At 44.7% G+C, this 144,179-nt stretch overlaps 1 protein-coding gene across 1 annotated transcript; it reads right to left on the reverse strand.

Moving 5' to 3' along the window:
• Window positions 1-15,420: 15,420 nt before the first annotated feature.
• KCNK10 (potassium two pore domain channel subfamily K member 10) lies at window positions 15,421-91,357 on the reverse strand. The gene is made up of 6 exons (XM_047797258.1): window positions 91,027-91,357; window positions 66,953-67,070; window positions 52,986-53,146; window positions 23,237-23,423; window positions 19,482-19,624; window positions 15,421-16,922 (listed from the first exon to the last, which is right to left on the reverse strand). The coding sequence occupies exons 1-6, from the start codon at window positions 91,249-91,251 to the stop codon at window positions 16,302-16,304; spliced, it is 1,455 nt and encodes a 484-aa protein (XP_047653214.1). The 5' UTR covers window positions 91,252-91,357; the 3' UTR covers window positions 15,421-16,301.
• Between the last annotated feature and the right edge of the window lie 52,822 nt (window positions 91,358-144,179).

The raw sequence follows: 144,179 nt of genomic DNA on the forward strand, positions 1-144,179 counted from the left end.
CTGCACCAAATTTCTAAATAACAAGGTTCTGGGTCTAGGTGCTGCCATTTTCTAGCTGCATGAAGAAGTCCCATTAACTGGATGGCGCAATGTGTGAACTCTTGCTTTTCCTAAACTCAAAAGACCAGACGCCCTTTATAAACCCTTCAGCGTGGTTCTGGGTTTGTGTTCCTAGACAACATTTTCGCGGGACCCTTCTCGTAGGCCTGGCTCTTCCTCACAAACCCTCAGGGCTCCCCGCACAGCCTGGAGATAAAGTCCAAGTTCCTCAACGTGGTATTTGAGGCCTCGTGGGCCTGGCTCCCCCACGCCCCCATTTGGTCTGTCCATTCTAACAGGGCTCATCTGTCCTTGAACCCACCTCCACCTGCACGTCTCTGTAGTTTTGTGTGGTTCTGGTCTGCCCGGAACACTCACCCACTCCCTGTCCCCAGGCCAAGAGCTACTCACTCAGACCTCTTCCTGGAGCCTGCCATGACCCAGGTGGCTGCCAGGTGGTGGGCGGCACCCCCTTCTTCTGGGCACAACCCTTTCATTGCACAGGCCACATGCTACGACATTTATTGGCTTCGTGGCTTTCACCCCCACTAGAGGGCGAGATCCTTTGAGCAGAAACAATGTCTCACCGCTATCACTGGACCTCGGCCTTAGAGCCTTATGCCCGGCACATAGCAGGCATCCAAATACAGGTTTGTTGGGTGAAGGGATGAATGAATGAACGATCATCTTCTCCCCACACTTGAAACCCAGACGTCCTTTAGAGGATTGAAAACTAAGTTTGAAACCCCTCTATTTGTCACTTCCTCCCTGTCCTCTCGGTAGGTGCATATTCTGTGCCTTTTTCTCCCCCTAACCTCTCTCATTTCTCCCTTATTCCCCTTTGTCACTTTAATGGCATGCCAGCTCCCAGCCGCTGAGCAGCTTACGAGGCCAGAAGCCTGGCAGGAGTGACCCAACCACAAGGTATCAACTCCCAGAAGCAGTCTGGGCGAGCTGGGGACCTCGGGAGGCAGACAGAGGCCTTCCTGCAGTCTGTTCCTGGGGACTCAAAGTTTGTGCCAGGAGAGAGTGCCTCCTGTTTTGAGTGAACCAAGGAAAGCCTGAGGTGCTGGATTCCAGTCTAGAGCCCTCCTCCACCCAGGCTGGAAAGGAGCAACTAGCAGCTAGAGGGCCATCTGGCAGGAATACCACAGAGGGGACCGGGGCTCAATGTTCCCTACCCCTTCTACCAGTAGGTCTCAATCCTTGAGCGCGGTTTGGGGAAACGGCTGCGGGTTTTGAACTGGGGCTGTGATTCAACCTAGTGTCTCATCTGCCTTCCTTACCCCTGTAGGGCAACTGGGAATAGGGTTGGGGGAATCTAAAGGCCAGCAGAACCCTGGTGCTGGACCCGCCCAAGGGAAGGCTGGGTCTTCTTCTCCCCTGGGTACTTTCAGGGTCCAACCTTTGAATAGGAATGTGAAAATTAGAGTCACAGAGAAAGACAGTTAGCAAAACAGCGCAGTGACCTACGTGACTGCTTCCTCTCACTCAGGGCAGTGTGGCCACAAATGGCTCTATGGCAACGCTTCCAGTGTACTGGCCACAAGCACCTCCTCGGGCCTCCGCTTGGATGAGTTAAATACCAGCCCCAGGACCTTCTGGAATCTTCCACAGGCCTACCTGCCAGTTTGAATGTTGGCATAAGCCCAGATCCCCCAGCCGAAGAGGAGAAGCATGAGTACTGCGTGAGAAAATCACTCTCGGACTCTGAGGAGGATTTGAGAGAAACTTGAGGGGCTGGAGCCCCACAGGGCAGCTGGGGGGAGGGGCAGGGCCAAAGGACTATTGTTTTGTGGCTACTGCTGCTATTTTAACCCCCAGCATAATGGGTGGTTTCCCATAGTCTCGTTGCATTCAGAACCACTGGATAATATGACTCCCAAGGGGAAATTTGGGAGCAAAGGGAAATGATGACTCTGGACTCAGAAAGGCACCCTGAGTCTTGGGGTGGAGGAAGGGGCCTACCCAGGGCACTGGGAGAGCGGGGAGAAAGAAGCGAAGGGAGAGAGGACAATGACAGGAGCAAGAGAAGGCAAACCGCGTTTCCTCATAATTATCCAGTTCCAGGCAGGGAACGTCTTCCTGGCCCACTTAAGCCCAGGATACAGGGCCTCTGAATACTTTGCCTGGCCTGGGGGTCCCTGGGAGGCAGGGGGGCAGGTTCTGTGCCCCACAGGGCAATGGGGTGAAATACCACTGCTTGCCACAGCCCTGCCTAAAAAGGGCATTGGCCCTGCTGGGGTCTGGAGCCCCAACCCATATCTCACCCATTTCTGCACTGGCGCCACCACCCACCCTCCCAGACCCCACCCTGCTAAAGGGATGGAACTTTTCAATAAAAAAATAAATAAATAAATAAATAAAAACTGGAACCATCCCCAGAGCAGAGAAAGACTGAACTCCACACAAAGATTGTAACATTCCCCAGGTCCCTAACCTTCCCCACTCCAGCCCTCCTGGCCCCCTGAGTCCAAAGGGAAGAGGGCTCCTCCAATGTGAAAGGATCTCTAAATGCCAAGGGGTGTTTTTGAACGGGATCACACAGGACTTGAAAGAGTCCCATAGGAAACAGAGGAAGTGGATGGATAGATAGATACAAACGGTATCAACTAAACTGCAAGAGGAACTCCTTGCTGAGGTTAGCCAGCCCGCATGCTGGAGCCTGATGACACAGCTCCAGCAGAATACAAGGAAGGAGAACCAGGCAGGAGGGGGCGGGGAGGGGCAGCCCAAGGTCCCCGGGGAAGATTTATCCACCAGACTTTTGCCCATAGTGGCTTCTAAAAGGATGGGAACAAGAGAGGGAGACAGAAAAAGAGGAAGGTGAAAACACTACCTGGTCTTTTCACTTATGCAGTGGTACCTATCCCGGCCGGCCCAACCTGTGTTCTGACGAGCAGAGGATTTCCGACTTTCCCTGGTGGGGTTACAGCCCCTGAGCTGTCACTCTTCTCCTTCCCCTGAGATGGAGGGGAGCTGGGTAGCAGGAGTGGGGAGGGCACCACCCCACCACGCTCTCTCCCTGGAGGAGCCTGACGCATGCATTTGGTGCTTTAGCTGAGACATGGAAATGGGGGGGTGGGGACGGGGCAGGAAGGAGGTCTTAAGGGCAGATGGCACCCCTGTGGTTTCCTGCTCATCTTTCAACTGAGGTAGGGAGGACCGGTGCCCTGACTCCCGGGAGGCTTGGTGGCCTCACCTTAGGAAACTCATCCAAGGGATGAGATGCCCTGGCCGGTCCAGGGTACCACAGAGGACAGGAGGTGGCATCTTCCGGGGCCCCCTTCCCTCTACTATGGTGTGGACTCCGGGTTTGGATTAGAAGCTTTCCTGCAGGGAAAAGCGTGGGAGAAGAACGTGGAGTCGAGAGCTAAGCACGACTTGAGTTCTATATTCCCGCCCGTCACCCACTGTCGGTGGCTGTGACTTTGGGCAAGTCCACCCCACGGCACACGGGAACTTATGTGTCTGGTATTACAGACAGGGCAGAGTGTCAAGCTTGAACTTCTTGAAGGGCTTGACAAGGGCCAGCAAGCATTGAAAGGCTCTTTGGTTTCTCTTAGGGCTAAGACATAAATAAAAAGCAAAGGAAAAGGTAGAAAAGAGAAATATAACTCCTGAAGAAAAAGACACATCGTCTTCAGGGGCTGAACTCTGGGTCAGATAGCTTTTTTCACTGGATCAATTGTATTCTTCTGGGTACAGTAGCCCAGAGGTATTGTAACCCAGACAATTCTAACCTCTTGATTTTTTTTTTCTTTTAATCTTTAGTAAGAAGCCACCTCTTGTTTTGTTCTAATAGCCTTTGCGACATCTTCTGGATCTCTTGTCGGAAAAGGTCAGGAAGCCTGGGCTTAAAGTCACAGAAATGGGGGCAATCCCCACAGCCACAAGCACTGAACACTCTTTTTTCACTTCATGAGGGTTCACATTGTACGCTTCCCTGCTCCGTTTTAATTGCTGGTTCTCTGCACTAAACCAGCCCCCAGGGAAGAACACAGGGCCAAGACCTGCTTAGTAAAGTTTCCCGATGCTTCCAAATACATGTCTTCCTGCTCCGCATGTCTTGGGCTTGGCATATAAATCAGTGCTGAATGGCCCTCAGCCCTCATGCTGACCTGAGGTGAAGCCAAGCATTTCCAATCTCCAAAGATCCCCTGGTCGCATCAAGTACGCTTGGCACAGGTTTTCAGATGTTGGTGGATGACTTGTTTTGTCATCCACCTGCTGAGGGCCCTTGGAGCAGCCAGTCCCACGAAAGCCCCTCCTCTGTCATGAAGCACAGCTCAGGCTGCAGGTGCGGAAATCCTGCAAGGAAACCGCCCCCAGAGCTGGCCCTCCGCCCCCCTCATCCTCAGAGGCCCTCGCTAATCCCTTCAGCTCAGCTCCCTTGGGTCCTTTTTAATGGCCTCGGGCCACCTCTTCTTGCTTTGCACCTTTTCTGAAATCACCCTTCTGGAACATCACACTGTTCAGTGCCTGGCCCTCCTGAAGCCCAAGGCTCCCTTTAGCTTCTTGACCAGTCTCTATGCCTCGGAGAGGGTGGGGTAACCCCTCAGCCCTAGTGCCTGGTAGGTTCGCTTCTCCCCCGTCACTCTGAATGCTTGACACCCCGGGAAAGGGGTCCTGCCCCATGCAGAACCCATGCCCCTGTGGGGAGGCAGAGCCCCTGGCACTGCCCAGATGAAACACACATTGCAGGCACTCCTCTCCCTAGGCTAGGGAGTCTTCCCCCGCCCCCTGCCCCAGAACGAATACAATGACTTTGCCTATTTGTTTCTGGAAGACATCTTTGCCTATATCCCCCTCCCTTTCCACCTCGATCAGTTTTCATTATTCTGTTGTTCATCCCCCAAGGATTCAGACTTAGAAGGAAAGAACAAGGCCAGGAAATGCTAGGCTCTTTCTGCTTTCCACTCTTGATACCCTTCTCGGGCTTGAATTGGGGGGTGGGACCGGCATGAAGCATGCAGAGAATGGGGTGCCCAGAGGGCAGACTGAGGAGAGGAAAGAGGAACATTTGAGAGAGAAAAAATGTTTATACTGCAGAATATTCATCCAGCCTCATTTATAATATGCAGTCAATTTTTCGTGCTAAGTTATTTCCTCTAGGAGCTCCCTAAAGGCCTGGGAAGCGGGGGGATGGGGGACATGGGACATGTCCCATTCTTCTCCTTGACACACTCATGTCTGTTTTCAGGGATAAGAACTCCCTCAAGTCAGCTGGGAATTTGTCCTGGATCCCAGATCCCACAGCGCTGAGCTAGTGCCTGGAGACAGCCCAGGCGGATGTAGAATAGACGGGGTTGGGTGGGTCTGGAGTTCAGTTCTGTGACCTGGTTTGGCCATGGGGTGGTCTAGATCCCTCTCACCCCACAGAGGACCCCCCCCCATTCTGTCCCCATCTCGGCTCCTCTTTCCCTTAGGGAGGAGACAAATTGCTCAGCCCCACCCTCCCACCTGCCAAGGCCTGAAGGGGATACAAAGCAGGAGCTCCGCTGAGGCTGTTCCTTGCCTCCCCCACCTCAGCCTCTAAAAGATGGTGTGATCCAAGGCACTGCACAGATACAAAGTGTTTCTAGAAGAGAAATCTTCTGCAAACATGTTGTTCCTGCCAAGAAGGTAGGAAATTCTGCTTTGGTTGATGGGGACCCCACACCTGCCCACAGTACACTTGGCCCTTTCATGGGGCTGCCCCAGGGGGTCCCCTGTCAGAGCCCATCACACCATGTCCTATCCCCTCTGTGTGGGACCTCAGACTTCCCTCTGCTCTGTTGCCAACAGAAGGGAGTCTCTTTTTGACTCTGGGAAGCCTCTTTCCCCTCCAAGTCATTGTGCTTCCAGTCAAATAAAATTCTTCTGTGGGCCTGGCTTTTGAAACAAGGAGGCAAGGAATCCTCCCCCAAGGAAATGGAGCAAGAACCTGGGAGCAGCTTGATGTGAGATGCGGGGCAAGGGTGGGGGGTGGAGACACAATAAGAGGGAGCAAAGCTGCTATGCTGAGTGTTCCCCAGTCACACTTGACTTTGGGAGTTACAAGCCCTACTGTAACCAGGGGCAGGTAGAGCTTATCTTCTGTTCATCTTTTCAGTTTGGCTTAGTGTTTGGGATTTATTTCAGTCATTTGAAAGCATTCCTTTCTTAACAGAAAATGTCTTACCACAAAGGAATCCCAAGTGAGGATTCGTTGCTGATATCCTTGGGACAAAGTGATCAATCTCAAATATTATTATGTAGAATTACTATTGGGAACCACTCACATCACCCTCCCCACCCCACCCCCACCCCCACTCCCTAACCAGTCCTTCTATGCCCTCTTTAGGATGCCGCTTCTTACAGGAAGCCTGCTTTGACTGTCATGGTACATGCCAAGTCTCATGCTCTCTCAATTCCTAGCACTTTCATCATAATTTCTTGTACTTTTGGACAGAATCACAACCAGTCCTATGATCTTTCTTCCTCCAGCCCAGGAGGATTGACTGCCCCCGAGCACATTGCATGGGGCTACCTACTACAGCATGGGATGTTTGAGGGCAGGAACCAAGACTTTGCCATGCCCTGTCACTCTGCCAGGGCCTCACACAGAGCAGGGCTCCATAAATATTTGTTAGATGAATGCATGGATGGATTGGATGGATGGATGGATGGATGGATGGATGGATACATGGATCGTACAGTCTTAACCAATTACCATCACCATTAGCTATTTCTCCCCCTCCTCCCCACAATAATTCAGTGGAGAAACTGTCTCAAATTCGCATTCACTCATGAAAATAAAGGAATGGCCCATGACTTTTCTTCTTTCTATGGAATCAGACAATGAAAGAACAATGCTCTTTAAGGCACAGGTTGTTGTTCTACATAAAATGTGGAAGCTTAGGGCCACAAATTATGCCAGAATTATGTGCCTTTCATACATTTGCAGCTTATGCTGTTGATTCCAGAGTGATGGAGTTCTCCAAGGTCTTCATTTCAAACTTCTGTCGTACTTGGCCTTGCACTTGTTCTTGCCCTCAAGTGTCTGCAAATGATTCAAAAGTGCCACTGATGTAGGCAGTTTCTAGATAACAGATTACAATATCGTAAAACATTTTAACATCATCACGTTCTAGGTGAGAAAAAAAAAATGTTTTATTTATCCTGAATGGTTCCAAGTGAGGTATCCTCAAATGACCTTAACAATTCATTTAATAAACATAACTCTTTCAAATGGATTGTGAGAGACTTTTTTATATTCTTTTTTATTAAAGTAGAGTTGATTTATGATGTTGTGCCAATTTCTGCTGTACAGAGCCAGGAGACTTTTTTTTTTAAGTTTTAGAGTCTTATGATGTGTTTTGAAATGGATTTCTTAGAATGAGTCATACACAAAGGCAATGGATGTGTGTTGACCTGTGTACCGTCTCAAATTCACACAGCCATATATGACTCACACTTTAAAACTGGAATACTTTTGTGTTGAGGTGTTTACACTACCCTGGTTCTTATGGTTGATATAAATTCATAGAAGCAATGAGCTGAAAGTTGCCGTTGGGTCAGTGTTCTGTTGCTAGATCTCTTCCAAGATATTTTCCATTTGCCTTGACCCCTACCCTTTGCCAGGGCTCCCCTCACACCCTGTGATCCTTCCAACCTCCCCCACAGCTCACCCCAGATTTGGGTTCTCTTCTTCTGCTCATACGCTCTGCAGAGGCCTTTACTCAGCACCAAAGTTGGATGTGCTACTGATCCAACAAAAATCTTCTGCTCTCCTACTGCGTGCCAGGCACCATGCCAGGTCCATGTAATCGAGGAAGGGAAGAGATCTCCATGTAGGGGTTCTCATTGTGAGGAAGATAGACCATTACCAAAACGGAGTGACTGTTGTTACCAGGGAGCCATTGGAAGGCCATGTAATCCAGTCCAAGAGGGGCAAGGAGGTTTCTAGAAAACCAATCCCCATAGCATAGTCCTCAAGCATTAGAGCACCCGCAAGAACACTTCTGGGATTCTCAGGACTAACTGGTGAGGAATTTGAGGGGCAGGAGCCCCGCAGAGCAGCAGGCAGGGTCAGAGGGATACCATTTTATGACTATTGGCATGATTCATCCCTGTGAGGCCAAAGCAGAAAGCCCTTTCCAATGAGAATGTTATATCTAGGTGCTTCGGGGTTTTCTAAGAAATGTAAGTCCATTTACTATCATTTGGGAAAATTCTTAATCTTCAGCAAAGGTATCTCATGACCCTACCCCTGTTCTCTGAGTGACTAATACTACTCAATTCCAAATACTGAACCCTCATGAGAGAATGAGAGTGAAAAGAGTAAATGATGTCTTAGTATTATTCTAAAAATAGTTCTGACCTCATGGACACCATGAAACAATTTCTTGGGTGTAAAAAATCATCAGACAATAATTTTGAGAACTACCAACCCTGAGAGCCTTTAAATGGATTCCGAGAATGCACCTGGGTTAAGAGGGAAGGAATTCCATGATTAGTATATCTGCCTTGGGCAGAAGAAATAAGGGGCGGTGTTCGTCCGTCATAGATCTGACATCCCCACAGGACATAATTTCATACTTCCTATGGTCATGGACATTCAAAACTGTATCGGTAGTAATAAGATTCATTGTAAAATGAATTCCATTATCTATATATGTAAATGAGAGCTATCCATCAAAGTAGTCTTTTTTTTTTTTTTTTTGCTATTTCTTTGGGCCGCTCCCGCGGCATATGGAGGTTCCCAGGCTAGGGGTCGAATCGGAGCTGTAGCCCCTGGCCTACGCCAGAGCCACAGCAACTCGGGATGTGAGCCGCGTCTGCAACCTACACCACAGCTCACAGCAACGCCAGATCCTTAACCCCCTAAGCAAGGCCAGGGATCAAACCTGCAACCTCATGGTTCCTAGTCGGATTCGTTAACCACTGTGCCACGAAGGGAACTCCAAAGTATTCATCTTTAGAGTTTAGTTATTTTAACTATCACTGTGATTAACATTTTGGAGTTCCCACCATGGCACAGGGGTTAAGACCCTGACTGTAACAGCTTGGGTTGCTGCAAAGGCTAGGGTTCAATCCCTGTCCCAGCACAGTGGGTGAAAAGGATCCAGCTTTGCTGCAGCTGTGGCCTAAGTCACAGCTGTGGCTCAGATTCAATCCCTGTTCCAGGAACCTCCATATGCTGCAGCCATTTAAAAAAAAAAAATGGAGCTGTTTATAAACCCAAAATACAAATCAAATTCATTACTTTGTAGGCACACTTAATTTTGACCAAGAGGACTCTCAGAAATTAGATAAATTACTTATTCCACCAGTGGAGTCTTGGCTCCAATTCATGGGAAAAAAAAAAAATCTGCCTTGAAGGATACAAATGTGCTAGGGTATTGAAATTATTCTACCAATAATTTAAGCCTCTGTATTACATGGGGCACAGTGCCTAGTATTGGGAACAGAAAAAGGTCTAGTTCCTGCCCTGAGGAGCTTCTCATCTGCATCAGACTGACAAGGAATCCAGCCTTTAAATCCAGCAGAGTGGACTGAATTGAAGGCAACTAACTCCTTCTGAGGGGGAGGGGACAAGTGGGCTAAGAATTTCCAGAGGGACTTCTCCAGCTCAGTACTGAAAGACTTGAAGGAGCCAAGTGGTCGCAGGATGGAGGAGGTAGCACTTAAGTGAAGAGGACTTTCCAAAAGGGACAGGACCTGCAAAAAGCTGGAGACAGAGAAGGAAGTGTGGACCACTGGGGAGCTTGCAAGAAATCCAAAATGGTGGCTGTGGAGGCTGAAGTTTGATGAGACAGAAATGCACGCAGGTCCTGATAGACCAGCGCTTTGGGGTTTTAAATCCTGAAAGCCAAGGAAATCCACAGGCCAGTTTGCATTTTGGAAAGATCACTTTGAATTCCTACCACATGCCATGCACTGGGCCAAGCCCATGAGAGCAATAAAAACAGGAACCAGATCTGTCCCTGCCCAGCCCACGACCAGCAATTGCATTGGGTTAGCCTAAGGGGACAGTTCATGGCCTTGTCAACTGTGCAAGCCACTTGGCCTTGCTCGGTCCTGCAGCCAAAACTCACCTGTGACTTCAAGGCATACCTCTCTCACAAATAGGAAGGGAGACACAACACAGACAAGTCAGAAAGAATCGCACCACCTTTACTGGAAAAGTGCTCAAGGCACATGACCCATGAAACTGCTTGATCTGGTGAAAGAAACTCAGGTTTGGAGCTGATTCACTTGGGTTGGAAGTTTCTTAATCTCCCTGAGCCTCAAACGCCGTCTATGAGATGAAGAAACCCAACTTGCTTCACTTGGAAGACTAAGCGGCGTGTTTGTAAACTGCCTAGCAGAACACCTGGTACATAATAGGTGCTCAAAAACAGTGGGCATTTTCTCTCTACCCATTACAACAAGCCCATGGTTGGTGGATGCAAGGCAAAAGAGCAGAATCAAATACAACTTGAAATATTGGCATCCAAGGAGTTGTCCATTTTATATGGGCAGACTTGTCACAATGTCTAATTCAGTGCCTCACCTAGAAAATGTGCTGTCCACCCACCCCCCACCCCCACCCCCAGCAACACGCAGTCAGGATCAGATAAAACCAGGGAAGTGAAAAGAAAAGTGCAGTAATCACACGGGGTGAGGCTTCCTCTTCTTGGGTTGCTGCAGGCTCCTCCGCCTGCAAGATCGTAGGTTTCCATAGGCTCTGCCTTGATGAATGCCTGTGAGTGTCCAGCCAGGCAAGAAGCCTGTCCCCAGAAGACCTGTGGTCCTGAGTGTACCACCCAACCCAGCCGCTATGAACCACTTTTGGCCCCACAAAAGAAAGGAAAACAGGAGAGACGTTGGATTGGATCTTCCAGAAGGTCTTTGTTGCAATTTTCTCCATCATTGAAAAAAGAAATTACATCATCAAATAAAGACAATAGCAGCACAGCTTATTGAAATGTTACAAGCAAAGTTGCTTTTGTACTTTTCCTAAGAACATTACGAAATTCCCTCCTCCCCCACCCCACCCGGCATTATTTTTTGTAAAATGCCTTTTTTTCTTTTTAAAGCACCATGAAATCCTACAGAGAGAAAAATAGGTAAGACAACTCCACACGTGGGTTTATCATTGTTAAGGGGTCCCCTGCCTGTGACTCTGGGACGGGTAAGAAGCCAGAGGCTGGCCCGTGGGTTGGTTTGCATATCGCGTCTAGGCACCTTCTCCCTTCAAGCTCAGCGCCCTGATGGCAGAGGGGAGGTTTCCCAGTTGTCCTTGGCAGCACAGGACTGCTATATGGATGGAGCGGGAGTCTCACAGGGAGGGGGCTTGGTAATGCAGAGGGAACTCTTTGAGATTTTTCACTTACGAGCTGAGGACAGTAAGATTCCACATCTCTTAGCCACCTGTGGAAATGATCACTTTCAGTAACATCAGAGGCACCTCTTATTTTTCCTCACTGCCACTGCACTGATGTCACATGAATTAGGGACCACCATGGGAGGACTGAGGCTTATGGGGACTGTGGGCAGGACACTGAAGGACCACATAGCTGGTTCCTCGTGCAAGGACATAGGGCGGGACTTTATTTACAGCCGTGGAATCGGCGCGCTCTTCCAGAGTTTCCAGACACAGAATTTGCAGTATCCACAATGCCAAATTAAAGTCATTTTTGTTTGAGAGAGTTGCCATTTTTATTTTTTAAGGCCATTACTAATTAGCTCTGATGCTCTACCCTGGAGAGCTAGCTCCCTCTGCTCACGCAGCACTGTCTTTGCACACAATTGCATCATAACAGTGAGAAAGAATAACCCCCATTTGAAACATTAGTGGGATGCAGGAAGCAGAGGCATGAAATGCAATACTGGCTTTCCTTAAACTTTTTTTAAAGAGAATCTCTACATGTCTGTTTTCCTATTGTTCAGAAGCCACAGTACATACACATTGGAGGGTCTTACATTCTTATCTAATACAGCGAATAAAAATCTACCCTCTCCAAATTCTGGCCACATTCTCATTAACCCTCAAAGCCAAGCATACAAATGTATGAGCAGAGATGACTGAGCAAGGAAATATGATCCCAGGGGGAGGCAAGAGGTGGTGTGCCAACACCTAGTACAACTAGGACTTTCAACATGAACGGTTCCCATAGAACCCAAGCAGCCATCTCTTCTGCGTGTGTGCATGTGCATGTGTGCGTGCATGTGTGTGTGTGTGTGTATAGGTGGGTGGGGGTCTAAGTAAGAAATACCTGTCTAGAGTATATGAGTTCATAAATCAGAGGGGATATTTACTATAATTGATTGCAAACAGCAATAGCTCAAAATTCTTTAGTCTTAACACCATGCCAAAAAAAAAAAAAAAAAAAGCCCCCGTGGCCCAAGTCCCCCAGGGGACAGTGTGCTGTCAAGGAGAACAGAGTGAGCCTATGCAGGACACTCTCCTAATTTGGCCACCAGGCTCCCAAATACATCTGGTTCTCCATCAATCACCCAGAAAACAAATCCCAAAGGGCAAGAGACTGAGCTCTCGTCTTTGCCTAAAATAAGTGGGGCCCATTACTCAGTATTTATAAATGCAGCTAGAAGTGTTCTTAGTACATTAAGTCAGACCAGGGAATGGTCAGAGAACTGCCACACTAAAAGGGACCTTGACAATGATCTGTGTTCAACTCCCTCGATGTGCAGGTGATGTAGCAAGGGGACCGAGAGGCCCAAGGTCACAGGCTGGGACTGGGGAACACAGACAAACAGCCCGAATCACCTTAGCTGTAGGTCAGGGACCCTCCTGCCTAGGCGCACATGAGGGCCCTTCCCCCAAAGTGATAAAGGCTTAGAGTCACTGCTGGATTAGGGCTGGGCATTGAGCTGCAGTCTCTCCAAACCGTTCCTTGGCTCTCACCAATAAACCTCCAGATCTATGGTGGAGCAAAACTTTCCATGTCTGATTACCAGGAGAAACAAAGGACACTGCCCTGTGCCCTGTGTGCAAAATCAAAATGTTTTCTCCAGGCGGGGGGACGGGCAGCTGGATGGGCAGGGCTGTGCCCACGTGTGTGCGGAATTTGCAGCCACTTGATCTCATCCTCTCAAACTCTATTTGGCCCCATGTAAAAAAGGTAACTTTCAAGCAATTCCAAAACCCCTGGCCTCCCCGCAAATCTTAGTGGTACCCACACAGTGGAGTCCAGCACCTCGTGCCCTCTCAGCATCTGCTCTGAGGATATTATAGTTGCTCAGACACTTTGCCCTCAGATCTAACCGATCGATCTCCACACAAGGAGGACTCTTGATGTTTCTCGTCAGGGCCTTGGCCCCATCTGTTCGTCGGAGAACTCCCAGCCAAAGGCTATTTTTGATCCCTCCACATTCCTGGGATTTGACTGGTCTGGGCAAATGTCTATGCACACACCCACACCCATTGCATTTGGTAGAGTGTGCAGCTTAGAGCTTTGAATTGTTTTGTTCCAGCTGGAGGCCGAGTTCCTGCAAGATAAGCAAGTAAAGTGCAAAAGCGTGCTTGCAAAGGGCATATTTAACAATACAGAAAGGGCGCCACATACAGAATACTGTCCAGGAAGCATCTGCAAGGGCAACACGTTAGGCCAAGTTTATGCAAAGACCTCATACCGTCTTGGTCGTCAAGATCTTCTCCCCACCTCTGTAATCTGTGTCCGTGAAACTAAAAAGACACATGTGGGTACACACACACACACACACACACACACACACACACAAGGGTGCATGACACAGACGCTGTAGCAAAGTCAAAAGTAGACTTTGGTCAGATAGACTTTGAACACCAGCTCTACCACCTTCTTGCTGTGTGCTCTTAGGTAAGTTACTTAGCTTCCCTGAGCCTCTGTGTCATCATCTGTGTAATGGGTCTTCAAACACTTCTCCGGCAGAGCAGAGTGTTGCTGTGAGGTTTCAGTGAGCCCATACCCATAAAGTGCCTAATCTAGTGCCTGGCCCACAGAAGCCACTAGAAAAATGACAGGGAAGCCTCTTGGCCAGATTTGGTGATAGGGTCTAGAATTTTAACCCACCACTATAAGGAAGGTACCAAGGAATAGAGGGTGGAAACCCAAATGAATGAGATCCTTGGACAGGAAAGCTTTGAACTTGTCAGAATAAGAAAGCCCCAGCTATCTACCAATTTCTTAAAACAGGCTGGAATGAATCCCATATGAAGAACCAATACCCACACCCGCACATACACTGTTTCCCAAGTGTCTGTTGTTGTGCAAACACAGGATGCCCCCAGGGAGGCACAGCTCCAGCCCCATGAAGGCATGAACCCAGACCTACCTCGAACAAGAAAGGGCCTCATCAAACTTGACTTTTATTTGGCTCCTTCCCAAAAGCAACACCACATCTATACCTAGAGTCTAAAATTGGGGGCCAGAGGGACAAGAGGGGCTGCATGTGCTCCAGACAAGAGAGAGCTCTGCATTTGGGGGAGCTGGGCAGGAAGAGGTCCACCATGGTACCAGAGGTCAAGGATGTAGTGGGCATCGTTTTCCCTGGAAGTCAGAAAGCATTAGATGGTTTCTGGAAGTCTCTGCTACCCCTGTGATCTTCTGATAAGTCCACTCTATGTATCAGTTATGCCACATCCTCAAAAGGTGGCACTGAGCCTAGGAGGCCCATGACCAGCAGCTTCCTCGTATTTCCAGGTCCAAATGCTTAAGTGTGTGGCTCAAACAGCCACATTTGAGCCAGTCTGATGGTGAGCCAACTCTGAAAAAGGCTGAGGCACACACAGGATGCTGGCCTAGGACAGATTGTTCCCTTTGTGATAAAAATCCACTTAGAACCTTCCTCTCCCCCACTGCCCTTCACTGAGTGCTCCGCCCTCATGGAACAATCATAATTGTCCCCACGTGTTGGTTACTGTTTGCCTAGAAACAAGCAATCACAGTGGTGTTCCAACTTGCGGGGCTAGCAGGTGTGGGTAAAGCAATGAGCAAGGAGAAGAAGGGATGCTTTCAGAATAAAGGAACACCCAAACATAAACGTGAAATCTTTCAAATACTTCTTTTAAGTATTATATTTTTAAATGGCAATAATGGCACTTAAGCTGCAAGCAATGAAAACAATTCAATTGTCCAGTACAGGGGTTGGTTGAGGGGTTAATTTTCCTCTTGTTTGCAGATAGCAAGACTAGACCTCATGTCACTACGTCTATCCTAAGACACCCAAAGGGACAAGAAGCCCTGAGATGGAATGATGCCATGGTCCTCCTTGGTATGTCTTAGACATGCAGGACATCTATGTTTATAAAAATGCAGGGTCTGATAGACAGAACAGCAAGCCACCGGCATCATGCAAGGCAATAGTTTTGGTATTTTTTTCCCCCTCTTATCAAAAGAAATTGTAACAGAAGGTCCTAGAAGAATGAACATGAACATTTCAAAACCAGTTTATTTTCACCATTGCACCCACTGAGGAAAACGCATGATTTTTGCCTGTCACCATGCAGCGGCTGAGGTTGAGTTTTCACCAACGCTTGCAAGTTCATGTGCACTACCTGCCGCTGCGAGAAAGACAAAAATGCAGCAGGCTTCTGTCATTGGTTAAGGTAATATCCACAGTGTGATGTGTTTGTGATTTTTTTTTTCTTTCGTAATGAGGAAAGCAATTGCACCTTTTAATATGTGTGCTCTGATCTGCTTCCAACAAATTCCAGGTGCTCTTGGGTCCCAAGGACATTCATTCATTTGGAGCTTAGAAAGCCTAGATGTGCACTGAATGGTGTGTATCAAAATTGGAACTCAGAGCAACATGCCCAAATGTCCACTCTTACCCTAGTTGCCAGCACCAGCTCACCCCCCCAATCCGGTCCCCTTCTGTGTGTGCACGTATCACTAATGGTAGGTCCAGGAAATGACTCCATTGAAAAGACACACCTGTTCCTTTCAGATGGCTGGTCTAAGGAATAGCTGCCCTTTTCTACCTGCCACCGCGGGGGCAGTGCGGCACTGGGGCACAGCATCACCTTGGTCTCGCCCTGGACACCTGTGTCTGTGACCTCCTATGCCAGGGAAGCTTCCCTGGGTGTCCTGCAGTCCTGATCACAACTGAAGTCCTTGTTCTTTGATTCCTTTTGGCAGAGCAAGCTTTCTCAGTCGTTTATGGCACAGTGAAATATATTCTTCGATGCTATGTAATTTCAGACTAACAAGAAGTCTTGTTTAAGGCACGTGTCTCAGGGTGAATATTCAAAACAAAACAAAACAAAACAAAAAACCCCCACAACGCTCCGTCAAGTCCAGTGTCCTTACCACTTAGTTTCTGTCTTCAAGTAATGCGTTGTTCTCACGCTCCCTGTCTTTGGTGTCCGTGGGGACCACTCCGTTCTCCATCCCGGCCGGCGGCTGGATGCAGTCAGTCAACATGGCCGTGCTCGAGTGATCCGAGTTACACACCTTTTCCGTCTCCTCCTCTTTCTTCTCCTCATCCAGGGAGTAGTTCCGGAAAGTCTTGTAGATCTTTTGCACGTCCTCGGGCAAGGTCTTTTTGAAGTCCTTGTTTTTCCTCTTGGTGAGCCTGGAGGTGGACCCGAACTTGTTGATGATGTTGTCCTCCGAGGCCCCCTGCCCGTGTTTGTTCAGCTGCTCGGACCCCTGCAGGCGCAGGTTGTTGGGCCGGTTGTTGATGCTCTCCTGGGACGAGGCCTTGAAGCGGCCGGCGTCCAGCGCGGCGAAGACGGAGCGCTTCTCCGGGGAGAGCATGTCGAGCGAGTGGGCCCTCTGGTCCAGGCCCAGGCGCCGGCGCTCCATGCTGCGGATGGTGGCTGCCCGCTGCAGCTTGTCGTGGATCTCCACGCTCAGCCGCCGCCGCGTCTCCCGAAACTCGGCCGTCACGTTGGCCTTCCACTCGGCCGCGTGGGCCTTGATCTCACCCACCTGGCCGGGAGACAGAACCACCACCACGCGCTGAGACAGTCACCTCCAACCCGGAACCCCCAGCACCCGCAGCCCCTGCGTGTCCCCACCAGAAGGAGGCCCGGAGGTGGTGGCGGCACCTGCACCCGGCAGGACGGGCAGGATGCTACCCTGCCCGGGCCCTTCCTGCAGCCCCAGAGACCCGTCTCAGGAGGGATGGGGACCCTGGTGGGCGGGGGAGCCACGTGGACGCTTGAGAAACAGAAGGCGATGACTGAAGGAGAGGCTGATGGCATTGCGAGGGCAAGAGCGATACTTGGAGTTGGACAGGCCTGAGTTCCTGAGTTTCCACCCCCTTTTCCATGGTCTGGCCTCATTCCTCCAACATAACTCTGGGGTAGCCCTGCCTGGCTCACAGAGTTTTTCACGTGACTGCATGGTGGACATGCACTTAGCTGGGTCCTGGGTGGGAAGCAGATGTTCAGCAGATCCTTTGCCCTTCTGGGTCCCTCTAAGACCTCTATCTGGGGAGGGTGACCCACCTGTCCCAGTCAGCCTGGGAATGACCTGGTTTTAAAATGGAAAGTCCTGGGAGTTCCCATCGTGGCACAGTGGTTAACGAATCCGACTAGGAACCATAAGGTTGCGGGTTCGGTCCCTGCCCTTGCTCAGTGGGTTAACGATCCGGCGTTGCCGTGAGCTGTGGTGTAGGTTGCAGACGCGGCTCGGATCCCGCGTTACTGTGGCTCTGGCGCAGGCTGGCGGCTGCAGCTCCGATTAGACCCCTAGCCTGGGAACCTCCATATGCCACAGGAGCAGCCCAAGAAATAGCAAAAAGACAAAAAAAAAAAAAGAAAAAAAATAATAATAAAAAAATTAAATTAAAAAAAAATAACGGAAAGTCCTGTGTCCCAGGTACCCCCTCAGTCCTGGGCAACCTGCTCAAGTGTCACCCTCTGCCCGGGCCATGCTCCGGCCCTGGGCTATCCAGCTTGCCCTGGTTCAGTAAGATCCACTGGGGCACCTGGAAACCAAATTTGCCTGGTCAGGGCGCAGGAAGGGGCGGGGCCATGTTCTGCCAAAGTCCATAGAACATACTTCCTTATGGTGCAGTGTTGCATGAGGATCAGTACCAAATCTCTGGGCTCTTTTTCAGCAGGGCTAATTCATACAAGTCTCGTGCTTTCCTGTACAGATGAGTAACTGGGATTTCTGCACTGAGGAACATCAATATTTATGTGGGTGCTCTTTTATTACAGCTGATTTTCAGCAGGTCAGTTAGCTCTGTGGAGAATCAGACTGCAGAGTGCCTTGACATTGCCTGTGCAAGCCAGGAAAATTAAACCACTGCAACCAGGAATGGTACTGGAGACATCTCCATTCAGCAATGCTCTTCCAGGCCCTTCTACATAGAGTGACCCCATTCTGGGAAGGGAACAGTCAGTCACTCTTAAAAAGGCTGTTCCTCTTTCTGTTTCTTTTTTTTTTTTTTTAAGAGTATAGTTGTTACAGTGTCATGTCAATTTCTGCTGTACAGCACAGCAACACAGTCATAACATGTATATACATTCTTTTCCTCATACCATCTTCCATCGTGTTCTACCCCAAGAGACTGGATATAGTTCCCTGTGCTGGACAGCAGGACCTCATTGCTTATCCATTCTAAATGGAATGGTTTGCATTGACTAACCCCAAACTCCTGTTTCTTTGGGGTTTTATCTCTTTCCTTTCTTTAGTACTTCCCTGCTCTGGACTCACCCTCCTCCTTTCTTATCTCTTTTCCTCTCTTCCCAGAAAGCTACATGGATATTTCTTTCCTTCTTTTTTTTTTTTTTTGGTCAGGGCCACACCTGTGGCATATGGAGGTTCCCAGGCTAGGGGTCGAATCGGAGCTGTAGCTGACAGCCTACACCACAGCCACAGCAACGCGGACTCCGAGCCACGTCTGCAACCTACACCACAGTTCACGGCAATGCCAGATCCTTAAGCCACTGAGCGAGGCCAGGAATCGAACCCCCAACCTCATGGCCATAATTCTTTACATTACAAAAACGTGCGCATTTATATGAAGGAGGAAACGCTGAGTGCCACCGGCCATAGAGAGATGTATCTGCAGGTCTAAAAACCAGGAGCGGATGTAGTAAAAGGAAGCCCTTGAGTTCACGTCCCCATGGGCAGCCATGGTTCAATGACTTATACAGAATTGAGAAAAACTCACTTGCTGATTAAGGGCAATTGCACACACCTTCAGCTATAGTCTACCTCTGCTGACTATGTCTGGATTTTTTTTCTTTTCAATTTTTAAAATGTTGTTGTTTACTAATCTTTCCAGGATCTGTGGGTTGGTAAGTAAGTCACCAGGTTTTCTCACCTGCCAAAAAAGGATCCAGAAATAACTGCTATTCCATTTAATCTGGCATTTAAAACAAAAATCCATTTGATTCAAGGATTCAAAACGAGGAAGCCTATGAACCCCCCATTTAGTAGGAAATGGTCTATCCCATAGAACAGAGACAGGTAATTCTTGGCAAGAGCTAATCTGATTCTAGGAACATACATGGAATCTGGAAGGAAGCCTACCTCTTCTTTTGTCTTTTTGGATAGAACCCGTAGCCAATCTCCGATCATACTGAGGACAGCTGCAAAGTAGGCAAGGCCAACAAGGATCCAAAACCACACTAAGGGCTTATACCACTCCCGGTAATTGATGCCAGCGTTTCCCCCTGAAAACAACCAAACGTTACTTTAACCAGGATCTAGCAGATGGTCTTTGCAGAAGAAACATATCCCAGCCCATGCAACAGAGATGTCACCCCATTGCCATCTAACCCTTGGCTACTAGGCCTGAGGTTACACAAGATGTGACACGGGTGGGAGAGCAAGGACAAGCTGTGTCTCTTCCCTAAAAGAGCCTGACCTGTGGCTTAACTTCCCTTGAATCTTGATCACTGCTCATAATACTCATAACAAAAATATGTCAGTGACCAACCTGATCTCCCCAGTCTAAACCGGAGCTCGATGATGAATTAGAGAATGCCTGGTCAGGCCCAGTCGTTACGTTTTTCTTAAACTGCCTTAAATTCAATTTTAAAAAACGCTAAATAATCCCAGATGGTGTGGAACTCTAGGAACCATTTCCTCCTTAAGCACACATGCATGCACCAAGAGATGAGTAGGTGTGTGGAAGGAAAATTAGTCTTCCTGGGATCCCTGGGACTGGGACCCAAGCAATAGTGATTTAGTGCTAACTGAGGGATGGTGTGCACACGACGCTGATACAAAGGGTCGATTAGACTGAGTAATTAGAATCACCGTGCTAGAAGGAAAAGGAACCTTCGAGGCCAGCTAATCCAATCCCTTTATTTTACAAATAGGGATTACAGTAAAAATCCATCAAACCAAATCGTCTAGTTGCCTTGATTGCATTGATTGGCTGTTCCACCGAGAGGACCAGTCATTTATTCCAAGTAATTAGCCTGTTTATTCCAGCCCTCCTACGGCGAAGCCAAAGGTAGCCTCGAAAAACAGAGTCCGAGCCCCAGGCTTCTCTCGTAAAGAAGTGGGGAAGCTCCATGAAATCACTAACGCCAGCCTTGTTCTCACGCTGTGCGATGTCGTTGCTCCGTGAAGCAGGCTGGTGGCCATTTCCAGGACAATGGACATTAGTCCTGTTACTTATGGTGCTATATGGTGAGTGAGCACTAGACTCTCCCACTGGGTCAAGGCTGTAACCTCATCTAGCACCCCTGAATCCATGCTATCAATAATAACCTCCCCAAGGCAGCTGCTCAGGCACTGTGGCATCTGGCACTTCTCAGTGTGACCAAACCCACTTTGCAATGCAGCCCACAAGGTCTCCATAGCTACTCCCAGGACTTCTTAAAATCAGAATTCCAAATTTCACTGAAGGTTTCCATGGCAAGCCCCCCTGGGTTTGGCTTAGCTGCTGTGTTTTTTCCCTTTCCGGCAACGCTCCCTCTCAGCTTTCTCTAGGACACGGTTGGCATTTCCTCAACATTAAGTGGTTCTCGAGGTTGATTTCACCTCTGCGCTAAGCAGGAGAACTCTGCAGTTTTCTCCTTGGAGCTATCCTCTGCGCTAAGCAGAACTCTACAGTTTTCTCCTTGGAGCTATCTTAAAGTAAATATTTATTTACCTTAACAAGTCATCATCACCCAAAAAAAAGATTGTCACTAGGGCGCGCTAGCGAGCAAGGCAGTAAACAGCTTTTGGCTCGTTCCTTTATCACCTGCTGGCCGGGAATGCGGAACTCAGCGTGAGCTCCCAGGCAGGGCTGCAAAATACGTGCAGGGTTGTCAGACTGTCCTCAAGTGAGACAGCTACAAAATAACCCAGCACTTAATCCTGTGTGGTGATCGATGTTCCGACTATATTTCTGAGTTGATGTCATGTTAGATCACAGCAACCATCCGCTCTGGTTAATGTATCTTTTTCAATGATGGGCATCCTTTCATTCTTAGAGTGTTGCCAAAAGGCTGTGGCATGCTTCTAGGTTCTAAGGCACGCAATCTTCAAGTTGGTCTGTGTAAGCTCTGGAAACGGGTATAATTCAGCACGTGAGTTATAAAAGGCCCGGGTCTGTGGAGACTTCAGGACAAAGGTGGTAACATGGCTGTGTAATCAGAGGTACGTAAGGGAAATAAAACAGTGCTCTGGGCGTGTGACTGCGGAGCTCACAACTTTACTAGGTAAGTAAACATAAGGTCAAGTGGGGTGTGTGCTAAGTGCTCACAGCCCATGGTGGCTCATGAGAATAATAATAATACGTTTAAGTCCTAGGCAACTTTTCAAAGCTCATATTCCCAGGGCTGTGCCATCTTTGCCCCACATTAACAGACTGAACTGAGCAATGACGGGTTGGAAAGCAGGGTTCACCACTGGTGTCCTTGGAAGACAGTCCTCCAGACAGTCCAGGGTTGGCACAGAGGGCTCTGGGGCACAGCCGAACGCAAATGATGCTCTGGGGAACTTAAAGATGCTGGTGAAAACAGCCCTCAACCCCAGCTGCCGCTGCGTGTATCTACCCAGGATCAGAATCTCAACTGAGTTTCCCCACAGAGCAGCCATGGATGATGCTAAGGAATGAACCGGACAGTTGTTCCTCTTCCTTTCCTCATTTCTCTGGGTGGTGTGGTTCCAGAGCTTCGGGCCTCTAATCAGATGGCATCAAGTGACTTCGTGCCCAAGCCAAGGAGCTGCACAGTGGCTGAGAACAACTGGTGGGGCCCCATTGCCTCAGGTTCTTTGCAAAATGATTTTTAAATCACCTTGACTTTGCAATTCTTAGTGTTTGGCCAGTAAAAAGAAGAAAAAAAAATAAAACTTCGATTTCTACAGAGTAGACATCAGTCTCCGTCTTCCCAGTTGGATTAACTCCAAAACCACTCTTGCAGTTTTCTGTATCACAGGATCAATGTGGAGATAACCCGCGTGCCTGTGGACCAACCTTCAACGTCCTCTCCAGAATTTGCTGTTTTCCAGACTCGAGGAGAGGAGACCCCTACCCTCTCTAAACGTCTTAAGTTCTGATAGAGTTGCTCGGTCAGAGTGTTCACTCCTCGGGGTAGAAAATGATCATCTGTCTGACCACCTAGAACTATTCCATCGGGAAATTCCTACCATGCTCAGAAAACGATACATGTAAGAAGTCAGATCTCATTTTAATTTTCAAGCTCCCTGTCCCTAGATGAGTTTGATGGTTTTCTTTTGCTTCCTTAAGCACAGTTCACTGGCATTTGTTTTTACAACGAAGGCTATTCTACATACTCTCACGCAGAATCCATTCTAATACGATATTCCCCTGAGGCTGTTTTCAGCTCCTGGTCGTCACCCGAGTCTTAAGTCTGGCATCCAGACATGCCCAGGGCAACTTTTGCAGGGACAGTGGCTGTCACTTCAGCATCAGGACACTTAATCTGCAGGTCACTGCAGACTAAACTCTATGCTCATCTCCCCAGAGTTTCATATTTGCCACTTGCTAATATAGCCTTTGTCAATTGATTCAAGGAGCCTCAACCCAATTCAGAAGTTCAAAATCCAATGAGAAATTCATTTCACTCACGCATGATTCATAGGATGATGAGGGCAATCTGCATCCTGGGGAGGGAGAGGTGGCTTCCTCTTGAGGCAACAGCGGCTGCTGTTTACCTCACACAGAACCATGGGTTCGAAACAAGCCCGTGCCCAGCAGTGGGGACGCTGAGCCTCACTGGCTCCTCCCACATCTTTCCCCGTGGTTTGGAAAAGCCCTGCCCACAGAATATCTGCTGCCCCTCCAAGAGCCCAGGCGACTGTGGGATGCCCAGGGTGCTTACCTGCCACAAAATCACCAAAGCCCACCGTGGTGAGAGTGACCACCACAAAGTAAATGGATTCCAGGGCTGTCCAGCCCTCGATGTACTTGAAAATGACGGCGGGGATGGTCACAAACACAACACAACCGGCCAAGATGAACAGGATGGTTGAGATGACCCGGATCTTGGTCTGACTCACTTGCTTTTTCTAAAAAAGAACAGAAAAGGAGAAAGACAGGCAAGTCAGCTCCATCACCCTGCATTTGGAAGACAGAGGTAGAGGGGGAAACGTCCGTGGCTTTGAACCTCCCTTTGCTCGTGGGCAGCTTCGTGAGAATCTGATGAAAGCTGTGGATCCTCTCCTAAAAAAATACACAGGGGTTCTCAGGTGGTCAAAGTGGTCCCTGGGTCAAGAAACCCCACTTAGCTCCTGCCTCGAATATCGTTTGAGTGGTTCCCTGACTGCCACGTAAATGCTGGTTCTAACTTCCTCGCTAGTCCAACATGCCTATTTCCCAAGGAGGGCTTGCTGCCATTTCTCATGTGACGTGACTCACCCTCCATCAGGAGGGCACATGTTTCGAGGTCTTCCCACAGAGGTGGTGGGGATGGATTTTCACCCAGTTTCCCTTGTGGCAATAGGACTATGCTGGGAAAAAATGCCTCCTGAGACAGGCCAGCACGTTGGGATGAGAAGAAAGACACAGCCATCCCCATCTTCATTTGTGACAGACGCCAGCCAAGTGTCTGTCTGCTTCTTCACCCGCCTGCCCACTGCTGCGGTTGCACCTTTAGAACATATTTTTCTTTTAAAACACATGTGTTTGAGCTGGTGCTGCGCTCATCATGTTTGCTGGCTGTAGTACCTGCAAGGGGCAGGACAGGAGTCTGTGCTGAATGACAGGGTCACTGTCTAAAATGGGTAGGAGGGGCTTCATCTCATGTCAGCTTCTGAAAGAGCTAGTAGTTAGGAAGTGAAAATGCATTGGGAATGGAAATTAAACTGATACTTTGGGCAAAAGAATCGTGCCCGCGGAGTCCAGAGGTCGACTGGAGGCAGACTGCTGTGCCCTTGAACGCACTCCAGACAACACCGGCATTGCCTCTAAACTGAATCCTCCCTTAAGGTCTTCTCAAAGTGCCCATTCTGCACTGGAGACAGTCCTCAGAGGGGACCCTAGCACCAATACCCACCCCAAACCGCATACTATCATAAATATGTTTTCACACCAGAGTGTCTGGACCTGTGTACACTGCCCACCTTGAGTTTCTACAAAAGTATGCATTTTAGGGCAATTGATATGGGAAATCCTTACCATGTGATCTGTTTTTGTCATTGCCTTCCAGTGAATAAGAGGGCAGAGAATCTCCAGAGTACAAAGAGAAGTTTGCATTCATACACCTCATTTTCCAGATGAAAACACCAGCCCAAAAGGGTGTGGGGAATTTGCATAAAATGCTAATGAGGGGCAGAGCCCAGATGAGAATTCTGAGGTGACGGACTCTCAGTCCAGTGTGCAGTGATGGAAACCGCTTTTCAAGTTACTCAAGAAGTCACCTGTTCAAAGTTGCCAGAGTCCTCCGCTAATGAAAGAAACCAGACTAACCTCCATAAAGAATAGGCCACCCTGGAGTTCCTGTGACAGCACAGCAGAAACAAACCCAACTAGTATCCATGAGGATGCGGGTTCAATCCCTAGCCTCGCTCAGCGGGTTAAGGATCCAGCGTTGCTGTGGCTGTGCCTAGCCTGGGAACTTCCATATGCCACAGATGCAGCCCTAAAAAGCAAAAAAAAAAAAAAAAAAAAAAAATAGGCCACCCTGTTTCCCCTCTGGGAAGGAAGACAGAATGAGAACCTGTCACTAGGAGATCTAGTCACTGTCCATGAATTCCTAAGCTTTCATCCATAGCAGGGACACCTCAGCCAGGTTTCCCCGGACAGCAATGCTCAAGAGAGACACTGCTATGATCAGCCAACTCTGCTCAACCAGGAAATGCCAGCCAAGGAAATGACTAGGTCTCTGAGATGGGAGGGTTGATTATGATTCAGTTTCCCTGAGTTGTAGAGACAGACATAACTGCTGCCCCTTCACTGGAAAACTCCAAGGGACAAGGGAGCTGGAAGAGGGGGAAGAAGAAGATGGCTGCTCTCCTCTGTAATAAAGCCCCAAAACCATCAGATCCCACCTGACTGGGATCTTGGTCCCAGGTATATTCAATATGGCGGAGTGGGCAGTTAAATGACTAGGACTAGCTATAGCGGAGAATATTTATTTGCACATCTCTCCATCAGCACTATTTACATGCCATTTCCTGGATGAATACATTACCTAAATATTCATAAAGCGAAAGAAATACAATCCTGAAGTTCCTGTCACGGCTCAGCAGGACCAGATGTTGTCTCGATAAGGATGTAGGTTTGATCCCAGGCTTTGCTCAGTGGGTTTCGGATCTGGTGTTGCCATGGCTGTGGCGTAGGCCAGAGCTACAGCTCGGATTCTACCTCTAGCCCAAGAACTTCCATATGCTGGCCAGGAAGGAAGGGAGGAAAGAAGGAATGAAGGGAAAGGAAGACAGTCCTTTATAAAAAGGAGTCAAGTGCTCTGACTCTTAAGAGGATAGTTGGTATATAAAATGGGAACAGGAAAAAAATAAACTGACTCATGCTTTCGTATAGCCCCTCCCCGTGTCCTCAGAAAAGCCATCTGGAAAAAAAAATGATATTTTTGAAACTATATATGAAAATACCATTTTCCCACAAACGTAAGTACTAAGACAAGAAAAATTACCTGAGAACCACAGGGAATCTTTCACCCATTTCATGAACTTCTGTGTTGGATATCATAAGACTTTGAGGGGGCAGGTAAGCCCCCTCTGAATCCAGGATGTAGTTACGATTAGCCTAGTTCTGTCTGTAGACCTACGAAAAGCCAAAGCCCAAAAGGAGACTTTCCCACAGATCATTAAGTTCACCTACTTGCTGGCAGTGGGACTATCATTTTCCCCCTCTATAAATCATCCTCCTCAAATGCATAATGAAATTAAAGGGAATTAAATGTTTGGGAGACACTTGTTAAGCCATAAATTAGGATGTGAACGCAACTGCAATCCAAATGAGGCTGAGGTTGGCAGAGGAGAGCAGCAAGTACGTAGGAGGCTGGAGACATTCCCAGGCTCCAGGAAGTGGGCAGAAGGGAAGATGGCACGGGGCAGCATTTGTCTGGTAGTGGAGACAGAGATGTGTAACAAAGGCTCCATCCTAATTGCATTATCTGTTGCAGAGTTTATCTGCATGATAAACATTTCACCACCGCTCACGGCCCAAGGCCAACCAAAGTTATCTATTCCTGTGCTGCTTCCTCCAGACACCTAGGGTGATGCTTAGAGAAGGCTTGGAGAATTTAATCATCCGGGTATTTTAGGGACTTAAGAAATAAAGTGTTTTGCGTGCGTGCGTGTGTATGAAATTGTATATACACCATAAAAGGAAGTGGTATAGGCATAAGGGTTTGGCAATATCTGTTATCCTGGATACCCATGTTTTTGCTGCCCTCCAGATACTTAAAAAAAATTTACATGCCTTAATTGAACATTTAAAACACGCCTTAATTGAACATTTTAAACTAGCTTTCAAGATGAAACCACAAACACATCATTCAGTGATCTTTGGGCTTCTTATCCCCATTAGCTCTTCAATCGTTCGCTACTACGGAAAAATGGTGTTTAAGAACTCGGTGTCTAGGGACAGGTTGCTTGAGAGGCCGCATCTCATTCCCGCTGCTAAATGGCTGAGTGACCTTGGGCAAGCTTCTCAACTTTTTGCAGCAGTTTCTTCTTTTAAAAATAGAGATAAAAGAATCCACCCCATAGGACTGTTTGGAAGATTAAATCAGTGTGTAAAAGCTTAGAGTTAGCACAAGTTCGTGGGCCAGACCCACAGTGAGGCCAAACAACCAAAAACTCCCTGAACAAAATTGTAAGCATTTTTAAAAAGCCAGGTGAGGGAGGAGAGGTTGCTGGGGAAGTGATCAGCACGTGTACAATTCTCTGATTGGCTGATGGTGAGGAAACAGGGCGGGGACGGGGGCGGGGACGGGGGGCGGGGTCACAGGGATCAACAATATCAACCCTTAAGCCTGAGGGCTCCGAGCTCCTGGTCAACAAGTTTTAACTTCTTTCTTTTGGCGAAGGGGGTTTTTCAGATTTGTAAAACAACTCCAGGAAGGTGCATCAGATACTGTTATCCTGGTACTTCAGAGAGGCGCTAAAGCAGAGAATGAGGAAGGGCCCCTAGCATCCTGCTCTGTTCCAATTTGCACTGTGTCTGCTCAGTGCTCAGTGATCGGCAGCGAACATTTTTGATGTAAAAGTCCGAATCTTTCCTTCTATGTGGACAGCCCAGATTTACTGCTGCCCTTTGCTACTGAGGAATGTCCTGTCCGCCTCCCGTCCAGTGTAAGATAATCTTTGTTAGCTCAGGTGCTCACTGCTGGTTCTCCCTTTATATACATTATCTCCTATAATTACCTTCTTTTCAATAAGAAAAAAAGTTCTCATTCTCCTTTGGTTCTTCTGTGCTGACTCTGGAGTGAGCTCTCAGAAAGTCTCAGCTCACCATCTTGGAAGCTTTTTTATTTCCCTTTTCATTATTCCCCCCCTAGTTTTTCATCATCCTTCTGAAGCTGCCGAGAATTGCAGATAATGTTTGCAGGGTCAGCTGCAGAGGGACCCTGAGAAGCACGGACCTTGCGTTCCTTTTGACCTTCTCACCATCACCTCCCCAACCACTTAAGAGTCTAGCTGTGTTTCCACGGTGGGGTTGCTAGGCAAAATCCCACTGCTAATTTACTGGTAAGCAGAGCAACTAGCAGAAAACCTTGTGAGAGCCCAGCTCTGACTGAGCTACTGTGTTCTTAGGCTAACAAAACTGTTTTCTGGGAAGAAATGGTTTGATAACAATATTTGGGCAGAAGTGCAAGAATAGTTGTATATATCTGTCCAAATCTTGTTTTCACCACTTTGTTGATTAGCACAGATCATGTGGTCTTTCTATCTCCTTAGGCAAAGAGTGTTATACAAAACTATTTCCCGTGTCTGAGTGGCACTAACTGTAGGAATTTTTGAGGAACTCAAAACAAGCTTCCTGTAGAGTTCTTTTAGTTGTCAAAATCATATCTGCAATTATTCCAAAAAGCAATAAGCTTCATAAGACAGGAGGCAGGGGAGGCAGCTCCGAGTTCTCCTTTGAGAGAGGGACCTATGTGCTGACAAGTCTGAAAGTGTTTACATGTTTCAGACCTGGGAGGGCCAAGCCACATATCCACTTCTCATCAAGCATAATGTCCTGCTGGTGTTTGTTTCTTCCACAATCTTATTTTAAAGAGAAGTATATTTCTATTCATCAGTGGGCTATTTCTTTTTTATTTTTGCATTTTAGGGCTGCACCCTCAGCATACGGAAGTTCCTAGGCTAGGGGTCCACTCAAAGCTACAGCTGCCAGCCACAGCCACAGCCACAGCAACATGGGATCCATGCCGTGTCTGCAACCTAGACCATGGCTCATGGCAATACCAGATCCCCAACCCACTGAACAAGGCCAGGGATCGAACCTATATCTTCATGGATACTAGTTGAATTTGTTTCCACTGCACCACAACGTGAACTCCGAGTGGGCTATTTCTTTTCTGATTTTTACTTCTCTCTAATATCTATTCTTCTTTTCACTTTTATGTGGTCTCTTAGAATTCTGAGGTGAGCAAGCCTGATTGTTGTGTCTGGCTGAGGAATTGCTTATGTGTTGTGATTTTTTTTAGCCAGGACATTGGAGGTTTTATTCAATAATAAAGATACTACAGTAAAAATCCTAGGATGGGAGCTAGACATGCAGAGCTAGTGTGGTTCAGTTTTGTTTTGCTGAAATGCAAACACATCACCATGGGTAATATAATTGAATGGAGAATGAGTTTTCAAAATGGACAGATAATAGGAACTGCCTCACAAAAGAGCTGACTTCATTTTCTGATATAATTGTGTTTTCCATAAAGATTTCTTTTCAAAAAGTCCAGTTCTAACTAATGGTTTCACCATCACAGCGAATAGCCATGTAGTACCAGTAATTTTACAAACTATGAGGAGAGCTTTTAAACACTATTTGCCTATAATCTCCATGGCAGAGACACGGTAAACATACATGAGTGAGAACCGCTCAGTAAAATCTCCATGGAGCTTACTGAAAATGTCCTACGCAAAATCCGAATACACAAATGGATAGGCTCTATTCTCAAAACACGTTATATCTAGCATCCAACTCTGAGCCATGCTGCAGCATCCAACAGATTATTGGCCACTTCAGTGCTTTGCTGGTATCACCATGCAAAGTTTTTGAGAAAGCTTTTGGTATATACAATTAAATTGTTTCTATCACTTAAAAACCAACATCGGTGCAACTGGGATGGCTAAAAGTATTTTAAATTAAAATCCATGGAGTTCCTGTCGTGGCACAGCGGTTAACGAATCCAACTAGGAACCATGAGGTTGCGGGTTCGATCCCTGCCCCTGCTCAGTGCGTTAACGATCCGGCGTTGCCATGAGCTGTGGTGTAGGTTGCAGATGCGGCTCGGATCCCGCGTTGCTGTGGCTCTGGCGTAGGCCAGTGGCTACAGCTCCGATTAGACCCCTAGCCTGGGAACCTCCATATGCCACGGGAGTGGCCCCCAAAAATAGCAAAAAGACAAAATAAAATAAAATAAAATAAAATCCATGACATGAGTGCAGCCCTAAAAAGACAAAAAGACCAAAAACAAAAATTAAAATCCAGAATAAAAATTCTCAGCTATTCCACTCTAGAAACACTTTAATTAAAGTCTTCGAAGGTTTTCTGTTCATCATTTCAGTGGCTTTTAACATTTGAAGATAATACTCTATTGGAACACAAGATTTTGTACTCAAAGTTCACTCGGCACATAATTATTAGAATCTTTTACATGTGAGGGGCTGTTCTAGTTGCAAGAGACATAGCAGTTAAAAAAAAGAGAGAGGATGTCTTTCGGACTGTGGCACATCGGATCAGCAGTGTCTCTGGAGCGCTGGGACACAGGTCCATCCCTGGCCCGGCACGGTGGGTTAAGGATCCAGCATTGCTGCAGCTGTGGCATAGGCTGCAACTGTGACTTGCATTTGATTCCTGGTCCGGGAACTCCATATGCCAGGGGGCAGCCAAAAAGAGAGGAGTTCCCTTGTGGCACAGCAGGCTAAGTATCTGGTGTCACTGCAGCAGCCTGGGTCGCTGGTGTGGCATGGGATTGATCCCTGGCCCAGGAATGTCCACATGTCATAGGCATGGCCAAAAAAGAGAGAGAGAGAGAAAGTTCCTTCCTTGTGCTCACAAAGTCTACCTGGCTGGGTCTTCGGCTAAAAAGGTCTTTGTGGCGCTGTCCATGGTGCCCAGCCTTGGTCCAACTTTTTTTTTTTTTTTTTTTTGGCTTTTTGGCTTTTTGGCTTTTCTGGGGCCGATCCTGCAGCATGTGGAGGTTCCCAGGTCAGGAGCCGAATCAGAGCTGTAGCCGTGGGCCTACACCAGAGCCACAGCAATGTGGGATCTGAGCCACGTCTGCAACCTACACCACAGCTCACAGCAACACCGGATCCTTAACCCACTGAGCAAGGCCAGGGATCGAACCCGCAACCTCATGGTTCCTAGTCAGATTCGTTAACCACTGAGCCACAACAGGAACTCCCTTGGTCTGACTATTGAAGACAAAGTTATTATCTAAAGACATCCAAGTGATTAAAAAATATCACTGTGGGAGTTCACACCAATGAAAGAAACATCAGATGTAACCCTGGCTGAAGAGTCATCTTTCTCTTTAGCTGAGGTATGAAAGGCAGGCTCATGGAAAGGAGAGGAGGCTGGGGACACCTCCTAATGAGCTGCATCAACAGAATAACTCCTGGCAATTCTCATAGAAACCAGATTTATTTTATCTAGATTTCAGCACAAAAAATGAACAATGTTCCCACCCCCGAATGCCCTCCCCTCCACCATACACACAAGCATACAATAATGATACTACAGAAACAATGCTGCAGACAACTGAAAGGTAGCCCTCCTTTTCTAACCAAGGTTCAAGGTCATCGTTCATTGGCCAAGCAATCCACAGTAGCCAAGACACAAGAGCCCCTGAATAGAATAGATGTTCCTTCCCATCCCTGATGCTCTTTGCTTGTGCATGGAGCCCCACACGTGGCAGCACACAGGGCCATCTGATGCAGGAACTGAGGACTCTGCCTCTTTCTCTCTTCTTCCTTTTGGAAGAAAGCTGCCCTCAAAAAGTGCCCCCCTGTGATCTCCTGTCTAATTCTCAGATTGTGTTAGGAAGTCCATTTTTCCACAAACATAGGCCATATTCTGCAGTGTTGAAGGGACAGAGTAATATTAGGCTTCAATCTGCCATCTCCTTTGTCTTATTTCCCAATTGGTTCATACCTTGAATGGGAAAGAGGGGATGCTATTTATCTGGTCCTTTCAAAGACCACAATCATCTCAAATCTCCTCTTCCCCCACCCCCCGCCCCTGTCTTCCTGGTACTGTGTTTTTGTTGTTGTTGCTAATTGTGGTGCTAGCTCAATAATTATTCCACTGTGAAGGGGAGAATGAGGTCAGACCACGTACTGTGGGGCAAGTTCATGGATTCCCTTCTTTAGATTGTAGTCCCTTCCAGGAAGGAACATATGTAACAAAAGAGGAAAAGACAGGAGTCCTGCTGTGGCTCCACAGAAAGGAGCCCAACTAGTATCCATGAGGATGTAGCTTTGATCCTCGGCCTCGTTCTGTGGGTTGGGGATCCAGCACCGCCATGAGCTGTGGTATAGGTAGCAGATGCAGCTTGGATCCTGAGTTGCTGTGGCTGTGGTGTAGGCAAGCAGCTGAAGCTCTAATTCGACCCCTAGCCCGGGAACTTCCATATGCTGCAGGTGAGACCCTAAAAAAAAGGGGGGGGGGAAGACAGTGCAATTACAGTGGGCCTCCTGCTAAGACTGATTTCCTAAAAGAAGATAAGGAAAGTCATTACAGAAGTCCAGTCCAGGCTGGAGATGTCTAGGAGAGATAAGACCTTGCACAGGGGAGGTTTGGTGGGGTGGAGTTGGGAAGCAATGGTCATAATGCAGCCACCTAACACACTAAGTAAGTAGCATGCTCACTTGCCCCACTGCAGCTTATCAGGGGAGCTCTTGACTTTTTTTTTTTCCCTTTGGTCTTTCCTGGCATCTCTTAGCCATGTCTCTATTGACTGGAACCAGTATCCAAGAGCACCCAGGTGGTATGGAAGAGAAGAAGGCCTTCAAATGCCCCCACCTTGGGTATGAGTAGAGTAGCCCAGAGAGAAGGCATTTATGAACTTCTGGCAGGCCTTCTGGAATAACTGTCTACATGCCCAGGAATCAGGATAAGTGATAAATAAGCATGCATTTCTTGTGACTTTATTTATCGTGTCTATTGGAGGATTTGAAGAAAGCCCCCAAGAGAAGCCAGTAAGTCAATACCTAAAAAATCACCTGGTTATTATTGACTCAGTATCTATAAAAATTCCTGGGTTTTACTGGAGCAGTGGTAAGCAACCCCCTTCCCAAGAGAAACACCCCTTCTTTCCTTCTTTCTTTCTTTTCAAACAAAGGTTTTTAATGAAAGCCCATAGGAATGCTCATCCACATAAAACTATAAAGAATAATGAAATACGCATTAAGAAATCATATAGGGAAAAGACGTGTGAACAAGACGAGAAAAACGGCAATGAGAAGCGAGAAAAATTAAGAAAATCTTTGAGAAGGATGAGCATTATTAAGAAAAAGACTTTGGGATATAGAAAGCAGAGATGGAACACTGGTTTGAGAGGTCTAGAATTTTCTTAGAGGTATAAGGCTTTCAGCTGAGCTTGTACATAATTGTTTGAGAGAAACAACTGAAGCAAGAATGGAACACAGTTTGAATAAGAAAGGAACCCAATTTCATGTAAAGTGTTCCAGAAGTAAGTCGTAAACCAAGAAGCTCTACAAAACTTGACAGAAACATCCAGAATTGCTACATTTGCTTTGGCAGAATATTTCTCAGGTTGTGAATCAAGTTGACTCCTATAACTTTTCCATTCTTTCCTTCAATAAATATTTATCAGGCACTACTCTCTATCAGTTACAGAACCAAATCTACTGGTGAGCAAAACAGAACGTCCCCCAGCTTCACAGAGCTAGTGGGGGAAAGACGAACATTAAACAATCACAAAAGCAATATATCATCACAGCTTGAGAGAAGTGCTATGAAGGGGAAAGAACCTATCAACTGAGAGGTATAACAGGGAGACTAGATGACACAGTTTGCCTATCTTGTTCTCCCACATATACTGCCCATACCTCAAGAGTCAGCCATGGTAGTAAAGGGGGTTACTGTTAATGATTCAAGACAGAAGACGCATGCTGGAGAGAAAACCCTGCAAGGAAGCCAAGGAGGTGCCAATGAAGTCAGAATTCACATACTTTGGTTGGTTTCTGCTCCTGACAAAGTTTTCATTGACAGCCTCATGGCAGAGTCATCCAAGGTGGGGGAATCTTGACATCCTGATAGATTTGCCCTCTTTGTATCCTGCTCAAGTTTTATACAAATAAAAGAACGTCCAGTTGCCAAGTGCTCATGCGTCGTGGGCAAATAAGTTCATAATTCATCTATCATTCTTCCATAATTATTAAAGAGTAGCACTGTTCTTTAATTTTATTAGAATGGATTTCATGAGAATGTAGATTTGATTAGAATGACCAGACAGAAGCCTGTTTGGATTACTAAATGAATACACACAATAACTGTCCCTGTTGCTAGTAAATTGGCACATTTTTTCCTTTTAAGAGAATTAACTTATATACAAACCCTTTAATGGAGTTTAATGTAATGACTAAAGTTTACCTTCATCTTTCATGAAATGACTGGGCTGTTTAGTTATGCAAATCATAGCAGGTGTGGACATCAGATGCTCCGTAAGATAAAGTAGTAAACAGTGACCCACCCTTAGGTGGGGGGGAGTATCTCTGCAGATCATAATTTCCTTATAAAAGTACTCTCTTTAAAATATAATTTAGATGACCTCACTCTTGCAAAGTGTTTAGCAGAGATATTCATGATCTTATATGAACAATTTTCCACACTGCACCAGAAATGGAGATGCCCAAAGACAATCTTTAAAAAGACATCCGGGTCTCCTGATGTTCTCCTCATGCTGAGAAAAAGACTAGAAAGTGGAATTGAGCTGACTCTGGTGACACTCAGCCAAGAGAGTTCTGTTTGTGACATCACGATGCTGCTGAAGGCCAACAAACCACCCTATCATCATGCTGTGATGGCACTGAGCGAATGAGTTCACGGGACATGACCACTTTAGAGGACAGCGGTTCATCCTCTGAACCCCCTTCTTTGGTTTGGTGAAAGACAGAGACGTCCTCCTAGGGCAGAAGGTAAGAATGCCAATGGTTCATTTTCCCAACTGCAAGGACAGAAGCAGGCAACCCAGGTTCCCCAACCAGAGAGATGGAAGTCAGACTTTGAACCAGACACTAGTGAGCAGATGTGGCAGAGCGGATCCGATGTGTTCACCTGAAGGATTTCTGTGTTCTCCTCCCCCTCTTTTCTCTCTCTGGTATCCCAAAGAGCATCCCTAAATGAGGGGAAAAGATTCTCAAAGGTGTTTTACAGAACCACTTCTCCTCTCCCAGAGACTAGAAAAGACTTGGCTGGGGATGAAGATGGTGGGGGGATGGTGCCGAAAGGCCACTCAGCCTGGAGAGATAGGAAGAGTGCAAGGGACTGGCTCTTCCTAGGGTCTTCCAAACAGAACAGCCAGGGTGCAGGACCAGAGGTATCGAGGAAGGGATTCCACGCAGAACTCTTCCCTAGGGTGAGTACCAACCGCCTCCCCACCCCTCCTGAGTCCTGGATCTTCCTAAGTCTCTTCAACAAAGAGGGAGGGACTTGCACACTGAGTGGGGTAGAGATGTGGAGAGGCAGACCTTGCCCCCTCCCGTGGAATGGGAGCTTCCACGGGGGCAGGGGGAAGAGGGAGGAGGCAGGAAGCAGTGGACACACCGTTGTGTTATATGAAGAAGCAAGGACCAGGTGGAATCCACTCCAGGACTCCTGACCCCCGTAGCGGTATTAGGTCCCGGTTTCCGGGGCCATCATAAGGGTGGTTCCAGCAGCAGTATCCAGGGCCCAGAATCAGTGGGGTCTGCACGGTTGGCTGCTGCCTGTGCCAGGCAGACACGGCTGTGACTTCTTCCAGGACTAGTTCTGTGTTGTGATTTGGGGCACTGTTCATGGCTGGGTACAGGTCCACCAGGTCTCCATCCATCTCAGGATTCGGTAGCTATACAATAGCCTCTAATTTTTTTTCTTTTTGCTTAAATTAGCCATAATTGGCTTCTCCTGATTCAGCTAACCTACCACTCCTGGAGGTCAGGGTAAGCTGGCTTCAGCCACTTGGAGGCAGATCAGGGACAAAGCCTCACAGCCCGCTAGAATTCTGGACTCCAAGATCAGCCAGAACCATAACAAGTGGTTATGCTGCTTTGGTAACATCTCTCTGACATTCCTAAATCTTCAGGAAAGTCTAGTTAAAAATCGCAGCTCGGGAGTTCCGGTCGTGGCTCAGCGGGTTCTGAACCCGACTAGCATCCATGAAGACGCAGGTTCGATCCCTGGCCTTGTTTAGTGGGTTAAGGATCCAGCGTTGCCGTGAGCTGCGGTGTAAGTCACAGATATGACTCAGATCCCACCTTGCTGTGGCTGTGGCATACGCTGCCAGCTATAGTTCTGACTCAACCCCTAGCCTGGGAACCTCCATATGCCATAGGTGCAGCCCTAAAAAGCAGAAAGTAAAAAAAAAAAAAAAAAACCTCACAGTTCGTTTCAGCTGTGGTGTAGAAGGGGCTCTATCCATTCCTGGGGTGGAGAGTTAAAACCTCCTCTCCCAGGCCAGCAGGGCAGAAGCAAAAATCCGTCAGGGCAGAGGGGTCTGCCACCTGCAGGAGAGGATGAGGGGCATTGCCAAGGGCAGTCCATAGTTAGAGGAAAGACTAGCAATCCAGAGGAATGGATGGAGAAGACCCAGGCCATGGACAGGACAGACATGGGCACACAAGAGCGACAAGCCCTCCAAGTACTAGAGGCCAGGGGACCTTGGGGAGAGGAGCTGGGGAGGAGCCTGCAGGGGTGCCAGGGGAGCAGCAAGCATTTAAGGCTACACATGATGCAAAGAGAAATGACTGGAACATACAATTATCAATGCATTCAAGGTGGATCTCTTTGGACAATGGACTTTCCTGTGATTTTTTTTCTCCTTTGCACCCTTCTGTGTTTCCAAAGTCTCTTCAGTGACCTTTTGTCATCTTTGCAATGAAAGAAAAAGAGGAGAGGTGGAGAGAACAGGGGGAGGGGAGAACAGGAGGAGAAAGGGGAAAGAGAGAAAGTGAAAATCAGGCTCACACACACACACACAGCAGTGGTTCCCCAGAGAAACAGCATGAAGCCCTTGAAAATCATGCAGTTTTCTTCCTTTCTTTTGGGAAGAAGATGCTACTGAGAGAAGGAAAAGTAGCTCCTCCCCATGGTAACGTCAGAGAGACGGACCTTCTCTGAAGCCTCAGAATCCCAGGGATGGTTGCCAGTGGTGGCAGTGGAAGCTGTGAGGATGTGGCCTTGTTCCAATTCAGTAATTGCATCCTGCCTGCTGTCCGCGCCACCTCCCCTTCCTACAGAACGTGGCAACCTCCTCCCTGAGCAAAGCTGCAGGGGAGCCCGGCTGTTGGCGGGCACTTGGTACCCTCCTCATCTTGTCCGACAGCTCAGGCGATTTCTGCAAAGAGGGCAGCAGCTACAACTCTGATTTGACCCCTAGCCTGGGAACTTGCATATGCCTCGGGTGTGGCCCTAAAAAGCAAAAAAAAAAAAAAAAAAAAAAATTACAGAACATTGTAAATCAACTATAATAGAAAAAATAAAAAATCTTAAAAAAAAGCATTATCAGGGGACAGCTCCCCTACCGGACAGCCCTTTCATCAAAATAATTGTATCTCAAAGGTTAAAAACTTTTTTTTTCCATTGACAATTATTTGCATGCAACACTACTTTTGATTTCAAGGGCATTTGCTATATCAAAATGCATTTATCGGAGTTCCCATTGTGGCTCAGTAGTTAACGAATCTGACTAGGAACCATGAGGTTGCAGGTTCGATCCCTAGCCTTGCTCAGTGGGTTAAGGATCCAGCATTGCTGTGAGCTGTGGTGTAGGTTGCAGATGCGGGTCGGATCTTGCATTGCTGTGGCTCTGGCGCAGGCTAGCGGCTACAGCTCCAATTTGACCCCTAGCCTGGGAACCTCCATATGCCACGGGAGCGGCCCTAGAAAAGGCAAAAAGACAAAAAAAAATGCATTTGTGTTGGAGTTCCCTCCCTGGTGGCTCAGCAAGTTAATTACCTGGCATTGTCACTGCTGTGGCTCAAGTTCGACCCCTGGCCCTGGAACTTCTGCATGCCTCCTTGGTCATGGCCAAAAAAAAAACCCATGAGGTCACTCCTTCCCCGGGTGTGGGTGCTAAAGAGGCAGACAGACCTGTCATCACAGGGCTGATGGGGGTGGCAAGAATCCAACATGAAATTCAGATTCAAAGAGATGAATGTTACCTAGGGGCGTTAGGTACTAGGAGAGTACAAGGTGCTGACCTCATTTAGGAGGCAGGACACACTCCCAAAAGAGCTGGCATTTATTCTGAGAGCAGAAGGGAGAGGGGATAATGTTTGAAAATCTATAAATGTCACAAGCAAAAATCTGGAGATGAAAGAGGATGGCACTTCAATGCAAACACACAGGCCCTCTGAAGTTCCCCTGTGGAAACAGATTCCTCCCCAGACACAAGCATCCAGGAGCTTACTCTAAGAAAGAATGTTAACTGTGAAAAGCTTAAAAAAAAAAATTTTTTTTTAAGGAGTTCCCGTCATGGCGCAGTGGTTAACGAATCCGACTAGGAACCATGAGGTTGCGGGTTCGATCCCTGCCCTTGCTCAGTGGGTCAAGGTTCCGGCGTTGCCGTGAGCTGTGGTGTAGGTCGCAGATGCGGCTCGGATCCTGCGTTGCTGTGGCTCTGGCGTAGGCTGGCAGCTACAGCTCCGATTCCACCCCTAGCCCGGGAACCTCCATATGCCACGGGAGCGGCCCAAGAAATGGCAAAAAGACAAAAAAAAAATTTAATAATTTTTTCTAGTCGACCTATAACACATATTAGTTCCAGGTGCACAGCACAGTGATTCGCTGTTTCTATACATCACAAAATGCTCACCCCACTAAGTCTAGTTGTCATGTGTCACTGTGCAAAGATATTACAATATTATTGACTGTATTCTCCAAGCTGTACCTTTCATCTCCATGACATTTATTTTGTAACTGGAAGTTTGTACCTCTTAATCCCCCCCATCTATTTCACTCATCTTTGAAAAATTCAACCAATAGGAACTTTTCACAAATCTGGTTGGTGAGTTCACTTTGTGGTTGTTGTTGTTTCCCTAATAATGGGGGAGAATTTGACGTTAAGACATTTCTAGGAGTATTATTAGAGCTAAAGGCATGTGATCATTTAAAAAAAAAAAAAAAACTAGAAAAGGGACAGAAATCCACATGCCCATTTTTCAGGCAGGGAGCAGTCTCATCAACCCTCCAGTTACCCCCAGTGGAGGCTCCCAGAAGCAGGTGTCACATGTTTACCCGGCCATCTGGACAGGGCTTCTTCCTTCTCTTCCCCAGAGGAAAGCTTGACAAGCCTCCAAAGGGGAGGTAGGAGAGAAAGACACCTACCAGAGAGAATCAAAGGGCAAAAGACAACAGAGAGGATTATAAAGAGCAGCAGAGACAAGAAGCAAACAGCAATGTCAGAAAAGAATGAAAGCCAAAAAGTAGTAACAACACGGCCGGAGTGGCACTTAGATGGCATGCATGTCATTTTAAATGTTGACATTTGCTTTCTTGTTAGTTTTGGTGCCACCTTTGTTACTGTCCTTGAAAAATTAATTTTTTTAAAAAAGCACAGAGGCTTTCTGTGTCCTCTCCTTAAAATCATTCATAAATTCCTTTTAATGACCACACCCCGGGCATATGGAAGTTCCTGCCAGGGACTGAATCCAAGTTGCAGGTGCGACCTACACCACAGCTGCAGCAATGCTGGATCCTTTAACCCACTGTGCCATCCAGGTGTTGAACTCACCCAGAACCTCCATAGCAACCTGAGCTGCTGCAGTCAGATTCTTAACCCACCCCACCACAGCGGGAACGCCTGCCTTTTTTAGCTGCATGCTATAGATCCCTATTTATAATTTTTCAAACTAAAGTGCAAGGCAGTGATTGAATCAGAAGGGAAAGTCCTGGTAACTGATAGGAGATGCTCATCACATCTGTTTGTACCTACTCAGAAGGAAGCAGGGGGTGGGGTATGGATGGGGAGATGGCCAAATATTAATAATAATGATCTAATGTGAGCCCTTTCAACCATTCCCCAGGCTCAGGTAGAAATATCATTGATGCTGTTTACAGTAAAATTCATCTCTGCCAAGGAATCGAAAAAACTAACCCAAGGGAGGTTGCTCAGTCTAAGTGGTGCCACGGTGGCAAGGACACAGTATCTAAACACAACACAGCAAAACTCATCTTCCACCAGTCCGTTGTTGATATGTGAGGAGCCAGGCATCTTTGGGGAGGGAAGTCTTGGAACTCTTGATGCTTTGTAAAAATATGTACGGACCTGTGTGTTCGAGATTTGTAAGAGCACCTACAAGCTGAGAGGCAACCAGCTAGTGATTCTCCTTTTACCAGCATCTCTATATGTGGTGATGGAATATCCTGGAAAAACCTGTGTAAGTCACTGCAGCCCATGACGTGCCACCAAGAATGAAACGCACAGTCTCTCCCATTGCTTGGATGGAAAGGTAAGGGCATGCTCAGACCTGGATTCTTCCTTTCCTGAATCATGGCTAGTGCATGCTTTCCTCCCAAAGCAGTGACTGATGACTGGAGGTCTCTCCCAGGCCCAGGCCATCCTGCCCATCAGATTCCCTCTGACCCTTTCTGCTGCTCCCACCACCCACCTCCACATCCCTTCCAGGAAGGGGGCTGCACTGCAGGCTGCATCTGTAAGCAGCTCTTCTTCAATCCTGTTTGTTGGGGATGCTGAATAGCCCACACACCCTGGGGGTGTGGAAAGGGATCTGGTTAATTTCTCTGTCTCCTCTCCAGCGAATTCACCATCAATGTGTAGTTACGGAATGCCTCTAAGGCACTTAGCTCTTAGCACAGGGGTACAGATAAAGAAAAGCAGGATATCCCTTAGCTTCAAGGCTCTTATGTTTCACTCAGGAGAATAACCCATTAACTACATAAAACGGGTGCATCACCGAAGAAGTGTGTGATGTCAAATATACAAGCTGGAGTTCACAGGTCCCTCCTCTGTGCTCAGAAAGCTAACAGTGGGCTTATCATAACGGTGAATAACATTTATTGAGGGCTAACTGGATCCCAGGCATTGCTCTCATGCAATGTACCCAAAGAGGTAGCCACTACTTTTATTCCCATTTTTCAAATAAGGAAACTGAGACACAGCCTGGGGTCATGTGGCCGGTAAGTGATAGATCAGGGCTTATGCACTAAGGCCGTGTGGCTTCAGAGGCCACCTGCCCTAGCCCTGCTCTCATTATGGACAGGGCTTCATACATGTCTGTTTTCTTCTTGGGAGAAGGAACTGTCTTTGTTTACTGCCATGAACCCCCACCGTGTTGAGAACACAGAGGCATTATTGGAAAATTGCTTATGCAGGTGACCTGGGGAGATGTATGAAGGAGCAGCCACCATGGGCAGCTGGAGAGTGAATCATTATTAGGTGAAGAAAAGGATTTCAGAGCGACAGAAAGGCCAGGGGAAACTGGATGTCACCAGCACGCGAGGCCCAAGTTGGCCTGGCGCTGAGCCACCCTCCCTCCCAGCTGCTCTGTTGCAGTGCCAGAGCTGAGGAAGCAGGACGGAAATAAGCACAAGGACGCGGATGGAGGTGAGGGTAGGAGGAGAGCAGGTGTGAGAGAGGCAAAGCCCCAGACACCGCTTCTCCCCTTTGCCCTCCCCGCCACCACGTAACAGAGTGACAGCCTTGGAGCAGCAGGAGCTGAAGAGGATAAGCAGATAAACAAGGTACGAAATGTTGTCTTCATGGCCTATACAAGTTGAAAGGAAAAAAAAAAAAAAAAAACCCCAGAAAATAACAAGTGCTGGTGAGGTCTTGGAAAAAGTGGAACCCTTGCAGCCTTGCTGGTGGGAATGTAAAACAGTGTGGCCCATGAGGAAAACAAAATGGCAATTCCACAAAAAAATAAAACATGGAATATACCATAGGACCCAGCAATCCCATTGCTGGATATACACCCAAAGGAATTCAAAGCAGGGACTCGTCCGTGCGTCCATGCTCACTGCAGCATCATTCACAAGCAACCCAAGGGTCCAATGATAGACAGACGACGGGATAGACAAAACCTGGTTGAAATACACAGTGGAACATGTGCGGCCTTACTAAGGCAGGAGATGCCAACACGTGCCACAACCTGCATGAATCCTTAAAGATACCATGTTAAGTGAAATCAACCAGTCAGGAAAGGACAGCTACTGTATGAGTCCATTTATATGAGTATCTAAAGCAGCCAAGTTCATAAAGGCAGCAAGTAGAAGAGAGGTTGCCAGGGGCTAGGCAGTTGGAGAGAATGAGCAGTTACTGCTTAATGGGTGAAGAGTTTCAGCTTGGGAAGCTGGGAAAGTGGTAGAGACGAATGGTGGGGCTGGTTGTACAACAACGCGGATGTACTTAATGCCATGAGCCATACACTTTAAAATCGTTAAAGCGGTCAATTTTATGGTATGTCTATTTTACCACAATAGAAAAAAACAGGCATAAATGAAAAGCAGAAGCAGGTTCTAAAGTATCCAAAGCAAATTCCTGGGGTCGCCTTAAATGAAAAGAGACCCTCTCTGAAACAGTACTACGGGCAGGACAAAAAGGTTTGTTCCATGGAAAGAGTGCTAATTTGAAAAGCCAGGGTGGCTCTGTACTTTTAACACTCAACTTTTCTGAGTATGAGACTCCCTTCTGAAGATTAAAAAAAAAAAATCCTCAATCCCCACACAATAATAGAACATGGAGTACCCACTGATGGTGAAAACATATAAAGACAAAAAAAGGCTACTATGAATGCAAGAATCATATTTTAAAATGAACTTAAGTGAATTACTGATGACTACTCTCTACGTACACTTAGGAAAGGGCAATACCGGTAAAAAGGAGACATATGATTCATTCTGTTTACCAGCAATGCTTGATGCACAAAAGTTCCTCAGATCCTTTAAAACAGCATCTCAGGCCCCTGGATACTCACCACCCACAGAGTGAGACCCACAGCTCTACCCTAACAAGATGCTAAAACTCAGCAATAAACTTCCACGATACGGTGCAAAACCATTAAGTCAAAAATGCTATGATGCACAGATGCGGCTCTTCTCAGAAAATAAAAAGCAAAGCATTTTCTCCCCCGAAACACAAAATGTACTTCCTCTAGCAGGAAGGCACGTTTCCTAGGATCGATTCAATCTGGGCAGCCCTCCCTTACACAAAGCCATCAGTGCCTGCTCGGCAGTGTGACAGGACTATGCCTGCCATGCGGTCACCTGCCCAGGGAGAGGCCTCTTTGGGTAAAGGTTCGGAACACCTGCACACCTCTCAATAATGATATATTCTAAAATCCTTCCCTTCCCTCAAATGGAAAGTTCTAAAGCTTCTCAGAATTTATCGATGACTACTAGCATAGACCACACACCCCACTCGGAGGCTGGCAGACTCAGTTCAACAGCAGTGTCTCTCAATCTTTAGGAACCTGGTTTGTCAGAAGCTATAGTAGGGTGGTTTATTACTTGCTTGGCTCACAGAATTAGCATGAGGCTGAATGTAAGGTGTTTTTGAAAATACTGATTAAAACTAAAAACACAAAGAGTTCTATAAAAGGGAAAATATTATTATTCTATTATAGGAATGTGCTCCAAAGGACACAAACTAGCCTGTAAAAATTGGTGTTGAAGAGTGAACATGAGAAATCATCCACCTATTAAGCTGGTTTTATGATACTAATAAAAATGTGAGTACTCATAAAATTCTTGGATTAAATTCATAACTCATATGTCCCCGGAAGTTTTAAAAACATGTTACCGTACATACTGAGGCATCACTGGACTCTCAATGGTTCCAAAACGCTAAGATATAAAATGTTTTAATCAATAATCCCCTGGGATAATAGGAAGTGACCATCTCGTCCATGGATAAGAACTGGTGACAACAGGAAGTGACATAGACAAGAACCGGCAGGTTAAGAATAACCATATACATGTTCCAGAGACTTTCTTCAATTGGATGGTGGTTCAGGAAGAGCTTCCTCTACTGCTTTCTTTGGGTTTAGTTTCCCAACAAGAATTAAAATCGTGATGTTGGCACCCCTCAAACTCCAGAGTCTCAAAACCACTGAGGCAATCTGATGAAATCCAGAAAAAAAGGTGAAGGCTTTCAGAGGCAAAACCAGCTGCCTCAGCTCACCAAACAGCTTGGCTTTGAGCAGTGTGCTCCTCTTACTGTCAGCATCGAGTGGATCGTACACAGTGGACCCCTGAGGTGGAAAGAATACATCGAGTGAAGAGCATGGTCTGCCTGGCAAGCCATCGCACAGAGCTGGGTCCAAACCAGTCAACCCCTCTCTTATAAGCCCACCTTCACATTAATCACATGGCAGACACAAGCAAGGGCGCATAGAAGCCAAAGAGTACTCTCTGGGAGAAGAGATGCTTGCCAATATGGGGCCAGATTAAGGAGACAGAGCAGGTGCAGAGAGAAGAGTCTGAGGCAATGGTCCAGTTCCAAGTATCCATAGATGAGACAAAGCTGGATAACTAAAACCCTCTGAGAGCAGATAAAGACAGGACCAGTATCAGCGTTTCCTCAACTGGCCATCTTTGTCTGTCCCCCGGTCTTAATGAACCTTTCGTGAAGACTCTTCTGAACCATCAGCGGCTATTTCTATCCCACAAGAAAAAGAAGGAAGGACAGTGGAAAAGCTAAGTCTGCCTGCACTGCTGGGTCAGGAAGACCTGGTTTGGAATCTCTGCTGTCACTTTGGGGCTGATTGACCTTAGATAATTCACAAAACCTGTCCAAGCATTCCAGTTTCATAAAATTAAGAAGGCAAATCAAAACCAATCTTACGGTCACCACAGGTGAAACCATTGGGGGGAGGGAAGAATTGGGAAGATGGGAATAACATATACACACTACTGTATAAAATCGACGATTAATGAGAACCTACTGTATAGCCCAGGAAAATCTACTCAATAGTGTGTAATAACTCATATGGGGAAAAAGAATGGATATATTTATATGTATGACTGATTCACTCTGCCATACATCTGAAACTAAGACAACATCGTAAGTCAGCTATATGCCAATAAAACAAACTTTTAAAAAATTAAGAAGGTAAGAATGATCCTTCTAGAGGGTTGTTGTACAGCTTATGCTGGGTAAAGCCCACAACCCAGTGTCTGCCATACAGTAAATCCTCAAACAGATGAGACTTCCAGACTGAGGTGTCCCAATACTCAGTCCACCTCAACCAAACCCTGCCGGACAATGACGAATCCAAGTCTTCCTACCAAGATCCCTACTTACAGGCATTTACAAGCGATGGCCCACCCCGAAGTAACAGTCATGGTCTCAGGAGTCACCCGTGATCAAAGTTTGCCAGAAAGAAAAACAGGGACTCTGTTAAAGCCACCTTAAAAATGTTTAAATGTTAAATTCTATCCAGGCAGTATTTTAAGTAGTTAGATTTTACTCAGATTTGAGAGTCTGGCTGCTTATGGAAAATAGTGAAGACGCATTTTAAAGGCCATTAAAACCTCCTACAGGGATCTCAGATGGAAATAGGAAACACCAAAAGGATGCTGGCCAGTTATCAAAAATAAGCCAAGAAAGAGGAAGAATCACACATGAGATTAGTCCCGATGGGCCGGCTAAAGACAGTGTTGAGGTGTTTGCCTACTGAAGAATAATGTACAGCTACCTTTGTATATATCATCGAATCAAGTCCCCAGGCATGTTCCCTCGGGTGAGAAATGACCTTGTTCTCAGAGTATAAATTTTCCAAAGCCCCTTTTAAGGACCCATCTGAGAGAAGAGCATTCTGAACGGGAATGGCACTGACACTGAGGAGGGGGACAGGAACATGGGTGGAGACACCAAAGCTCAGGTGGAAGATTCATCCAGGGGACAAAGGCAGACCCCTTGGGAACCTGTGAAACAACTGGCCCCTTAAATCTCAGCCAAGTCACGACTCGTAACGGGGACGGTTTTGCCCTCAAGAGGACACTTAGTAACATCTGGAGACATTTTTGGCCATCCTACTAAGGCCACTGATGATACTGACATCCAGTGAATGGAGGGCAGGGAAGCTGCTAAACACCCTGCAACACACAGGACAAGTCCCACATCAATTATCCAGCCCCTAAATGTCCAGAGAGCTGAGGCTGAGCAGGCCTGCGCTGGAGGAAGAGAGAAAAGAAGGGACCATCACGACAAACTGTGTCCTGGTTGTCATTAAGGAATGCTGTGTAGTCTCTTTTGTGGGTGTCACTTACACAGTTTGTTCCAAGTGCACATCTGGGTCAGTGTCCTTAAATTATTTCGGCTGTTCTGAACCTGGTCGGGGAAGCTTTAAAAAATATTTGCCTTCTAGGAGTTCCCATTGTGGCTCAGCAGAAACAAACCCGACTAATAGCCATGAGGATGCAGGTTCAATCCCTGGCCTCGCTCAGTGGGTTAAGGATCCGGCATGGCCATGAGCTGTGGTGTAGGTCACAGACACGGCTTGGATCTGCTGTTGCTGTGGCTGTGGTGTAGGCCGGCAGCTGCAGCTCCAATTAGGCCCCTAGTCTGGGGACTTCCATACGCCACAGGAGCAGGCCTAAAAATATAAAATAAATAAAAATTTAAAAATTGCTTTCTTTGCATTTTAAAACAATTACCTCCCACCCTCTTCTAGCCCCTTAGGGGAAAGTAAGAAAGCAAATGTTCACATGAAAACCAGGGTGTTTCCTCTGATCAAAACAAACTCACACTTTCCATGTAACATTAGTCTTACTGGGTTATTTTTCAGTAATGTTTAATATGATATGCACTAGTGCAGGCATGTTGTGGAGGCAGACAGACGACAGACAGACAGACAGACAGCCAGCCAGCCAGACAGACAGACAGACACACACACACACACACACACACACCCCGTTGGGCACTCTCAACCCACCACTTGGCCCTCACCAACCCCTGCCTATTTAGACAAGATGCTGGCTAGTTTGCATAACTGGTGTGCCATGCACTTTTCCACTAATACTAGGAATTGGAAATTGTCGTTGAACCCACAGAGCTGAAAATAACACCCAGTTCCCAAAACAAGGGCTTTGGGAAGCAATAATTATCTTGTTAACCTCGTTGCTCCTGGGGGCCAACTCAAAGATACAGTGTGAGAAACAGTGGGCTCTTTAAAGTGTGTTCTTCCAAATCCTTCCTTAACTCATGTCAGGCACAAGGTAGAGGCCTCCGGGAGTCCTCCGATTCCACCACCAGCCCCCCTCCTGCACTCCCAAGTGATTGATTAGCCCACTGATGGAACATCATTACCAGGTTGAGATTGCCATCGCCCTGCCCTAAGCAATTGGTGGCTTCTAAAGTCCCCAAGTTATCACAGCACCAACAAGCCTAGGGTAACAGGTGACCATTTGGCAGCTACACCCCAGCACCTTTGGTTCCAAAGGCATGTAAATATAAACATTTCTGCTGTATCCGTGGGGGAGAAAGGCCAAAGAAGAAAAAGAGCATCCCTTGGTTTTAGAGGTAATATCAGAAAGCCTGCTGATCAGTCATGTAAAAAGAGGCAGCTGCTTCCTACCAGAGGCCAAAATCCAGCTCAGGGCAAGAAAATGGGATTCAGTCCAAAATATCGACCAGGTTTCCTGCAGTAACCTATCAAGTAAGGGCCGGCCCGGGCTGGCAGAAGAGCTACCCGCAGCAGGGGAGGGACAGGCTGCCCACTTCCAAAATCTGCTTTGGACCAAGATCAGCCCTGCTCAATCCCAAGTAGTTATCCCGACTTGCCAACTGCCCAGATTTCCTGCCCAGTAGAAGAATTATTTCTACTTTATATTATATAAACATTATAAATGACCCCAAGTCCACACTCACTCAACTTACCGTATGGTTTTAGGCAAGGTGCTCAACAAATAGGCTCCATTTTCATTGGATGCCATATGAGTGTCACTAGAGTAGTGTTCCCACCACAGCAACCCACAGGCCACCTGTACTGAAATCCCTGGGATGCTTGTCACCCTAGAGTGGGGCCAACAGGAAGTCCCAGGGCATAGCACAGACATTAACTAGGACTCACCAATTTTCCCATCCCCTCCCCTTCCTGGAGATCAAATGATGCATGCCAGGCCCTCTTTACAGTCAGGTGGGGCAGTGTGACAAGTTCAGGACGGTGGGCTGTGACCAGAAGCCAAAGCCCTGAGGACCCGTGCAAAGCCTGCCTCTCTTCCCCTAAAAAAACTCCGGAGTCAGGAGAATTGCCTTGGCCAGGCAGCAATTCTGCAGCAGACATGACGGGGGTGAGAGTAAGCTGGTGATGTTTGCAACCATTGCATAAGTTAACCTCCCTTGACTGCGTCAAGGATCCCAAAGGCCACTAGATTTAAACAAGAGGGCGGGAGAGCAGCTAGTCAACTGCTACCCACACATATGAGGGGTCTGTGTGGTTAGCAGCTGACTGGCACCCATGGCAGATGCTTGGCATTTGCTTTGCTACCAGAATTCTAACATTGCTTATCACAGCAATGCGGTCACCCCCAGGAGACGAAACATAATTCCTCTGTGCCTGGGGGTTCTGAAGCTTGAGCAGGCATCAGAATCACTTGAAAAACTTGGCTGACACAGATTGATGGGCCCCAACTTCTCCAAGAATTTCCACTCCTAACAGGTTCCCAGAGGATGCTGAGGATGCTGGTCCAGGGACCACATGCTGAGAACCACCGGTCTAAATCAATCCACCCCAATCTCCTTCATCAGCTATTCATTTTCCTAACCTCCCATGCAGGCAGGAAGGGTCATGCCACCTGGTTCAGGTCAATGAGATGGAAGAGGAAGTCTGCAGGGTACCTTCTGGGAAAGATTTTTCTCCCACAGAAGGAGATCTTTTTTTGTCTTGCCTTAAACGTGGTTGAATGATCAGAAAAAGACATATTGTGTAATATCACTTATATAGGAATCTAAAAAATATGACAGGGAGTTCCCACTGTGGCACAGCAGAAACAAATCCAACTAGTATCCATGAAGATGCGGGTTCGATCCCTGGCTTCCGTCAGTGGGTCAGGGATCTGGCATTGCCATGAGCTGTGTTGTAGGTCTCAGAAGCGGCTCAGATCCCCCATTGCTGGGGCTGTGGTGTAGGCCGGCAGCTACAGTTCCGATTCAACCCCTAGCCTGGGAACTTACATATGCGGCCCTAAAAAATCAACAAAAAAATTTTTTTAAATAATAAAAAATATGACAATCTAGGAAATATAACAAAAAAGAAGCAGTCTCAGATACAGAGAACAAATTAGTGGTTACCAGTAGAAAGAGGGAAATGAGAAGGGCAATTCAGGGGTAAAGGATTAAAGAGGTACAAATTATTTAGGCATAAAATAAGCTACAAGCATATATTGTATAGCACAGGGAATATAGCCATTATTTTGTCATAACTAAAAATGGAGTATAACCTTTAAAAAATATGAATCACTATATTGTACATATGAACTGGAGATTAATATTAGCCATCTGCCTCTACATGGATTGAATCATGAGCCACTCACTGCACCTGCCAACCCCCAACATCCCCTGAAAGGAGCTCAGGAGGTGATCAGGAGTGAGGCACTCTGTGCTCTGGGAAAACTGACAACAGGTCTTCAGACAGTCAGGTATTTTCTGTCGCGAGACATGTTTCTGCAATATTTTCTTAGCCTCTTTGCTGAAAACTCCATCTTGTCCTGCTTTACTTTACCCCATCTTCCTGCTTGGAAAACAGTCGCAGTGCTGGTAAATGATTCAAGCTTAAGAACAAAGACCTAAAGGCATAAGTTATTCATAGGGTCAGCTGAATGAGGTCATAATGCGTTGGTCTAGGCACGCTGGACCTGTGCAGATTGGCATAGCATGATACGCCCTCTTAGAATAAAAGAAAGAGGAGCCTCATGGCCCCAAGGGGTTTATGAGGGGGTTGTTAGCAAGATAAGCATTGCAAGGAGAACCGAGGTGCAAACCTAGGCACTCCGGGTTGCTGCAGATAGGCATGCTGCACAATGGTGATTCTCTAGATGCTATGCATAGATAGCTGACGCCAAGCTTCCTCCAATGCTAATGACTGCTAAATGCCTAAAGGTCAGAGTAAAAGCTTAATCAGCAACCGGCTATGTGACTTTTAAAATAACTTAAAAAAACCCCTATGTCCTGTACCTATAACCCCCTTCTCACTTGACGTCATCCTCAAGAGCACAATAAAAGCAGTGTGGTTTCTTGAGGCAGTGCTCTTGGTCCCGGAGACCTTGAGGTTCCCCCCCCCCCCCCCCCCGGTTCCCACCTTTACTTAAGATAAATGTCTCTGTGTCTTGTTTTATGTTAACTTTTTTCCTTAAGTTTCACAGCACCCGTTCTTCAGCCCCATCCTGCTGAGCTGGTCTCGGCAATTTTCAGACGATTTTTTTTTCTTTTGCTTTTTAGGGCCGCACCTACAGCATATGGAAATTTCCAGGCTAGGGGTCAAATCAGAGCTGCAGCTGCTGGCCTACATCCCAGCCACAGCAACATAAGATCCAAGCCTTGTCTGCTACCTATACCACAGCTCATGGTAACACTGGATCCTTAACCCACTGAGCAAGGCTGGGGATTGAACCCACATCCTCATGGATACTAGTTAGGTTCGTTTCCACTGAGCCACAACAGGAACTCCAACAATTCTATATTTTTTCAGCCACGCCCATGGCCTACACAAGTACCTGGGCCAGGGATTGAACCCAGAACACAGCAGCAACCTGAGCCACAGCATTGACTACACCAGATGCTTAACCCACTGGGCAACCAAAAATTCTCTAAAATGAGGCTCAGAATTGGAATGTGATAGAAGACCTCAAATTTCCTCACTTCAGAATATAAGCACCTAGATTTTACATTTTGTCTTTTTCTGCTAAAAACCCTCTCTTCCCAAGGGCTGAGAGAAAACACACCAGATGAAGGGAAAGGCTTAATCATTGAGCAGGTGAAAAAAAAAAATCTTTCTTCATGGGAACTAAAAATTCACAACCCCAAGCTTTGTTGGTTTAACTTGCAGTTCTCCAATAATCACCTAAGAGAAACTGGCCTTTTAGGTGTAGTTTAAATGAATAGCAAAGAGCTTTGAGAATTTCTACCAAAACAGCACACAGCTAGCAAACTGCTGCAGAAGCATTTGTTTGTAGATTCAGGAAGTGTATTCATATTCCTTCTGGAACTCAGACACTCTCTCACAGCACCCTCCAATGTTCTGCAAATGCGTACAGCGTGTGCTGCCAATTTGGTAATATACTATGGCTCCTTGCTAAAACAGTCCCGGTCTTTGATGGTGCTGCGAGGAAGTGAGTGGGCCATCAGCATAAAAATGAAATACAAGATTTCAAAGGCTCTGTCCCCAAGCCCTGGGAATGATCCATATGAGTGGCAGCTTTAAGTGGAAGGAGAGCCATCCCCTCCACTTGCAGTTCAGAATTCATTAGGGGGACTAAGTCCCCAAATTTGGTAGCAGATGTCATCATGATGAGTGCAACAAGAACCAAATTTTATTGTTGCTCTGGGGGGAGGTTTCTCAAGCTTTCTGTCTGATCCTTTTTTTCTACAAAGACACTCAGATCTAGAGATGCTATATAAAAATAAAATGCTAGATCAGTCATGTCTCTATTCGAATCCTGTTCTTCTGAATGTTCCATCTGCCAGATATACTTTTCTCTAATTCAGAAGCCATGAGGCCATGGCTAAAAGGGTACCTCTGAGAAGTTCAAAACAAGCTCTTAAAGCCAGAGTTGCCATATCTGGTTTAGGGAGACCTAAACATCTGAGAAGCACAGAAGCTGGGCACTGATGGTTTCCATGGTGACCACGGAGCCCAGGTTCATGCTCTAATGAGGCCAGCTGGCCAGCCAGCATTTTGGGGCAAAGGTTGCAGGATGTTCCAGGAAAACTCACATGCCACCAAGCTATTCATGAAATTCAAATGAGTGGCAAGCCTGTCAATAAGTGCCTCTTTCAAGAGGCAGACACACAGCAGCACTGAACTCTGTGTCTGGCCTCGTGCCAAGGTGTTTCACACATTAGTTCATTTAATCAGCACCAAGACCTCATCAAGTAAATTTGAATTCCATCCCATTTAGTCGACGAGCAAACTGAGGCAGTTCACCCAAGATCGCTGAGCTTATAAAAGGCGGCTCTAGCACTTTATTCCTTCACTCAACTGGAACAGAATTTCTGAAACTACTCGATGGGAGAGCTCCCTTGCCTTCTTCTAAAGAGAAGTTTATGTCATGATTTATCTCAGAGGGGGAAATAAGGGAGGCCACAGAACTAACCATGGATCTATCTCTGCCCATCATTGCTAGATACCGAAAAAGATCTCAAATCATCATTGTTAAATAGGAAATCATCCTGAGAAAAAACTCCCTGAAAAAGGTTTCAAAGACTTGAGAATTGGGTCAATAATGGGAAGCAGAGTAGAAATGACCTTACCCCTAAGCAAAGCAAGTGTTCTGTTAAATCACATGAATGGCTGTGAGCTAAAGGAAACCCGGGTCCGATCACATCTTCCCCACATGCCTGTCACTGATGCTAGTAGAGCCATCTCTAGTAAATACATTTCTTGAGTTGAGATTTTTCTCCTTCGTTTAAAGGTGAGTATTCTCAAGAAGAAACAAACTCATTAAGGCACTAGCAATCATCAACACCTTAGTATGAATTAGTTTATTAGTGTACTATTGCTAAGGGAGCACTCAGCAATGGGAGGAGAGACAGGAGGGCAGGGAGGTGACAGATACAAAGCACAAAGCAATGGCTGGAAAAATACAGGTTTCTGGAACAGGTCTTGGAAGCTAGGATCAGCCTAAACACACTGTGATTGGACATAAAATGGAGTGAAGGAGTTCCAATAACAAAACGGATATAATTCTCTATTGCCAACACACTAAAGAACCCATCTTCCTTCTCTGAGAAGAGGCTGCATATGCCTCACCTCTTCAGAAAATCTGTGTTGGCAAACCCATACTTAACCCTCTCGTCTAGTGATTCCTGGAAGACCAACCACTCTGAAGAAGGAAAGTGCTCAAGAGAAAGTAGTTTAGGTTCAGCATCCATGACTACCATTGGCCAAAATTAAAAAAAAACAAAAAACAAAAAAACATTAAACTACTCCATTAAAAGTGATAACGAAATGGTAATATCCTGGTAATTCCTTCCAGATCCTGCCAGGTGACAGCCAATTGGATCACAGAGGTTAGGTTTAAATAGATACAGTACTCACTCGAAAGACCTTCTCCACTCTTGCAATGCTTTTCCCAAAGATGGTTCCAAGTTGGTCTCCAATTCCAGCCAATAAGAAACCAAAGAGTGGAATTCCAAAGATGGCATATAAAATACAAAAGATTTTGCCTCCTTCTGTGCTTGGAGCAATATTCCCATACCCTGGTGAGAAATATTAAAAAGAAAGAGGGAGAGTAGTGAGGCAGCAGAGAAATTAGAGCACTGAACCAAAGAATCCACAGACTTCTTAAAGACTTTCTCCATTCCCTCCACTTGATGAGCTTCAGGAGCAGAACTTTATTTCAAAGCCCCTATAAAATTCAGAACATTGTTCCATTGCTTCTCTTCCTTCTCTCCTTGTAAATAGTTTCAAGGGGATCCAGGTTTCCAGGATCGTATGGTATTTGGGTCAATGATATTTTAGGAAATTTATGGTCACCCAGAATTTCAATTCTGATGGAAAATGATAGCACCCCCTTTCAGAAACACCAAACATCTTGGACATGTCTGGTTTAGGGACACGGAACCCCTAAGAAGGGTTCACCATTGCTTTTTTTAGGTTTGAAAAGAGCTTCTTCTTTATGGCCTCACCCCATGCCATCCCTTCCACCTAAAAACAGTGGTTGTCTTCAGCTTTCGGCTTCTTTGGGTGATGGGTGTTCCACATTAAAGAGGACATGTGCTCTAGTACAAATTCATAAAGGACCCATGGACCATACAGCCCTACCCTGGGAGGGCCGAGAAGAGTAGAGCTAGAGACGGAGGACTTTGTGCCTCTTTCTTATCCTGACAGTGAACTTGAGCTCTGCCTGGCTCTCTTTTTCTCTTTACTAGGAACGCCATCTGAGTCCAATTTCCTCCCGCCCACTTCTTGCCCCAAGGATTCAGGTGCTGAATAAATGTTTGTGGGCGGAATGGATGTTTAAAGACAAAAGAATCCTTTTATAGCCAGGTCTACGAATATGCTATTTCCAACAGTGCTTTGAAAACACCAACATCTGCATTCTCAAGAGTTCTGCAATTACGCAAGTAACTTACGTCTAGCGAGTATTTGGTGTACCCTCTATGATGGGGCAGAAGAAGTAGTGCCAGAAAGAGAGGCTTATAGTATTAGCACAAATTATACAGAGATGAGACACTACATTACTTGTTATTCACTTTCATGCCAATGATATTGCAATATTATATGAACTAGTGTCTAGTTACCTAACTATTCGCCAATATAGGGCAACTCACGTGGGGTCTGTTTCTTAAATTCATGCAATAGATGAGTTACTGGGCTCATGGCATGCTGGGGATGCAACACAGTGAAGATAATATTGACGGCTGGTCCATCACCCATCCTCCCATGAGCCTGGAGAACTCACTGATGCTTTCTGCCTTTGGGTCATGAGTCACCTGGTTATTTTTCTTTTCAATTTTCCAGTCGGAATCCCTCAAACCTCTTATCACAAATTATCTAAATTATAGCTTCCATTTCTTCGATGATTGTTCAGGCAAGCCTTCTTAATCTTGCACTTCTTTTATAAATTTTATTGGAGTAGAGGTGACTTACAAAATTGTGTTAGTTTCAGGGGTGCAGCAAAGTGAATCAGTTACACGTATCCATTCCTTTTCAGATTCGTTTCCCATAGAGGTTAGTACACAGTATTGAGGAGGTTACCCTGTGCTGTCCAGCAGGTCCTCACTGACTCTCCATTTTATAGGTAGTAAGGAGCATATGTCAGCCCCTAATCTATCCCCCTCCCCAGGTTTCCCCTTCGGTAACCATAAATTCAGTTTCAGAATCTTTGAGTCTGTTTCTGCGTTGTAAGTTCTTTCATCTTATTTTTCATTAGATTCCATATATTAGTGATCTCATGTGATATTTACGATTTTTATTTAATTGTGCCAAAAAAAAAAAAAAGGCTCTCAGAACTTTTTTCAAGAACTTGGACAGAATCATTTTTTAAGTACTTTCCTCTGGAATAATCCAATTTACCTTTAATAAGGAATAAATGTGCCTATGTAGCATCACTTCATGCAGGATGATGATGACTCTTGGAACTATTCCTGTAATTGTGGAGACATTTATGACTTTTCTTGGCTGTCTCATAATTGCCTGATTACTGTCAAGGAATACAGGTTTTCTTTTAGTCTGAATCTATCAGAAAGACACATATTACACACACAGGCCAACACATTAAAGCTTTGAACCTACTGAACAGGCATATTCTTAGCCCTAACATGTGCTGCACCCCTTCCTCCAGCTTTTGGAGAGAATCCGCCCCACCGTCTAGGTAAGGACTGTGTTCAGGGAATATTTCCATGTCGTCTAAGGAGCATGAAGAAAAGTGAGAAGATGGAGGCTCCAACCCAATACCGCTTCCTTCCCCCTGGTTATCCTCGGAATCACTTAACCTCCAAATAAGTGACGGAGGGGTTCAAGGAAAGGTGGGGGGAAATCAGGAACTGCAAAGTACCATGCCAATGCAAAGAAGCAGTAGCAGTCTAGTAGTATTACAGTCAGCCCCTTATTTGTTCAGTGTTTTGCAGACTAGGACACTAAAATAAATCTGAACAAGAATGGATATATCTATACTTATAACCGATCCACTTTGCTGTACACCTGAAACTAACGCAACATTGTAATTCAACTCTACTTCAATAACTTTTTTAAAAAAAATTAGAGCAAAGTTCTTGGGTAAGCTTACTCGTAGAGTAATATTCAAATAAGTCTTGAAATATATGTAAGGCTATCACTTTAGAGCAAACATAAAATAATTGCCATTCTTGAGTAAAGCTGTATTGTGTATGTGTGCGTGTGTGTGTGCGTGTGTCCGTGGCCTCTGATGAATTATATGGAGAGTTTGTTCTCCAGTTTGACCTTCAATCCTGTTACTCTGAGAAAATTCCAGAAGTTACATTTTGGAGCTTTGCTCTCAGGCAACAGGAGGACCAAATTCCTGGATTTTTGCCTCTAGTTGGACCAAGCCTTAGTCTTCCTTGTCCATCCTCCTAGAAGGCTTGATAGAACCTTCAAGTAAGGTGTAACCATGGCTCTCTAGTTCTAAATTGTTCCACCTACTCTCAGAACTTGGGCAATTTACCTTTTTGCCTTGCTTTCCTCGCCTGAATAATGGGGCTATCAATAGCACCTACCTCATAGCTTAAGGAGTTACATGTGAAGCATTTGTTACCTGTTAAGATTAAATACATGTAGGAGTTCCCTGTGGGTTAAGGATCTGGCACTGTCACTGCTATGGTTCAGATCGCTGCTGTGGCACAGGTTGGATCCCTGGCCCAGGAACTTCCACATGCCACAGATGTGGCCAAAAATAATAATAAATAATGAATAAATAAATAAGTAAGAAGCATGAGGCAAAGAATAAGCACTAAGTACCAGCAATTATCATCTTGCCCAGGTTTTCTGTGGGAAAGAATCTCTGCTGAGTGCTATGTCTCCAGGAGAATTAAGCCCCAGGAGAAAACACATTGTTGGTTCCTACTTTCCCTCCAGAAGCTCCACTGTTCTCCCAGGGCACCAAGACAAAGGATGAAAATGTCTGTGGCCCAGGCCAGGCCGGCTCAAGAGCTCAGGTGGGTGGGCCCCTGGCTGGATTTGGGGCCTGGGTATCCTTGGAGCAGCAAAGACTGGGAAGTGAGAGGCAGCTGGACAGGCAGAATTAGCCCAGAACATTAGAAGTGGATTTTGTGGAGTTCCCATCATGGCTCAGTGGTAACGAACCAGACTAGTATTCATGAGGATTTGCGTTCAATCCCTGCCCTCTTTGCTCAGGGGGTTAAGGATCCAGCATTGCTGTGAGCTATAGCGTAGGTCACAGATGTGGCTTGGATCTGGTGTTGCTGTGGCTGTGGCATAGACCAGCAGTTGTAGCTCCAATTCAGTCCCTAGCCTGGAAACTTCCATAAGCTGCAGGTGCAGCCCTACAAAGAAAAAAAAAAAAAAAAGTGGATTTCATAAAGCAGAAGGCAGCCGAGGAGCTCCTCATTGGCTTCTAGTGACTTTCAGCAGGAGACGACCAGCCCAACAAGAATATTCTGTTGCGAACAAAAGGACCAACGTAGCACTTAGCTCTGGTCACCCCTGGCTAGAAGGCAGCCCAAGCCTTTCCAAAGAGAAAACTGTTGTTTAAAGAGGATGTGGGCCTGAGTAGCGTATATGGAACCCTTCTATTTGCTGTTCACACGCCAAAGTCAATCTTGGCCAGACAGTATGCTATTCAGCTCTGGTATTTAGTATATGTCCTCAAACCAGACTGTCTGTCATTTATGGGTGTGTGTCCTGTGCAGTCACACAGGGCTCCACACTTATAAGGGCCCAGAGCTTGGTTTAATGCTCTGGAGGGTTTGGGGGGGGGCGTTGTTTTGTTTTGTTTTTTAACTTTTTTAGGGCCACAAACGCAGCATATGGAAGTTCCCAGGCTAGGGGTCAAATTGAAGCTACAACTGCCAGCCACAGCCACAGCCATATAGGATCTGAGCCGTGTCTGAGACCTACACCACAGCTTACGGCAACACTGGATACTTAACCCACTGAGTGAGGCCAGGGATCGAACCCGCATCCTCATGGATACTAGTTGGGTTCGTCACCACTGAGCCACAGTGGGAACTCCCCATTTTGACCTTCTTAATCTATTTTTTTAGCAAGAGACTGCATTTTCATTTTGTACTGGGTCCTGTGCCTTATATAGCTGGTACTAGTGACTAAAGCCAGGCTCCACAGCTTAAAACCTTGAGATATTGGACAAGGCACTTAACATCCCTGAGTCTGTCTTTTTATTTTTGTCTTTTGTTTTTTTGTCTTTTTGCCATTTCTTGGGCCACTTCCGCGGCATATGGAGGTTCCCAGGCTAGGGGTCTAATCGGAGCTGTAGCTGCCGGCCTACGCCAGAGCCACAGCAACACGGGATCTGAGCCACATCTGCAACCTACACCACAGCTCACAGCAACGCTGGATCCTTAACCCACTGAGCAAGGGCAGGGATCGAACCCGCAACCTCATGGTTCCTAGTCGGATTCATTAACCACTGCCCCACGACGGGAACTCCCCTGGGTCTGTCTTCTTATGGGTAAAAGGAGGCAAATAAGAGTACTTACCTCACGTGGTTAATGGGAAACTAAGGGAGATAATGAATGAAGAGCACAGCTCCAAGCTCCTGACAAGCACGCAGAATGTAAGCACCACAATGACTGCCATTTCCAAAGCCATGGGCTAAAGACCCAACCCAACCGCTACTGGTCAAGTAGACATAGCTGCCTCACTACCTTGGCAGGTACAATTCTTAATTGAGGCCACCAAGCAAGGGACATAGTTACTGACCTGACCAGGGGCTCTCTCTGATGTGGCTAGAGTCAGTCAATCCAAAAATGCCCCAAAGATGAAATCCGATTGCATCCCATAGCTGTTGGTAGGAACACAATCATTCGCCAACCCTTCCACCAGGAATGGTGTGTGGAAAGAATCTGCACACGGGAGTTATCACTCCTCCAGCAGAAAATCTAGCTGCTGGAGACCCACCAGAGCATCAGCAGAGGCAGGTGGGTCTTTCTCACATCAGAGTTGGTCACTGAGAAAAGGGACAGGGTGCAGAGTGACCTCAAGAAAGACAGCAGTCTTGGCGTTCCCATCGTGGCTCAGTGGAAATGAATCTGACTAGCATCCATGAGGACACAGGTTCAATCCTGGCTACGCTCAGTGGGTTAAGGATCCAGCATTGCCACAATCTGTGGTGTAGGTCACAGAGGCGGTTCAGATCTGGCGTTGCTGTGGCTGTGGTGTAGGCCAGCCGCTACAGCTCCGATTCAACCCCTAGCCTGGGAACCTCCTTATGCCCTGGGTGCGGCCCTAAAAAGACAAAAAAAAAAAAAAAGAAAGAAAAAGAAAAGAAAAGAAAAGAAAGACAGCAGTCTAGTTTTCCTTCTGGCATGGCTCCTAGTTTGGAAAAGACCCTGAATGTACTCCCCTTTGCCATATGCTTGTAGATCTTTCTGTATATCTCAGTACAAGAAAACCTTGTTTAAAAAAAGAAGTGCTTTGACAAAAATAAACCAATGAGACCTAATCAAACTGACAAGCTTTTGCACAGCAAAGGAAACCAAAAAGAAAACTAAAAGACAACATACAGAATGGGAGAAAATAATTTCAAATGATGCAACTGAAAAGGCCTTAATCTCTAAAATATACAAACAACTTATACAACTCAACAGCAAAAAAGCCAACAACCCGATGGAAAAATGGGCAAAAGATCTGAGTAGACATTTTTTCCAAGGAAGATGGCCAACAAGCACATGAAAAAATGCTCAACATCCCTGATTATTAAAGTATAAATCAAAACTACCACGAGGTGCCACCTCACACCAGTCAGAATAGCCATCATTAATAAGTCTACAAATAACAAATGCTAGAGGGGGTGTGGAGAAAAGGGAACCTTCCTGCACTGTTGTAAGGTGGTACAGCCACTATGGAGAACAGTATGGAGGTACCTTAGAAAACCATACACAGAATTACCATATGACCCAGCAATCCCACTCTTGGGCATATATCCGGATGAAACTTTCCTTAAAAAAGACACATGCACCCACATGTTCATTGCAGCTCTATTTGCAATAGCCAAGACATGGAAACAACCCAAATGTCCATCAACAGACGACTGGATTAGGAAGAGGTGGTATATATACACAATGGAATACTACTCAGGCATAAAAAAGAACAAAATAATGCTATTTGCAGCAACATGGATGGAACTAGAGACTCTCTTCCTGAGTGAAGTAAGTCAGAAAGAGAAAGACAAATACCATACACCACTTATACTTGGAATCTCATATATGGTACAAATGAACCTTTCCACAGAAAAGAAAATCGTGGATTTGGAGAATAGACTTGTGGTTACCAAGGGGGAGGGGGAGGGAGTGGGGTGTATTGGGAACTTGGGGTTAATAGATGAAAACTATTGCCTTTGGAATGGATTAGCAGTGAGATCCTGCTGTGTAGCACTGGGAACTGTGTCTAGTCACTTATGATGGAGCATGATAATGTGAGAAAATAGAATGTGTACATGTATGTGTAACTGGGTTGCCATGCTGTACAGTAGAAAAAAATGTATTGGGGAAATAACAATTAAAAAAAGAAAGAAAAAAAAAGGCATTAGCACCTTGTATTAGATAAGGCAAAGGTTAACCTCAAACTACAGAGGCTTAAATAAAAAATACAGTCAATTCTCAAAATTAAAAAAAAGGGGGGGGGCTTTGATAATCTTCAGATAAACGGGACCTCTGACACCGAGGTGCTTTTCAGAAACGATTTTTACTCCTAAGCTCTCTCCATACACATTCTAAACAGTGAGCGTATTTTTGGTGTCTGAATGACACCTAACTTCATGCAGCTCAGGAGATTCTTTCTGGAAAGCAATTTGGCAAGGCTTTAAAAGGTCCAGGCCCTTTGACACAGCAATCCCTGGGGGGAATCTTTCCAAGGAAACAACCAGAGATAAAGATGATCACCATTCATGCACAAAGATTCTTATGATGTGACACTATCACAAAAGTAAAAACCGCTTAAGCTTCCAACAACCTGTGGTTACAATGTTGATAGTAGATCCAATGGAACCCATTAAAGATTATATTTTTCAAAGAATCTCACCAGTGGGGAAATGTTTACAGAATTATGTCACACATTATGTGAACTCAAGCAAGCAGCCTAATGTTTGCATACTTTACAAATAGTGAAAACACTCCTGGGCTCCAGTTGCTCTACTGCCTAAGTCCTAAAAAATGGAAAATTTCTCAGGAAGAATGGGATGAATGAGCAGGCTCTTAGTTTTCTTATAAGCCTTGCTCCCACTTGTGATGAATGAATTTACCACTACCCAATTCAGAAAAAAAAAAAGCATTATTTCCTCACCTCATTATTACCAACATTGTACTAATGTTTTATTTAGAATTATCTAATTGTATGACTTTCTAAAGACTCTCCACCCCGGAGTTAAAATTGAGCCAGCTAAATGGCTGTCCAACACACAACACATTATTTTTCCATTAAGACAGGGAGTGAGAGGAAAAATAGCATTTTTTTCTACTGAATAGAAAAGGACCCAATCTCTCACACTAACACTGAGCCATGACACCGAAATGGACTTGTGGTTTGGGTTGGATTTTATTTTTGTTTGTGTTTTGTGCTTGTTTGGTAATAGTAATTTCCTGATCAGCCTCCACCTTCCTTCTGATTTGGGGAAAGGTCCCCATTCTGTGCCTAGACTTGACACAGTGTCCTGCCTCCCACTATAGAGGCAACAGCATCCCAAGTTGCCAGGACATAAGCACATGAACCTAGAGACTTAGCCAATAGGAGGCTCTGGCCCAAGAGTTTAAATCAAGACACGTAGCCCATAGGAGGTGGAATAAGGCAACTGCAGGGGCCAGCAGGGTCAAGGACTGGCTATGGAGGTCAGAGGGTACTTACTGTTCCCTCCATGCTCTCTGACCCATACGTGTGTATTGGTTAGGGTTTTTCAGTCTTAGGCAAGAGAGAACCCAAAGCAGACTTGCTTAAGCAAAACAGCAAATGCATAGACCCCAGTAAATAAAAGGAGATTTAACATTTATTTCTTAAGGCTTCCTGGTTAGGTTCATCCCAAGCTCAGAGGCTGCAAGTTGGACCCCATTTATCAGTCCTCTTTTCTTACTCAGCTTCCTTACTGTCAGCTGAATTCTAAGTAGAACAACCCATGGAGGGAAAAAATAAATAAATAAATGGCAGGGTCCTGGGCTTATTTTTTCCAGATTTACCTTCATTAAGAAAGAGAAGTCACTTCCTCCCAAGCTCAAGCAAAAGCCTGGGAACTGACTTGCTGATTGCCTAATCCACATCTCATCTCTCTCTCTGAACTCAGGACTGTGGTCATGCACATTCAAGGCACTGGATTTCTGAGTCTAGACAAGGTGATTCTTCCCCGGAGGCCTGGAGAAGGGTACCATTGGGGAAATGGTTATCACAGGACAAGAGTGAGTAAGTGAGCAGGTGTTAAGCAGCAGAAACTAAGAGCCATTTGCACAAACTCAAAGATTCCAAGGTGAACATATTAAAAAGGGCAGAAAGTGTTATAGATCACATGTTCCTCATGAGGTGGATTAAACCACCATTCAGGTTTTATCTTGTTGGCGAGTTACATAATGTCATGTGAGTCAATGAACACAGATGTTCAATAAACCAAGCCCTTGGTTTGGGCTAGCAGCTAACATAATACATCAGTGCGTATCCCAATGTAGCTATAGTGGTTTTCAATGCGTCATACAGACCACTGGTTTGGCCATTTTACAAAAGTAAGAATATCATGGTTTTCTTTTTTCTGTCTTCTTTAATACACATGAATGTTTCATGGGTCCAACACTGGGGGCGAAAATGCATTTTCCAAAATGTACTTTTTCTTTTTTGCTTTTTAGGGCCACACCCACAGCATGTGGGAGTTCCCAGGCCAGGGGTCAAATGAGAGCTACAGCTGGGGGCCACAGCCACAGCCACAGCCACAGCCACACAGGATCTGAAGCACATTTGCGACCTACACCACAGCTCATGGCAACACCGAATCCTTAACACACTGAGCAAGGCCGGGGATCAAATTCCCATGGATTCTAGTCAGATTTGTTTCCACTGAGCCACATCCTGTTTCCTTTGTTGGATGCTGTGGGATTGATCACTAATAGGACATAATCTGATCTGGAGTATCTGAAAGGCTTCTAGACCCCAGACTCGCTAGTGTAACACACACCTCTAATACGTGTAATAGTTCATCTTAATGCCATTTGCTGATTTGCGAGTGTGAACCTAGTATGTCATATAATTAGATTAAGAGGCTTTCTGAAAAGGAATGACGACTCTCTCTCATTCCAAATTTTCTTTTTCCTCCCTCTCACCCCCTCACAGCATATGGAGTTCCCAGGCCAAAGATCAGATCTGAGCCATTATTGTGACCTACACCACAACGGCGGCAATGCTGGATCCTTTAACTTACTGTGCCAGCCAGGGATCGAACCTGCATCCTGGCACTGCAGAGATGCTGCTAATCCCGTTATGTCACAGCAGGAACTCCATAATTCCAAATATTCTTATCGCACGTTACTTTCTTGATTCCACCAATGTAGAAATAACACAGGTCCCAAAGATGACATCTATAATCATAAACAAAAACCTGTGCCTCTAAAATAAACCTTAGCCCCTGAAACTTGTGCCAAGAGGAAGTCAATCATTAAGAATGTGCATCCCCCCAAAAAAGGCATATTCTCCAGCATCCACTTACTGGGTGGTTATGAAAAGGAAGGGAGAGAAGAACCTCCAAGAAGGGATAGCTGGGCCTCAGAGAGTAATAGATGAGGGAGTTCCTCCCAAAGAGTATAAATAAATGTTAAGAATCCTTCCACTGTGAGGGCAAAGGAGCCTCCCAGTTTGTCCTTCGCTACTCTGAACTGGTGACTGCTGTGTGTCTCCCATTCTATGAATGAAAATTTTTATTGTAGTGTGATTTCACTACTGTATGAGGATCAATAACTCTCAAACTCATTTTCAGCAGAGCTAGGAGAGGGATGTAATCTACAGATTCCTTAATATATGTAAGGATTCTCAAAAGAGGCTGCGATGGTACAGAAGCAATATGAGAAAAAAAAAATAAAGAGAAGAAGCACATAGAATGATGAAAGGGCCTACGGGCAAATCTCAGAAAGTGCTAGAAAAAACTCAATTATGAAAGTGAGGGTCTCAGCGTGAACTTCAAAAGACATATCCCTGTTTGCACCAAGTGTGGAATATAAAGTGAAGAGGAGAACAGCAGAAGTCTCCTGAGTGTGACCTGGTCTAGAAAAACAGAACAGGCAGAATGATACAGAAAATAACGCAGATGGGCCATATTTGCAGGAAGCACTCTGTCTCTTTGGCAGCAGGAAAGAGAAGGGTCTTGGGATGTGCTGCCTGAAAGGTTACCTGCTTCTCCCTGCTCTTCCCTCCCCAGCTCCATGGAAATGTTCAGCAGAGACCTGGTCCAGGAATATCCATTTTGTTTAGCATAAAGTATTTTAAAAAGATACTGGCCCAGTATAAATATAAAGTTTCCATTTTTTTAAATGTGAAAAAGCAGTAAAACCTACCAGCGAATGAGACACTCAGCAGAAAAAAGATTGCCCCAATCAGACAAAAATGGTAAACAACTATGAGGTAATCACCTGTAAGAATCATCATAGAGAAACCACAAAAATGCAAGAAATCAAGGAGGAAATGGTGAGATAATAAGCATAGAAGAAATGTGAGCTGAGCTAATGGAATTCAGGGGAAAAATAGGAAAGAAAACGATTCCCTAAGGATCACACACACACACACACAAATAAAATTGGAAGAAGGACATGACAGAGTAGGCACCGTGAAAAACACAAAGACGGAGAAATAAGGATAAAACCAACAAATTAAAAACAAACTTTTAAGGATTAAAAAGGAGTAGAAGGAAAATATTAAACATAGAAAGCGGGCAAAGAAGTGACCATAGGTATACAACTGGAATTCCCAAAAAACAGAACCAAAACCATACAGCAGAGAAAATGCTTATAGAGGACAACGAAGAAAACTTTCCTGAAATAAAACAGACAAAACCTGCTAGTGTTACCGGATGAAAGATTAAGAAATAATCTTTCCAGTAGCTGAGCAAAAAGATCAAGTCACTTATAAAAGGGGAAAAAAACTGAGCTGCCATCAGGTTTCTCCGCAGCAACAAAGACATCAGGAGAAAGGAGAGTAACACCAACAAGATCTTTAAAAAAGAACATGTGAGTCAAGGGTTTCATTTCCAGCCATACTGCCCTCCAAGCGTAAGGCTACCATTTTGAATAAGAACCCAGGGACTACTGCTCCCAGGAGCCGTTGTTTTGGGGGGATTGGGGGGGGGGTTGGCCGTATCTGCAGCAAACAAAAGTTCCTGGGCCAGGGATCTAACCCATGTCACAGCAGCAACCCGAGCCCCTGCAGTGACGATGCCAGCTCCTTAATCCACTGCACCACAAGGGAACTCCATCCCAGGAGCCATTCTTTATTTTTTTTTTATTACTCAAATAAATGTATCACACCTGTAGTTGTATAATGACCATAACAATCCAATTTGACAGAATTTCCATCCAGGAGCCATTCTTAAGGCAACTACTTGAAGATGAATTTCAGCCAAGGAAGTGGCGGTGGCAAAAACCACCATGGCAAAACCATGATGAAAACCACAACTAAAGATGAACCCTGACAATATTCAACTGTAAGAACTACAACTAAAACAAAAGGGAGTATCCTTTTGGCCAGCAGGTAACAGAAGAGAATGTAAAACATATACTCTGACGTAACAGAATGCTACAATGAGTAATAATTGATAGCGGAAGTTGAGACGCCAAAGTTCCCTGACTATGTGTAATAGCTGAGAGCCAAGAGTTATTATTTAAAGTGAGCAAACATCTAATAGAAGCATATGCATATTTAATAATGTAAAAGTAAACATTAAAAGAACAGGGCCAACTAAAATTGTGTGGTGGAGAAAGAGATGTCATTACCCATAACAGGGAACTAATAGATAAAGTTTAAAGAATAGAACAGTAAGGCTATTATATGCAATTATAAAGCTAACCACCATGACAAATCATTTAACCCCAAATATTAGAGGAAAAAAAAAAGGCACATACAAATACAATAAGACAGTAATGGGTACAGGAAGGAAATAATCACAGATCACCTTATGATCAGTTGTAAAGAGCGTTTACCTACCCAAAAAATGCAAATGTCCACTTTTGATCAAATTAACCTACCTTGGGAAGCTAGGAGGATGGGAAGGAGCCCTTCTACAGCAGGGTAGGGAGGAAGTAAGAACTAATTCCAATGGGAAGTCAAGAAATCATCTCTAGGGAATTCCCATTGTGGTTCAGCAGACACTAACCCTACTAGTATCCATGAGGATGCAGGTTCGATCCCTGGCCTTGCCTAGTGGGTTAAGGATCGGCATTGCCGTGAGTTGTGGTGTAGGTCACAGACACAGCTAGGATCTGGCATTGCTGTGGCTGCAGCATAGGCCAGCAGCTGCAGCTCCGATTTGACCCCTATCCTGGGAACATTCATATGCCACAAGTGCAGCCCTAAAAAGACAAAAGAAGAGAAGGAGAGAGAGAAATCATGTCTAAAGCAAAATTCGGGAAGTGCAACACACACGTGATATTTAAAGACATGAAGGTGAATCTCAAAATAACCAAGCAAAAGAGGTGAAAGGGATTGCCCCAGGGGATGTGAAAAAAAGAGGGGGCGGGTGGAGACGCTGTTTTTCATAACAAACTTTGTAAAACAGTTTGGTTCTTTCAGGTATAACTTTAATAAACAGTACATTTCTTTCTTTTTTTTTCTTGTTAGGGCCACACTCGAGGCATATGGAAGTTCCCAGGCCAAGGGTCGAATTGGAGCTACAGCTGCCAGCCTACACCACAGTCACAGCAACCCAGGATCTGAGCCTGGTCTTCGACCCACTCCACAGCTCGAAGCAATGCCGGGTCCTTAACCCACTAGGCAAGGCCAGGGATCGAACCCGCAACCTCATGGTTACCAGTCGGGTTCCTTACCACTGAGCCACAACAGTAGCTCCAACAGTACAATATTTTAAAGGAGTCTGGGCTCAACTGAACAATTGGGAGTTCAAATGACCAATTCAGAGGTTGATTTTTTACTCTAATCTTTCCGCGAGGTCCCTTCAAAGTAAAGGCTCCCTAGTGTTTCATTGTGAAAAATGAGATTCCTCATTCTGCTTTGCCTATTACGGAAAGCCACCACACAACTACACTTGACAGTGCTTTGTATGCCTCCTTGGAGGCTGCAGCTGCCAGGAATTCTAGGAGAACAAAACCTCGAGCGACATGAGTGCCATGACTCAGAAGGCCCTGCGGAGGAAAAGGTACTGGCAAACGCATGGATACCTATGGTGGTGATGACGGTTCCAGCAAAGAAAAAGGCACTTCCAAGGTCCCAGTGACTGCTGTTGTTGGAAGAGTTGCCTATTGGGCTTACTCCTGCGTTGTCAGCGTCAAGGGCATGCTGCAGAGAAAGAGGGAAAGCATGAGAGTCAGTAAAAAAGTGTACCAAGAAAATGATTTCCTTGCTCAAGAACCCGCAATGCTCTATAAAGGAGGCGCTATGTGGATGCGGGGAGCGTCACAAAGTGAAACACGATTGTTAAAGAGATAAGCCCGGGTCCAAATGGCACCACTTATACCAAAGCCCATGGTGTCAAACCTGGACTTAATACCTGACTTGACGGCAGGTTCGACCTTCCCCAGAAATGTCATCTTTTTTGTAAACATTTTTTTAATGAAGTATGTTACACTGAACTTTAATGATGTATGTATTTTTTTATAATGAAGTTGATTTACAATATTGTGTTCGTTTCAATGTGCAGAAAAGTGATTCAGGGTTGGTTTTTTTTTCCGGATTATATTCCATTATGGGTTATTATAAGGCACTGAATATAATTCCCTGTGCTATACAGTAAACCCTTGTTCCTCATCTGTTTTATTGTATCTGTTAATCCTAATTTGTCCCTCCCTCCCTCTCTCCTTTGGTAACCATACATTTGTTTTCTGTGTTTGTGAGTCTGTTTCTGTTTTGTACATAGACTCGTTCGCATTATCTTTAGATTCCACATATAAGAGATATCATGTAGTATTTGTCTTTCTCTGACTGACTTCACTAAGTATAATATTCTCTAGGTCCATCCAGAAATATAATCTTAATCAACCCGTCTGGAATTTTCTGGTCAGCACCAATGAGGTCTCACGGACCCGCCTCATGCCCCAGAGGAAAAAGAGGCAATTTGCATGATAAAATCCCTGCTGTTACTTGCCCCCAAAAGAAGATGTCCCGACCCCAAAACAATCCTTTCCTGGAGTTCCCACTGTGTTGCAAGGGGATCAGCAGCATCTCTGCGGTGCCAGGATGCAGGTTCAAGCGCCAGCACAGTGGGTTAAAGGATCCAGTGTGTGGAACCACAACTGCAGCCCTGGTCTGGCTGGGGAACTCCATATGCCATGGGCAGCCAAAAAAGAAAAAAGTCCTTTCTTTTCTTTTGATAATAGCTCCCTTGCCTCATCCTTCTTCCTATAAAAACCTTCCATCTTGTACAACTCCTTGGAGTACCCTTTAGTTCCTAGACAGGAAACTTCCTGATTCATAAACTGTTTCGTAAAGCCAACTGGATCTTTAAATCCTACTTGGTTGAATTTTTTTAACACCATACACTCACTTAATAAAAATTAGATAATTAATTTGAAATAGGAAAAAAAAAACTAGGCCATATAGTAGGCTGCCATGTATGTAAATTTGCAGGCATAGGATTTATGCAGTGCTGACACAGGTTGTGCAAAATTCACATGTCTTGTTGTGCATACACACAGAAAGATGTCTGAGAGCTCTGGCACCTAAAGCAGTCATTCGTGGAAGGTAGGATTTCGGTTCCTTTACACCCTTCCCTTTTCTGCTTTGTTAGAATTGCTTTACATAGAGCTGATTTCAGGAGTTAAGAGCTTGGGCTCCTGGGTCAGACTGTCAGGGCTCTGCTCATTGTCCACCTCAGAACCTCGGGCAAGAGATTTTAATCTCTCTAAGCCCAAATGTCCTCATTTGCAAGCTGGGAAGAATACTACCTTCCCCCTGCTCCCCAGAGTTGTCAAGAAGATCAAATGAGATGATTCCTGCAATACAATGAGTCCAGTGCCCAGCACTGGGGCAAGGTGTAACCAAGAGTAGCCCATTTCATGACGATCATTTCACTGTCCACCAACACACACTCACACACAGCTCCTTTTAAAATAAATGACAATGATGCCATTGGCAGCAACATGGATACAACTAGAGAGTCTCATACTAGGGGAAGTAAGTCAGAAAGACAAAGACAAACACCATATGATATGTGGAATCTAAAATATGGCACAATGTACCTCTCTACAAAACAGGAACAGACTTGTAGACATAGAGAACAGACTTGTGGTTGCCAAGGGGGAGGGAGAGGGAGTGGGATGGATGGGGAGTTTGGGGCTAGTAGATGCTATTACATTTAGAACGGATAAGCAATGAGGTCCTACTGTACAGCACAGGGAAGTATATCCGGTCTCTTGTGATAGAGCATGATGGAAGACATGAGAAAAATAATTTATATATATATCACAATATATACATAAATATGTATATGACTGGGTCACTTTGCTATACCACAAAAATTGGCACAACATTGTAAATCAACTACACTTTAAATAAAGAATTTAATTTTTTTTTTTGGTCTTTTTGCCTTTTCTAGGGCCGATCTCTCAGCATATGGAGGGTCCCAGGCTAGGGATCTACTTGGAGCTGTAGCCGCCGGCCTACGCCAGAGCCATAGCAACGCAGGATCCTTAACCCACTGAGCAAGGCCAGGGATCGAACCCGCAACCTCATTGTTCCTAGTCAGATTCGTTAACCCCTGAGCCACGACGGGAACTCCAAGAATTTAAATTTTTTTTAAAAAAATAAATGACCAAAATAAAATCAAATAAAAGATAAATGACAATGACTCCTTGCCAGCTCCTCGATTTGGAACTTCATACACCTTGACATTCCCAATGACCGGGCCACATGGATGAGCCAACCTCATCTTACACTGCTGTAAAAGCCTCCAACCCAGGGCAGGACACTCTAGGAGACAGCCCCTCATCCTTCCGGACCTTTGCTTTTCACTCCCATAAAAGTGCCATCCTTCAGGGTCTAATCTGGGCTCCACTTCTTCCAGGAGGTCCAGGCTGTGCATGGCAGCCCCTGAGGATACCCCCGGCTTATACTTCTGCACCCCCTATATTTAAGTGGCTTTTGATCACACACTCCCTTGCTAAAAATCCTTCCTACTCTCAGAATGCACAGAATAAGGTGGAAAAGTCCTCAGCAGCCCTTCCCCTCCTGGCCCCTGCCAACCTCTTTCAGGCCGGGGGGAGTAGGAAGAGACCTCAACCAGGTGAGCTGTGGTGAGGAAGAGACAGGTGGAGCTTCAGAGGGAGGTGTCGGAAATAGGAGCTGCTTCTAGAACAATAAATAGGGACTCCATTCCCTCAACAAAACTGTAATGACCCCATGTGGATATTGCCAGACATGATTAAATATTGAAATGTGATTATATTTATCCTAAATAATGCCCATTAAGCTTTGTTAAAACAGGCACACGGTGGTCGCCACAAATTAGATTACAACTGAAAAAGTCAATCATTGTTATGTTTTGCCTTCATTAATCTGCAATAGTTCAACTCATCAGACCAGGGATCAGCAACCTTCTTCCATAAAAGGCCCGATAAGTAAATATTTTCGGCTTTGTGGACCACATATGGTTTCTGTTGCATGTTTTTCTTTTCTTTCCCTTTTACGACCCTTTAAATATGCAGAACCATTCATGGCTGGTGGGTTGTCCAAAAAACAGGCTATTGGTTGGATTTAGCAAATCCCCCTGGACAACTGACTGGACAATGAGAAAAAGAGTCTCTTTTAAGTCTTTAGTTGATCCATTCCTGCCTCTAAGAACATGAAATATTATATTGGCCACTGTTTTGAACATAAACCGCAGCATCCCAGAATTTGAAATCCAGGTGCATGGGAGGTGTCTTTGTTGGTGGTTTAAATCGGCCTAATTGACATCAATCACTTACTTGCTGGAGGCTATGCAGGTCTCTGCTTTAGAGAGAAGACAGATGGAGAGTCCTTTCTGCTGGTAAAACATCCATTTCCCTACACTGTGATTGCCATCAGACCAAAGCAAGGCCTTCAGTAGTGTTTATATGCTCATTATCTATTCAGCTCTGATGCGCCCACCTGGAAATAGTCCCTCAGGGACAGCTCTAGGCCCCAGTCACTTAGATGGCATCAAACCATACCCTCAACACCTAATACTAACAACATCTATGAAGCTGCAAAAAGAGTTTGGGTTCCATCAAGTCTCACTGTGCTGAAAACTGGACAGAAACATCCTAAGCAGACCCAGTGCTGCATATAAAAATACAGATTTGCAGCCAAGACAAGCAGGGATAATTATTTGTTTCATCAAAAATCCAAAGTAAGATTCCTTTTCAAGTCTCTTTTTTAAAAAAATATGCAATTTATAAATATTTAACGTTTACACATGTAACCCTCAAGGAAAATGTCTATCAGTTGAAAGGAAAGGAAATTAACATTTGTCGCGGGTCTGCATTGAGGCAGGTGCTTTAGAAGTGTTTGTTTTATCCCTTCCTCCACCTGTGTGTTATTTGATTTTATCCTTTTTACAACTTGCAAGAAAGTAACATTACACCCCCTCCTTTGGAGATGAAGAAACAGGCCAAGGAAAGTTAAGTAACTTGCCCAAGGTCACACCGCCAGGAAGTGGAGAAGCCAGAATTCAAGCCCTCACCAGCCCCAAGCCATGGTTTTGCCCTTTCCTCTGCATCTGGTACCCAGAGCACACTTGTCCTCCCCAACCCTCAAACTCACCTCCAGCTAGAGATGGAAAAGCCCTGCCATTGTCCAAGAATGTAAGAAGGGACCTCTTCTTCTTTGAACATGTCAATGGAGGCACCAAACTTTATTTGGCTGCTGGAGCTGGCTAGAGCTTAATAGCTCAGCATTTTAATTTTAAATTCAAAAATAAATAAATAAAGATGGGGAAAGGTTGATTTATTTTTGGTATTGTCTTTTCTAGGGCAGCATATGGAGGTTCCCAGGCTAGGGGTCTAATCAGAGCTGTATGCTGCCGGCCTATGCCAGAGCCACAGCAATGCAGGATCCGAGCCACGTCTACAACCTACACCACAGCTCACGGCAATGTTGGATCCTTATTCCACTGGTCGAGGCCAGGGATTGAACCCGCAACCTCATGGTTCCTAGTCGGATTGGTTAACCACTGAACTATCACGAGAACTCTGTACACTAAGCGGAGAGAGAAAAGAGAGAGCCCTGAAAAAAAAGAGGAAGAGAGAAAAGCGAAAGAGAAAGAAGAGTCAGCTGAACTCAAAACAATGCCCAGGACTTCTGAAACTCAATTTTAACTTGCTTCACATCTGTGATGTAAATTCCTCTCTCACTCCCCTACATCTTCAGTAAAGTGGGCTATACAAACAAATGCCTTGAGGAAATGGTTTTAAATATAAGGGCCGTCTGTGATGGGCACAGTGGGCCAAAAGGTGATTTAGAACCAAAGTAAGAAGAAAAATAAGGCCACTCACAAGTCAACAAGCTCTTAGAAAGGCTTTAGAGGATCTGCTGTGCCAGGAATGAGGTTTGAGTCTATCTGGATCTTAGAGGTCAGAAAACTTCCAGCAAACAACCAGAATTAAAATGAATTAGCAAACTCAGGGTTATATATCTATAGACTATAGGCAGTATAAATGGACTGTTATCACCCAAATCAGTAGCATCATTTTTAACTCAATAAGAATATTTCTGATTGAATTCATAGTTCTACCTTTATTAATTTTCTAAAGTACTGTCTAGAAACTCAAGGAAAGCCTTTTAAATTAAATGCCTCTGCTTTTAAGCCTTTTTTTTTTTCTTTCCATTCAGGCTGCAAAAGTGAAGATAAGCCAGCCCACTAGAAGTGTCCGAGCACGCAGATCATGAAATGACGAAACTGAGCCCTGCACAGCCTGGCTTAAGCGATCAGTTATAGGGTAGAGGTTCGACCGGCATCAGCATCATTTTAAGCCACAATCTCAGACTTAATGAGCATCATGTGTTCACTTCCAAGTTGAACCACTACCAAGTTCAGAGAGGTCTTCTGAGGACCAAAAAGAAAAAATTATATTAGATGAGATGTGAGAGCTTCAAGCTTCTGGGGAAGCATACGAGAAATAAGAAGGTATCACTTTAAAATTTAATTCCTCCTCTTTTGAATTTCCCTTTTAGCCCATAAGTTAGAATTTCCAGTGTCCACCCAGCAAACGATTCATAAATGAATGACTGTTTCGATCAATAATAAATGAGTGAACAAACTAAAATAATAAATGCATGCACATGATCTTCCCAGAGTGTGAGAGGAAAGCAATTTATTTCTTTGCAGTACAGACAAACATAAGAAAGTAATCCAATACAAAGAATTATAATGATTATTCTATTAAAAAAAAAAGGAAGCGGAGAAGGTGATGGTGGCGGTGTGCTGACTTCAAGGAGGACAAGATCTGCACATAAATGGTAGTTGCCAGGGGCTGGAGGGTGGGCACAATGAGGAGATATTGGTCAAAGAGTACAAATTTCTGGTTTTAAGATGAATACGTTCTGGGGATCTAGTGCACGGCATGGTGATTATAATTAGTAAGACCATATTCTATAGTATTGTATCAAAAGTTACTAAGAAAAAGCTTAAATGTTCTCACCACGAAAGAGAAATGGTAATTCTACCACGGGGTGGAGGTGTTAGCTCATGCCCAGGTAGTGATCATTTTGTAATATACCAGCGTGTCCAAGCAATATATTGTCTACCTTAAACTTCCACGATGTGATCTGTCAATTATATCTCGAGAAAACTGGAAAAGAAACACGTAAAAGAATATCTGTCCTTCCTGCCTCCTCCCTCCTGCCACCCCCCAGGCATTAGGACAACCAGAAAGGTATAACAGAGAATCCATAGCCTCTCACAAAATGAGGCAGGTCTAAGGTTGATGTGAAAGAAGAGAAGGGGGGTTAAAGAGCCCTTGGAGGCCCCCCCCATCAAGGTCCCCCCCACCCCATGCTATCATCCCATGAGGCCATGCTGGGCTGCGTAAATCACTGCTCTGGGCTGCACGAGACACCATCCTGAGTGTTAGTGCTACCCTGGGATGAGCGATGGCCCTCAGGGGACCACTAACTGTCTGAGGCTTTTCTCCTGTGATCTGTGTACTCAGTGAGATAATCTGTTTCTCTGTTTCCTTATGTGGCACCAAAAAGGAAGACAAACAAAGGTGGAGCAGTAATCACTCACCTTGTCTGAGACTGAAGAATGCAACCAATCGGTGCCATATGCACGGACGCTAATAACCATGGTGATGGTTCGATTTACTGTCCAAACCAGGACATTTCCAGAGTGAAATGGGCTTTGTTAATAATTATGCTTGGACTGTAGGGCAGGCGTAAGCCGGAATGTGTAGGCAATTTGCTAACAGCTTACACTGCTGGGACAAAAGGAAAGGACCCCTTCCAAGGGCACAAAGGTGATTCTAGGTCTACGGCATTTGTATCTTGAGAGGGCACAGTTGGTAAAGGGATTTATCAAGGAAATTTTAGCTAAGGGTTGAGGCAGGATGAGGGGGTCTGGAAAGTGGTTTCACAAATGTATTCAAAGTGGGCATACTTTCAGCCACTAATGGACAGAAAAGCCACAGCCCCTGGGAGACAGAGAAAGGCAATTGGCAGACCACATTCATTTCAACTTAAAAGTGCCCCTAAATGACTCACAACCTTGACAGCAGGGTAGTAGCCCCTTTCCACTTCCTCACACATTTATGGCTGAAGGGCCTCAAGTAAGAAGAAGTGGAAGTATGGTATTCATTTGTTCACTGACATTGCTTTCTCTTTCGCCTGCTCAAAGGCATTTCACATACATAAATACTTCACAGCAGCAAAAGTGAATGTGCTAGGGGCTGGGGAGGGGCTATTTTATGTCCAAATGCAAAGCCACATCGTAAAACATACGTCAAACCACAGTGGGAGGATATCAAAAAGGAACTCTGAAGCAACCCCAGCAAAGGCACTTCTTCATTCCAAGAAGACTTTACTTCAGTACAAAACGAGAACTTAGGAGCTCCCGTCGTGGCACAGTGGTTAACGAATCTGACTAGGAACCATGAGGTTGCGGGTTCGATCCCTGGCCTCACTCAGTGGGTTAAGGATCTGGCATTGCCGTGAGCTGTGGTGTAGACCGAAGACGCGGCTCAGATCCCACAGTGCTGTGGCTGTGGTGTAGGCTGGCAGCTACAGCTCCGATTCGACCCCTAGCCTGGGAACTTCCATATGCCGCGGCAGCGGCCCTAGAAAAGGCAAAAAGACAAAAAAAAAAGAAAGAAAGAAAGAAAGAAAGAAAAAGAGAGCATATAAGCACCCCTTATATTCCTCTTGCAGTTCATAGATCAAGTGCAACTGTCTAGTCTGTGTAAGGTGCTCAATTTCTCTGAGCCTCAGTTTTCTCATCTATAAAATGAGAGACCTGTTCTTGCAGGGTTGTTGCCAGAATTTTTTAATGTATATATGACATCAGGCAGTGTGCCTTGTCATTCCTTATGCAACGACATTAATAATAACAGGAATCCTAGGTCCTTACCAGTACACAGATTAACTCAGTTAACCCCCATGGTGACCCATAAGGTGGGCATCGCCACGGAACGCATGAGACATAGATTAGTGATTGCCTTGCCCACGGTGGACATCAAGTGCCCAGGGAAGCTGGCAAGTGGACCCTTTTGTCAACAAGAAGATGATCATCCTAAATGTTAGAAGGTAGCTTTGCTCCACCCTCTGTGTCCTTCTTTCTCCCCATCTCAGACCTGTTGGCCCAGATCCCTGCCTCTGGAGAGCAGGATGGCTGGCTCCCTCCCAGGCTGGGACACCCCAGGCATCTACGACAGGTCCAGGGAGAGGGGGACTGACATACGCGTCGTCTCCACCTTCCACTGAGGAAGGTGGCCAGGGTGGCCATCAGGCCTGTGCTGGCCTGAGTGCCTTCCTAAGCCACTCACCCCCTCGGAGTCTCCCGCAAATAAAAGCTCATGAAAGCCATAAAAAGGCAAAGAGACAGGCACCTTCAATGCCATGGTGGATATGATGCAGGTGTTTATTTTCCTGCTGTCCTGGGTATCAAGTTATATGCAAATATTAGCCTTTTCCCGGGTTCCAGGGGGATCCAGGCAGGAGGCTTTCATCAGAGCTTTACAGCCTGGTTATAAATGTAAAGTGAAGGTCACCTGCAGACTGGGCAGCATAAGAAGAGAATTTGTTTGAAAAATAAGACAGAGAAACCCAACCTGAGCCAGACGCTAGACAGCACATCCAGAGCCTAGAGTCTGAACTAGCAGCTTTCCTTGCTACTGCTAGTTGATTCTTTGGGAGGAAATGCTCTAAAACTCAATTCCTTAGCACCTGGGTCTACACCAATGGCATACCTAGCCAAACATCACCATGTGGGACCAAGCCATGTTGCCTTCCAAATTGTGGCTTACAATGTAGAATTAATTTTCTCTCTGACTTTGACTATCATGGAAGGATGAAATAAGAGAGATATTTAAAGCATCAGATCCACTAAGGAAGCAGGGATACATGTGCATGCTCTGATAAGATCAGTAAACTTTCAGAGTAACTAACTGTCACCCCTTCATCTCAGTATGGACTCAACCTGCACAGATTGAATAACAAATGTGCCAACTGATAGAGAAAAACCACCCTGGTCCTGAGGAAAATGTTTGATGTATTCCCCACTCTCTCTGCACTTGAGATTATTCCTATCAAAGATGAACCTATCCAATTTCTGGGGGAAGACTTTTTCTTACTGGGCTACAAGAGCATTTACGGGAGTTCTGACTCATTGACCTATAAGCTAAACCCAAGATGACCATTCTTTCCATCACCACTGCTTTGGAGAGAGCTTGAAATTTAGCCGATGATTAATAACATCATGAAAAAGAGAAACTTCTGCTACCTTGTTTTCATTGTAGCTATTGACTTGTTCTCTTCCTTACTCTGGAGTGAGCAATAGTAATCCCAAGTTAATATTTCATTTCCCGTGGCCCCTTAGAAAATGTGTCCGCTCCTACCATCAGCACATCTCTCCAACAATTACAGTTTCACGTGGGTGCAGACAAGGAAATAAAGACAATCTCGGAGATTTCTTCAAAGAAAGCTCTGGAGCACTCATAAATATACTCATAGGAGCCAGCATTTTCAACCCTCACAAAAACCCTGTAATAGTAACTCCTACTATTATTCTCATTTTAGAAGTGAAACAGTGGAAATCACAAGGAACTTTCCGACCCCTAGCCTGAGAACCTCCATATGCCGCGGGAGCGGTCCAAGAAATAGCAAAAAGACCAAAAAAAAAAAAAAAAAAAAACCAAGGAACTTTCCTGCTATTGTAGCACTTAGCAAGCCACAGAGCTGACACTGTTACAAGTTCACCCTTTAACTCTGGCCTTCTCCCTGTCTAGCTTGCAAACCTCTTCCTTGGAGTTCCCGTCATGGCACAATAGTTAACGAATCCAACTAAGGAACCATGAGGTTGCGGGTTCTATCCCTGGCCTTGCTCAGTGGGTTAAGGATCTGGCGTTGCAGTGAGCTGTGATGTAGGTCGCAGACGTGGCTCGGATCCCACGTTGCTGTGGCTGTGGCACAGGCCAGCGGTTACAGCTCCAATTAGACCCCTAGCCTGGGAACCTCCATGTGCCTCGGGAAGCAGCCCTAGAAAAGGCAAAAAGACAAAAAAAGAAAAAAAAAAGCGCAAAGTTCTTCCTAAAGCTCATCTGTTATGTTACCTTCTTCCACCTGAAAAAGGACAACACAGAGAAGCAGGCATTTGTACTTCTGATGCTCATTTCTCAAAGAACAAAAGGTTAACTCCTCCCTTATTTGGTAAGGCTAACCTTCACCAACAAGCTTGCCGTCTCTTCTGCCCAGTTCTACCAAGAATGAAGGGAAAACATATGTTCTCAATAGAGATGGATAAGCAACTCTGAACTGCAGACCTGAATGATAAATCATTTACTTTGGTTGCAGACAGAATATGTTGAGCCAGCTCAACACCTTATTGTGACGATGCAAAGCCATGTCCCTCTAGAGCACAACCAACAGAGAATCGTCCTGCGGTCTTCCCACAGGTGAATGGAGGTCCTTCTCACAGGTGAACAAAGCACCAATCACAGTGGACTCTAATCACCCAAGCAAACGCTGGTCTCCCCCACCAGGAGTAGAGCATCGTAGTGAAAAAGCACGCATTCTGGAGCCAGACTGCCTGCGTCCAAAGCCCAGTTCTACCTGCCACTTACGCTTGGGCAAATTGCTTCCTCCTACCTTGGAGGATCACTGTAAAGACTAAATGACTCAATAAACACAAAGCATTTAGAGCAATGCCTGGCCACAGTAAACACCACAAAGGGAGCTACTGAAACAATGAATACCGGATTGGAAGTTTCCGAAGGACAGGGAGTGAGCATCCTGCATCCTTTTTTTAAATTTTATTTTTCTAATCATCAGGGCCTAACACAGCACTTGCTTCATGCCAGGCATTCAGTAAATATTAGTTATGTAAATGAATACATTTGATTACGGGTAATGAAAATAATTGTACAAGCCACACACCATCAAAATCTCATTAAATGAGACTTTTGCTTCACTTTGAACAAGGAACACACGCGCATTTGTAGATAAATATGGATACCATAGCATTCAACTTCTGGGGTTTTGTTTTATTTTTATGGGAGTTTTTGTGGACTTATTTGCAAATTCATCTTTCTAGTGTCATGCCAATTGCCATTAGGTCTTTAATTTTTGGCTTAAAAGCTTTAGATCTTCTTGACTAAACAGTGATGGAATCAACAACCCCAGGGAGAATAACAATAATAATAATGAAGTGGGAGCCTGTAGAGACAGGCCAGGGGCTGCAGGCCTGATCTAGCACACATTGAATAATCTTCTGCCCGACTGCTTCGCTGGAGAAAGGGCAGTGCCTCCGACTTCAGGGCAACAGCCAGGGGAGTGGCTTCAATTTGCAAGAGCTGCGTCTTTGGGCACAAAGAACCTGATTCTGCACTCGCCAGAGGTCACCTGCTGCCTTGGCTGTGGCCCAAACATCCTCCACAAAAGGCTTCTTGGAAGAAGAGACAGCTCAGGGCAGGGCAAGAGAAGGCTTGTCTGGCTCTGCACTCTGCTCACAGCAAGGATTTCTACAGGCTGCTGAATGGATGTCCCAGGTGCCATCCACTCCTTAAAATCATTACATTCCTAAATATAGAAAGCTTCGGGGCTGTAAACACCAAGGGAACTACTTCTGCATAAAGAACATAGAAGTACTCTTGACAACCAGACCGAAAAGCAAGGTCTTCAAGTGCCTAGAAACAAAATCACTTTCTGCTTTGCTTCTGTGAAGATTCTAAATGACTCACATTAGTCAGAATGGCCATCATTAATAAATCTACAAATAACAAGTGCTGGAGGGACTGTGAAGAAAAGGAAACCCTCCTACACTGTTGGTGGGAATAGAAACTGGTACAACCGCTATGGAAAACAGTATGGCGGGTCCTCAGAAAACTAAATATAGAACTACCATATGACCCAGCGACCCCACTCTTAGGCATATATCCAGAAAAAACTTTCCTTGAAAAAGACACATGCACCTGTATATTCACTGAAGCACTGTTCACAATAGCCAAGACGTGGAAACAACCTAAATGTCCATCAACAGATGAATGGATTAAGAAGGCATGGTACATATACACAATGGAATACTACTCGGCCATAAAAAAGAACAAAATTATGCCATTTGCAGCAACATGGATGGAACTAGAGATTCTCATACTAAGTGAAGTCAGAAAGAGAAAGATAGATATCATATGATATCACTTATATATGGAATCTAAAATATGGCACAGATGAACCTATCTACAGAACAGAAACAGATTCACAGACATGGAGAGCAGACTTAGGGTTACCAAAGGGGAGGGGGAGGGAGTGGGGTGGACTGGGAGTTTGGGGTTAGTAGATGCAAACTATTACATTTAGAATGGATAAGCAAGGAGGTCCTACTATACAGCACAGGGAACTATAACTGACCATTTGTGACAGAACATGATAGAAGACAATATGAGAAAAAGACTGTATATATATATATATATATATATATATATATATATGTATGTATGACTGGGTCACTTTTCTGTACAGCAGAAATTGACAGAACATTGTAAATCAACTATAATAAAAAAAATTTATTTAAAAGATTCTACATGAAGGGCTCTTAGCTCCAAAATAGATACACACACACACACCACTCATTCAGTCCTCAAACTGTAAGCATCTTCTATGGGCCAGCCACTATACCAGCCATGAGGAGTGCATAGATAAAAGGCATAGATTGAACCTCAAAAAGTTCCCACACAGTTCTGGAAAAGAGACAAGTGAGAAAATGATGATTAGACACTAGAGTCTAATAAGCACAGAGGCAAATGTGAATACTTGATGCTATCAGGCCAAGCCGGGCACCACCCACCATGGAGGGTACACAAAGGCTTCTTCCAGGACTTGAGTTTTAGCACCTCTGAGGATAAATCTGTTCAGAAATCCAGAGCAGAACACTTAGCAAAGCGTCATAACTGACACTCCATAAATGGTAAGTTGATGAATGAATGAATGACTTAAAACCAGCTTACAACTACCACTGCTATGCTCTGGGTTTAAATGAGGGACCAAAATGGCAATGCACTGATGGATCAGATCACATCACCCTACTGCCTGAAACAGTCTTAGCTTCACAGTGCTCTTAGGATAAAATCTAACATCAGGCCCTGCAGGGCTTCACCCCTGCCCATCTCCAACCTAAATGCCTAGCAATTTCCCTTTGCTAATGGTTCTCCCCTTCTCTCAAGTCCCCAGACATCCTGGCTTCCTACCACCACAGGGGCTTGACACTCAGCTCCTTCTGTTCACAATCTCCATCCCACTAAGTCAGGTGTGCTTCCCCATGCCTCACAGCTCTAGCTCCCTTACCTTTGCATCATTCATCTGGTCTTATTTACACATTTTTGTGAGATTGTATGTATAAAGTTTGCCTCCCCTGCTATCAATCAGTAGGGTGACCATAGAGTTTATCTTTCAAACCAGGACACTTTTGAGAGGAATGGAGGCACTGCTCAAGATTACTCCAGAACTACAAAAGCTGGGATGTTTGGCCATCCTGGCTACCAGCTCCAAGAGATCTGGGACCATGTCTGCCTTTTATTCACGATTATGTCCCCAGGACTTAGCATTGACTCTGGCACACAGCAGGCAATCAATTAAATGTCAAATGAATGAATGAATGAGTGAGTGATTTGGGACTTGACAAAAGAAGAGAATGGTAAATGTTCCAACTCTGAGAAATGTTCATGGGTCATGCAAATGAACCAATATCTCCTGATTGTAGGGAGAAGGTCTGACAGCTTGAGATCTCTGGCCTTCCCCTTATCTGCAGAATAGCAGCCCTGGTCACCATGACAACATCAAAGGTCCATGCCTAGGACCACAGCATCATACCCAGTACTCTCATGCAGCTGCCCATATCTCAAATTAACTCTTCCTTGACCAGTGAAACAAGTCACTCTCCCTGAAGCACCTGACCCTGGCATAGAGGCATCTGGATGTTGGGGGAGTGGGGGGGGTTGTGAATCCAGGGGAGAAAAACGAATGGGCTCTGAATCAGAAAGCAAGCATGGACTCTCAGGAAGGAGCGTTCCCATCATGAGGTTTAAGTGGATTTTCCCTTAGTCAGGAGGAACTTGTCCTGATACAATATACACTCTCCAGCCCCATTGTGTCAAGACAAGGATAGAGCCTGGTTAAGAGAGCGTGGGCTCTGGAGTCCGAGAATCCAGATCCAGGCCCACTTCTGCCACTAGTTGGCTGTGAGGACTTAAGCAGGGCACCTCTGTAAACAGGAGCTGAAGCAGCAGCTACGGCTTTGGATGATGGGGAGTGAAAATGGGCTCAGGAATACAGGGAAACTGCCTCGCCCCAAGCCTGCACACAGAGCTTAATAAACAGTGTAAAATAGTATCCATCAAGGACAGACTGAGGCCCTAGTCCTGAGCAAAGATCTAAGGCTCTAATCATCTACTGGCAAAGGATCAAAATCCCTAAGAAATCATAAAGGGAAAACCAGTGGCGTCAGACAATCCTATTCACCACATAAAAAATCACTGAGGAGAGTTCCCGTCGTGGCGCAGCAGAAACGAATCTGACTAGGAACCACGAGGCTGCGGGTTCGATCCCTGGCCTTGCTCAGTGGGTTAAGGACCCGGCGTTGCCATGAGCTGTGGTGTAGGTCACAGATGTGGCTTGGATCTGTCATTGCTGTGGCTGTGGCGTAGGCTGGCAGCTATAGCGCCGATTCGACCCTTGGCCTGGGAACCTCCATATGCAGGTGTGGCCCTAAAAAGACAAAAAAAAAGGCAAAAAGTCACTGAGGAAGCTCCTGTTGTGGCTCAGAGGTAACAAATCTGACTAGTGTCCATGAGGACACAGTAATGAATCCAACTAGTATTCCTGGCCTTGCTCAGTGGCTTAACGATCCAGCATTGCTGTGAGCTGTGGTATAGGTCTCAGATGCAGCTCGGATCCCAAGTTGCCGTGGCTACGGTGTAGGCCTGCAGCTATAGCTCCAATTCTACCCCTAGCCTGGGAACTTCCATTTGCCAAGGGTGGGCCCTAAAAAGAGGGAAAAAAATGACTAAACCAGTCTAGGCAGGGGAGAAGGGACACCACCCCAAAGGGTCTTACTTCCAAGAAAGTCCAGACCCAGCCCACTCCAGGCAGAGAAGTATCAGGCTTTCTTCAGACAAAGAAGCCAGTGTGAATAGAAGATGCAAGTTTTGAGGTCACAAGGGCTCTGAGAAGAGAGGTAACTTACCAAGGCAAGAACTGAAGTCTGCCAGGGGCCAGAGTCAACCTTGTAGACAGTGAAGTAGGGAGTTCCCTGGTGGCTCAGTGGGTTAAGGATCCTACCTTGTCACTGCTGTGGCACAAGTATGATCCCTGGCCCAGGAACTTCCACATGCCACAAGCATGGCAAAAAAAAAAAAAAAAAGAGTTCCCACATGGTACAGCGGTTTAAGAATCCGAATGCAGCAGCTCGGGTCACTGTGGAGGTATGGGTTCGATCCACGGCCCAGAACAGTGGGTTAAAGCTCAGGTTGCAGCTGTGGCTCAGATTCAATCCATGGCCAGGGAACTTCCATATGCTGGAGATGTAGCCATTAAAAAAAAGAAATAGGGGTTCCCATTGTGGCTCAGCAGTAATGGACCTGCCTAGTATTCATGAGGACATGGGTTGGATCCCTGGCCTTGCTCAGTGGGTTAAGGATCCAGCATTGCCATAGCTATGATATAGGCTGCAGACTTAGCTGAGATGCCACCAGTTGCTATGGCTGTGACACGGGCCAGCAGCTACAACTCCAATTCGACACCTAGCCTGGGAACTTCCATATGCCAAGGATGTGTCCCCAAAGAGACAAAAGAAGAAAAAAAGAAATAGCAAGAGTTTCCATTGCGGCGCAGAGAAAATGAATCTGACTGGTATCCATGAGTGATGACAATGGATCTTACCTGGAGGTCTGTGCAAGTGTTAAATGAGTTAAACCCTTTATTTTCCTTCCTCATGCCTGGAAAGATAGTAGATAGTCAAGAGGTGGTAGCTATTTTTTATTGTTACAATAGCACTGCAGGAAATCTCCCCATTACTGTCATCTGCAGACTCTCCCAGAGTCTTAAGGGTAAGATTCAAGAGATGGATGGGTCCTCTGTGTCCTCCTTGGGCTGAACTGCTGGGGCCCAGCTTGAGCTCATCACTTCCCCCAGGGCCAAAGAATAGAAGGTCAAGGTGCCTCCTTGAGGGATAAATAGCAGTCAAGCAGGAGGAAAGAGGCCCTTCCACTCAGTCAGAAGCTGGAGTCGAGGGTCATCCTGTTTTTCCGGTGACCTGTTCCCTGCTCCCTGCTCCCTGGGGCTGCCTGAGCCTTTTAGGTCCCTGAGGTTCTATCTCAAACCAAACAAAGGACCGTCAGGGGGAATAGAGACCATGGAGCCAGCCCCAGTGTCTTCTTAATAGATCTGAGGCCAAGTGTCCCCACCAGAGCTGGGGATAAAGATGGTCAGGTGGGGTAAGCCCCCTAAAAGAAACAGAAACCTGCTAAGTTACCTCCTGGGGCTCAAGCCACAGCAACCCGGCAGTATGGCATAAGCAGCCCAACTCAGCTGGAGAAATTTCTGGGAAGGGGACTTTACACATTAACAATCGCAGCAAATCAAGAACATTTGTCCATTAGAAATTTAGGATTTGAAGTCCCAGGGGGCATTTCAAGAGCTTTCTTCTCTCTTTTTTTTTTTTTTTGTTCTTCCCTTAAGAGAACCCCGGGATGCACATAATTTAAGGAGTTTCTGGTTTCTTTTTTTCTTTCTTTTTCTTTTTAGGGCTGTACCTGCAGTATATGGAAATTCCCAGGCTAGGGGTAGAATCAGAGCTTCACTGGAAGCCTGTTCCAAAGCCAGAGCAACACCAACACTGGATCGGAGCCTCATCTGTAACCTTCACCACAGTCTGTGGCTAATACAAGGCCAGGGATCAAACTGACATCCTTACAGACACCATATTGGGTTCTTAACCCACTGAGCTACAATAGGAACTCCCTGGTTTGTTTGTTTGTTTCCTGCCTTCCCTAACAGAGAAAGAGGACCAGTCACAAAAGCTAAAAGTAACTGAGTGTTTTGTTTGGTTCTCAGTCCTCCCTAACAGGTGGACACTATTATCACAACCTTCATCTGACAGAAGGGAAGCTGAGGCCTGGGGTGACTCCCTTTCTCACCCAAGTCACATAGCACACAAGCAGAGGAAGGATTTAACACCGGAAGATTAACTCTGGAGTGTGGGTGTTGATGGCCAGGCTACACTGCCCACGTGGCCTCTGCTTGAACAGGCAGGGATTCAGAGCCCAGGGCAGGCCCTCCAGACAACTTTGCTGAATGGGGAATGAATCATTCTCAAGTTTTTTTTTTTCTTTGTGTGTGTGTGTGTGTGTGTGTGTGTGTGTGTCTTTTAGGGCTGCAGCTGTAGCATACGGAAGTTCCCACGCTAGGGGCTGAATCGGAGCTACAGCTGCTGGCCTACACCACAGCCCACAGCAACGCAGAATCCGAGATGCATCTGAGATCTACACTGCAGCTTGAGACAACCCCAGATCCTTAGCCCACTGAGCAAGGCCAGGAATCAAACCTGCATCCTTATGGATGCTAGTTGAGTTCTTAACTCACTAAGCCACAACAGGAACTCGCAGACTTTCTTAAATATGGCCCTTTCACTCTCAGCATGGCTCACCTATGGGGACCCAATATTCGTCCTTCCTCTAATTTCTCCTTCCTCTAGCCCTCCTTCCTCATTGCTGAAAGAGTTATCATGCCAACATCAAACTTCCATCGTGTCACTACTTCTTAAATCTTTCAGTGACTCCCCACTTCCCACAGCTTACAGCCCAAACTCCTTGGCAAGGCTCCCTGGGCACCTCTCGAATCCAGCCCCCGCCCCAATCCCAACCTCATCTCCTACCACCTCCTCCAAACCACTCAGCTCAAGGCACCCTGACCACCTGCAGCTCCCTCAATGGATCCCACATGCTGGTGAGATACCCTTCACTGAAGGTACAGAATGAACCCCTCCCATAGGCCATGTTTCTGTTCTAATGTATGGTGCTGAAGAGAAGGAGATAGTGATCAGACTGCCAGGAGTAAATCTGAGATCCTCCACTCACAAATCAGGCATCCTTGAGAGTGTCATTTCACCTCCTGCTGCTCCAGTTTCCTCCTCTGCAAGTGGCACAAAAGATGATCCTTGTAGAACACTTGCAGGGACTAAAGGAGATAAATCGCCACAGAACCTCCCCTGACCTATGTTTGTCTCACTGGGGCTCCCATTTTTCACATATTTCAAATAGCTCCACTCCAGCAATCATCAAAAAGACGAGCAATAAATGCTGGCGAGGATGTGGAAAAACAGGAAGAACCCCTGTGCACTATTGATGGGGTTGTAAACCAGCACAGCCACTGCGGAAAACAGAATGAAGTTCCCTCGGACAGAAAAAAATAGAACCGCCCTATGATGCAGCAATTTCACATCTGAGAATACATCCAAACGAAGCAAAAATACTAACTCCAAAAGATACCTGCACCCCCAAGTTCACAGCAGCATTTACAGTGGGCAAGACCTGGAAACAACCTAAGTGGCCATCAACAGAAGAATGGATAAAGAAGTTGTGAGATGAGATGGATGGATGGATGGATGGATGGATGGATGGATGGATGGATGGATGGATGGACAGACGGATAGACAGATAGACAGATAATGGAAAGTTATTCAGCCATAAAAAAATGAGGAAATCCTGCCATTTGCAAAAACATGGATGGACCCTGGGGACATTAAGCAAAGTAAAACAGGTCAAACGGAGAAAGACAAATGCTGTATGATCTCACTTATATGTGAAATGTTAAAAAAAAACTCATAGGAAAAAAGATCAGGGATGGGGGGATGGGGAAAGGGAATTGGAGGAAGGTGGTGGAAAGGTACAAACTTCCAGTTATAAGTAAGTACTAGGAATGTAAGGTACAATTTTATGACCAGAGTTAGTTAACACTGCCATATGGTATATATGAAAGTTGCTCCCGCGGCATATGGAGGTTTCCGGGCTAGGGGTCAAATCGGAGCTGTAGCCACCGGCCTATGCCAGAGCCACAGCAACGCGGGATCCGAGCCGTGTCTGCAACCTACACCACAGCTCATGGCAACGCCAGATCGTTAACCCACTGAGCAAGGGCAGGGACCGAACCCGCAACCTCATGGTTCCTAGTCGGGTTCGTTAACCACTGCACCACGACGGGAACTCCGAAATTTTTGCAGTAATATTTCACAATAAATGTTCAAAACACTATGCTGGACGCAAAGTTATACAGTGATACATGTCAATCATATCTCAGTAAAACAGGGGGTGGAAATAGCTCCATTCAAATAACTTCTAATTATTGGTTTACATGCCTCTTCCTCCAGGGCTTCTCTGCTTACTGACATGTGAGACTGGATCATTCTTTGTGATAAGTGGCTGTGCTGCGCATGGTTGGGTGTTTTGCAGCAGCCCTGGCCTCTCCCTACTGATGCCTGTAGCATCTCTCCAGCTGTAACAATCAAAAATGTCTCACACGTGGTCATCCCAGACACACGGTCTGGAAGCAAACCCTCCCCAGTAAGAAACACTGTTTGAAATCCTGAGCTCCTTGAAAATCCTATCAACAGCAGCAGCAGCAATAGCTACACTTTTTTTTGAGTACTCATCACATGCCAAGCACAGTTCAAAGCCCTTCTTGTGAATGATAGAATTTAATCCTCTCAATTCCCTAGGGGTGAGGGATTGTAGGCACAGTATTGATAATGGAATCACAGAGAGGTTAGCAACACGCTCCAGGTGTATTTATCCTCATCTTTTCCATCCCCAACACCTCGCATGTTCCTTGATATAACAGAAGCTCAATAGCACCTTGAAGAATGTGTGGGTGAATTAATTGATGAGACAGTCTCCTCCATAACAGCAATTGGGGTTCTCCGCTAGAGCCCCATGGTACCCCATAAAAGGGGTTCAAGTCTTTGGAAAATCCATCCCCAGCTGTGGCTATTTTAAGCTATCCAGGCTTTTCATGGCTGTTATGTTGTTCCAGGTACTTTGTTTTTGTTATTAATCACCAAATAATAATTCAGGTGTCTGAATTACACCTTCCAGATTAGCTTTATGAGAGGTCACTCAATCCAACCAAGACTCCTGACATTTCCAGATAAATACCATCAATCTAATTTTTTACTTATCAGTCAGATATGACAATAATATTGGTGAGACACAATAATACTATTTTTCTAGCTCAGAAAACACCACACTAACCCTTCCAAACACTGTGTTTCTTTTCTTTTTTTTTTCTTTTTCTTTTTCATGGCTGCACTTGCAGGCTGCACTTGAATCAGAGCTGCAATTGCCAGCCTACACCACAGCCACAGCAACACTAGATCCAAGTTGCATCTGTGACCTATGCCACAGCTTGCAGCAATGCTGCATCCTTAATCCACTGAATGAGGCCAGGGATTGAACCCACATCCTCACAGAGAAAATGTCAGGTCCATGCGCACACACATGCACACGCACGCACACACGTACACACCCACACACACCCCTTATTTCATAGAAACCTTTGAGGTCAAAGGATGAGTCTTAATGGCAGCACCAGAATTAGCATCCCTACCCTCCATCACCCTATCATCATTCTGGCTCTGAACTCTTCCATAAAGGAGAAAGCCAAAGAATGGGCAATTGAGAAATACTGAATTAAAAACAAATACATGAATAATCTCAGATATCTTGTGGTATCACCAATGTTACAGGTTTAATTTGATATCTCATCCCAAAAGCATTTCGCTATTGGGTGATAATTAGATATAGAGCCCTGGAGAGGCTCTCCATGGATGTAGAGATAATAAGGTATGATCTCTTTCCTCAAGATCTCACTATCCAAGAAGGAGGATTCAGGCATGAACCCAGATTCAATTCAGACCAACTAAATAAAAAGGATCTCACCACAGAGCACAACAAGATTATAATTCCTTACTTAAAATTACTCTAGAATTGTTTCCTCCATTCTCCTTGGCATTCTGAGCCTTAAATTTGGCATAGATTGTACAACACTCTCATCACTGCACGTTTGGCAGCATTTTCCCATGAAAGGGAAAAAAGAAAAGACAAGGCCACCTACGAAAGAGTGATATGAAACACCACTCTCAGCTTTTAGCATTTTCAAGTTTGGGTTGTTGTTGTGGTTTTTCACAGCCGCACCTGCAGCATCTGGAAATTTCTGAGACAGAGGTGGAATTGGAGCTACAGCCGTGGCCTCTGCCACAGCCATAGCGACCCCAGATCCTTAACCCAGGGAGCAAGGCCAGAGATTGAACTTGCATCCTCACAGACACAACATTGGGTCCTAAGCCCACTGAGCCACAACAGGAACTTCTTAAAAATTTTTTTAAACAAAAATTGTTGGACACCAAAATATATAAATACCTCCTACATCTCAATATCAAAAAAAAAATTTTTCATCCAAAAATGGGCAGAAGATCTAAACAGACAATTGTCCAAGGAAGACACAGAGATGGTCAAAAAACACATGAAAAGATGTTCAACATCACTGATTATTAGAGAAATGCAAATCAAAACTACTATGAAGCACTACCTTACACCAGCCAGAATGACCATCCTCAAAAAGTGTATAAACGATAAATTCTGGAGAGGGTACACAGAAAAGGGAACCCTCTTACACTGTCTGTGGGAATGTAAATTGGTACAACCACTATGGAAAACAGTATGGAGATTCCTCAAAAAACTAAAAATAGAATTACCACATGATCCAGCAATCCCACTCCCGGGCCTCTATCCAGAGAAAACCATGACTTGAAAAGATACATGTACTCCAATGTTCACTGCAGCACTCTATACAATAGCCAAGACATAAAAGCAACCTAAATGTCCATCAACAGAGGCGTGAATAAAGAAGATACAGAATGGTACATATACACAATGGAATATTACTCAGCAATAAAAAGAATGAAATAATGGCATTTGCAGCAACATGGATGGACCTAGAAATTATCATGCTAAATGAAATTACTCAGACAGTGAGATACAAACATCATATGCTATCACTTATATATGGAATCTTAAAAAAAAAGGATACAATAAATTTATTTTCAGAACAGAAAGAGACTCAGAGACTTTGGAAAACATATGGTTACCAAATGAGACAGGTTGGTGGGGCAGGAGGTGGGGAGGTAGTGATGTACCAGGGATTTGGGATGGAAGATGTTCTCAAATTAGGCTGTAAAGATGGTTGTACAACTATAAATACAATAAAATTAATTGAATTTAAAAAACTGTAGGATATAGGTATGAAATCATATTTATTTCCAAGAAGAAATTGTATATTTCTATCAATTTAAGAATCAAGTCAGATTATCAAAACTAATTTAAAAGAATACAACTACTATGAAGGGACCAGATCATAAGTAGCCTCAGAATTCCCCTATCCTATCAGTGTAGCTGGAATAGATAAATAAATAAGCTGGCCCAATGGCCCAGACTCACAAATTCTACAGAATCCTGGATGGTAGTAGCCATCAGAACTCAATGCTGGGAATCCCTGAGGCAGAAGGAAAGGTGAAAGCTGTCTTTTCTATCCCTCTGCCTTCCAAACTCTAGAACATCCAGAAAGAGGGGACTCTCCCTTGCCTCCATGAATGTCACCACCTTCCACCACTACTCTTTGTGGTTCAGAAGGGTGTATAGATTGGAAATCAAACTTCAGTCCCGGAGGCAGCCATCCCCCCTCACCTCCGAGGTGAAGCCCTCCCACTGAGCACTCAACCAGTTCCCTCTCCTCCTCCTGGGACTCGGTCCTCTCTGCCTTTCACACACTTAGGCCTCCTGTTTCACCCCTCCCATCATACCACCTTCTGTGACCCACCGTCTCCCATGTCCCTTCCCAGCCTCATGTCACTGCTGCTGAGCCACCCCCACCCCTGCTTCTTCTGCCTTGCTTCTGTAGGTGTGAGCCCAAAGTCTTCTGCCCCTGTTTTTTATCAATGCTTTTCCTTAATATTCAAGGTATGAAAGCACTTTAGCCCAGTGCCTGATTCAGAGTAAGTTCAAAAACGGCAACCTTGATAATACTATTACTTCTATCCTTATTATTTCAGCCCCACAAATCCATCAAAGCCTCTTTCAAGTTACTAGCAGCCTCCCCATCCCACATCCAGTGGCCTTTTCTCTGCTCTTCTCCATTCTCATTAATACACCCTTGCTTGTTCAAAATTCTCTCTTTCTTTGGTTTCTAGCCTACCCTCTTACCCTAGCATCTCACACAGACTTAAAAGTTAATCAGCATACATAGGTGGCCTTGAATTTGAAAAATCAAAGCCCTTTGCCAGGTGCTTCCTCTGGCCACCACATCCAAAAGCAGGTGATACAGACCATAGCCCACACCTACACTGTATGTCTGGCCCCTCTTCTCCCACATTGTCACAGGTCTCCACTCAAATGTCCCTTCCCAGAGAGGACCTCCATGACCATCAGGGGCATCTCAACCAAAGGGCAAAGCTCGGTGAGCCAGAAAGACAAAGTCAATGCCACCCTCTCCCCCGACACATTGTTCTATGGTCAACTCACCCCCTGCTCACCTGGATCAGCGTCTCCAGCTCCTGTGGGCTCACACAGATATGATCCCGCAGGAATTCTGCCTTCTCCAAGGCAATGGTGTTCTTTTGGCTGCTCTCAAAGGGCTGCTCCAATGCCCGGAAGACGAGACCGCCCGTGACGAGGTAGACCACCACGACCACGAAGATGGCAACCACCGTTTTCCACTTCATGACAGTCTGCAGGCCCCCCTGGGAGGCACCTTCCATTCTGGCTACCACCGTGGCTCGGGAGGAGATGGAGAGGCGGGGGGCTGTGTAATGCCCGTTAGTGGCGCCCTTGGGCTGGCACACCGGGGGTGCTGCTGCAGGAACGGCCACTGAGAAACAGGGTGGGCGAGAGGGGAAAAGAGAGTTTATAAATACAAAACCCAAAACTTGTCAGAAACAAAGCACAGATGTCTTTTTCAACCCAGTTTTCCAATGTGAGGATTAAAAAATCGGTTCGCCAAGCCCGCGGTGAGGGAATTTGATCAGTTGCTAGATGTCTGTTTGAGTTTGAAAAAAAATGAGCACCAGGAGTTCGAGTTTTTTTAAAAAAATAATGTTAATTGAATCTGAAATGTTTATTTTTCTCTACAAGTGTCCAAATTTGAAAGCCATATTTCTGTTACTTATCATTCATCTCCTCCCTTAGTTTCCTTCTTAAGTGATGTGTAAGATACACAACAAACCACCTTATTGTAAAAACAGATGTATTGTTCAATTTGGAGAGGAAATAAATAGGAGAAGGATACCCAGCTCCTCTGTCCAAGTACTGAGGGCTGGGTGATACCAAGAGTATAAAAGAGATGAGCATCCAGCAGGTTTAGAAATTTTTTATTCAGGTCATAAAACAAAAGAGTGAGCTTGCTATAAGGGGAAAGAGTCAAAAACCATACACAGTGACCCGCAGATCAAGGTGAAGGAGTAGGAGAACTGGGAACTCGCCCTCCACCCCCATAAATGCATCAAAAATACATCTACAGGTCGGGACTCCTGGGAGGAGACTCAGAAGAAAAGGGAGATTACATGAGCAGAGAGTCTGCCTGGGGAGTGAGTGGTTCAAGCCTCATATGGGTGCCTCAGCCCTGGGGTCTGACAAAAATAAGACAAGCTCCCTTGGCTGGTTTGAGGGCTGGTGGGACTAACAGGAGGGCTGTGGGAAGCCTGGAATATGTTCAGAAGAAGTGTGCTTGAGCTGGCTTGCTCCCAAAGCAGGGCGGAGAAGGCGAATTAAAACCACACAGGGAGTTCCCGTCATGGCGCAGTGGTTAACGAATCCGACTAGGAACCATGAGGTTGTGGGTTCGGTCCCTGTGCTTGCTCAGTGGGTTAATGATCTGGTGTTGCCGTGAGCTGTGGTGTAGGTTGCAGACTCGGCTCGGATCCTGCATTGCTGTGGCTCTGGCGTAGGCTGGCAGCTACAGCTCCGATTAGACCCCTAGCCTGGGAACCTCCATATGCCGTGGGAGGGGCCCAAGAAATGGCAAAAAGATAAAAAAATAAATAAATAAATAAATAAAACTACACAGGTGGCTGACTGGTTTCTGTGACTGCCCCAGCATGTACACCAGCCTCAGATGAATGAACTTTACAGGCCTGTTTGCCTCACATCACATCACAGCTCCACACTAGAATGAGAGTTTCCATGACCAAGGAAAAGACCTCAGCTGTGACACACTGAGGCAGCTAACACCTGAAGCAGCATCTGAGCAGGGTAGAGGCAGCCATTTCTGTTACTTGTATAGGTGGCACAACAGAGGCTGGATAACCACAGACTGTACCCCAGCCCTCACTGAGTGTCTGTGCCAGCTCCTCTTGATCCAGCACTGTTCCCCTCTGGAACCCAGGGTGCTGGTGTTGGGAGGGCACGTGCTTGAAGGGAATTAAGCTTGTTCAGAAGCCCAACCTTCAGGGCTTCTGCTGTAGCAACTTGAGACCTGACCCCACTTCCCATAGGATGGTAGCAGACACTGAGTGTAGAAGCTCCAGCTTACATTTGGCTCTGGCCCCAGCCCCTCCATCTCCAGCCCCACCTTCTACCAAAGTAATAAATGCCAGTGCAATCCAAGGAAAGATGTGCCTTGTGTCCACATCATATCTAGCTCTCCCATCAAAGCCCCTGAGCAGACACAGACTATATAGGACTGTTCCAACACAAGGAGCAAAAAACAACTATTTCACCTAACTGCATAAAGACAGAGAAAGATAAGAAAAATGAAAAGACAGAAGAATTTGTTTCAATTAAAAGAGCATAAAAAAACAACTAATGAAACAAAAATAAACAATTTACCAAATAAAGATTTCAAAGCATTAGTAATAAAAATGCTAACTGAATTAGGGAAAAAAATAGATGAACCCATGAGAATTTTAACAAGGAACTAGAAAATGTAAAAAAAGAACCAGTCAGAACTAACAAATACAATAACTGAAATGAAAAACACACTAGAAGGAATTAACAGCAGACTAGGTGATACGGAAGAATGATAAGGAATCTAGAATAACAGAAATTACCCAATCAGAACAACCAAAAGAAAAATAAATTTAAAATGAGAAAAGTTTAAGAGATATCTAGGATAATATCAAATGCACCAACATTATCACTGTAGGTGTCCCCGAAGGGGAAGAGAGAGAGAGAAGGGGGTTGAAAATATACTTTATGAAATTATAGCTGAAAAATTCCCAAACCTGAAGAAGGAGACAGATATCCAGGTACAGGAAGAACAGAAGGTACCAAATAATATGAGCCAAACAGACTCACATCAAGATATATCAAAATTAAAATGGCAAAACTTAAAGACAGAGAATTCAAAAGGCAGCAAGAGAAAAACAAAGAGTTATATTCAAAGGACCCCCCCATAAGGCTATCAGCTGATTTTTCTGCAGAAACTTTACAGGCCAAAAGAGAATGTCATGATATAGTTAAAGTGCTGAAAGGGAAAAACCTGCAACCTAGGACACTCTACCCAGCAAGATTATCATTTAGAATTGAGAGAGAGATAAAACAAACAAGCAAAAACTGAGTTTGTTAGTACTAAACCAACCCCAAAGGAAATGTTAAAGGGTCTTCTTTAAGTGGAAAAGAAAAGGCTACAACAAGAAGTACCTACCTATAGGAAAGGGAAAATCCCACTAGTAAAATATATAGTAAAAGCTGAGGATCAACCAGTTACATAAGCTAGTATGTATATTAAAAGACAAAAAATTATAAAATCAAGTATCACTATAATAATCAATAAATGGATAAACATGAAGATGTAAAATATTGCATCAGAAACAAAAAAATGTAGATATTTTAGGATGGGTGTGAACTTGAAAGACTACCTTGTTTAAAACAAATAGATACAATTATATATCAACATGTGTGAGCCCCAACATGTGTGAGCCCCATGGTAACCACAGATAAAATCTACAATAGATACACAAAAATAAAAGAGAAAGGGACATAAGCATACCACTAAAGAAAATCATCAAACCGCAAGAGAAGGAACTAAAAGAAGAAAAACAGAATAGGGAAGAACTACAAAAACAATAAGAAAACAAGTAATAAAATGGCAATAACTATATATATATATATTATATATATATATATATGTCAATAGTTACTTTAAATGTCAGTGGGCTAAATGCTCCAGTGGCTGACTGGAAAATAAATAAATAAATAAAAAATAAAACAAAGCAAAAAAAAATCTATGTACTGCTTACAAGAGACTCAGTTCTGAATTAAAGACACACACAGACTGAAAGGGCATGGAAAAAGATATTTCATATGAATGGCAACGACAAGAAAGCAGAGGTAGCAATACTAGCATCAAACAAAATATACTTTAAAATAAAGCATATAACAAAAGACAAAGAATGGTACTATATAATGATAAAAGGATCAATACAAGAACAAAATTATACTCCTTAACATGTATGCCCCCAATATTAACGGATATAAAGAGAGAAATTGACAACAATAAAATAACAGTAGTAATATCCCAGTCACATCAATATACAGATCATCTAGGTAAAAAATCAATATGGCAACAGTGGTCTTAAATGACACAATAAATCAGCTGGACTTAATAGATACATACAGAACATTCCATCCAAAAGCAGAATACACGTTCTTTTCAAGTGCTCATGGAACATTCTCCAGGTTAGCTCACATGCTAGGCCATAAAATAAGTCTCAACAAATTTAAAAGGATAGAAATTATATTAAGCATTTTTTTTCTGACCACAGAAGTGAGAAACTTGAAATCAATTACAAAAAGAAAAATGGGAAAAACAGAAATCCATGGAGATTAACCAACATGCTATGAAAAAACCAATGCGTCAATAAAAAAATCAAAAAGGAAATCAAGCAATACCCCAAAATAAATGAAATAGAAAAAGCTTCCCAAAACCTAGAGGATTCATCAAAAGAAGTTCTAAGAGGGAAGTTTATATCAATGCAGGCCTCAACAAACAAGAAAAATCTCAAATAAATACCCTAACCTTCCATCTAAAGAAATTAGAACGAGAAGAAACAAAGCCCAAAGTCAGGAGAAGGAAGGAAAATCAAAGAGAAAATAAATAAAATAGAGACCAAAAAATAATAATAATAATAGAAAAATCAATGAAACCAAGGGTTAGGTTTTGGGAAAAAAATAAAATTGTTAAGCCTTTAGCTAGGCTCATGAAAAAGAAAAGAGAGAAGACACAAACAAAGAAATGAAAGAGGAGAAATAACAACTGATATAACAAAAATACAAAAAATCATAAGAGAATACTTCAGTTATATGCCAACAAATTGAACAACCTAGAAGAAATGGATAAATTTCTAGAAACATACAGCCTGCCAAGACTGATTCAGGAAGAAAAAGACAGCATGAACAGACCAATTACTAGATGTAAAATTGAATTTGTAATAATAATTTTTAAATCCCAGCAAACAAAAGTCCTGGATAGTATGGCTTCACAGGGGAATTCTACCAAACATATTAACAAGATCTAACACCTTTCCTCTTCAAAATAGGCCCCCAAAACTGAAGAGGATGGAGCACTCCCAAATTAATTCTATAAGCCACCATTACCTTGATAACAATCAAACAAAGGTAATACAAAAAAAAGAAAATTACAGCTCAATATCTCTGATAAATATAGATGCAAAAATCCTCAATAAAATATTAGCAAATAAAATCCAACAATAAATAAAAAGAATCATACACCATGATCAAGTGGGACTTATTCCAGGGTCACAAGGATGGTTCAACATCTGAAAATCAATCAATGTGGTATACTTCACGAACAAAAGGAAAGATAAAAATCACATGATCATCTCAATAGATGCAGGAAAAGCATTTGACAAAATTTGACATCCATTCATGATAAAAACTCATCAAAGTTGGTAGAGAGGGAACATATCTCAATATAATAAAGGCCATTTAGGATAAACCCACAGCAAACATAATACTCAGCAGTGAAAAGCTGAAAGCCTTCCACTGAATTCAGGAAAAAACAAGGACGCCCATTCTCTCCACTTACATTTAACAGAGTATTGGAAGTCAGACAATAAATCAGATAAGAAAAGGAAATAAAAGGTATTCAAATTGGAAGGGAAGAGGTAAAACTGTCACTATTTGTAGATGACATGATACGCTATATAGAGGATCCTAAAATATTCACCCCGAAACTACTAAAACTAATAAATTAATTCAGCAAAGTTGCCAGATTCAAGATTAATACACAGAAATATGCTGTTTCTATACACTAGTAATGGAATATCAGATAGGAAAAAAATTTTTAATCCATCTAAAATTACATTTAAAAATACCTAGGAATAAACTTAACTGAGGAGGTGAAATACCTATACAATGAAAAAACTATAAAGCACTGATGAAAGAAACTGAATATGATTCAAAGAAATGGAAAGATATCTCATGCTTTTGGACTGGAAGAATTAATATTGTTAAAATGACCATACTACCCAAAGCAACCTACAGATTAAATTCAATCCCTATCAAAATACTCACAACATTTTTCACAGAACTAGAACAAGTAATCATAAGTTTTATATGAAACCACAAAAGACTCCAAACTGCCAAAGAAATCTTAAAAAAAAAAAAAAAAAAGGAACAAAGCTGGAACTATCATGCTCCCTGACTTCAAACTACACTGCAAAGCTACAATAATCAAAACATCATGATATTGGCTGTAACAGTAATCAAAATAGACACATACATCATTGGAACAGAACAGAGAGCCCAGAAATAAACCCATGCACATACAGTCAATTAACCTATGACAAAGGAAGCAAGAAAATACAATGAAGAAAAGATAGTCTCTTCAACAAGTGTGCTGAGAAAACTGGACAGCTACATGTAAAAGAATGAGATTAAAATATTTCTTCACACCATATATAAAAATAAATCCAAAATTGATTAAAGATATAACTGTAAGACCTGAAACCGTAAAACTCCTAGAAGAGAACACAGGCAAAACATTCTTTGACTTTAACTATAGCAATATTTTTTTGGATCTGCCTCCTAAGATAAAAAGAAAAAAAGCAAAAATAAACAAGTGGGACCTAACTAAAGCTAAAAGCTTTAACACAGCAAAAGAAACCAAAAGACAACCTACTGGATGAAAGAAAAGATCTACAAATGATATGATCAATAAAGGGTTAATATCCAAAATATATAAACAGCTCATGCAAAGAGAAAGAACAGCTCATACAATTCAATATCAAAAATGCAAATAACCCAACTGAAAAATGGGCAGAAACCTATATGTCCATCCACAGATGAATGGATTAAGACGATGTGGTACATTTATACAATGGAATACTACTCAGCCATAAAAAGAATGAAATAAATAATGCCATTCGTAGGAGTTCCCATCATGGCTCAGCGGTTAACAAATCCGACTAGCACCCATGAGGAAACGAGTTTGATCTCTGGCCTTGCTCAGTGGGTTAAGGATTGGGCATTGCTATGACCTGTGATGTAGGTTGCAGAGTGGCTAGGATACCATGCTGCTGTGGCTCTGGTATAGGCTGGCAGCTACAGCTCTGATTAGACCCCAAGCCTGGGAACTTCCATATGCCATGGGTGCAGCCCTAAAGAGATAAAAATAATAATAATAATAATAATGCCACTTGCAGCAACATAGACGCAACTAGAGATTATCATACTAAGTGAAGTAAGTCAGAAAGAGAGATGCAAATCCTTTGTATGATAACACTTGGAATCTAACATATGGCACAAATGAACCTATCTGCAAAACAGAAACAGCCTCACAGACATAGAGAACAGACTTATAGTTGCCAAGGGAGAAGGGGCAGGGAGGGGGATGGACCAGGAGTTTGGGGTTAGTAGATGCAAACTATTACATTTAGAATGGATGAGCAAGGAGGTCCTCCTGTATAGCACAGGGAACTATATCTAATCTCATGGGATAAACCATAATGAAAAGGAATATAAAAAAGAATGTGTATATATATCTCACTTTGTGTATATATATGTCACTTTGCTATATAGCAGAAATTAACAGATTGTAAATGAACTATACTTTAATTTTTAAAAAATAGGTAGAAGACATGAACAGACATTTTTCCAAAAAGACATACAGATAGCCAACAGGCACATTAAAAAATCCTCAACATCACTATCAGCAAAGAAATGCAAATCAAAACCACAAGGGAGTTTCCGCTGTGGCTCAGCAGGTTAGGAATCCGACTAGTATCCATGAGGATGTGGGCTCAATCCCTGACCCTGCTCAACAAATTAAGGATCCAGCATTGCCATGAACTGTGGTGTAGGTCACAGACATGGCTCGGATCTGGTGTTGCTGTGGTTCTGGTGTAGGCCAGCAGCTGCAGCTCCAATTCAACCCCTAGACTGGGAACTTCCATATGCCACAGATGTGGCCCATAAAAAAAATAAATTCAGATATTATCTCACATCTGTCAAAATGGCCATCATCAAAAAGTCCAGGAGTTCCCACTGTGGCACAATGGGATCGGCAGCATCTCTGCAGCACCATACAACAGGTTAAAGGACCCAGCATTGTCACAGCGGCACCACAGGTTGCAACTGCAGCTCAGATCTGATCTTTGGCCTGGGAACTCCATATGCTGTGGGGCAGCCAAAAAAAAGAGAGAGAGAGAGAGATAAAAAAGACCACAAATAGAGGAGTTCCCTGGTGGTCTAGTGGTTAGAATTTGGCAAAAACTAAAAATAGAACTACCATATGATCCAACAATTCCGCTGTTGGGTATATATTCAAAGAAAATGGAAACGCTCTTTTGAAAGATATATTGTATACCACACGGAATAAAGCCAATGTTTTATAATAACTCTAAATGGAGTATAACCTTCAAAAATTGAGAATCACTAAAACATATAATATTTTAAAATCAATAATACTTAGTCACTTATGATGGAACATGATAATGTGAGAAAAAGAATGTTTATATGTATATGTCACTAGGTCACCTTGCTGTACAGTAGAAAACTGACGGAACTCTGTAAACCAGCTATGATGGAAAAAATAAAAATAATTTTTTAAAAACCTATTCAATAATAACAAAACATCTTTTTCTGGTATATGAGAAAAAATAATATGTCATCTGTTTATTTTTCTCATTTCCCTTTTTATAAAGGGCTTTCGGGACACCAAAAAATGAATAAAGGACATTTAATTTAAAAACTTTCATTGGGAACATAGTAAATAAATAAGCAACAAGGATATATTGTACAACCCAGAGAAATATAGCCATTTTATTTTGTAATAACTTTAAATGAGGTATGACCTATAAAAATATTAAATTGCTGTTTTATACCTGAAACTGATATAATGTTATCCATCAACTATACTTCAGTTGAAAAAAAAAAAATCAGAGTAAAGAAAGTCTCACCCTGAAGACTCCTGAGGGTGAGGGAAAAGCAAGTGGTCATAATGAGAAAAGGAAGCAAAGTGCTATTTTATTCTAATTAACCTGGTTTCCTAAAAAAATTAGATGAATAAAATAGACCCTAAGTGTATTTCTCAATGGAAAATGCGATGACTTAAATGTCATCACTCCTGATCTATCAATGATAGAATTTTGCTCCTCTTTTTCCTCAAAGAAGTCATTGGAAATGAAATTTCCCCTGGTGTTCAGAACACATGGAATTCTTAAAGGTCCTTGTTCCCTGCAAGGGCAATTTCATTAGCTCGGAGATAAATATGTTAAGTTGGGGGCTTTTCTGGAATGGCAGGAAGTTCAGGGTCGTGTCACACACAGAATGGCATCATGCATTTCAGAAATCTGCCTTGTGCACAACGAACAGACTTTTCCCCTCGATTTTGTTCTCCCTTTATCATACTGAGGTCTATCATGGCTTCTGTCACGGTGCAGCCTGGCTGTTGTGTAAATAAGGTATTAGGATCTGACAAACCTAATTACCTAAGGGAGGCAAATAACCTCACTCGTGAGAGTTAAACTGCTCTATCTCTGCCTTGGGAAACTCAGGATAAATAAAAGCACAGGAATGTCACTTCTCATTCAAAAAACACCAAAGATCCTGACAACACCCAGTCAGAGAGGTGTTTGTAAAACCGACCTTTGCTTGTATAACCTCAAAATCAGCTTTTCTCTTTGGAAACGAAGCTGCCTCTCAGCTTTTTTGTTGTATATTATTCCACCACATAAATCAGTATATGTAACACGTCCTTCTGACCTACATGAACACAGCATAATCTGGAATCTCTGACTGAAAGACTTAAGAATTAGAATCTGCACCCTGGGCATTATGCTCTTGCTAACCTTCCCTAAAGACCCTGCATTCAGGTTCCTACTTGCCCTTGTTGATACATACAGAAAAGTTGAGCCTCGTCCAGGGCAGCTTCCTTTCAACCTTGACCTTACTTCCCATTCATCCGACCTCCTCTCTGGATCTCAGTCTCCTGCACCTCTCACCGTCGCCCTGACCACCAGCTTCACCCAGGCCACCATCCCATCGTGCCTGGACCAACCCAACAGCCTCTTGAGTGACCTCCTTGCTTCCAGTTTCACCCACCTTCTGACCCACAAATCTGGGGTTAAATAACCACTTCTAGAAGCACCTCCTCCCCTTCTCCCCTGCTCCTCTGTGGTTGGCAGAAAAATAACCCCCCAAGGTATCCATTTCCTCATCCCTGGGACTTATGAAAATGTCACCTTCCATGGCGAAAGGAACTCTGCAGATAGGATTAAGCTAATGATCTTGAGCTGGGAAGATTCTCCTGTACGATCTGGGTGGGCCTACTGTAATCACAAATGTCCTTATAAAGGACTGCAGAAGGGTCAGAGAAACAGATGTAAAGACAGAAGTAGAGGGCAGAGGGATGTGGCCGCAAGACAAGGGATGCAGTCAGCCTCTAGAAGCCGGAAACGACAAGGAACAGATTCTCCCTACAGCTTCCAGAAGGATCACAGCCTGTCTAGTCCTTAATCTCAGCCCCATGAGACGTATTTTCAACTTCTGACCTCTGGATCCATAAGATAATAAATTTGGGTTGTTTTAAGCCATTAAGTTTATGGCAATTTGTTAGAGCGGCCACAGGAAACAAATGCATCCCCCCCAAATTAGGTCTCCCTTGGCCCCCACTCTTTGCTGTTAACAGAGCCTGTCTGCTTGTCACGTGACTTCCAGCCCCAGGAGGGCAGGCACCATGTGGACCCCCACCCTGTCGAGTTATTAAAGCAGAGTCAGCCATCTGAGTCCTGTGTCTCCCAGGCCACGGGCTGGAAGCAGCCCACGGGAAATGTGCCCATGGCAGAGTTCAAAGCAGCAGCTGGGGCTCTCGCTCAGGTACACCCCCTCCAGCTGGAGGCCTGCCGTGCGCATGCCCGCTCAGAGCCACTACACGTCCCCACTTCACAGACAAAGAAACTGAGACCCAGAGAGCTTCAATGACTAAGTCCAGCTCAGGTGGCCAGACAGTGGTGGAGCCAGGATTTAAATTAGAATAACCTGATGTCAAAGTCAGTTCTCCTCTGGAGCATAAGAACTAAAAACTAGGGACGGCGGTCGAGGGGAGAAAAAGAAAAACTGGAGGAGTTCCAGCTGTGGTCCAGTGGGTTAATGATCTGGCCTGTCTCTGTGGTGGCTCGGATGCAATTCCTGGCCATGCACAACGGGTTAAGGATCTGGTGTTGTGCAGCCATAAGAGAGAGAGAGGAAGGGAGGAAGGAAGGAAGGGAGGAAGAGAGAAAGAGAGAAAGGAAGGAAGGAAGGAAGGAAGGAAGGAAGGAAGGAAGGAAGGAAGGGGAAGGAAGGAAGGAAGGAAGGAAGGAAGGAAGGGAAGGAAGGAAGGAAGGAAGGAAGAAAGGAAGGGAAGGGAGGGAAGGAAGGGAAGGAAGGAAGGAAGGAAGGGAGGGAGGGAAGGGAAGGGAAGGAAGGAAGGGGGAAGGAAGGAAGGAAGAAAGAAAGAAAGAAAGAAAGAAAGAAAGAAAGAAAGAAAAAGAAAGAGAGAGAAAGAGAGAGAGAAAGCGAAAGAAAAAGAAAGAGAGAAAGAAAGAAAGAGAGAGAGAAAGAGAGAAAGAGAAAGAGAGAGAGAAAGACAGAAAGACAGAAAGAAAGAAGGAAAGGAGTTTCCTTCCAGGCAGAAAGAGCCCTTTTATCTAAAATGTGTCAATAATGGATGAGTCATATAAAGTAGTGGCCTATCACACCTCACAACTCCAACAGAGAAGGATTTGGCAGCAAAACTTGATGAGAAAGAAAATGTTGGAAGACAAGGTCTCTTCAGTTAATTTTCATTTTAAAAAGCTTCCTCACAAACCTTACCCCATTCTATTTTTTTACCTAAATGTGGATGGAGACGGGGGCATGTATGGAAATCTTTTCTTTCCTTGTTTGACTAAGTTCTTAGTAATTTTATATTATATTTTCCCATGCCCCTGACACTTTACTGCATCAGCCATTCATGCATTCAATCAGCAAACGTGAGTTCGCAGGGCACCACGCTTGGCACTGGGGGTATATATATAAATGAATAAGACACGTCCCTGCCCTCAGAAGTAGTGGAAGAGTCGGCGAAGGTCTGATGCACGTGTGAACTTGTTTGTCTTCACAAAACCTTCTGTGGCAGGTCGTGTCATTATCTATCCCCCCTGGAGAGGGAGGAACTGAGGTCTGGAGAGGTGACATGGACTAGCCTGTCACAAGCTAGTAAGCAGTGGCGTCCCTTGGAGCCACCTTCAAACCCTTAACCTGAGTGTCTCCACTCCTCCACAGCACCTGGAACAAACAGCATCCAGGGGATCCAGGGTCTCTTGGGAACGTGAAATCCAGCCCCCTCGGAGGTGCCACTGTCACACAGCAACACGACTCTGCCTATTGACCCAGGCAAAGAACAGCTGTGACGGCCGCACTCTGGCAAGAGACGGTGAACACCCACCTCCTTTCCCCAACCACCACCCCTCCAGGTCTGGAACTGTGCCAGGGCCACCTGCACAGGCAGCTCAGAGCTTCTAAAGAGCCCCGGGGTACAGCTGAGCCTGGAATTCCCAAAAGGCTTCCCTGGCTGGAGTAGAGGGCGGGTGTTGAGAAGAGGGCAGGAGAAATGGGGAGCAGACCATTGCAGCCCCATCAGCGTGCTGCTGTCACAGCAGCTGGTGTCGAAGAAGAGCCGAGAGAATGCACGTGCTCCCTCTGATTCCAGAGACCCTGACAGCCAAACTTTGTTTTCTCTGTTTCCATCGGACAGCTTCACCTTCAGGGTGATCAAGCTGGTCCTGGTAAGAGTGCAGGGATGCTCCGTCTAGACACACTAAATAACCAAGCCATGTCCCCAAATGCCACCACAGACAAGGCTCGACCTTTAAGTTTAATCATTGCCCTCTCCTTGTAGCCCTCTTTGAAAACTTCAGGCATTTGTTTTCAGATGGAAGAGACCAAGGTACCATGAAATTTCCAGAACTCTTTAGAGACAGAGAGCCAAGACAAGAGGAAGCAAGTCTGAAAGGGGAGAAAGAAGGAGGGAAGAATGTGCTGCCACCTAGACTCCCTCTCTCCTCAATCCAGACCCCCACCTTCTCTCACCTGAATTGCTGGGAGTCCTGCCCCTCTTAAATGCATCCTCCAACCGCAGCCAGGGGGCGCTCTCTCAGGTGTAGGTCTGATCACATCTACCTCATACTCCAGCTCCTTTCAAGGCACCACGGGGCTTTAGAAGAACCTGCAGGCTCGGTGGCTTGCAGCAAGACTCCCTTCCAGGACCTGGTGCCGGCCCGTCTCCTCAGCCTCTCTGGCTGCCACGCCCCACATGCAATCTTTGCCCCAGCCAAATCCAGCAGCACCCAGGCCTCTGCAGGCCAAGCCCAGAGGAACAGGTCCTGCTTCCTGGATTCCTTTCTCCTCCCCACTCTTTACTTGGCCTCCTCAAGCTTCAAAACTCTCTTCATGTGTCACCACCTCCAAGAAGTCCTCCCTAGCTGCCCACTCCCCAGTACAATCAGATGCCCTCCCTCTTGAGATTTTCTCCGTGGCTCATGTGGAGCTTCGCACAGGGCCTTCAACTGGAAGGCTCGTAGTTACAATTCACTCAATCCTGAATTCATTCAGCCAGCCAGCCAAAAATGTGCCTTCTGCCAGCATTTATGATATTAAGTTCACACACGTGCCCAAAAGAAAGTTTGACTGCAGAGGTCACTGAATCGGGTACTCGGGTTGTTGTCATGGTTACTGCTGCTGTTGTTGTTTTCCTACAGAGAGGCATCCTGAGTCAAGCTGTTAAAGTTCTCGGAAAGAAATAAAAAAATAAAAAATAAATAAAAATAAATTTTAAAAGTTCTTGGAAAGTAAAGAGTGCAAGGAGAGCCCTTGGTGGCTTGTTCAATTGCTAGGGAGAACTAGAAGGGAGACGGAGAATTAATTCATTTCATTGTGCTCCAAATGCTCAGTTCCGAGATTCCTTGTTCTCTTCACAAAGGGATAGAAGGTTCTCTTTTACTCAGGGATATAAAATATTGGTTGGGTTAAAAAAAAAAAAATCTGTTCAATGGCATGAATCACCCTCAGTGAGTCACCTCTCTGATTCCAGGCAGGCAGAACTTCCCTCCAGCCTCCCTTCCTGGGGTTCCTCTGACCAGGACCCGAGTAAATTTGGACTTGAGGACCCAAAGGCTGAAACCCTGCCCCATGAGCACACTCCTGACCCAGGGAAAGCACAGAAGGTGCTGGATATTTAGGGGTCCTTTGGGGTTCAAAGGACCACTGACTTCCTTCTCAGGGCTGGTAAGCAAATGGTTTCTCCTGGTCTTCCCCAAGTCTCTTGTGTTTCTAAGCCAAGAGCATGGCACAAAGTCAGGGGTCTTCACCAGCAGACAGGACCCAGAGAACAAGGCTCCTGGCATGGAGGCCTCAATTCAGGCGGTAGCAGAAGGGAAGGAAAGGAGGGGGTCAGAGACAAGGGGTGCTAAGGAAGAAAAATCTATGGGTCCCGATGATTGACAGAAAGTGAGCAGTGTGCAGGGTTCGGGATGACACCCAGGCATCTGGTTGTAAGAGCATGGTGTTCTCCAGGACAGAGAAGGTAAGAGGTCTCAGTCTGCAGCTCCTGCAGCACATCGAAGTGGACACATCCAGTAGACATTAGGTTTAAGGGACTGGAAATCAGGGGCAAAATCTATTTGAACCCTAGGTTTGAGAGTGATGAGAATATATTTAATATTGAAGCCACAGGACTGGATGAAATGGTCGAGAGGGAGCTGTCAAATGAGAGAAGAGAAAAAGCCGGTGCTCAAGGGAGCAACATTTAAGACACAGCGGTGGAGGGCGGGGTTGGTTATTAGAAAGAATGAGAGGGAGTTCCTTGGTGGCACAGTGGGTTAAGAATCTGGTTTTGTCATTCCAGTGGCTCGGGTCACTGCTATGGCTCGATCCCTGGCGATGGAACATCCACATGCCACGGGCACAGACAAAAAAAAAAAAAAAGAAAAAAAATTGAGAGAGGGAAGGGGGAGCTCCAGAGCATGACTTCCCAGTGTCACAGGTGGTAAATCTTATTCCAGCATCGTGTGCAAGGCCTGGCCTGCAAGAGGTCTTAGCATGTGTTTGATGAACTGATTACTGTCCCATGGGATTATTCTGCTGCTCATTAATGGTCTTCTCATAGACCACTTTACCTCCCTGGCTTCTGGGAAACTCTCTTCAACAGAACCCCTGTTCCAGAATTCCTAAGCTATAGGCTACTCCTGATAGCAGGCAGGATGCCTTTATTGCTGCTGTGAAATGAACTCATACCCACACAAGCACAGAGCCCAGCACCAGAGCTATTTCTTGCATCTGCTGAGCTGATCAGAACAGCCCTGGCATTTCCCACAGGTCTGCTCATAGTTCAGGATTCAGGGTTGCCTACCTTGCAGTTCTCCCAACAGACCCCAGACTCTGCCATATTGGCAAGATGGATGCATTTGTCTTGACTCCATGGCCAAGGCTGAAAGGTGCACAGCCACCAACCAGCTGGAGTTCTCTTATTCCAAAATGCTTCATGAATAACATATTTCATCTCCTGTCTTAAGTTTTTTAAGTGTCTTAAGTTTTTTCCTCCACAATTTAAATTAGCTAGAGCACTTCTTAAAGGAAAGATTTTTTTCCCCTTTCTTTGGGATTAAAAATAATATAAGCAGCTGCAGTTCCCAAAATATCTCCTTTACCCTGGGGCCAAGTGTTTTAAATCCTATTATCAGGACCCATTCTGGAGAGGTTTGCCTTTCCCAGGTGTCATGTCAAAAGCAGTTACCTCTCCTGAAGCTCTACACAGGGGACCCCTCCCATTCCAACTTCTGCTCAAAACCCCGCAACTCTTTACCCAGCCTTAGGGTCCATGTTACTTTGCTAGCCCTACCTCACCCCAACAGATTCCCTTCAGCAGCAGCATTCACAAACATAGATTCTGAATAGTTACACTCACATAACCAATTCTATTTACAGATCCACAATAGAAAGAAAAACTAAGAAATAGCGTTAATTCATTAGGGGGAAGGAATCTGTAACTTAAGTTCATAACCCACACTACTGCCTAATTCTCTAACCTTAGTAAATCTGTTCATTGGATCCCACTCTGTGATGGTGACAGACACAGCTAAAGGTACTTGGATAAATTTCATATCCATCAGAGCATAAAAGACATGCAAGTGATAAGTGTACGGATGTTTCACAATGATGAAAAAGGAAGGGGTATTTAGAAACTTGATGTGTCATTCATTACTTATTCAGCCAATGCATGCCAACTTTGTGCCAGGAATAGCACCAAACTCCACACTCACTGTCCAGGCTGCCAAGCCACCATCCACAGGAAGCTGAAGGGATCAATTCTTTTGAGAAGGGCAAGGTCAGTGAAACTTCCCTGTAGCTTTGATCTCTCTCCATGTAGCTTTGATCTCTCTTCTACACTCTACTTCCTCTGCTCTGATCCAACCTTCCTTTTCTCCTCCATTCCAAACCTTTCCAAAGATACCTCAGAACTCCCTGCTGCAGAACTGAAGACTTCCCCTTCTTCTTCCGTGACACGTGGACTTCCCCTGAAGACATTCTACCCTCCAAGGGTGGCATTCAGGTAGAGCTTGCTCAATCTCCCTCATCCACACCATCAGAGCCAGAAAACCAATACTCTGCACTCCTATCAAAGGCCCTATTCCTTTGAGACTCAAACCCTCTAGCTCCTCCACTTTCTTGTCTTCTTCATAGCTGTCAGCATAGACCTGACTTTTCTCCTTGATTCCCTGAAGCCTTCACCATCCAGGCCCTGCTTTCCTGCTGAGCGATTTTAGTGTCCCACAGAGAATCCACCCAATACCCCCACCTCCCATTTCCTTGATTCCAGCGCCACTACCATCTTCATTCCACTTCAGCCACTGACTTAGGTCTGGTTCCCCAGAAGCAGACCCCAAGATAAAGAAGGGTTTGCAAGCAATTTATTTAAGCAGGTGCTTCTGGGAGAATCCATAAGCAAGTGGGAAAGGAGGAAAATGAAGGGCAAGAAACACAGCAAGGGTGTGATTCAAGGTGAAGCCCCCCAGTCTCTGCCTAGCCCATGGGGAGTTCTGCAGCATAAATTACATCCTCTTGTTTGTCTTGCCTTAAGGCAAGGGAGCTCGGCTTTCATTCCTGTGACTAGTCTCTGCCTACAGAAAACCCCTGGGGGAGATCAACACCCAGGAGCCTCCAGTAAACCAAGGAAAGCTCTCTGGAAAAGGCTGTGGGTACACCCTACAAGGGGAAAAGCTCACAGACTCTAGGGGACAGGTGTGCGGGGCCAGGAAAATGCTCTGGGAGAGCTTGTGGAGCGCCCACAGCATCCACGACACTTGTCTCCTGCTGTGGCTGCATCCGGAACCTTGTCATCACAAGAAATGTCCCTGCCTCCGAACTATTCAATTAAGGAAACCCACTGCTGACTTGAGCATCCGATTCTTCCAGTCCTCTCCCATAATTACCAACCCCAGCACACCCTGCCTCTGCTCCCCACCCTCTCTCGTGCCCTCCCCACGTTCTCTTTCTTCCTCCCCCCGTTCAGCTTAGACGCCAGGTTCCTTGTGACACACTCTTCAGCTCACAGACTCAACTCCCATTCCTTCTGTCCTTTCCTGGAGCTACCTGGAAATACGCCCTTGTTATTCCTTCTCTCTGCACAGGGTCCACATCCAGGCTGCTGAACGCTGCTGCCAGGAAAACAGAACAGTCTGGGGATGGCTGCCATTCTCAATCCAGGGTTTCCTTCCTTACCTGGCCCTCAGCGCCCACAGCAAGCTGCCCTGTTTCCCTGCTCAGAGACAGCAGTCAGATTACATGTCATGAAGATATTCAGGGGGTACCTTGTTTTAGCAAGCCTGAAATTATATATGAAAATCCCTCTGCAAGATCGATATTTCCTTTCCAAAAGGATTTTCTGGAAACGCATTTAAAAAGTAAGCTCTGCATGCCTCTAAAATGGACTTTGGTTTATGCTCATGTGTATGTTTTTGGCCATGCCTACAGGAGGCGGAAGTCCCCGGGCCAGGGATCGAACCTGCACCACAACCACGACCCAAACCACTGCAATGGCAATGCCGGATACTGAACCCACTGAGCCACACGGGAACTCCAATGCTTATATGTTTTTAAGGACAAACAGCTTATGTAGAATGAGGTGTGCCCTCACTCTGCCCTTCTCCTAGGGTCACCGAGATGGAGACTCAATGACCCAGGACCTCCTGCTTTTGCAAGCAGCCTCAGCTATCTTCACTCGCCCATGTAGCTGCTGCTGGCTCATTTCAGTCACTTAAACCTCCCAAAAAAATTTAGAGGGGAAAAAATTTTTTAGATGGTTCTTCCTTCACTGTGCCTGCTAAGTCGCAAAAATGAATGAGATCTGTCAAAGGGAGGAAAGGTTTCTACAAACCACCCTACAAAACGGCTCTGCATTTCAGCAGCACCCTCTGGATCACTTCCTCCAAAGCGGCCCCTCTAATGCAGTATCAGTGCTGCTGACACCAGCAACATCTCCTTGATTTACTGCCAATGCGGCTCTCAGAGGCTGGGAGTCAGCGAGGGTGAGCCGAAGAGAGAAACCTGGAAGGGGAAAGAATGTAGTCCTCACAAGACTGGGGAGCTTGCGATGCCGAAAATGTAGAAATCCAGTTTTCTGAAGACAGGCTTTGAAAGAGTCTTAATAGCTCTAATTAGTGAAGGCTTCGAGGAATCAGCAGACTTACTGAAAAATTAGGGGACGAGATCTTGAAAAGTGGAGAAGGGAATCTTCAATAAACCTAGCGAGACCTAGGTTTGGGGAGAGGGACTAAAGAGAGTCTGGGGGAAGGCAAGAGTCAGCGCTTCCTTCAATCTTCAATAAACCTAGCAAGACCTAGGTTTGGGGAGAGGGACTAAGAGAGTCTGGGGAAGGCAAAAGTCAGCGCTTCCTTCAATCTTCAATAAACCTAGCAAGACCTAGGTTTGGGGAGAGGGACTAAGAGAGTCTGGGGAAGGCAAAAGTCAGCGCTTCCTAGGGAAATCCTAGGGCCAAACGAGCCTGCAGGGGGATTTTCTGTACCAGAGAGCTGCTGAACGTAGGCTGGACCTTCCAGTGGGATCAATACCTCATTCCACCTCCAAAATATCTAGAGGGTAAAACAGGGACCCTCCATCTCTGAATCTTCCATAGTCCCAATCCCAGTGTAGTGCATGCAGTAAGAACTCAAGTCAAATTCATGGAAGGATTTACCAAACATTTCTCAAATCCTGCTGTGCTTCAGAAACCAGGAGGTACAAGGTGATGGAGCAGAACCCTGCTGTCCAAGACCTAACTGAGGTAAAAGGATGGCTGAATGGGGAGAGGGGTAGTTACCTCCACCTCCACTCCCAGGTCATTCAGAAAAGACCCAACACTCAAGTGTCTAGAGAAGGTGTCCAGAATCTCAGAGAGCAAACAGATTCTTGTATGGATCGCATGGAAATCTACCAAGCTGCCATGCTGGTCCATAAGCTGCTTCGCAAGAAATGGATCTTAAAGGGAGGGTGCCCAGAGTTTGCTTCAGCATTGTTATCAATGGTTAAATCCCTCGTCCATGCTGCCACCTCCTTATAGACCCTCAGACCCAAATCTGTTGCTCAGGCAAATTTCTACGTGACATGGGTCTGTCGCAATTAAGCAATCACCAAAAACATACCTCCCTTCAAGGAACTGCCCAGTTATAAGAATCAAGGGGCATTATTCAAAATCCTATAGCCAAACACAAATTAGATATTGAATACTAGCACACAGTAGGGCTCAACAAATTAGTGTAGAATGAAAGAACTGCATTTAGCTCGTGATGTAAACAAATGTTAACTGTGGATGGATGCAGGATCCTCATAAATAGCAAAGCTTGGGGGAACCACAAAAGAAAAAACCCATTTTCATAGAGAGTGAAATCTAACCTTTGGGTTCTCAGGTTTTAACCAAGGAGTAGAATCTTCATAGAAAATCCTAGCTGATATTTAATTCACCATGCACTTTGGGTTCAGCCTGTAATTAATTGCTTTGAAATTGCCTCTGCAGAGATCATGTGAAACAGTCTTAAGGTCTTGTCTCCTCCACTTCCTAGAAGGAGAGAGGAAGGCAGAGAATTGGGTCTGACCAACTAAAAGAGCATATGGCTTGGCCCAGCTGTCTTGGAATTTGGGGGCATTTCCAAGAGTTCCCTGCCATTTAAAGATTTTTAATGGCCCCCTCAGAAGCCAGATGCACTTAAGCTGCTCTAACTGCAAGGTGCCAACCTCAGCAGATATGCTCCTCAGCCATATGTTCCACAACCACAAGACTAAAGTAGGTATGTCATGGATTGCTTGATTCTTCGAGCACAGCCAAGGGTGCCATACACCCGACTCACTGAGAACGTCCATGTGAAGCCCATTCCATAGTGTTCTCTAAGTAGTATCATAAGGACAGAGTAGTTTCTTTCCATTCAAATATCACTGTCAGCTCTTTTTCCCCAAGTAGTGCAGTTTCTCTCAAACCAGCATTTGATGAGTGCCTGCTAGGTGCAGAACACAACCTGCACAGCTGCATGAGGCATCCCCATCTCTCAAGGTCTGCTTCACCTCTGTCAAGCTTGCATCTCCCTACAATCTAGACGTGAGCTAAAAATGTTCCTGTGCCAGAAATCTCCCATCTCCTTCTATCACAAGTGAATGACTGTTGGATGCATCTATCAGACTCTGCAGTCTGGAAAAGAAGAGAGTGATCATCACATTTTAAGGGGATTTTTTAAATCACTTTCCATCAGGAAAACCCGGTATGAAAAAGGAAACTGGAAACAAAGACCAAAGTATGATCACTCTTTCTGGGACATATTTACATAGTAAATCAGTCAGAATAACCTAACAGATGTAGGATCTGAATCAAACTGAACTTTTAAAAAAACGGAATAAACCCTCCCTTTTCTATGACTTTTGGTTTTACGAACTTGTGCTTGCATGGGCACTTTAAAGACTATTTTCTACAGCAGATGATAATGCTGATTTTGCCAGCAGAAGAGACTTCAGCTAGTGACTGAGTTCTTGAGCCCACTGTTAGAATAATGACAGTGATACTGCTTACAGACCCAACCTTTAAACTAAAAATATCCAAGAGCAGTGTGGAATACATCAGAGGTGTTCAAACTCTTAGAACAAAACTCTTTCTTTAAAGGGTTTTATTCTAAAGGTTTTTAATTTTGAGGGGAAATTCAATGAAATGGAAAGCAATTTAAGTTTTAAGTGGAAATTACAGATACAAAATTCCATTGGAAGGAAGGAGTCAGTCAGAGAAACCTAACAGATAGAAGATAGAAATCAAACTGAACGTTCCGTCACATGGAAGGGTTTTGTTCTAAAAGTCTGGATTTAAGTGGGAATTCAACTGAATTGAAAGGCATTCAAACTTTTAAGTGGGAATGACACAGCTACAGATATAGATGTAAAATTCCATTTGAAGGGAGAATTTTGTTCTAAAAGTCGGAGCACCCCTGATCTAGTCCACACAGGTCTTGGATATTATGTACTGTATTATATATTATAAACATAACATATTAATATACCATTATATACTGCATTATTTATAATATGATATAATATATCTCAAGCAGGCTACATAGTTGGAGTTTATGGGCCCACAGTCATTTAAGCTTTATCTCCCTCTTGTCCCTGCACTGGGTCCCCAGACCTTCTTGGGACCCAGCAGAATCATGGAACACAGATGGAAAACACAAATCTGGAGAAATAGTACTGAAGAGAATACCAGAACTTGAGTTCTGGCCCCAGCTTTGTGCCAACCAGCTCTGCCACTTTCAGCATCTACTGTGGAAGCAGAGGACCTGGGTGCAAATGCCAGCGTGTGTCACTTAGTCTCTTTACCACTTGGTCTCTCCCTTACCTGGAAAAGGGACACCGTAAAGAAACCTGCCTCACTGGGGTACACTGCAAACTAAGTGATATCAAACTCATAGGGTGCTTAGTATATTGAATGTTTGTAGCGAGTATTTGCTAACTGCTGGTTGTAACAATAACTAATTAACAGAATGGAAATTCTACAGAATGGAAAATGTGTTCCTGGGCACTGACTGCACTGCTAACTGAAAATGTTTGCATTCATCTCATTTTGTGTCTTGTTCAGACGAGTTTTACTGTAAATATCATTGGGGATTGTCACCTCTTCCTCTCCAGAGACTGCTTAATTGAAATCCAACAGTATTCATCTTCACCTGTTAGCTCGTTGGCTTCCTATGGTAGCTCGGGTTGCCCCCACAGCAATTAGCATAAGGTCTTGACAAAGTCAGCATTCCATTAGTGCTTCCTAATTGAAAGAGAGCTTACCAATCCTAATGAATCAATCTTTGAATTCCTTTAATAAATAAAAGAGACCCTGATTTCAGAGCATGTCCAAAATTTAGAAGTGCAGTGGATCCTTTAAGCCATCCAGCCTCATAACTGGCCTCCTGATGAAACCTCAAGGCAGACTGTATTTTTTTTTAAAACTGGCCACCTCTCCCGTCATGCAGTCCTGCATGCACTTCCCACTATGTAACTTTGACATTCCTCTTGTGAAGGTAGAATCTATGCTCCCTTTCCTGGAATCTGGACAGGCTTGCGACTAAAGCAGAAGTGACCTCCAAAGCTGTCATAAAAGTTCACGGCACTGCTTCCTGGTTCTCATGAGACGCTCACTGTTGGAACCCAGCTGCCATACAGTGAGGAAGCCCAAACTAGACCATGTGGAGAGACCACACGGAGTGGTCCTGTGTAGGTGTTCCACCCAACAGCCGAGCTAAGATCCTGGCTGAGAGCCAGCATCGACTGCCAGTCACATGAGCAAAGGTGCCTCTAGTTGATTCCAGCCCCTGCCACCACCTTCTCACCATCAATACCCATAGCCTTCGAGTCTTCCCAGCTGAGGCCTCAGACAGCATGGAGCAGACAAGCCATCCCCGCTAAGTCCTGCCTGATTTCCCAAACCACAGAGCCCCTGAGCACAATAAATGCTTGTTTCATGCCAGTAAGTTGGCATGGTTCTTTATATAGCAATAGCTATAGAAAGTAGTTTTAATCTATATTATAGTAGAGGAATTGTTCATAAAACTGAACCATGGCAAAAACCAGGAACAGAACCCAAGCATCCTAAACACTGACGAATAAACAAATTGAAACAGATTCTAAAATAATACTCTTACTATATGTAACACACCTTGCTCTTCATCTATTGAAGTGCACCATATACTGAGCAAATATTAACATTAAAATCATTATCATTTATTGAGTACTTATAATTACAAGCCCTATTCCAGATACTTTATACAAATTCACTCTTTTAAATATTAAAACTACTCTATGAAGTAAGTACTAACATTACGCTCTAGCCCATTGCCGAACTTAATTTTCTTCACAGCTGAAATTGGATTCTGTACTTATGCGGTTGGTTATTGCGTGTCCCCCCCACCCACACTGGAGAATAAACTTCCCATCTAGAGTATTAGATCGGAACTGTTTCATTCATCACTGCATCCCAGCACCTGGACTAGTGCCTCCTATATCATAGATGTTCAGTTAATATCTATTTGATACAATGAATGAACCCCTTTACTGGACTGTAAATGCCTGGCAGGCAGGGAATAGTAATTATTCATCTTTGTATCCCAAGTTCTAAACCCACTGTCTATCCTATAGTAGGCAGTGAAAGAAAGAAGGAGGTGTAGGGAGAGGGAATAAGAGAGAGAGAGACAGGGAGAGAGAGGATGAGAAAGGAAGAGAGAGAGAGAGAGTAGAGAGAGGGAGGGAAGGAAGGAGGAAAGACAGCCACAATGTCACTGAATTTTTCTCATTTGTGATTTTATACATTTAAAGCCCTACAAACATCCCAAACTAAGTCCCACATAGTATGCATTTCAGCAATCATCATTATCAAAAAACAATTACTTAAACTTAAGACCGTCTTAAAAAGCTGGAATGGGTGCATATACATATATCCATTCCTTTGTTGTACATGTTAAACTAACACAACTTTGTAAGTCAGCTGTACACCAATAAAATTTTTAAAATTAAAAAATTTTTAATTTAGAGAAAGGGCTTCTCTAAATTAAAAAAAAAAAAAAAAAGCGGAAGAACTAGATGGAGGAAACCGCAGTCAGAGAGCAGTCACTTAAATAAGCCAGCATACAGATCCAATCATGAAGATATTTAAAAAAAAAATAAATTTTTTTTTTAAAAAGACATCAAAATCATAAAACGTGGGCAAGGGAAGTAAGGAAATAAATAGATTCTGTTTTTTCTTTTTTAAATTTATTATGGTAATGAAGTGTTTGAACCTACAGGACTATCAGGCTAAAACACAAAATAATAGGAAGGGGCTAACATACTTAAAAAACAGAGCAAGCACAAATCAAAATCAAAGATTACATTCACAAAAAATGAAAAGAAAAGTACGCAAGCAGAAAATAATTGGAGACCATCCAACCAAAAAAAGAAAGGAAGAATGGAGAATCATAGAATCAACTGGAAAACAAGGTTTAAAATGGCACTAAATAAACATCTATCAATTATCACCTTAAAGGTCAATGGACTGAATGCTCCAATGGAAAGACACAGAGTGGCTGATTGAATAAAAAAGCAAAAACCTTCAATCTGCTGCCTACAAGAAACTCACCTTAGGACAAAGGACACATATAGATTGAAAGTGAGGGGGTGGGAAAAGGTATTTCATGCTAATGGAAAAGACAGGAAAGCAGGAGTTGTAATACTTATATCAGACAAAATAGACTTTAAAACGAAGGCCATAAAGAAAGACAAAGAAGGACACTATTTAATGGTAAAAGGATCCATTCAAGAAGAGGATGTTACAATCGTCAACATATATGCCCCAGATATAGGAGCACCCAGATGCATACAACAAACACTAGCAGACATAAAAGGAGAAATTGATGAGAATACAATAGCAGGAGACTTTCACACTGCACTCACATCAGTGGACAGATCCTCTAGACAGAAAACCAATAAAGCAACAGAGATCCTAAAGGAAACAATAGAAAATTTAGACTTAATTGACATTTTCAGGACATTACATCCAAAAAAATCAGAATACGCTTTCTTCACAAGTGTGCATGGAACATTCTCAAGGATTGATCACATGCTGGGGTACAAAGCTAACCTCAACAAATTTAAGAGTATAGAAATTGTTTCAAGTATCTTCTCTGACCACAATGGCATAAAACTAGAAATCAACCACAGGAAAAGAAATGAGAAAAAAACCTATTACATGGAGACTAAACAACATGCTTCTAAAAAACCAATGGGTCAATGAGGAAATCAAGAAAGAAATTAAAAAATATCTCGAGACAAATGATAAAGAAGACACAACCTCTCAAAATCTATGGGACGCCACAAAAGCAGTGCTCAGAAGGAAATTCATAGCAATACAGGCCTTCCTCAATAAATAAGAAAGATCTCAAATTGACAACTTAACCCACCACCTAAATGAAGTAGAAAAAGAAAAACAACAACAACAACAACAAAAACCCTAAAGTCAGCAGAAGGAAGGAAATCATAAAGAGCAAAGAGGAAATCAATAAAATAGCGATTCAAAAAATAATAGAAAAAAATCAATAAAACCAAGAGCTGGTTCTTTGAAAAGGTAAACAAAATTGGCAAAACTCTGGCTAGACTCACTAAGAAGAGGAGAAAAAGAACCCAAATAAACAAAATAAGAAATGAAAAAGGAGAAATCACAATGGATACTGCAGAAATACAAGAAACCATGCAAGAACACAATGAACAATTATATGCCAACAAATTTGTCAATCTGGAAGAAATGGACAACTTTCTAGAGTCTTACAGCCTGCAAAAACTGAATCAAGAAGAAATAGACCAACTGAACAGACTGATCACTAGAAATGAAATTGAATATGTCATAAAAACAAATAAAAGTCCAGGACCAGATGGCTTCACAGGCGAATTCTACCAAATGTACATAGAGGAACTGGTGCCCTTCCTCTTTAAACTTTTTCAAAAGTTTGAAGAAGAAGAAACACTGCTAGAGACATTCTATAATGCTACCATCACCCTAATTCCAAAACCAGACAAAGATACCACCAAAAAAGAAAACTATCGGCCAATATCTTGGATGAATATAGACGCAAAAACTCTCAACAAAATTTTAGCCAACCAAATCCAACAACACATCAAAAAGATCGTACACCATGACCAGGTGGGATTCATCCCAGGTTCACAAGGATGGTTCAATCAATCAGTATCATACACCACATTAACAAAAGAAAAGTCAAAAACCATATGACCATCTCAATAGATCCAGAAAAAGCATTTGACAAAGTCCAACATCCATTTATGATAAAAACTCTTACCAAAGTAGGTACAGAAGGAACATACCTTAACATAGTAAAGGCCATTTACACCAACCCACAGCAAATATAATACTCAATGGAGAAAAATTGAAAGCCTTCCCACTAAAATCTGGAACAAGACAGGGATACCCACTCTCACCACTGCTATTCAACATAGTATTAGAAGCCCTAGCCGCAGCAATCAGACAAACAAAAGAAATAAAAGACATCCATATAGGAAGAAAAGAGATAAAACTGTCACTATATGCAGACGACATACTATACATAGAAAACCATAAGGACTCAACCCCAAAACTACTTGAACTGATCAACGAATTCAGCTAAGTAGCAAGATATAAGATTAACATTCAATCAGTCGCATTTCTGTATGCTAACAATGAAATATTAGAAAAGGAATACAAAAATACGATACCCTTTAAAATTGCACCACAAAAAATCGTATACCTGGGAATACACCTGACCAAGGAGGTAAAGGACTTATATGCCGAGAATTATAAAACATTAATCAAGGAAATTAAAGAAGATGGAAAGAAATGGAAAGATATTCCATGTTCCTAGATTGGAAAAATTAATATTGTAAAAATGGCCATACTACCCAAAGCAATCTACAGATTCAATGCAACCCCTATCAAATTACCCATGACATTTTTCACAGAACTAGAACAAATAACCTAAAAATTTTTATGGAACCACAAAAAACTCAGAATCGCTAAAGCAATCCTGAGAAACAAAAACCAAGCAGGAGGCATAACTCTTCCAGACTTCAGGCACTACTACAAAGCCACAGTCATCAAGACAGTGTGGTGGTGGTACCAAAACAGACATACAGACCAATGGAACAGAATAGAGAACTCAGAAATAAACCCTGACACCCATGGTCAATTAATCTTTGACAAAGGAGGCAAGAACTTAAAATGGAGAAAAGACAGTTTATTCAAAAAGGATTGCTGGGAAACCTGGACAGCTGCATCCAAATCAATGAAACTAGAACACCCCTCACACCATGCACAGAAATACACTCAAAATGGCTTAAAGATTTAAATGTAAGTAAGACAAGACACCATCAAACTCCTGGAAGAGAACATAGGCAAAACATTCTCTGACATCTCAGGTCAGTCTCCCAAAGCAACAGAAATAAAAGCAGAAATAGACCAACGGGACCCAATCAAACTGACAAGCTTTTGTACAGCAAAGGAAACCATAAAAAGAAACCAAAAAGACAACTTACAGAATGGGAGAAAACAGTTTCAAATGATGCAACTGACAAGGCCTTAATCTCTAAAATATACAAACAACTTATACAATTCAACAGCAAAGAAGCCGACAACCCAATGGAAAAAGGGGCAAAAGACCTGAATAGACATTTCTCCAAAGAAGATATACAGATGGCCAAAGAGCACATGAAAAAAATACTCAACATCACTGATTATTAGAGAAATGCAAATCAAAACTACCACCAGATACCACCTCACACCAGTCAGAATGGCCATCATTAATAAGTACACAAATAACAAATGCTAGAGGGAGTGTGGAGAAAAGGGAACCTTCATGCACTGTCGGTGGGAATGTAAGCTGGTACAGCCACTATGGAGAACAGTTTGGAGGTACCTTAGAAATCTATACATAGAACTATCATATGATCCAGCAATCCCACTCTTGGGCATATATCTGGACAAAACTTTCCTTAAAAAAAGACACATGCACCCACATGTTCATTGCAGCTCTATTCACAATAGCCAAGAGCTGGAAACAACCCCAATGTCCATCAACAGACAATTGGATTAGGAAGATGTGGTATATATACACAATGGAATACTACTCAGCCTTAAAAAAATGACATAATGCCATTTGCAGCAACATGGATGGAACTAGAGATTCTCATACTAAGTGAAGTAAGTCAGAAAGAGAAATACCATATAATATCACTCATATCTGGTATCTAATATACAGCACAAATGAACCTTTCCACAGAAAAGAAAGTGATAGACTTGGAGAATAGACTTGTGATTGCCCTGGGGGGAGGAGGAGGGAGTGGGAGGAATTGGGAGCTTGGGGTCAATGGATGCAAACTATTGCTCAGGGAATGGATTTACAATGAGATCCTGCTGTGTAGTACTGAGAACTATGTCTACTTATAATGCAGCATGACAATGGAAGAAAAAAGAATGTATAGATGTATGTGTAACTGGGTCCCCACGCTATACAGTGGGGGAAAAAAAGTGTGTTGGGGGAAATAACAATAAAAAATAAATTTAAAAAAATTTTTAAACATTTTCACTAGTAGAATACCAAAAAAAGCCAAAATGTATGGATGCTCTCCCTCAGCATGCAGAAGTTCCCAGGCCAGGGATCAAACCCAAGCCACAGCAGCAACCCGAGCTGCTTAACCCACCATGCCACAAGAGAACACCACCAGCCCCAATTTAATAAGCATTTTCCTATTAGCCAATCTGTGAACGTGTTTAAAAAGTAAAGTCTCCTTGGAGTTCACGTCGTGGCACAGTGAATCAGACTAGTAACCATGAGGATGTGGGTTTGATCCCTGGCCTTGCTCAGTGGGTTAAGGATCCAGCATTGCCATGACCTGCAGTGTAGGTCGAAGACGTGGCTCGGATCCTACACTGCTGTGGCTGTGGTGTAGGCCTGCAGCTGTAGCTCCAATTAGACCACTAGCCTGGGAACTTCTATGCGCCACAGGTGCGGCCCTAGGGGAAAAAAAAAAAAGCACAACATAAAAAAATAATGTCTCCTATGCTCAGAGGTGGAACCAAAGGAGTAAAGAGAGAGATGTTGTCCAAGGAGAAAAACAAGAAGGGTAAAAACCCGTACCCTGCCCTGTGCAGCCTGCCCGCCCGCAGGAAAGATCCAGGGATGTGCACACGTGGTGCCTTCTGGGATCAGAGCTGGGGAGGGGGCAGCTTTTTCTGCCTTCACTTCTCCAGCCCATCCCAGACTCTGGGTAGACCCTGGGAAACTTCTCCCTCCTCTCCTTTTCCGACCAACATCTAACCTGCCTAGGTGAGCTGCCGCTGGTCCACCCGGCAGCCAGACTGGGCATTGGAATGGCATCCAATCTGGAGGCCAGCCTTCCCCTCTGCCCTTCATGTAAATTTTCCATTTCCCCTGAAGGAAATTCCAGCAAAGATCAAGAATAATGTGGCCTTTGGTCTTCAAATGTTTCCCTTCAGATAAACCTAAATGTACGTTCCTTTTGCCCTTTAAAATCACCAGGTGGTTTCCACATGAATCACTGAAGAGGTATTCCACTGGGCTCTTCCTCTGTTATCCACACACCACCTCAGGTTGAAGCAGGACCCTGTAAGCATGATGTTAAGGCTCTTGGGGAGGGACCAGTTCAGTGGGATGATTAACACATGCTATTAGAGTCTCCTGAAGACAAGGCAACATTTGCCCAAAGGTCAGACCTGTGTACTTGCAGCTTAGGACCATGGCAGGGATGGGAGAGACGTAGCCTCCCCTGGGAGCTGTGCCTGCTGGTCCTGAAGCCCACCCACCTGTGTGCACTGCTCTACTGCCCCTGGTCAACCTTTATGCTGCTAAGAAGAGAGCCAGAGGCAGACCCATCCCATCCATCCTTCCAGGGGCATGTATAGTGCAGTAATTAATTGTACCAGCTTAGAATCGACAGAACAAGGCTCATGTCATTAGCTCTTGGACAATTAGCTAATAGCGATTACCGGCTTTTAGGAGAAAAAAAAAAAATTAGGAGTTCCCATCGTGACTCAGCAGTAATGAACCCGACCAGTATCCATGAGGATGCGGGTTCAATCCCTGCCCACCCTCAGTGGTTAAAGGATCGGGCATTGCTGTGAGCTGTGGTGTAGGTCAGCAGCCACAGCTCTGATTCAGCCCCTATCAATGGGAACTCCCATATGCTGCCGGTGCAGCCCTAAAAAGACAAAAGAAAGAGAGAAAGAAAGAGATAGAGAGAGAGAGAAAGAAAGGAAGGAAGGAAGGAAGGAAGGAAGGAAGGAAGGAGGGAAGGAAGGAAAAGAAAAGAAGGAAAGAAAGAAAGAGAAAGAAGGAAGGAAGGAAAAAAAGGAAGGGAAAGAAAGAGTACTTAAACTCTCTAAACCTTCTTGGAATTCCTGTTGTGGTGCAGCAGAAACAAATCCGACTAGGAACCATGAGGTTGTGGGTTTGATCCCTGGCCTTGCTCAGTGGGTTAAGAATCCGGCATTGCTGTGAGCTGTGGTGTAGGTCACAGATGCAGCTCGGATCCCGTGCTGCTGTGGCTCTGGTGTAGGCCAGTGGCTACAGCTCTGATTAGACCCCTAGCCTGGGAACTTCCATGTGCCTCGAGTATGGCCCTAAAAAAAACTCTAAACCTTCTTATTCTTACAATGGGAATAATACCTTTCCCTTAATGCTATCGATGACACTTCAGCAAGATAATTCACTTTAAGTGCCTAGCCTAATACCTAGCATATAATAAATACTCAATAAATGTCCATTAATACGATTATCACTAATATTCTCATCATCATATATCTACTTTGGTATAAACATTGTATCTTACTCATTTTTAGGCCCAGCACTAAGAAGAGGATCTGGCACACTGTAGATTATAAAATTACCTTAAAAGACAATTTTAAAATAATTGGTGTGATAGGCAGAAAATGATCGTTCACTGAATTTTTCTGATCCATGATTGTACATATCAAGCCTTATATCCAAAAATTAAGTCCCACACAGTATGCTTTTAAGAAGTCATCATTGTTGAAAAATAATTACTCAAAATCGACCCTTTCATGCCTATGTCTACGTCCTAATCCCTGGAACCTGTGCTTATTTACCTTTCCAGACAAAGGAATTTTGCAGGTGTGAGGAGGTTAAGGATATTGGTATGCAGATGATCTTGGATTAGCTAAGAGGGCCCAATGTAATCACAAGGTCTTGGCTGGGGGTTGGGGGGAAGCAGAGAAGATGATGTGAGAAGGAAACCAAAGGTCAACGTGAGGTAGCCAAGAAGCAAGGAATGTGGGCAGCCTCTAGAGGCTGGAAAAGGCAAGGGATGAACTCTTCCTTAGAACCGCCAGAAGGAACACAGCTCCGCTGTCACCTGGATTTTAGCCCCAAAAAAAGCCATCTCGGAAGTCTGCCCCGCAGGATGAGGTGGCAGTAGATGTGTGCTGTTTTCAACCATCCAGCTTGTAGTCACTACAATCGGGTAACATGTACCGGGTGCTTGCTCTGGGCCAGCCACCAGCACCGCCCCCCCCCCCCCCCCCCCCCCCCCCCCCCCGGCATGTCTCTTTGCAAGCCCTCATTAAGCCTCACCACAGCCTGGGACAGAGGCTGCACTCTCCTAGGAGCAAAGAACAAAGCCTTTACAGAGAAAGCCTTAACAGAAAATTCTGACTCTCCTACAAGGAACAAAGCCCTAAGCTACAGAGACACAAGAAAATGGAAAAGTCAGTTCTGCACATTGTCCAGTTGCTATTTTCAGAGCCAGAAGCAGAAAGGGCACCTACCAAGCCATTTCATGCAGAAGCTTTTAGGTCAGTGTCAGGAGACCAAGGAGGCAGGCATTTACCCTGTAGAACCGTGCAGCTGCCAGGCGGTCCGCTGCAGTCGAACTGGGCAGCACAGGGATGCTCTTTGTTCCCACACAACGCACACGAATCTGTTGTTATCACCAAAAAGTCATGAACGGGCCAAACACTGCAGAACTGTAAGGAATGGGATACTCCCTGCGCTGGATTCTGGGGCTGCCTCTCCAGGCACAACGTGTTCACCATGCCTAGGAGCCAGCCTTGAGCACCCGCCCGCCCTCCTCTGCCTGCTCACCACTCACGATTTCTGCCTGCCTCAGGTATTGGACTTGCCTACAAGGCTGTATTTGAAGAAAGGGTTTCTCTGCCACAAGGCAATATGAAGGAAGCAGGGCTTTCTTATTGTCTCGGGGGCTTATACTGAGGCCCCAAGCACTTACTATGCAGAAATTACTAAGATGAGGTCATGCTGGTTCAAGAAATCACCTACCACCTCCAACCCACATAAGAGAATTCATTGGAGAAGGAGTTTCTAAGAAGGAAAAAAAATCTAACATCGGGGAACACTGGGACAAAGGGACAGCAAGGGACCTGCTCAGAGAGATCAGTGTGGTTGGCCAAAGAGGGTCCTGGCAGCTTGGCACACCTTCCCACCCATCCCACCCTCCCCTGCTGGGTGCTTTGCCGAGCTCCAAACATCCCGGGTCTACTTTGCAGTGTTCCAGGTAAGAGTATATGAGATTTGTTAGAATGAGGGCTGCAACATTAACTGCACACCCCAGAAGACAAATGAGTGGTGCCCCCTGGAGGTGTGTGATAAGACAACCCTGAGCAAATCAGACCTGAGTTCCCAGAGTTTGGCCTGTAATGGCTGGTTAAGAACAGAAAGCAGCAGTGCAGCAGCCTGTTCTTCCCAAGTCTGGCAGCACAGAGATTTCTCAGGGGCCAGGGGGGCACTAGGATGGGATGGGAGGGTGGCTAGCTAGAAGTCTAACCACTTGGGGAAAAAAGAAAAAAACACGGATGCAACTAGAGATTCGCATACTAAGTGAAGTCAGAAAGAGAAAGACAAATACCATATGATATCACTCATATGTGGACTCTAAAATATGGCACAAATGAACCTATCTACAAAACAGAAACAGACTCACAGACAAACTGTGGTTGCCAAGCAGGAGGGTGAAGGGAATGGGATGCACTGGGAGTTTAGAGTTGGCAGATGCAAACAATTACGTTTAAAATGGATGGACAATGAGGTCCCACTGTACAGCTCAGGGAACTATGTCCAATATCTAAGGTTAGAACATGGTGGAAGATAGTAAGAAAAAAAAAGAATATGTGTGTGTGTGTCTGTGTGTGTCTGTGTGTGTCTGTGTGTGTGTGAGACTGGGTCACTTTGCTGTACAGCAGAAACTCAAAGAACATTGTAAATCAACTACAATTTAACAAAAAAAATTACTGTAAAAGAAAAAAAAAAAAACCTTGAAGTTCCTGTCATGGCTCAGTGGTTAAAGAATCTGACTAGCAGCCATGAGGATGCAGGTTCAATCCCTGGCCTCACTCAGTGGGTTAAGGAACCTGTGTTGCTGTGAGTTGTGGTGTGGGTCGCAGACATGGCTCCAATCCCACACTGCTGTGGCTGTGGTGTCGACCGGCAGCTACAGCTCCGATTTGACCCCTAGCCTGGGAACCTCCATATGTCACGGGTACAGCCCTAAAAAGCAAAAATAAAATAAAATAAAATAAAATGCCTTAAGACCTTAAAAAAAAAAAAAAAAAACCCAAAGTGTACTCAGGCCAGATGCTGGGAGGTGTGTGGGTACCAGCCAGGGAGGGCATCACTCACTTCTGCAGCAGGAAAGCTCAGGTCTTCACCGGGGCGGGGGAGGGGTAGCCACGAGCTCACAGAAGCTCCTGAATTGCCTGTGAGACAGAGGGTAGCTCATGGCTACAGAGCCACAAAGTAGTAAGGTTTTTGCCTTCTCATCATTCCTCTCCCTGCCACCTGACCCTGGAGGAGCCAGAGCAGCCAAGCAGGCAGGGAAGGAGTTTGGACAAGGAGGGAAAGAAAACAAACCAGGCCATTCTCTTCCACTGCTGGTTTAGGGCATCTCAGCCCAGGCCTGACCTACAGAAAAGGGGGGCTTCAAATTGAAGGAGAGGCTGATGTTTGGGTTTATATTAAATTGGACTTTTGAGAGTTCTCACTGTGGCTTAGTGGTAACCAACTCGACTAGTATCCATGAGGATGCAGGTTTGGCCCCTGGTCTTGCTCAGTGGGTTAAGGATCTGGTGTTGCCGTGAGCCACAGTGTAGGTTGCAGATGCGGCTTGGATCTGGCGTTGCTGTGACTGGGGCTAGACCAGCGGCTACAGCTCCGATTTGACCCCAAGCCTGAGAACTTCCTTATGCTGTGGGTGCAGCTCTAAAAAACAAACAAAAAAGAAAAAAATGAAAAAAAAAACAAACTGGACTTTTGAAGACCTGAAAATAATTATTCTTATGTATCTTTTTAATTTAATTTTATTTTATTTTAAATGCCTAGAAAAGCTGTGAACGCACCTGGGATATCATCCAGCACTGGTCTAACAGAACAAGTGTGCAGGTAGCAGTTAAAGATGCATAAAGCCATTTTCTGTTTGTATTCTTGATGAGCCCATCTCATTTAAGAAACCAATTACACAATTTTTTTAAAACTTAAAACCGTTGCAGCCACCCCTTCTTTCTCATATGTCCATTAATTTATATTTCCAACCCTACCCTCTAAATTTCCGTTTCCTCTCTCCAACAGTCTAGTTGAGATTTCCACTCAGATATCTGAGAGGCTTTTCAAATCCCAAAGAGCAAAAATAGCACAGTTGATTAAAAATTAATAATAACAAAATAAGAGAAAAACCCACAAGTCTTCCTATCTCAAAAAATGGTATCACTGTTTTCCCAAGCTGCTCTGTCCACAAACCTGGGAGTCATTTTTTTTTATTTTTATTAACATATAGTCGATTTACAAAGTTGTGTCAATTTTCTACTGCACAGCATAGCGACCCAGTCATATATATATATACACATATATACATTCTTTCTCTCATATTATCTTCGACCATGTTCTATCACAAGGGATTAGATCTCTGGGAGTCATTTTTAAATCTCCTTTTGCTTACCACTCTGAGTAAGAATCCACATCAAACCCTGTGGATTCCATCTCCAGAGTATAAATCAAATCTGTCCACCCCTCTCCTCTCAGCTGCCACTCTCTTTATCCAAGCCACCATGACTCCTTTCCTGGACTTCAATAACCTCCCCACCAGTCTCCCAGCTGCCCTCTCTCCCTACCCCATCCCTTCTCTCAGCATCCATGGCCAGCCATCTTTTGGCAAGATCATCCTGATTTTTTTTTTTTTTTTTTTTAGGGCTGCAAGTGTGGCATATGGAAATTCCCAGGCTAGGGGTAGAATCGGAGCTACAGCTGCCAGCCTACACCACAGCCACAGCAACACCAGATCCAAGCCATGTCTGTGACCTACACTGCAACTCGCAGCAACACTGGATCATTAACCCACTGATCGAGGCCAGGAATCGAACCCAGATCCTCATGGATACTAGTTGGGTTCGTGTCCACTAAGCCACAATGGGAACTCCCATTCTGATTTTTTTTAAGGCCACTCCAGCCCATCTCAGCCCTTGTGCCAGGCTTCACTGGGCTTCACTCTGAGCTTCCGAGACTCAAGAACATGACCCAGGCCAGCTGATCAGCACATTTGATCCCTGCCCCATTCCACCATGATTGGTTAAAAGATGAGGATCTGACCGTACACAGGCCAATCAGGACCAAGAAAATTCAACTGCAGGACTTTTGTTGGAGCCTTGGTGAATTCAGCTTTCTTTTTCCTGAAGGATATGAATCTGGAAGGAAGCTCGGGAGCCGGTGGCAGCCATCTTAGAACCATCAAGAAGAAACTTGCAGAGGAATAAATCAATGCCAAGATGACACATCAAGAAATGAAGAAACAGTCTGGGCTGCATTTAGTCCAGATCCCTAGATTGAACTCTGCCTGGACTGCTCAGTTAGGAGCCAATAGATTCAGCCCCCCTTTGAGCTGGATTCCACTGGGGCCAAGTTCTCAGTCATCTTCAATAGGAATTATCCCAACTATAGAACATGATGAAAAATAATATGAGAAAAAGAATGTATATGTATGTATGACTAGGTCACTTTGCCGTACAGCAGACACTGGCACAGCATTGTAAATCAACTATACTGTAATTTTTTTATGTGCAAAAAAAAAAAAAAACAAAGAAATTATCCCAATAGATGCATCATCTTAATCGGTGGCTGTGTTTATGCCCATGAAACTTGGGTCTCAATCAATCCTAGCATACAATGGCCTCATACCTGCTACATGGGCAAAGCCCACAAGAGGTTCTGACTGGTCTTCAGAGCACTGATTCCAGTATCAGTATCCTCATGAGCATCAAACCCTGACCTGAAAAAATTACTGACCTGTTCTTTCTCCACCTAACTTTAATAAGCAACTTCAAGGATACTGCCCCAACTTTCCCCTCCTAGTGTATTAATAATGTTGTATTCTATACCTTTAGAAAATGTTTCAACACAGTCACCACGACTCTGTACATGTTATAAATTTCTCACTATGCATTCATTAAAATTATCATTCAGGAGTTCCTGTTGTGGTTAAGCAGGTTAAGAACCTGACATAATGTCCATGAGGATGTGGGTTCGATCCCTGGCCTTGCTCAGTGGGTTAGGGATCCAGCGTTGCCTCAAGCTGAAGCATAGGTTGCAGATGCCACTCGGATCTGGGTGTAGACAGCAGCTGCAGCTCTGGTTTGACTCCAGCCCAGGAACTTCCATATGCCACAGATGGGGCTGTTAAAAAGAGAAGAAAAAAGAAAGACAGACAACTGTTCTTACCATTCAGTGGAGATATTTCCTCTATATTAATAAATATCTACTTTGTGCTATCACATAAGAATAAGTTAGAAATACACCTTAGAATTCTTCCTAGGTCCCAGGTTTGAATAGCTCTCCTTGGCCTTTGAAAGACTGGACTCTTTCTGAGACTATGTAAAATTCTTCTTGGCTATTCAATAGCTCTCAGCAAAATAACACAGTGATTTTAAATAATGAACCAAAAAATTTCAAATTTCCTTGAGATCTACATGGGATCAAAATCTGAAGGGATCTAGTGATGGAAGAATATCTCCACCAATACTAGAAACATAATTAAAATTATTAATCAGCTCCCAACTATAGACTCTGAGCTCATCTCTGCAGCAAGCTTCTCTTGGGATCATGGGCTTATTAAAATACTCATCACTGAGTTCTGGAATCTTAGCTACAACAGCACTTTTGCTCTTTGAGGGTTTGATTAGAGTAAAATAACAAATCATTGAACCTCAGCACTTAACTCATCAGGCTACCAGGTACTTCTCTGGGCCAGCTGGGTATCTGTCCCCTCTCAGTCTAGGTCTGTCCATGCACCTGGGCTACGGTACACAGGGAAGTTACTCAAGACATTGGTAGAATTCTGCTCAGTGGCGCTAATTTTGGATTCTGACGCCGCTGTATGACATGTACTGCCCTGATCCTGGTTGGCTGCTGGGACCTCTCAGGACTGGACATAAATTCACTGCACCTTCTGAGACTTTGATGTTATGCAGTATGTTGAAGTGCAGGAGACCTTAATGCTTCACGGATCAAAGCCTGAATCTCATTTCTACCACTTATTAACTGTATGTTGCTGGGCAAGCCACTTATCTCTCTGAGCCTCAGTTTCATGAACGAAACAAGGCTAACAATGATGTTCAATGATCACCTATCTTGCAGGATTGTTAGTTTTTAAATAGTGTATCTGAATCAAAATCATAATGAAGGGAGTTCCCATCGTGGTGCAGCAGAAACAAATCTGACTAGTATCCATGAGGATTTGGGTTTGATCCCTGGCCTTGCTCAGTGGGTTGGGGATCCGGCATTGCCGTGAGCTGTTATGTAGGTCACAGACGCAACTTGGATCCTGCATTGCTGTGGCTGTGTTGTAGGCCAGCAGATGTAGCTCCGATTCGACCCCTAGCCTGGGAACTTCCATATGCTATGGGTGCAGCTCTAAAAAGGAAAAAAAAAAATCGCAATGAAATATATACCTCACATTGTTAGGACATCTATCATCAGAAAGACAAGAGATTACAAACTCTGATGAGGGTATGGAGAAAATTGGACCTTTCTGCACGGCTGGTGGAACAGTAATTTGGTGCAGCCACTATGGAAACCAGCATGGATGCTCATCAAAAAATTAAAAATAGAACGACCATATGATCCAGCAACCCCATTTTTGGTATATATCCAAAGGAAATGACATCTCTACCTTCAAGAGATATCTGTACTCCCATGTTCACTGCAGCTTTGTTCACAATAGCCAAGGTGTGGGAACAACCTAAGTGTCCATCAGTGGATTAAAGGACAAAGACAACGTGACATATAGATAAAGATATACTACGCTGCCTTTAAAAAGAAGGATATCCTGCCACTTGCAACAACATATATGACCCTATAAGACATCATGCTAAGTGAAATAAGCCAAAAAGGGAAAGATACTGCATGGTATCTCTTACAGATGAAACCAAAAAAAGAAAGTAAAGCTCAAAACAGAGTAGAGTGGTTGCCGGGGTGTGGGGAAATACTGAGAAGCCATCCACAGGGCATAAGGGTATAAGATAAATGAAGTTTGATCTAATGTATAATATGGTGACTATATTTGATGATACTATATATTGGATGATGGAAATTTGCTAAGAAGGTAGTACTTCACTGTTCTCACACACCCACTAAAAAAAAAGTAAATATGGAGGCAGATGGATGTCTTAACTCAATGATGGGAATCGTTTCACAATATATCAAATAATCACGTTGTACAATTGAAATGTATTACACTTGTGTTTAACAATTACATCTCAATAAAACTGGGAAAAAATAGTGTATTTTAAATAGGCAATAATAACAGGACACTCGCCAAATGGATGTTGCTGCTGTCCTTGTCCACTTTCCCATCATCAGGAGCACACGCTGACCTCAGCCTCTCTCAGTGCGAGTTCCCATCTCCCACGCTACAGCCCTAAGTGCCATTTCTCATTCCTCCTGCTCCATTCTGTCTGGCAGAGTCATGCCGCCCTGGATTTATGTAGCAGACCAGAAAAGGGGAGAGATGCAGAGTCACGAGGCATTGCAGAATTTCTCTCCATGCTGCTCTTACTGCCTCTGCAGCTGCAACCCCTGGCCCACCATAAACCTTCTGACCTTTCTTTCTTGGATATGGCCACCCAGCCATCTGAGCTCTGGCACTCCTGAACCAACTTCAATGCCTAAAACTAGATGCTTAACATTAGTGCTGAACTCCAAATGGAGCCATGATATTGGTCAAAGCATGGTATCAATAACTGTATTGTGTAAATAACCTTCTATCAAATCTAATACACCATCAATTACAAAGTGCATTGTGTAGTTCCCATCGTGGCTCAGTGGTTAATGAACCCGACTGCCATCCATGAGGACGCAGGTTCGATCCTCGCTCAGTGGGTTAAGGACCCGGCGTTGCCGTGAGCTGTGATATAGGCCAGCAGCTGTAACTCCAATTCAACCCCTAGCCTGAGAACCTCCATAGGCCACAGGTGTGGCCCTAAAAAAGTAAAAGACAAAACAAGAAACAAAAAAACACAAAGTGCATCATTATTTTATGCACTTCTAAAAGATTAAGATTGCCGGAAAATGATTACATGTCTTTGGTAATAAGACACTTTTCTGATTTCAGATTATGTTATGTAATGAAAATAATGCTTATTAGAATGGATAAGTGATGAGGTCCTGCCACATAGCACAGGGAACTATATCCAGTCTCTTGGAATCATGATGGAAGATAATATAATAAAGGGAAACAAATATATATATACACACACACACATACATATATATATATGTATGTGTGTGTGTGTGTGTGTATGACTGGGTCACTTTGCTGTACAGCAGAAATTGGCACAACATTGTCAATCACATATAATTTTTAAAGAAGAAAATTTAAAAAAGAGAAAATAATGCATCTTAGAATTAATGTAGTACAACAGGGCATTTCCTCTTAGAGAAACATTAAAAGTACAAAACATGGTTCGTGCCTTTATATTCAGGAGTCTTGCAAAATGCCTGGTAGACAGTAAATAAATGTTTGTTGCATGAATAAATATATGCATGAATAAATGCATTTCCTAACAGCTACATTATAATGACATTCTATTATTTAAAAAGAAAATTGGATGCAATAGGAAAATTGTGCTAGAAATCAAACACACCATTTTACAAGACTTCCACTTAAATTCATTGAGAAAATAAACAAACTTCACTCTAAACTGTTCATTGCCTCTTCAGCGAAATGGAAACCTAGATACAGGAATGGATTCCAAAAGTTTAGTGTCTAGCTAATAGCCAATTAGCCAACTATTTTTAAGTGTGCAGTATCTGGGACCATTAATGAAAGGCGAATTCAGAAACATCTGGCACCATCTTCAGAGCACACTTTGGGTTCCTATTCGCCAGGAGACAATGTTGGCATCTTTGATAACTGGGAATACAGATCCACTTAACAGCGCCTTTTCCTTTCCTCTCTACCATTAAATTGGCTGTAGACTTCCTGGAACTAACTAGTCCCTGTGTGGTGATGGGGATGAGGGCAAATGGGTCGGTCGGATTCCCTAAGCAGTTCTGCTTAGAAGAACTCAGCCTCTCCTTCCTGTTCAGAGCGGCTCCCAAAAAGAGTTGCTTTGATCTACTCATTGCAATTAAAATTGGTGTCTTTTACCGCAATTACTACAGGGATGGGCATTATATGAACTAGATAAAAGAACAGGCACTACCGAAGCAAAGACTAAATGAAAATGGATGGATTTTGGAGATTCACACATAGAGGGTTTTCTGGGAAATCTTCCTGTGACAGTTGCCACCAGCATCAGCGAGCCACCGTTCTCTTGTTCTGCTGGGGAGTGTCAAATTCCAAATCCTGCTCTCCTGAAGCCTCCATAGGCTATTTGCTAAACATATGCCTATTAGACTCCTCTCCACATAGAGGCAGAATTACATCCACAGCCATTGGACATCGGATGCTTTTCAGGGGGAAAACAAGGAGTTGGAAGAGAAGAATCCTGTCTTATAAGTTTCCCTAAATATTGGGAGATTGCAGGGGAAGTGGGCACCATATGGATAAAAATGAGTCACTCAAATGACTTATCACACAACACAGTGGGCCGGTTTCCCAGGACGTGTTACCGATGTTCCAGCCAACAGCAGTAATGTCCCTTTTCGGTGTTGACCTAAATGCCTCTAGAACGCACACGGAAACTGCACAGCTATTTCTCCTTGTGTATACTTGACAAAATAAAAGGAAGTGACAGGGCCTGGGCTGCTTCTGTTCTTTCTCCGTGAAGTATTATCTGTAGCATGCATCCTCCGTCTCACCCCCATGTACCAGAAAGGCCATCATTATCTCCTCTCCCCTACATAGAGTCAGCCTTCCCCAATATTCCACACCTTGTGGGTGACACCCCTCTCCTTGCAATTTAAGAGAAATGATTGACTCCATTATGCCAATGGCCAGTCGGTCCCCAGACCTCTGTACTGACCTTCTAGTTAGACTTTCTTCTTCACTTCTCCATGGGTCCCTCCAGCCCAGACCTGTCATGGAGTCCATCCAGGGCCTCGTTATTTCTCACCCAGATTACTGACGTTTCTTCCTAACAGACTCCAGCTTGCTGTTATTCGTCCCTCCAGTTCCTAGCCTTTTCCTAAAGTGCAACTCATCCCATGTCATGGCCTTCCATGGCTCCCGAACACCTACAGAAATAAATCCATGCTCAGCCCAGCATCGAAGGGGCCCACAAGGCCCCAACCTGCTTTCCACCTTCATCTCCCCATGTTCCCACAAAACAACTGGAGACTTGCCTGACTCCCAAACAAATGCCTCCGCTTTCCTCTTTGCTGCTTTGTTGATGCCCTTCCTCCTGTGAGAGCCCCTCCGTCACTGCCTTTTACTTCATCTCATCTTTCAGAGTCCATCTGAAATGCCATGTCTTCTAGAAGGTCTTTCCTGGTCCCCAAAGCTGGCTCTCAACTCTTCCTCTCACAAGCCCTGAGCTCACTGTATCTCATCGCATCTCTCTTATGGTCCTTAGGCCACTCTGCCTCCCACTTCATCCATTGGTTGCTGATCTCCCCCTCCCTGAAACCCTGTACTCTCCTTCATATTTACAAAAGCATCATACAGTGTCTGGAAAATACTGGCTGGAGTGAAATGGATTTGAGTAGAGCTTGCCCAGCCCTGGTTCCATAGTATTGCCCAGTTGACAGACCTGATATCAGATGGCATGATTAAAAGCTGTTCCACATGTCTAGGACTAGGTTCGAAAGACTGTACATAATTTATATTTTCATTTCCTCCAGCCAGTGGTTCGTACACAGTAAGCATTTAATAAATGTAGGCTAAACCCCATATATTCAATTGCATCATGTCACAGCTAGAGAGCTGTACTGCCCTGAGTGTTCCCCAAAGCAGACCGCATGAACCATTGGTGGTACACAAGATGACCTGAAGTGACACCCAGGAGGAACCTTTGTAATGGTTTATTTTATTTTATTTATTTATTTTTTTTTATTTTTTATTTTGTCTTTTTGCCACTTCTTGGGCCGCTCCCGCGGCATATGGAGGTTCCCAGGCTAGGGGTCCAATCGGAGCTGTAGTTGCCGGCCTAGGCCAGAGCCACAGCAACGCAGGATCTGAGCCGCGCCTGCAACATACACCACAGCTCACGGCAACGCCAGATCCTTAACCCACTGAGCAAGGCCAGGGATCAAACCCACAACCTCATGGTTCCTAGTCGGATTCATTAACCACTGCACCATGACGGGAACTCCTGTAATGGTTTATTTTAATGTGCACTAAGAAAAAAAGTATAACAATCACAACAGACCTGTGGTTTTATAGATACTACTTCTTAGGGTAAGGCTAATTACCTAATTTTCAAGTGGGGGTATCAATTTAAAGAAAAATACTAACTAAACAGTGGTAGATATTAATGCTTCAGGCAAATATAAACATATTTAAGCTTTTAAAAGTGAAATCAGGAGTTCCCATTGTGGCGCAGTGGTTAACAAACCTAACTAGTACCCATGAGGACACAGGTTCCATCCCTGGCCTTGCTCAGTGGGCTAAGGATCCGGTGTTGCAGTGAGCTATAGTGTAGGCCGCAGATGCGGCTTGGATCCTGAGTTGCTGTGGCTGTGGTGTAGTCAGGCAGCTACAGCTCTGATTTGACCCCTAGCCCAGGACCCTCCATATGCCACAGGTGCGGCCCTAAAAAGACAATAAATAAATAAATATTTAAAAAATAAACACGAAATCAATTTACAGAAAAATACTAAGTAAATAATAGTACAGATGATATTTAAATATGGTGGAAAAAAATTAAAAAGCAATAGTGGCATAGGAAAGGCTGAAGTTAAGAAATCTTGCCCTAACTAGTACTACCAGTTTGAATCTGGTTTGCTCCCAAAAGTTCCACAGCCACTGCAAGATTAATCCCTTACAAATATTGCTTCATGTCACATCAGGTCTCAGAATCCCCAAGTAGCTCCCCAACAACAAGCCACACCCTGCCTTCTCTATTGACAGTTCTCATTTCTCTAACCCTCTCTCCCAAACCCTCCTCTGATCCTTTGGAGGGCCGCCTATCCTGCCCCTTGGGCAAACCTTGCAGATGCGCATTGTCTTGCCTGTGCAAAGAACCTTCTACCTTCTCTTTCCTCTCCACCAATCCCTGTAATGGGATAACACTGCTTCTTCAATCTCTTATTCTAATCCATCTTGTACTGCACATTATTATTTGTGTGTGTGTGTCTTTTTATGGCCACACCTGCAGCATATGGATGTTCCCAAGCTAGGGGTTGAATCAGAGCTATAGCTGCCAGCCTACACCACAGCCACAGCGATGCAGGATCCAAGCCGTGTGCAATCTACACCACGACTCATGGCAATGCCAGATCCTTAACCCACTGAGCAAGGCCAGGATTGAGCCCACGTCTTCATAGATACTAGTTGGGTTCATATCTGCAGAGCCACAATGGGAACTCCTTGGACTGCCCATTCTTCATCCATTGCGGTAATGGTTTTTATTTGAGACTTGATATTCATCCACATGTGTGTTTCAACACTCCAATTAGACTGTAAACTCAGCCATGGCCAAGTCTGTGCCCTTAGGGTTGTGTGACATCTCCGTCAGCCTACAAGAGTGCTGAGCAAACCACAAGCACTAAGTATGTGCCTTGTAAGAGAATAAACAAAAAACCAACACAACCAGAAAATGTGTAACACTAGGTGCTCGACGAGCTTGTCAAATATGAACATGGTTTAGAATGTGCTCACCCAAAGCACCATCCAAGTGGCATTCTTATGCCACTCACCCCAAAGCCTAAGTTTTAACAACTCCCTGCACAATGAACCTGGGCTTAACATGAGAAGGCATCGCTGAGGTATTTTCATAAGGAAACCGCTCCGTGAAGAAAAGGGAACACTTGTACTCTATCAGTGGGGATGTAAATTGATGCAGCCACTGTGAAAACGAGTATGAAGCTTTCTCAAAAAATGAAAAATAGAACTACCATGTGACCCAGCAATTCCACTCCTGGATATATATATACATATAGGAAAAAACCCAAAAATGCTAACTTAAAAAGATATATGCACCCCAATGTTCATAACAGCATTTTTTATAATAATCCAGATAGGGAAGCAACTTAAGTGTCCATCAACAGACCAATGGATAAAGAAGATGTGATATATATATAGATGTAGAATAGATAGATACATACATACATACTACAATGGAATACTACTCAGCCATAAAAAGGATGGAATTTTGCCATCTGCAACATGAATGGAACTCAAAGGGTATTATGCTAAATGAAAAAAATTAGGCAGAGAAAGACCAATACTGTATGATATCACTTATATGCGATATCTAAGAATACAACAAACTAGTGAATATAACCAAAAAAAAAAGGCAGACTCACAGATATAGAGAGCAAACTAATAATTACCAGTGGAGAGAGGGAAGTGGCGGGGAGGAGCAAGATAGGCATAGGGGATTAAGAGGTATAAACTGAGCTACAGGAATATATCATACCACAGAGGGAATATAGCCAATATTTTATAACAACTATCAATGTAGTATAACCTTTAAAAAATGTGAATCACTATCTCGTACAACCATAACTTACATAATAATGTACATGAACTATACTTCAATTTTAAAAATAAGGAAATCAGATTTTCCATTGTGGCTCAGTGGGTTAAGACCCTAACTAGTATTCATGAGGATGCAGGTTTGATTCCTGGCCTCCCTCAGTGGGAGTGAGGCTGTGGCTCTGGGGTAGGCTGGACTCCTAGCCCAGGAACTTCCATATGCCACAGGTGGGGCCCCAAAGAAAAAAAAAAAAGGAAGAAAGAAAGAAAAAAGATAAAAAATAAGGAAATCACTCAATCTGGATTCATCCCTAACACTTTTTCAAAACTCAATTATCCCTTTGAAAGAATTTGATGGAGTCATAAATTCAAGGCTTTTGGTCCAAAAATTAATTTTACTTATCACATTTTTACAATAAATGAGAAATGACCTACCCTATATTGTATTTCTCTTTCTCAATCTGTTAAGGGGTATTTCAGTATTTCAATCACCATCTGGTTATACACATGGACTCTGGTTTCACTCAGACTAGGTTAGACGCTCAGCTTTGCCATTTGGAGCTCTAAGACCTTGGGGAAATTCTTTCACTCACAAAGCAAATATTACCTGAAAGCTACCAGGCGCCAGGCACTGGGCCTGACTTCTGTGAGCCTCGATGTTCCCCTATGCAAGATAAGAATGGTAACATTCCTTGAAATACAGACATTGTCAGGATTCAACAAAATAATGGGGGCAAAATGCCTGGCACTCCACCAGGTTCATAGTAAAAATAAATGTTAGTTGTTACTATATTATCATTATCATCATCATCACCTTCAGTCTTTATAGAGCTTCTTTTCCCCCTTTTTTGGCCACCCTGGGGCGTATGGAGTTCCCGGGGCCAGGGATCAGATCCACTACAGCCTAAGCCGCAGCTGTGGCAACACTGGAATCTTAACCTAGTGCTCCAGGCCAGGGATCAAAGCTGCACCCCAGGCTCCCAAGAGGCCCCCAATCCCATTGCGCCACAGCAGGAACTTCTTTGTAGAGCATTTAATACTGTTCATTACGTTTCCCTCCCTTGACCTCATGAGGATGTCATTTTAGTGTTTTTAGGTTGTTGATTTTTTAGTTTTTTTTAGTTTTTTAGTTTTTTTTTTTTTTAGTTTTTAATTTATTAAATTAATAAATACAGGGAGTACCCATGAGGATGCAGGTTGGATCCCTGGCCTCATTCAGTGGGTTAAGGAGCCGGGGTTGCCGTTAGCTGTGGTGTAGGTGGCAGATGCAGCTCAGATCTGGCATTGCTGTGGTTGTGACGTAGGCCGGCAGCTACAGCTCCAATTGGACCCCTAGCCTGGGCACCTCCATATGCCGCAGGTGCGGCCCTTAAATGACAAAAGAGACAAAAAAATATAGAGAGAGTTTTGACAAAAGAGTACTCCTTGATTATTAGGTGTCGGTAGTTATGAAGAGTGCTATGCCGTGGGTCCACCTCCCCTAAAAAAAAAAGAAATTAATAAATAGAAAGGAAAACTTTCAATGAGTGACAGGCATAATGCAGAGAATTATAACAGGGTGCTGTGACAGAGGGTGACCTGCACAAGTGGGTGGTTAGAAAAGCAGCTGAGCAGGTGGCATTTGGGCTGAGATTTCAGAAGTGAAGAGGAGCCAGTCACATGAAGACCCAGTGGAAGAGAATTCCAGGAGGAAAGGGGTCCTCCAAAAGCCCTCGGATAAGGAGGCTCTTGCTTTATTCAAGGAATGGACATAAGTCTGAAGAGGGTTGGGCTGTGGCTGAGGTCCAAAGAGGAAATAAGCAACCATCACACAGGGCTTTGCAGGCCAGCACCCGAAGTGCGGAATTAATGCCAAATGGAAAGAGACACTGTTCAAGAATTTTAAGCCATGGGTATGATAGGGTCTGATTCACATTTTTTTTTTGTCTTTTTGTTGTTGTTGTTGTTGCTATTTCTTGGGCCGCTCCCGCGGCATATGGAGGTTCCCAGGCTAGGGGTCGAATCGGAGCTGTAGCCACCGGCCTACGCCAGAGCCACAGCAACTCGGGATCCGAGCCGCATCTGCAACCTACACCACAGCTCACGGCAACGCCAGATCGTTAACCCACTGAGCAAGGGCAGGGACCGAACCTGCAACCTCATGGTTCCTAGTCGGATTCGTTAACCACTGCGCCACGACGGGAACTCCCTGATTCACATTTTTAAGTGATCATTTTGGCTGCTCTGTGGGGACTGGATTACAGGGAGCAGGAGTGGAAGCAGGCAAAGCAATAAAAAGATGATGTCAGCCATCCAGCTGAGAAAGTAAGAACTAGAGAGGTGGGAGCAGCAAGAGACAGAAACAAACAGATTCTGGAGTATTTTGAAGGTCAGAGTTGACATGACTTTGCTGATAAATGGGGGGTTGAAATGCCAGAGGGGAGGAAAGGACTCGCTCACCACACCAGGATGTTTTGTTCAAGGAACTGGAGAGATGGCAGAGCCCTTTATTGAGACGAGGAAACATCGTGGAGGAGGCGCGGTTGCGGATGGGAAGTCCATCGGTCCTGTTTCAGTCTATGTGCGTAGAAACACCCAGGAGGCAGGTGGATGTGAAAACCTGGAGATGGACCCTTGGGGGGCACTGAGGGCTACTGACATCACCTAGGGAGAACCAGACAGAGATGAGAAGACCCTCAAGTCTAAGTGCCTGGCCTCCTGTCCTTTTGAGGGAGAGCTCCAGAGAAGGGGACAACAGGAAGCTGAGGAGCAGCCACCAGAGTGAAAACGCTGTCCCAAAGCAAGCAAAAAAAGTCAAGTGCGTCCAGAAGGAAGAAGCAGTCAACTGTCAAAACTGCCTTGAGGTGTCAAGGACAATGTGGCAGGTGCTGCAGGGGGCTTTCACGTTAGACCCCCCCCCCCACCTCCTTGCTAATAGACCCAATTTCACTTAAAAGTTGGTTAAAGGACAATATATTCAAAAAAAGGTGGGCCCCAGTCAGAGACTCAGGGGATAAATCCTAACTGGTCCAAGCCAATAATGATAATACCATTCCCCTTTGGCAATGATAGGTTTAGGGGCTAATGGAAGGAAAAGTAGGCTGCGGGACTCCTGGAGGGTAGGGGTAGTCCTCCGCAGGATAAAAAAGAGAAACATAAGGAAAAAGGCTGCTCCACTTCCCACACTGTGTTTAGACAACATTATGCCTGCTGGAGTGTTGACAGCCCTCTTTCCACCATCAGGAACGGAATGAAGGGAGGCAGGGCAGAAAGCTGGACAAGTGGGTTCTTGGCGGTATTACAGACCAGCTGAGCCAACCGGGAGCCCTTTGTTCAGTGGGGCGATAACTCTCTTAACGGTAAATACCCGAATTGTTTAAGCCTCTTTTAATGGGACGTTCTGCAGCATGCATCCTCTCTGACACTTCAGATAAAAGAACAGAAAGAGGATGCAACAGCCATTGGTGACCTGGGTAAGGGCAGCCCTTGCAAAGTGGCAATGGTTGGAAAGAAGGGGGGTGAGGAGGTGGAGACCAGGACTCCAGACAACTCTCTCCAGCAGTTTTGCTGTGAAAGGTAGAGAGGACTTAGGTGGTAGCTGGAGGGGATATGAGGCCCAGGGAAGGGTGGGAGATACTGAAGCATGTTTCTATGTTAGTGGGAATATTCAGGTAGAGAAGGGGAGAGGAGTGGCTCAGGGGGAGAGAGGAGAACCAAGAGAGCCCAAGTGGTGGGGTCCCAGTATAAATGGAGCGGTTGGCCTTAGGCAGCAGACACATTTCATCCATGGAGGGACAAAGGCAGGTACAGATGCATATAGTCTGGCGGATTTGGGGGGTGGGGTGGGGAATGAGGTTGTTCTGATCAATGGCTTCCCTTCTTTCAACGATGTAAGAAATGCTCAAAACGTGAATGTCTCTTTAGACCTAAGACTCGGTCCACTGTGAAATCTTCCCTGACTTGTACTCTCAAATCCCCCCTTCGCACCCCCATGAAACTGTCTCTCTTCGGGAGTATGGATCCTGTCTTGCGTCATTGTTTTAATATCCTGTGCCACCAGAATGAAGACCCCTGAAGGGGAGGGATCATCCCTTAACGTCTCAGAATCTATCACAGAGTATCTTACACGTGTTTAATAAAGATATTGAGTTGAAGTAGAGTCAATACACTGGAGTGAAAAATAAAGCCAGCCCTTATTATTCACAGATTCTGCATATGCAAATTCTCTTACTTGCTAAAATGTATTTGTCACCCCCCAAATCAGTACTCACAGCAACTTTGCAGTCACTCGTGGACATGTGCGGAGCAGCAAAATATTTGAGGCTCATAGCACAGGTTCCCAGCTGAGGTCGAACAAGGAAATATTCTGCCTTCTTTGTGTCAATTCTCATGCTGTAAGTGTCCTTTTTGTGGTCTATTTAGTGCCACGTTTTTCACATTTTTGTGCTTCCTGTTGGTCGTTTCACTGTTTAAAATGACACTCAAGCATAGTGCTAAGTGCTATCCAGCATTCCTACGTGCGAAGCTGGGATTGCCCTTACAAAGAAAATATGTTTGTTCTGTCGGCATCCATGAGGCATAAGTTACAGTGCCATTGGCCCAGAGTTCAATGTTAATGAGTCAATGATGTCAGTTAAATAAGATGTCTTTAAACAGAAACACACATAAAACAAGGTTATGGATTGATGAGTTGGTGGAAATGCAATGACCAGATGCTTGTAGGAACCTAACCTTAGATTTCCCCTAGAAGCAATGATTCATTATTCACTAATTCAGTACTCACAGTGACTTTAGGACATAACTACCACAAACAACAAGAAGGAACGGTATTTCATTTTGCCATCCTCTGAGACAGGGTATCATGGAAACAAAATGGTTTGATGAGGCTGAGATGAGCCTCATCAAGCCTTAGCTCTCCTCTCATGCTTTCTGGGTTACTCACCAGCACTGGCATTTGTGCTGAAGAGAAAGCAACTGATTGGCTGTGGATCATACCCCTGAGAGCCACTAGCTTGCCTGAAAAGCATGTTGGGGCCCTTGCCCTAGCCTCTCACTCAAAGCCAGATGGCTGGGGAATGAGGTAGAGCAGCAAGGGAAGAGTAAAGTGTTAGCATAGGTCTCAATTCAGGTTCCTCCAGAAGCTGATCCTCAGATAAGGACGGGCGCACAATACTTGTTTGGGTGGTGAAGAAAGCACCAACGGAGAAGTGGAAAAGGGAGACAGGGACCAGAAGGCAGCCAAGAAGACCAATAGAAAGTGCAGCATTGGAGATTCTGCTGTGGCGCTGTGGTTTAAGGATATGGTGCAGTGGCTCAGGTCACTGCTGAGGCTCGGGTTCAATCCCCAGCCTGGCACAGTGAGTTAGGGATCCAGCATCGCCGCAGCAGTGGCATAGGTCACAGCTTCGGCTCAGATTCGATCTCTGGTCCAGGAATTTCCACAGGCTGAGGATGCAGGGGAAAAAAAAGTGCAGCATCAAGCTGGCTATCCCTACGGAGGAGTAGAATTTTTTGCCCCTGCAGAACGTATTCTTGATTTATCCCACCCGGGCCTGAGAGATCTGGGGTATTTATCTACCATATCCCATCAGCCATTGGTTGAGGCTGTCAGGGGCTCTAATTTCCCAGCACTTTCTGCCTCCCATGGAGCAGCAAAGTGGGCCAGTCCAGGAAAAAAGCAAAAAAAACAACTGGCCATCAAAGTCAACCAGTTTGCACTGAAGGGAAATGGATGGGCAGTGATTTGTCTGCTCCATCGCACAAGGCTCAAAGTCTCACATAAACTGAGACCAGGACCAGGGCCACTGCCACAGCAAATCTACCAAAGAAGCACAGAACCGCTCCCCACATCCTGGGGTCTTCATGACCTTTCAGCCAATCAGGCCATCTGAAGACCAGGTCCCAATAGTTCTAAGTCAACCCAAGGTTTCATTGTGTTTCTAAAGGAGCCTGGAAGTAGTACACAAGGTTGTTTGTTTGTTTGTTTTGGCAGGGGGGCAGCAGGTGCGGCATATGGAGATTCCCAGACAAGGGGTTGAGTCGGACCTACAGCTGCCGGCCTACACGACAGCCACAGCAACTCGGGATTCGAGCTGCATCTATGACCTACACCACCGCTCAGAGCAACTCAGGATTCTTGACCCACTGAGTGAGGCCATGGATTGAACCTGCATCCTCATGAATACTAGTTGGGTTCTTTCTGCTAGCTACAAGGGGAACTCCCTCACTTTTTTTTCTCTTTTTTTTTTTAGGACTGCACCCATGGCATATAGGCCTTTCCCTTTCGCAAACACCTATGCCCACCACGCTGGTGCTGCCACAGCAGCCCCACCTCACATCTCAGGAGAATCCCTGGGGCCTGGAGAGGAGACCATCATAGACTTCTCAGTGTTTAACTACAATCCACTATTAAAGACGAGACGAGAAAGATGACATTTCCTCCATCACTTCAGGTGACTGGACTGCTGGGCTTTGAACCCAGAGAAATATATTTCTCCTTTCATTTTCATTTCTGTAACTTTCCCAGTTGATGCCATCACCCTTGAGAAATGGATAAAAAGAGCTAGACTGGCCAAGACAAGTCTCATCCTTGGGTATCTGTCCGTGAAACCATAAATTCCTCCATCAGGTGGTGGAGGCTACCCGAGTCTTGGCAGCAGGGGCTCCCGTCACCACAGCAAAGACGGGGGCTTGGGGTGGGGGCAGGCCTGATGTCCAGGGGTCCTTGCTTAGTGGGACACACTCCTCTACCTGGAGAAGGTGCACCACGTGATGCAGGGACCCAATCAGAGGCCAGCGAGGGGATGACAACAGAATGCCCTTGGTTTCAACACACCTGGGTGCCAACCCCAGCTCAAGCACTTTCAAACTGGGTGGCCGCCAGCAACTTCAGTTTCTTTATCTTCAAAACAGATCTAATACTATGTGTCTCAGATGACTGACATTCATTCAAAAACAGATATGGATGCTACAGCATGAATGAACCTTGAGAAAATTACACTAAGTGAAAGAAGCCCATTGCAAAAAGCCACATGTTATGTGATTCCATTCATATGAAATGTCCGGGATAGACGTATCCATGGAGACAGAAAGAAGATTAGTGGTTGCCTGGGACTGGGAGAGAATGAAGGAAATTAGGGAGTGGCAGCTCCTCCACTGGGAAGAGGTTTCTTTCGGAGTAATTTAGGAATCTTCTAAAATCATAGAGCGGTAATGGTTGCACAACCCCGTAAATAAAGCAAAAAACACAGAATTGCACAGTTTACATGAGCAGTTATCATGTTATGAATCATATCTTAATAAAGCTGTCATTCAAAAAAAAAAAAACAGATCTGTAGCTCTCACTATGTGCAGGTTCTTTGGAAGACCTGCGCATCTAGATGGTTTGGCTAAACAATAGGATGTTAACTGGAAGAACAAGCAAAATGACTCAGGCTGCTGTGAAGTGCGAGTTACAGCTCGTGTGTTACACACCGATGCAGCTCCTCAGTAAACAGGTGCTACCAATAGAATCACTGTCATTTATTAAATGCCTCCCATGTGTCGGGCACTATGTTCCATCCTCTGTGCACATGGTCTCATTTAAGTTTCCCAACCCCAAGGGGGTGAGTCCTGTAACCACTGCTGGTTCTCTGGGGGAGAAACAGGGACAGAAAGGTAAGTCAGCACCTAAGAGCAGCAGCCTGGGAGCGGCGGAGCTGGGAGGGGCAACTTTCTCCTCACATGCCCCTCACCCCCGGCAGTAGTGTGCCACTGTTGCCATCACCAGGCATCACCAGGCAGGCTTCCCCTGATCACTAGAATTGGCTTAAAATAAAGCAGAAACCTCCACTAGCTGCCGGCTGGATGGCTCCTACAGGTCTCTCCCCGCCGTTCAGCTGAGAATCCTGGCAATGGGGGTGTGGCTTCATCCCAATTCTGGCTGACACTCCAGGAAAGGCTCCCACACCCCCAGATGCTGCCTCATGACCCAGGCTGGTATCCTTGTCTCTGCAGGCCCTAGTCTTCCCCAGCATCCCAGATGTAGCAA

Source organism: Phacochoerus africanus, chromosome 9 (assembly GCF_016906955.1).
Source record: "Phacochoerus africanus isolate WHEZ1 chromosome 9, ROS_Pafr_v1, whole genome shotgun sequence".
Lineage (NCBI taxonomy): Eukaryota > Metazoa > Chordata > Mammalia > Artiodactyla > Suidae > Phacochoerus > Phacochoerus africanus.

Excerpts from the sequence above, each read along its gene's own strand:
- KCNK10 (XM_047797258.1), bottom strand. The coding sequence starts at position 91,251 with ATGGAAGGTGCCTCCCAGGGGGGCCTGCAGACTGTCATGAAGTGGAAA. Across the intron at positions 67,071-91,026 it reads AGCTGGAGACGCTGATCCAG|CATGCCCTTGACGCTGACAA; the intron begins GTGAGCAGGGGG and ends CTTTCTCTGCAG. Across the intron at positions 53,147-66,952 it reads AACCGTCATCACCACCATAG|GGTATGGGAATATTGCTCCA; the intron begins GTATCCATGCGT and ends ATTTCTCACCAG.